General features: G+C 37.9%; 17 protein-coding genes, 2 long non-coding RNA genes, 4 other non-coding genes and 2 pseudogenes across 25 annotated transcripts; 6 read left to right on the forward strand and 19 right to left on the reverse strand.

Moving 5' to 3' along the window:
- Positions 1 to 3,088: 3,088 nt before the first annotated feature.
- On the reverse strand, positions 3,089 to 3,898 carry LOC125592701. The gene has a single exon (XM_048768066.1). It carries the CDS (start codon positions 3,896 to 3,898, stop codon positions 3,089 to 3,091), a length of 810 nt encoding a protein of 269 aa, XP_048624023.1.
- Positions 3,899 to 24,108: 20,210 nt separating this feature from the next.
- LOC106373306 (mitogen-activated protein kinase kinase kinase 17) lies at positions 24,109 to 25,892 on the reverse strand. The gene has a single exon (XM_013813498.3). The coding sequence runs from the start codon at positions 25,559 to 25,561 to the stop codon at positions 24,194 to 24,196; it is 1,368 nt and encodes a 455-aa protein (XP_013668952.2). The 5' UTR covers positions 25,562 to 25,892; the 3' UTR covers positions 24,109 to 24,193.
- A 1,244-nt stretch (positions 25,893 to 27,136) lies between these two features.
- Positions 27,137 to 29,123, reverse strand: LOC106374551. The gene is made up of 2 exons (XR_001274989.3): positions 28,487 to 29,123; positions 27,137 to 28,381 (listed from the first exon to the last, which is right to left on the reverse strand). It is a non-coding gene; the product is annotated as an uncharacterized LOC106374551 (long non-coding RNA).
- On the reverse strand, positions 27,920 to 28,011 carry LOC125593731. Its single transcript, XR_007329626.1, has one exon. It is a non-coding gene; the product is annotated as a small nucleolar RNA R38 (small nucleolar RNA).
- On the reverse strand, positions 28,095 to 28,181 carry LOC125593792. The gene has a single exon (XR_007329683.1). It is a non-coding gene; the product is annotated as a small nucleolar RNA SNORD25 (small nucleolar RNA).
- On the reverse strand, positions 28,442 to 28,528 carry LOC125593793. Its single transcript, XR_007329684.1, has one exon. It is a non-coding gene; the product is annotated as a small nucleolar RNA SNORD25 (small nucleolar RNA).
- Positions 29,124 to 32,396: 3,273 nt separating the features above from the next.
- Positions 32,397 to 34,249, reverse strand: LOC106430879 (protein PMR5-like). The gene is made up of 5 exons (XM_013871675.3): positions 33,798 to 34,249; positions 33,487 to 33,658; positions 33,225 to 33,403; positions 32,977 to 33,135; positions 32,397 to 32,880 (listed from the first exon to the last, which is right to left on the reverse strand). Exons 1-5 carry the CDS (start codon positions 34,151 to 34,153, stop codon positions 32,547 to 32,549), a joined length of 1,200 nt encoding a protein of 399 aa, XP_013727129.2. The 5' UTR covers positions 34,154 to 34,249; the 3' UTR covers positions 32,397 to 32,546.
- A 1,350-nt stretch (positions 34,250 to 35,599) lies between these two features.
- On the reverse strand, positions 35,600 to 39,994 carry LOC106373308 (annotated as a pseudogene).
- A 407-nt stretch (positions 39,995 to 40,401) lies between these two features.
- Positions 40,402 to 41,339, reverse strand: LOC125592702. The gene is made up of 3 exons (XM_048768067.1): positions 41,271 to 41,339; positions 40,979 to 41,207; positions 40,402 to 40,571 (listed from the first exon to the last, which is right to left on the reverse strand). The coding sequence occupies exons 1-3, from the start codon at positions 41,337 to 41,339 to the stop codon at positions 40,402 to 40,404; spliced, it is 468 nt and encodes a 155-aa protein (XP_048624024.1).
- An 876-nt stretch (positions 41,340 to 42,215) lies between these two features.
- Positions 42,216 to 43,134, reverse strand: LOC125592703 (uncharacterized protein At2g29880-like). Its single transcript, XM_048768068.1, has 2 exons — positions 43,102 to 43,134; positions 42,216 to 42,791 (listed from the first exon to the last, which is right to left on the reverse strand). The coding sequence occupies exons 1-2, from the start codon at positions 43,132 to 43,134 to the stop codon at positions 42,216 to 42,218; spliced, it is 609 nt and encodes a 202-aa protein (XP_048624025.1).
- Positions 43,135 to 60,780: 17,646 nt separating this feature from the next.
- On the forward strand, positions 60,781 to 60,887 carry LOC125593508. Its single transcript, XR_007329412.1, has one exon. It is a non-coding gene; the product is annotated as a small nucleolar RNA R71 (small nucleolar RNA).
- A 4,534-nt stretch (positions 60,888 to 65,421) lies between these two features.
- On the forward strand, positions 65,422 to 68,245 carry LOC106430916 (zinc finger CCCH domain-containing protein 66-like). Of its 2 annotated transcripts, none has more exons than XM_048767693.1 (2): positions 65,422 to 65,519; positions 66,164 to 68,245. In XM_048767693.1, the coding sequence occupies exon 2, from the start codon at positions 66,204 to 66,206 to the stop codon at positions 67,941 to 67,943; it is 1,740 nt and encodes a 579-aa protein (XP_048623650.1). In that variant the 5' UTR covers positions 65,422 to 65,519; positions 66,164 to 66,203; the 3' UTR covers positions 67,944 to 68,245. The 2 variants fall into 2 exon arrangements, with proteins under 2 accessions (XP_048623650.1, XP_048623649.1); XM_048767692.1 differs by having other exon boundaries at positions 65,481 to 65,725.
- A 70-nt stretch (positions 68,246 to 68,315) lies between these two features.
- On the reverse strand, positions 68,316 to 70,309 carry BNAC09G33930D. Its single transcript, XM_013871710.3, has 2 exons — positions 68,741 to 70,309; positions 68,316 to 68,655 (listed from the first exon to the last, which is right to left on the reverse strand). Exons 1-2 carry the CDS (start codon positions 69,522 to 69,524, stop codon positions 68,360 to 68,362), a joined length of 1,080 nt encoding a protein of 359 aa, XP_013727164.2. The 5' UTR covers positions 69,525 to 70,309; the 3' UTR covers positions 68,316 to 68,359.
- A 1,694-nt stretch (positions 70,310 to 72,003) lies between these two features.
- LOC125593030 lies at positions 72,004 to 72,626 on the reverse strand. Its single transcript, XR_007328932.1, has 2 exons — positions 72,431 to 72,626; positions 72,004 to 72,315 (listed from the first exon to the last, which is right to left on the reverse strand). It is a non-coding gene; the product is annotated as an uncharacterized LOC125593030 (long non-coding RNA).
- A 1,981-nt stretch (positions 72,627 to 74,607) lies between these two features.
- On the forward strand, positions 74,608 to 76,095 carry LOC106430922 (selT-like protein). The gene is made up of 4 exons (XM_013871716.3): positions 74,608 to 74,874; positions 74,965 to 75,038; positions 75,407 to 75,725; positions 75,819 to 76,095. Exons 1-4 carry the CDS (start codon positions 74,692 to 74,694, stop codon positions 75,957 to 75,959), a joined length of 717 nt encoding a protein of 238 aa, XP_013727170.2. The 5' UTR covers positions 74,608 to 74,691; the 3' UTR covers positions 75,960 to 76,095.
- A 22-nt stretch (positions 76,096 to 76,117) lies between these two features.
- LOC106430924 (protein PSY1) lies at positions 76,118 to 76,756 on the reverse strand. The gene is made up of 2 exons (XM_013871719.3): positions 76,533 to 76,756; positions 76,118 to 76,444 (listed from the first exon to the last, which is right to left on the reverse strand). Exons 1-2 carry the CDS (start codon positions 76,615 to 76,617, stop codon positions 76,308 to 76,310), a joined length of 222 nt encoding a protein of 73 aa, XP_013727173.2. The 5' UTR covers positions 76,618 to 76,756; the 3' UTR covers positions 76,118 to 76,307.
- A 1,964-nt stretch (positions 76,757 to 78,720) lies between these two features.
- LOC125592704 (jasmonate-induced oxygenase 1-like) lies at positions 78,721 to 79,197 on the forward strand. The gene has a single exon (XM_048768069.1). The coding sequence runs from the start codon at positions 78,721 to 78,723 to the stop codon at positions 79,195 to 79,197; it is 477 nt and encodes a 158-aa protein (XP_048624026.1).
- A 23,314-nt stretch (positions 79,198 to 102,511) lies between these two features.
- Positions 102,512 to 104,194, forward strand: LOC106444529 (gibberellin 2-beta-dioxygenase 5-like). The gene is made up of 3 exons (XM_048768070.1): positions 102,512 to 102,522; positions 103,542 to 103,881; positions 103,955 to 104,194. Exons 1-3 carry the CDS (start codon positions 102,512 to 102,514, stop codon positions 104,192 to 104,194), a joined length of 591 nt encoding a protein of 196 aa, XP_048624027.1.
- Positions 104,195 to 104,845: 651 nt separating this feature from the next.
- On the reverse strand, positions 104,846 to 107,819 carry LOC106430919 (phosphoinositide phospholipase C 1-like). Its single transcript, XM_013871713.3, has 8 exons — positions 107,235 to 107,819; positions 106,799 to 106,995; positions 106,582 to 106,717; positions 106,336 to 106,515; positions 105,930 to 106,256; positions 105,667 to 105,822; positions 105,451 to 105,537; positions 104,846 to 105,346 (listed from the first exon to the last, which is right to left on the reverse strand). The coding sequence occupies exons 1-8, from the start codon at positions 107,538 to 107,540 to the stop codon at positions 105,047 to 105,049; spliced, it is 1,689 nt and encodes a 562-aa protein (XP_013727167.2). The 5' UTR covers positions 107,541 to 107,819; the 3' UTR covers positions 104,846 to 105,046.
- Positions 107,820 to 109,573: 1,754 nt separating this feature from the next.
- On the reverse strand, positions 109,574 to 110,986 carry LOC106440576 (annotated as a pseudogene).
- Positions 110,987 to 113,496: 2,510 nt separating this feature from the next.
- Positions 113,497 to 116,800, reverse strand: LOC106430851 (phosphoinositide phospholipase C 5-like). Its single transcript, XM_048768941.1, has 8 exons — positions 116,068 to 116,800; positions 115,785 to 115,981; positions 115,568 to 115,703; positions 115,280 to 115,480; positions 114,736 to 114,992; positions 114,535 to 114,652; positions 114,223 to 114,462; positions 113,497 to 113,981 (listed from the first exon to the last, which is right to left on the reverse strand). Exons 1-8 carry the CDS (start codon positions 116,392 to 116,394, stop codon positions 113,688 to 113,690), a joined length of 1,770 nt encoding a protein of 589 aa, XP_048624898.1. The 5' UTR covers positions 116,395 to 116,800; the 3' UTR covers positions 113,497 to 113,687.
- Positions 116,801 to 117,293: 493 nt separating this feature from the next.
- LOC106440574 (phosphoinositide phospholipase C 4) lies at positions 117,294 to 120,156 on the reverse strand. The gene is made up of 8 exons (XM_013882272.3): positions 119,587 to 120,156; positions 119,167 to 119,360; positions 118,939 to 119,074; positions 118,621 to 118,851; positions 118,283 to 118,521; positions 118,088 to 118,205; positions 117,860 to 118,012; positions 117,294 to 117,785 (listed from the first exon to the last, which is right to left on the reverse strand). The coding sequence occupies exons 1-8, from the start codon at positions 119,902 to 119,904 to the stop codon at positions 117,405 to 117,407; spliced, it is 1,770 nt and encodes a 589-aa protein (XP_013737726.2). The 5' UTR covers positions 119,905 to 120,156; the 3' UTR covers positions 117,294 to 117,404.
- Positions 120,157 to 120,787: 631 nt separating this feature from the next.
- Positions 120,788 to 122,594, forward strand: LOC106440575 (peptidyl-prolyl cis-trans isomerase CYP20-1). Its single transcript, XM_013882273.2, has 7 exons — positions 120,788 to 120,956; positions 121,350 to 121,428; positions 121,570 to 121,617; positions 121,734 to 121,757; positions 121,907 to 122,089; positions 122,172 to 122,247; positions 122,339 to 122,594. The coding sequence occupies exons 1-7, from the start codon at positions 120,888 to 120,890 to the stop codon at positions 122,475 to 122,477; spliced, it is 618 nt and encodes a 205-aa protein (XP_013737727.2). The 5' UTR covers positions 120,788 to 120,887; the 3' UTR covers positions 122,478 to 122,594.
- A 489-nt stretch (positions 122,595 to 123,083) lies between these two features.
- Positions 123,084 to 125,036, reverse strand: LOC106440572 (inositol 3-kinase). Of its 2 annotated transcripts, XR_007328933.1 has the most exons (3): positions 123,982 to 125,036; positions 123,522 to 123,903; positions 123,084 to 123,396 (listed from the first exon to the last, which is right to left on the reverse strand). XR_007328933.1 is itself a non-coding variant. In XM_013882269.3 (2 exons), exons 1-2 carry the CDS (start codon positions 124,831 to 124,833, stop codon positions 123,232 to 123,234), a joined length of 1,017 nt encoding a protein of 338 aa, XP_013737723.2. In that variant the 5' UTR covers positions 124,834 to 125,012; the 3' UTR covers positions 123,084 to 123,231. The 2 variants fall into 2 exon arrangements, 1 of the variants encoding a protein (XP_013737723.2); XM_013882269.3 differs by lacking the exon at positions 123,522 to 123,903 and having other exon boundaries at positions 123,982 to 125,012.
- A 226-nt stretch (positions 125,037 to 125,262) lies between these two features.
- LOC106440573 (nudC domain-containing protein 2) lies at positions 125,263 to 127,116 on the reverse strand. Its single transcript, XM_013882271.3, has 5 exons — positions 126,953 to 127,116; positions 126,718 to 126,866; positions 126,590 to 126,638; positions 126,031 to 126,173; positions 125,263 to 125,509 (listed from the first exon to the last, which is right to left on the reverse strand). The coding sequence occupies exons 1-5, from the start codon at positions 126,999 to 127,001 to the stop codon at positions 125,423 to 125,425; spliced, it is 477 nt and encodes a 158-aa protein (XP_013737725.2). The 5' UTR covers positions 127,002 to 127,116; the 3' UTR covers positions 125,263 to 125,422.
- Positions 127,117 to 134,807: the final 7,691 nt, after the last annotated feature.

Here is a 134,807-nt window from a genome sequence, read left to right on the forward strand (position 1 = left end):
ACACTTTTTGGACTTACGACACGATGTAATTGTTTGAGAAAAAACAAAGTTAACATGCAGCATTCATTAGTAACTAAAATTTATCCCGCGCATCCGCGCGGGTTATCAACTAGTATTACAATAAAAGCAAAATATAACCCGGTTAAAGAGGCTAAACGGGGTTGATTCATAACCAAGAAGTTCTTACGATCTATTCTTCGTATAGCTTAATTATGGTAAACTTTTACTTTCAAGTATATATATATATATATATATATTATCAAGACAGGAAGTTTTAGTAATAAAAATATGAGTTGTTAAATATTTTAAATTTTCCACAATCTCAGTTAAAAATAATACTTAAATTATAATAAAAGATCTCAACTAAATATCAAATATTTGGTCAGAAGCAAAAAATAAAAATTGGTTACAATTTTAGTCACAGCAATCAAACAATTTTGAATGTTAAGCTTTATACTATTATAATTTTTAAAAGTTGTTACGACTTTGGTTATATCCACAATTTCTCGTTATGCATTTTCCAACATGAATGATCGTTGTCCCTTCGGGGACATTCGATAAAATTGGAACGACATTAGCATGGTCACTGTGTAAGATTGACAACTTTTTGAGCGGGTTATGTGATCCGATGGTAGTGAATAGGTCTTGGATGCAAACACATTCTAAGTTCGATCAGGCCGGTCCAAACACTAAAATTTTTTATTTTGGGCCCTAAGCTAATTTTAAAAATATCCAAATAATATAGTTGGTAATGTAAATTTGTGAAATATGGCCTAGGGGCCTAAGCAGCTGCTTATGTAACCTACCCTCTGGGCCGGGCCTGGGTTTGATCCTGCTACTGCGGAAATTAATTTACATTGTTCTGCTCACTACAGCTGCGGATACGTCCGTATGAATATCCGGAAGATGGTATGTCGTGGGCTGCACATCCTACCCGAGAGTTAGGTTTGTGTCTTTAATAGACCCGGATTAAACTCTTTCTTTTTTAAAAAAAAACATGAAGGTGCATAAAAAAATACCGTATAAGTACTTGTCTTATATAATACTCCCTCCGTTTCCAAAATATCCATGTTTTAGAAAGAAAAAGTTTGTTTCAAAAAGATACAATTTTTACATTTTCAATGCATAAACTAATTGTAAATTGTAAACTTCGAAAAACATAATTGTATTTATTAAAATTCTATTGGTTAAGAATTATTGGAAATAGTTAATTACGGAAAAATGTATTGGTAACTAAAATCTGATTTGTTTTTTTAATAAGTGTGAAAATCTTAAAACATACATCTTTGTGAAACATAAGGAGTAATATATAATGTGTATGAAAAAATAAATAGTTTTTTTTTCTGATACGATGCTTTTGAGCATGTGGATTATGCTATACAAGATATGAGCCCGTTGCGTTGCAACATGTTTTGTTTGATGTTTTAATTTGATAAACAACCATAAAATAATAAACCATAAAATAATAAACCATTTTATTATAGTATTATGATTTTTTGTATATGTTGTTTGAGATTTATTTTATAACTAAAACTCATTTTCACACATAACTTCAAGTTAATATTTGTATTTTATAATCATGGTGCATAGATGAGTTGTTATAAACTTTATATTAAAGATTAGAGAAAATACTATACATAAACATTTAAACTGAACACAATCCGAAATAAGAAATGAAAAGTAAAAATAAATGAAATTTAAATAGACCAATCGAATCAATGACAACATTATACATGTTCTTATGTACTAATTTAATGTTTTATTAAATAAATCTTTAAAATTTATTTGGCTACGATTTTTAAAAAAAATAAAAAAAAATATTTTTTAAATGTCCTTTTTATTTAGATTAAAAAAATAAATAAAAATATTAAATATTCTTTTACAATTTTGTTTAAAATTTTAGAAAAGGTAAATTACTGTCATATAACATATTACACTTATCTTCTCTTTAAAATTTCAGAAAAAAATCTATTGATATAAAATAATTTTTACGTTTTATTTTATTTATACTTTTAAAAAGGAAATTAATTATTTTATTTCTTTTAGATTTTTATACAACTATTTTATTTTTAATAGAAAATTTCTCTTTAATTATTTATTTATTTTGTCTTATAGATACAAAAACATATTTATCATATTCACACATACTCATGTACGACAATAACATCAAATTTAAAATATGTGGAAGAAATTAATTTTCATGTATCAAGAAATTAAAAGAAAATACTAATGTAATAATTTTTATGTAAATAATATTGTGCTCTGTAAAAATAATATGTGAAAGCTTAAACCTAAATATAGATGTGAAATATTTGTAACTTTTTTTGTCATAATTTTTTAGCATACAATTATCTATTGAAAAAAGAAACTTATTTACTTATAAGAAAATAATACGTGTACTTTTACAATTTTCTTTTAATTATGCTTTTAAAAGTAATTTATTTATTTTTAATTTAGTTTTTCTTCATTTTTTTTTAAAAATAATTTATTGTACTTGTAGGATTTACAATTCGTTTTTGTTTAACATTTTTTGGTAAAAGTTAATGTTTATATTTTATAATTCTCTATCTAGTATCTTTTAAAACAAACATTATAATAAAAAATATTATAATGAAAATAATAATAACAATAATATTTATAATATTTACAATTTTATTTTAATTATGCTTTTAAAAGTAATTTATTTATTTTTAATTTAGTTTTTCTTCATGTTCTTTTAAAAAATAATTTATTGTACTTGTAGGATTTACAATTCGTTTTTGTTTAACATTTTTTGGTAAAAGTTAATGTTTATATTTTATAATTCTCTATCTAGTATCTTTTAAAACAAACATTATAATAAAAAATATTATAATGAAAATAAAAATAACAATAATATTTATAATTAAGGGATATTAACCTAGTGTGACTTTGTTATTGAAAAAAGAACTACTTCTACTCCTTTTCCTTAAATATTTACCACCCCCCTTCTATAATTTGCTACTTATCAGCTCTCAAAACTCCCAAAACTATTTACATTCTAGTCTCAAACCAGAACTGTAGAAGGGTTTCTAACCCCTTTATGCCTTTAGACTGCACTATGCTGAGCTTATTGCGGATGGCTTATTCCAACAGCTTCTTTAAGACTTGTAGAGGCACCCCTGTTCTTCATGCCTGCGCTTATTACGCTCTCTCCACAGTGTATACAAAGCCGCTTGGAATATCTTAGATAATAAAGCTTCTTCTTCGCCATTCTCGAGTCAGAGACCAGCACTACAATACCCTCCCAGTCCAGGGTGTAAGAACGTTGTAGTAACCCTCTGGTAAGGTGATCCCATATCTGTGAGGAGAAACTACACTCAAAGAAGAGATGGTTTCTCGTTTCAGGTGCAAGTTTGCACAGGACGCAAGTAGTATCAACACCTCGACACCAACTAACTACACGGTCCATTGTAGATAATCTGTCTCTCATCGCAATCCAAGTCATAAAAGCGAACTTAGGAGTAGCCTGAGGGAACCAGACACTCCTCTCCCAAGAGCATTGTGCTACAGGCTCTCTCAATAACCTCCGAGTCTCACGGGACGAGAACTTGGGTTTAAAACCTGAGCTCCACCTCCACATATCAACATCTTCCACTTCATTTAACTGCTGTGCTTTAATAATCTCCAACTCCTTTGCAATGTCATTTAGGACGGTTCCACGATAGCGTCTCTTCCTTTGTAGAGACTGAATGACATCCTCTACCGTGGCTGCTTTCATAATGCCCATATCAATTGTGCCTCGTTCTCCCAAGAGATCAGACAACACACCCAGAGAAGACCACCTATCATACCAGAATGAGGTGTGGCGTCCATTACCCACCGCCTTCATGTGAAAGCTCTTTGCCACATCCCTCAACTTCAGTATCTTCCTCCACATCCAAGATCCAGCTTGGGTTTTCCCACTAATCTCCCAGAAACTTTTCTTCTTTAGAAGGTTTTACTGGATCCATTTGCCCCAAAGTGACTTACCCATAAACATACTCCATATTAGCTTCAAACCATAAACCTGATTCACTTCTTTTAGAGGTCTGATCCCCAACCCTCCTTCAGACTTGGACTTACAGACCTCTAACCATGCAACTTTTGCACCTGTAGTCTTCAACTGTGGACCGATCCAAAGGAAAGCAGAGCATAGCTGCTCTATCTCCTTGATGCATCTGCTTGGAAGTCGAAATGCCCCTAACCAGAAATTCACTATGCTCATCAGCACAGATTGAATCAGTTGTAGACGGCCTGCATATGAGAGAAAGCGGCTCGTCCAGGTAGTAATGCGACATCTGATCTTCTCGAGGAGAGGCTGATAGTCTTGTGTTTTCATGGCTTGAGTTAGTAAAGGAAGTCCCAGGTACCGAACAGGGAGCTCACCTTCCGCAAAAGGGAAATCTGTTAAGATCCTCCGCTTTTCACCCCCCGAAGTGCCGGCCATGTAGATAGTAGATTTTTCCAGACTGATAGAGAGACCAGACCATGCTGCGAACTCGTCGAAAACTGAGAGGGCTCCTTCTACTGACTCCTTAGTCCCTTCTACAAACACCATGAGGTCATCGGCGAAGCAAAGGTGTGTAAGAGCAATGGACTGACAGCCAGGGTGAATTCTAAATTTCTTGTCTCTTGTTGCTTTGTATATCTTATGTGACAGAACATTCATACATAAGACGAACAGGTAGGGTGAAAGGGAGCAACCTTGTCGCAGTCCTCTAGCACTTTGGAAGTACCCGGCGAGATCGCCATTGACTTGAACCGAGAACGAAAGGGAGGTGACACAGAGCTTAATCCAATGTATGAACTTGCTAGGAAACCCCATTGCGGCTAGGCAGTTCAAAAGGAAGGACCATTGAACGGAGTCAAAAGCCTTTGAAATGTCGAGTTTCATCGCACACCGTGGGGAGATAGAATCTTTGTGATAATCCTTCACAAGCTCAGAAGCCAACAGTACATTTTCCATAAGCAGTCTTCCTTTAACAAACCCAGACTGGTTGGCTAGGATTATCCTCAGGAGGATTACCTTGAGCCGGTTTGCAAGGATTTTTGACACAACTTTATAGATCACATTGCAACACGCAATGGGTCTATAATCCCTCATCTCCGAAGCCTCTGTCTTCTTAGGAATTAGGGCTAGGATATTTGAGTTAACTCCTTTGGGGAGGAAGCTCATCTTGAACACAGATTGGACTGCAACCGTGAAATCATGGCCTATCACAGGCCAAGCAGTCTTGTAGAATTCGCTGGAGAAACCGTCGGGACCTGGGGATTTGTAAGAGGGCATAGCGAACAGCACTCCCTTTACCTCCTCCGCTGAGACCTCTGCCTCCAAGCCTCTGCAGTCTTCCGAGGTACATACAAAGTCAAGCAAGCTTCGTAGTTCCTCCTCAGAAGCTCCTTGATAATTCACCGGAGTCTGATTAAGAAGCTCTGAGAAAAATCTTTCTGCCTCAAGCTTGATCTCAGGATGACTTTTAGCCACTCTTCCATCAGGGCATTTGATCTCCCGCATGGTGTTTTGTGCTTGTCTTGATCGTATAGAGTTATAGAAGTTCATGTTGTTCTGATCCCCAACCTCCAACCAGTGCAGTTTCGATCTCTGCTTAAGGAAGTCCTCTTCTAGTTCCGCTACATGAAGCCATTTTTCGTAGGCTTCTGCTTCCTCTTGGATCGCCCCCGTACTAGGAGCAGAAAGGGTAAATTTCTGCTTTTCACAGAGGATGATGTGAGCTTCTTCCGATCTTTTGGAGAGATTACCGAGCTTCTCTCTGCCTAGTTCCCTGATTAGAGGCTTCAGGTTCTTGAGCTTCTTTGAAAAACGATACATTGCCGATGTAAAATGAAAAAGCTTCTCAGTCGAGTCCCAATATGCATGTATCATAGGAAGGAAGCTGGGCAGTCTCCCTATGGCGTTGACATATTTGAAAGGCCGCTGAATTTTCTCCATAGGCTGTAGAAGCTGAATCTTACATCTCATGTGGTCGGAGCAACCTCCCGGTTCGAAGACGGAGTAAGCGCCAGTGAATCTGTGCAGCGCCACAACATTTAACATAACCCGGTCCAGTTTCTTGCATATTAATCATTCTTCTCTCTTATTGCACCAAGTGAGCTTTGGACCTTGATAACCCATATCAGAGAGTTGACAATGAAGAACCATCTGCTGAAAATCCCTCATGCCATTCGGTAGACTCATCAGATTTGAGAACCCCGAGTGCTCATCTCCTTTAAGGATTTCGTTAAAATCTCCCATGATCATCCACGCTTTGTTACGAAACATGGGTGAGTTAGAGTGATGACAAAGGTCTTCCCACAACGCCTTCCTGCCTTCTACCTCATTGCTTGCATACACGAAGGAGCATAAGAACTCCTCTTCATCTTGTAACGCAACAGAACAAGTTATTAGTTGGTCCGTTTTGAAAACTGGGGTCATGCAAACCGAATCTCTCCAAAGCAGCCATATCCGACCTCCTCTGCTATGCTCGTAGTTAGTTATAGCAGACCAATCTCTAAATTCCGAACTCAAAATTTTCTCAGCCTTCTTTTCCTTCACTCTAGTCTCCAATATACATCCGAACTTCATCTCATTGTTGCTTAACCACTTTTTTACCACGGAATGCTTCAAAGGTTTGTTGAATCCGCGCACATTCCAAAAGAAACTTGACATATTAAAGATAGCGGCGAGAAGACCTAGTGCTCATAGTCAGTGGATTCGCATCCTGTGACTTAGCCTTCTTCTCCTTCGTTGCCCCTTTCATATGTGTTTCTTTTGCTTTTTCTTCAGCGTGATTTGAAGTGGTATTAACTCCATCATCCTCCTCTGCATTGACCGAGTCGTTGTTTACAAGAGTCTCCGCAACGGCAAGATTCTGCAACCCATCACCCGTTATTTCCCCCTCTTCCTCTTCATCATTACTTAGAACCGAGAACTTTGAACTCGAGATTTGGAAGTCCGAAGTTTGATTCTTCAGAGTAAAACGCACAGGAGATCTTCCGACCTTTGATGAAGATACCAACAGTAACTTATTTGTCTCTCCCAAAACTTCATTCTCACCAATCTTGGTTACCAGTTCCCCGTTTTTTGATGCATTTAACTCAAGTTCCTCTTCTGCAACAACTGTCTCCATGTTCTCAGCAAGCACCTCTTCCTTATGTATCCCATCTAGCTCCACATCCTCTGCCACATCTTCTGCAACAACTGTCTCCACATCCTCTGCCACTGGTGTAGCAACCTCCCCAATGTTTCCATTCTGGCTCAGCGCAGTTTCCAAACCCTTTTTTGCCTCTTCCATTGGAACCGTTGGGGGTGAATCATGGACCTTGTCTTTCCCTTTCAGAACACAGACCTTTTCAGAGTGTCCCCATTTATTGCATAGTTTGCATCTCGTAGGTAGCCAGGGGAAGTGAAAGTCCACCTTGAACTCCTTGCCGTTTTTTGAGAAGTTTATCTCCTTAGGCAGCGGCTTTGAAACGTCGACGTTTACAAAGACTTTTGCAACCTCAAAGTTAGAACAGGCAAGAGTCTCCGGATGAAGCTTGACTGGAGAGCCGACTGCACTGGTGATAAAACTGAGACCTTCCCACGAAAACATGTGGAGTGGGACTCTCTGTAGGTGAACCCACATAGGTATCGCCTCCTCCTTCTGCTTTTCTTCCTCTGTTCTCGGCGTCCATTTCGTGACCACCATTGGAACCCCCACTATGTTCCACATACCTCTTTTCAAGACCTCGACTTTTGCAGAGTCATCCCCATACTTCCAAATCTTGTTTAAGACCATGTGCACCTTCGCTACGTGAGGAGACAAGTCGAGAAACTTGCCCACCACAAAGTCTTCCCACAACGGAGTTGAGCTAGTGAGCACATCATCAGGGATCTCAACCGAAAGCAACCCATCCTTATTCGTGACATCGACATCATACTTCCTCAAACTTCGCTTATCCTGGGCTACAGATACCCAACTCGGAACAACTTTCTTCAAATCAGCTACCAGTCTAGCCATACCCACCGTAGAACCTTCATCGCGAGCTTCTCCTCTCAAATCCGCCTCCGGAGAGGTCGGAACAACTTTCTTCGAATAAGCTACCAGTCTAGCCATACCCACCGTAGAACCTTCATCGCGAGCTTCTCCTCTCAAATCCGCCTCCGGAGAGGCCGGAGAACCCGGCTGCGCAGCCGAATTCATCGTCGAAAACCTAGCCCCAAAATCGCCCTCAAAATCGCTCTTTAACAAAACGGTGCGTTTTCACTAGTTATACTCAGTTTTTTGATATATTATTTCTACAGAGTGTAGAAAGTGCATTCTACGGATAAGAAAACCTGATTTTTGCGAAACTTTAAAAAAATTCAGCTAAGAAAATATTCTAAAAATATTTGAAATATTCTAACTTCCTAAAACGTGTATATTTGGTCACAAAAATATTCTTAAAATATTTGTAATCTCTGTGCTTGCCTATAACATTACAAACATATATTTTTTATTTTTTTATATGCTTACAAAAATATATATATTCAACGTTTTTTTCATATATTTACAAACATATTAGACTAAATATTATATATGTATATTTATTTTTATTTTTATTAATATATTTATTTATAGAATTATTTGAAATTCAATTGTGTATATCAGAGGGAATATATAAATTTTATTGTCCATGCTATGCTTGAGAATATTTTTTTTTAATTAACATTACATATTAAAAGTAATAATTGAATTTAAGTATATAAGTAACGTTAAAATATTAGTATATCAATGTTACTTATTATAACTGTTCAAAGTATTAAAATTATTTATCAAATATGAATAAACATTTAAAATATTTAATAAAAGTTTAATCTATTTAAATAATTTATAAAATTGTTAACATACACTAAAATTGTTGAATGTCGACTAAAAACTTTTAGTCGAATTTTGGAAATATCGGTTTGTAAATTTAAATGTACAATTTATACAAAAAAAAATAATTTTTTTTTGTGTGCTCTTTATGTTAATTAAACGTTTATTAATATATTCAGTTATTTTTATTAATGTATTTATTTATATAATTATTTTGAATTCAATTGTTTATATCAAAATTTTTATATTAATATTTATATTAATGTAAAAAATGTTAAATATATTATTTTTATTAATACACTCTAAATGTTGACTTAAAATTATATATATATATATATATATATATAATATTTTAATTAAATTTTTACTTTTAATTCGTTTTTAATATTTAAATAATTTTAAAATGTATTTATTTGATTAATTTGATTAATCAAGGGTTAGTTTTGGGATTATAAAAAAATATACTAAAAGGACAACTTAATGACGATATTATATCAAAAGGACAACCATGTTGAATTTTTGTTATGTTTTGGCAATTTTCCTAAGTTTTTTTTTGTCAACAACTTAAAACATACTCATATAGATTCTACAACCCTATTTAATTTCTCCGCATCCATATGGACAACAAACGATAATTGCTTTCTTGAACTTACACTGCGTGCGAAACTGTATGCCCTTAATTTCTGCGTTCGTAGGAGTTAATTATATATTAACAAATATATTGTTCATTAATGGTAAGAACGACTTTAAGTGCTCTATCTTTTAATGTGAGAGTTTAAATCAAAAAATTTACTTCGCAAATAATAGAATGAAGAGAAAAATGATTTTTTATGTTTGTATTTTATGGTAATAATAATAGTTTTCTATAAATGTTATAAAAAAAAGTTTTCCATAATGGCTCAAACGATTTTCCCAAGTCCACTAATGACGGCATTATGAATGAGTATGACAATATTTTAAACTATTAAATAAATATTAATTAATTAAAAATAATAAATTGTGATGGAATAAATAATTTTAATCTATAAATATTAATATATTGAAAAGTATATAAATAATTATAATAAAATAAATGTTTAGTTAAATTTAATTTGTATTTTATTATTATAATTATTTTGGTTATTCATATTTATTATTTTTGTTAATAGATTAAATAATGTATCAAAATTTAAAATAATGTTTATATAATTTCTTTCTCAAGTTTTATTATTTGAAGTTTTCATTCAGCATATTTTAAAATTTACATAATTTAATTAATTTTCCCGCAGTTTAGTTAATCTTTTCACGGTTTCGAGAATAAAGTTTTACTAATCGGAATCTAAGTTTCCAAGTGCATGATGCTTTCATTCTTATCGACAAAGTATGAAGTAAAAACTCGAATTGGTGTCAAGCTTACCAAACCAGTGGTCAAGTATTCCTTTGATTATAATATTTTAAATATCATTATTTCAGCTCTCCGCTGAACCCAGTACACACACGGTGGCTATCAGACTCATGTATAGGCAATGTGGGGATGTGACCATACGACAACAGTTGCTAAAACATCAGGAATGGATAAGACAATATCTTGAACCTCATCAGAGATTTAGCAGACAAACATATACATCACATAAACTCATATGTTATTATAGTATTTTGATGTAGCTTAATAGCTTATAGTTTCCTGAAAAAAAAATAGAAATACATTTTTTTTTGGTCAAACAACAATAAATAGAAATACATTATGCTTTATTCCAGCGTAGAGCTAAAACGGGTGGTGTATCAAGGTCTCTTGAAAAGTATATCCCATCAAGTTTGGCCGTCCATACACGTATCTGACCACATTTAGGGATAATTCTATGTCCTGCTCTGTACGCTTCAACTTTATAAAAATATTCCAGGTTAGCTCCTTGCCTTAACAAACAATCCCATGTTGTTATAAGAATTGCATCATCATGGAACTCGATGACATATGGAGTAGCATTGAAGTTTAAGTTCTTGACGCCTAAATCATTGTTTACGGAATAACAATGGAACTCGAGAAGTCTACCAGGGCCGAGTTCGTTATGAAGTAGAACACGATTCATTTCGCAGGCTTCGTGTAGCCTAAAGTATGTAGTAACTAATATAAAAAGTACGAGGTGTTTCATTTTCTTCATTTAAATGATATGAGTGGAGTGCAAAGACATTATATTGTGTAGTATTTATAATAAACAAAATTTTGTGAAAGGTCTTTTTATTTAAATCCTTTAAACTACAAAATAATATCATACCTTATTAGTAAATTTCTTTTACCAATACGTTTTGACCATATCTTTTTGAGTTTTTTTCAAGATTTTCTCTTTAGATAAGTTTGACAAGTATCTTTTTATGTCTTGTTTTCTTAGAAAAAAAATATTTTAAAGATCTATGCTATTAAAGTAGGATGCACTTCGGGGTTTTCCACTCATTGCTCCTACCTTTTCTGTCTAAACCGTGTCTTTCATTAAAGATAATTTGGATATTTGCAAACATTTAATCACCTACCTATTTTCTTATTTTCTTGCTATTTATTTTCTTATTAATACTTTTTAAAATAAAAAATCTTAATAAAAATCGTGGTTAGCAATACAAGATTTAGAATATTATATATTCTCGAGTTTATCGGGAATAATTTATACAAAAAATCCTTACAACTGTTTACACATTAAATATATTTAAGATCTTTATATCTACAAAGTGTAAAGTGTAAACGTCCCACATCCAAACTTTGTGAAACTCATCAACAAAAATGATTATTATAAATATAGCATGTTCTTTCGGCTGGTTTAGTAAAATCAAATGGGCTGTAATAAACTCAAAGTCTATCTTTTTGATTGGGCTTAAAGAATAAATTTTTGTTATTCTTCAGAAATTAATCCGAGCAATAGTGTTTAGTTTTGTTAAATTGGCCGTTTAAATCTTTACCGATTTATTATGCGGAGCAGCCAAAATGGCGGTGTGGGGAATATTGTCACCATGTGAAAAACATGAACAAGTTTCTAAAACAATAAATTGTAAATGCTTTCCTGCATTTTGAATGAAAGTTTAATAATATATATAAAATAATATTTGCGTTTTAAAAGCGCGGATCAAAAAATATTTCATTTCAAAGCTTATCGTGAAAGCTAAGTCTTTTAGAAACGTTTAATAAGTCACATTAAAACGTAACTAATATTAAATGGTGATTCAACATTCCTAAACAAATACAGAAATATCAAAATTATTAATATGTTTTATCTATTTTGAATAATCTACAAAAACTAGCTAACTGAATATGGTTGCATAATTTTCTTTTGTCATCAACATACACAGACTCATACTAACTCTGCAAACAAACTGGTAATTCTGCATCCATGTGAACGATAAAAGATGGTTGTTTCCTAACAGTGCGTGCTAGACTATCCGCCTTTAAATTCTGCGTTGGAGGTACATGAATGATCTCTAAGTTGAGAAAGATTTCTTTCATGGTCTAAATATCTTCCAAGCAGTGTTTTGAAATCCAACCCGGACCAGCGGTCAAACCGGTAAACCCGGTGACCCGGCATGTAATTCGGTTTGAATTTTAGGAAAACCCAATTATTTAAAAACCCTGCAAAACCCACAAAAACCGTTAAAACCTGGAACCCGACAACCGGTTGAACCACTGGTTGAACCAATACCTAAATTTTGATTATTTTTTCTTGGATTTTCCGGTTACATTATTAGAATCAGTTTTGTATTCTAATCAAAAAGTAAGGTTTTAGTTTCTTTCAAAAATAAAAATATCATATGATCATGTGGATTCTATTAACAAAATTAGTTGATGTAATTTAGCATTATTTTATTTTTGTTATCGGTAATTTATTACAATTTTATATTTTACTTTTTGGTTTATTTTGGATTTAAAGTATAATTTTATTATTCACACTGGACATTTAAATACTTATAGATTTTAAGTCTTGATATATTTTTATTCTATGTCATAACTCTTAACTTGTTACAAAATTGCTAGATGGTCTAGTTTTTAATATTTTGTATGTGAAATGAAAATAAAAATAAAGAAAACTAAAGTTAAGTATTTTTTCCAAATGGTTTTTAAAACATAAAACATTTCTTATATTTTTCAGTAGCTAATATATTAATTATTATATAACAAAATTATTTAATTTATTAACCCACGGTTCGCCCACGGTCGATCAAATAACTCGGTGACCCGGTAAGTTATCTAGTTCAGTGTCCGGGTCGGGTTTCAATTTGCTTCCAAATAACTTGCAAAAGCTGATCATTCTTCTGGTTCTGAAACCACATATTCACCAATTGAGAACAATATATTGCAAATGTGACCTGACACTGATGAAAATTTCTCATACATTTTATTGTCCATATTAGCGCTTCCACCTCCGAATGAAATGAAGAGGTGAGAGGCTGGCCCTAACATTTTTTGCCTCCATCAAACCCTCGAAATCTTCTAGGGTGCTATAATAACCTCGTCCTGAAAAAAATCTCCTTATCTTTCCAAGATCCATCTGAAAAACACCATCTTCCTGGAATTGATGGTGAATTGGTATCCTCTACATGTTGAGCCGCCCTCTAAGTGTTTAAAACCCGTGACTCAGCCCAAAGTATAAATAATGTTTTCGCTAATTTTAGCGTTTCCCTGGGATCAATGTCCAAATTACTAAAACTTTGTTGTTCTTTCCTTTCCAAATGTACCATAGTATCCACGTGAATTGATGATCATCCATTTGCGGGAGAACTCTCCAAAACAGGCGATCCATATTTGCGAAGAGAAAACTAGTAGGAAAAATAGTTGGATTTGGTATCTTTGATAGCGCCCAAACCTGACGCACTGGTGGACATTCAAAAAACATGGTTTATTGATTCCTCCAGATCTCCACATCTGGCACAACATACCCTTGTATCCTTCTCGCTTGCAAATTTTTCTTGATTGTTATACACCCTGACACCAATTGCCATAAAAATATTTTTTTCTTATCTGGATATACTCGTTCTACATGGTTTCCTGATTTGACAGTGTATTTTTCATTATTTGTGAAATGATATACATCCCTATCCTCCATCTGAGTCATGTTCAATGGTATGATTTCTGTGATTTTTGAATCCTGGGGATCCACCAAATACCGAATTGTCTGCGAGTTCCAAGTTCGTGAAGCTGAATTGATGAGAGAGTCCACTGTAAGATCCGGGTAAATGTTATGTTGATTTTTATTTGCTAGTTTTGGGCGAGTGGTTGGGAGCCATGTATGCATAGTTTAAAAAATAATTTAGTATTCATCTTAATATTCACAAAAATTTGACAAATAGCAATATAACTATTTATTATTAATGATTTAGTATTTAAATAATTATATTAAGATATGTCAAGATTTTATGTATATACATATATTTTTTGTTTGCTGATTATGGTTTTTGTTTATGTGCTGATGAACTATCATAATTATTTTTCATTTGAAGCCACATATGATTTGATCATTCTTCATTTTCTTTTGTATTTCTCATTTCTTTCAATCTGTCATCTTTTGTAATGTAAACTACGATAAATATTTGTAAGTTTAAAACATAGAAAATAATATGATAAGTACTCACGTCGACATTGTTATGAACAGAATGATGATTTAACTTATTGTACTTATGTAACATGAAAGTTCAATAATATATATAACATGAACTTATAAATATTTGACACATTTATACGAGACTCGCAAAGGAAAAAAGACATGCATTATGAAAAGCGGGTCAAAATCTAGTTTTCTCTTAAACAATTTTTAAGATTTACCATTGGAAAGCAAAATAATATTAATCCCATTGATGCAAAGTCCTGTTCTTGTATGATATACATGAGAAGAAGACCTCATAGTTAAGGAATGCCACAACCTAAACTCATACTCACAAACCTTATCTTACGTCCTTTTAACATGTCTCCTGACTAGTTATCCACAAAACAACTATACAATGTTAAATTAATATATATCCTCTTGAAAGAACTAAAACTGGTAATTAATGTATAGCTTAAAATTAGATGATATCCAAGAATGATCTCATTCTTTGAGATATATACATGTTACTTTATCTTTATTACCAGTTGTCATAGTTTCTATTTTTTTACTTTTTTTTTATCAACTTAAAATTATCATTAAGGAAATAAAGTTGGGTTTAGCCCCTTACAAGCCCATTTCTGGGTGAGTTCAGGTCCAAAGAGAAACCTAAGGCAGAGGAAGGGTTGTGTAATACTGCCTTACACAAACGATCGGCATCTAGATTGTTTGATCGAGAGATAAAGGAGAAAGAGATAGATTTGAACGAAGCTGCGAGGTTCTTGATATCGGCAACAATACCAAAGATCTCTTTGTGCGCGAGCTTGCTTTTTAGGGCTCTGATGAGCGTCTGATTGTCTGAGAAGACGTTGATGTCTTCAAGATCGAGAGAGAGAGAGTGTGTCGGAGGCATTATCTGCAAGCCAGGGCCTCTGCCATTAGGGGTAGCCAATCGGACCTTGTACCTCTGATCCCCGGCATATCGCGATCTTATGTCTGAAGAAAATCCAGCCTAGTCCTGCCTGTAAAGATTCCTTCATCCAAGAAGCATCTATGTACCAGGAGGTAAGGTGTTGTGAGTTTGATTCCATAGAGATCAGGTCAGTTGAGGATGAGATGGCTAATTTAGGCAGGTCTGTTGTTTCTTGTGCAGCGATCCACTCCCGAGCGGCTGTAACTGTTCGAATAGCTACTTCTTCGGCTGTGGAGCTTCTTCCTTCGAAGATGAGTTGGTTTCGTGAGATCCAAATCTGCCAACAACCGCAGGGGAGTATGTTTGTTGTGATTCCTGATGGAGGCAGACATGGTTTACTCCGGAACTCAAGCATTACAGTCTCAAAGCTTGGAGCTGTAGCTAGGTAAGCTACGTTTGTTAGTGGCAGTAAGCTCCAGATTTCTTGTGCAAAGGGGCAAGAGAAGAAGATGTGTGTAGTCGTTTCTTGATCTCTGCACCTTGGACAGTTTACAACAGCAGTAATACCTCGTCGTTGGAGATTTGCTCCTAGTGGCACAGCTTTTCGGACTATTGACCAGAGGAAGACCTGAAGTTTTGGGGAACATTTTACTCTCCAAATGTCCTTATACCAGTCGATGGGGGCGTTGGTTGAATGGTGATAGCTTGAAGTCATGGTTGAGTGATATCCAGATTTAGATGTATAAATACTGGATGTTAATGGTTGCCAGATGAAGGCGTCCTCCACTCCCGTTTGACTAGGTTGCAAGCACCGAATTGTAGTCGCCAGTTCAGGTATAAGTTCCTCAATTCGCTTGACATTCCATTTGAGATCAGTTGTAAGCATGTCTGATACCCTGAGGTCTCTAGCGTCTTCTGCAGTAGGTCCAAAGGGTTTTATGTCTGATGTGAGTGAAATCCAAGAGTCCTACCAGATTCTTGTTGTTAATCCGTTTCCAATGGCTTTTCCCGGGTGTTGTTTTAGGAGATTTCTGCCATGGATGATGCCTCTCCAGCAGTGGGAGCAGGAAGCAGGGAGCTCGATTTGAAGGAAGGCTGAGTTATGGCAGTACTTTCCTGTGAGAGTTCTGGCCAGGAGACAGGAGGGAGGAGTTAGCAGGTGCCATGCGATCTTGGCTAGGAGAGCCAGATTGAAATTTTCTATATCTCTGAAGCCTAAGCCTCCTTCTGCCTTCAGTTTTGAAAGGTTAGTCCATAAGACCCAACAAAGTTTCCTTTTCTTATCAATTCCATCCCACCAGAATCTCGTTAGCTCTGATTGAATTCTCTTACACAGACTGCTTGGCATTAGGAAACAAGACATAGAGTAGGAGGGTATAGCTGTAAGGACTGATTTTATCATTGTCATTTTGCCAGCTTTGGACAGGTGGCGCGTCGACCGGCTCTGTGCTCTCCGTCGGATTCGATCTACAGTAGAGGTGAAGAGATCCTTTTTCGTCCTACCAAAGAGAGAGAGAGTGTGTGTCGGAGGCATTATCTGCAAGCCAGGGCCTCTGCCATTAGGGGGGAGCCAATAGGACCTTGTACCTCTGATCCCCGGCATATCGCGATCTTATGTCTGAAGAAAATCCAGCCTAATCCTGCCTGTAAAGATTCCTTCATCCAAGAAGCATCTATGTACCAGGAGGTAAGGTGTTGTGAGTTTGATTCCATAGAGATAAGGTCAGTTGAGGATGAGATGGCTAATTTAGGCAGGTCTGTTGTTTCTTGTGCAGCGATCCACTCCCGAGCGGCTGTAACTGTTCGAGTAGCTACTTCTTCGGCTGTGGAGCTTCTTCCTTCGAAGATGAGTTGGTTTCGTGAGATCCAAATCTGCCAACAACCCCAGGGGAGTATGTTTGTTGTGATTCCTGATGGAGGCAGACATGGTTTACTCCGGAACTCAAGCATTACAGTCTTAAAGCTTGGAGCTGTAGCTAGGTGAGCTACGTTTGTAAGTGGCAGTAAGCTCCAGATTTCTTGTGCAAAGGGGCAAGAGAAGAAGATGTGTGTAGTCGTTTCTTGATCTCTGCACCTTGGGCAGTTTACAGCAGCAGTAATACCTCGTCGTTGGAGATTTGCTCCTAGTGGCACAGCTTTTTGGACTATTGACCAGAGGAAGACCTGAAGTTTTGGGGAACATTTTACTCTCCAAATGTCCTTATACCAGTCGATGGGGGCGTTGGTTGAATGGTGATAGCTTGAAGTCATGGTTGAGTGATATCCAGATTTAGATGTATAAATACCGGATGTTAATGGTTGCCAGATGAAGGCGTCCTCCACTCCCGTTTGACTAGGTTGCAAGCACCGAATTGTAGTTGCCAGTTCAGGTATAAGTTCCTCAATTCGCTTGACATTCCATTTGAGATCAGTTGTAAGCATGTCTGATACCCTGAGGTCTCTAGCGTCTTCTGTAGTAGGTCCAAAGGGTTTTATGTCTGATGTGAGTGAAATCCAAGAGTCCTACCAGATTCTTGTTGTTAATCCGTTTCCAATGGCTTTTCCCGGGTGTTGTTTTAGGAGATTTCTTCCATGGATGATGCCACTCCAGCCGTGGGAGCAGGAAGCAGGGAGCTCGACTTGAAGGAAGGCTGAGTTATGGCAGTACTTTCCTGTGAGAGTTCTGGCCAGGAGACAGGAGGGAGGAGTTAGCAGGTGCCATGCGATATTGGCTAGGAGAGCCAGATTGAAATTTTCTATATCTCTGAAGCCTAAGCCTCCTTCTGCCTTCGGTTTTGAAAGGTTAGTCCATAAGACCCAACAAAGTTTCCTTTTCTTATCAATTCCATCCCACTAGAATCTCGTTAGCTCTGATTGAATTCTCTTACAGAGACTGCTTGGCAATAGGAAACAAGACATAGAGTAGGAGAGTATAGCTGTAAGGACTAATTTTATCATTGTCATTTTGCCAGCTTTGGACAGGTGGTGCGTCGACCAGCTCTGTGCTCTCTGTCGGATTCGATCTACCGTAGAGGTGAAGAGATCCTTTTTCCTCCTACCAAAGTGTTCAGGTAAACCTAAATACTTCCCATCTCCCCTCCCCCCCCCCCCCCTCTTTAGATATTGCAAGGATTGACTTTGTGGAGACTTTCATTTGGGGAGGGGTTTTTGAAGAGAAGGTTACTGATGATTTGGCATTATTTATCTTCTGACATGAAGCGTTTTCATATTCCAGGAGTATATCTTTTAGGGCTTGGCAGGAGATTGGTGTAGAGTAGCAGAAAAACATCGTGTCATCTGCAAATAGCAGATAATTTATCCTGGGGGCGTCTCTTGCTACTCTGACGCCAGGAAGCAGTCCATTTCTTTCTGCCTCCTTGCATAAACCGGTAAGTACCTCTCCACATAGTATAAAGATGTATGGAGAAATTGGATCTCCTTGTCTGATTCCTCTACGTGGGGTAACAGAGCCATAGACTGCTTCATTTATTAGGAAAGAAAATTACACTGTAGTGATGCATTGCATGATTAGCTATACTAGTTTCTCTTGAAAACCCAATCTGTGTAGCACCTGCTGAATAAACTCCCATTCAACACGATCGTAAGCTTTACTCATATCGGTTTTAACCGCCATTGGGCATTTCTTTTCTGTTGCTGATGTTTTCAGGTAGTGCAAGACTTCGTGGGTAATGAGGACGTTGTCAGTGATTGCTCTACCTGGAATAAAGGCAGACAGGTTCTCTGAGATGATAGAGCTGAGTACCGGTTTCAAGCGCAAGGATAAGAGTTTTGAAATTATCTTATAGAAGACGTTACACAACGTTATGGGTCGGTAATCTGCAACTCTCTTTGCTCCATTAGTCTTAGGAATAAGTCTCACATGAGTTACATTCATAGATGCAGGGAGAGTGCCAGAAGAGAAGAAGCTTTGTATTTCCCCGACTATAGCTGGTCCTACTATGTCCCAGTTGGATTGGAAGAAGCTGGCCGAGAAACCGTCAGGGCCAAGAGCCTTGTCTGCATGAATTGCAAAGAGGGCAGCCTTAATCCCAGTGGGAGAAGGGTCTCTAGTGAGGTTGTCATTCATCTGCTGTGAGACGCACGGTTTAAGGGCCTTTGATACCGTTGGGCTGCTGTCGAAAGGACAAGCTGTGAAGAGGTTCTCATAATACTGCGAGATTACTTTAGCAATTTGCTCTTCTTCGTGCCACGGTACACCTGCTTCATCTTCAATGAAGGTTAGCTTATTTTTGGCTCTTCTTACTTTAGTAACAGCGTGAAAATACTCAGTGTTGGAGTCTCCCAAGGATAGCCAGAGCTGTCTGCTTCTTTGTTTCCAGAAGTCTTCTTCAGACTTATAGGCCTTCAAGAGGTTAGCATTGATCTCCTGAATTTTCCTTTCATCTTGATCTTGGTTTGAATCTGACATTGCATTCTCTAGCTGTAGCTTAAGAGAAGAAATCTCCTTCTAGCTGTTCATCTGAGTCTCTCTGCTCCATCTTGAGATTGCTCTTCTACAGAGGACTAACCGATCTTCAACATTTAAGTGTGAGAATGTAGACCAGATGTCAGAGATAATCTTTTTAACTTCATCATTCCCTTTAAGACGTCTATCATATCTAAAGATGTGGTTGCCTTTCTTTCTTGTAGGGTCCAAAAAGGAGATGAGTGGGCGGTGATCCGACCCTTCATAGTGGAGATATTGGCTTCGACAGGAGGGGTATAGCTCCGTCAAGTCTGTATTACTGATTGCTCGATCTAGACGGCAGTGAACAAGATGAGAGCCTCTTCTGCCTCTCCATGAAAGGAAGTTGCCTGAATGTTTCAGGTCAAACAAGTCGTTTTGTGAGAGGAAGGATCGAAAGTCACATAACGTCCCTTCAGCCCTCGCAGGTCCTCCTTGTTTTTCACTATTCTCTATTATCTCATTGAAGTCACCAGTGAGGAACCAGGCCTCACCTGATTATGTCTGTAATGTTGATATCTCAGACCATACTGCTTGTCTTTTCGTATGATCAGGTTCCCCATAGACGAAAGTTGCATGGAAGGAGGTTCCTTTGTAGGTGATGGCAGTATCAATGAAGTTGTTAGTGGAAGATTTTATAGAGATCTCCACTTCCTTTTTCCAGGCCAGATAGAGGCCTCCCCCTCCAGGGCTGTGAGGTGAGACTAAGTAGTCATTTTCCATAAGCATCCATTTTAGATCTTCTCTAACTACTGAGTCGGGGTTTTTTGTTTCCATTAGGAAGAAGATATCAGGAGAGTTTATCATGTGGATCTCCTTTAGTCGCTGGACTGTAATGGGATTCCCCAGACCATTACAGTTCTAGCTAGCAATGACTAAGGAGCCGGGGGTGGAGGATTGTGAAAATCCTTCCTCTTCTTGACCATCGGTGGAATTATTTGGACGGTGGGCTGGCTTGAGGCTTCTGAGGGTCCCGCAGCGTCATTTGATCTTGGCCCAGGGATATGGATTTGGCTCTGGATTCTCCTCTGGTGGGGTTGTCTCGGTGAGTGTTGAATCATGGAGAAGATTCTTTTTCTAGAGTTTGTTCCTCTGAGAGGTTGTGGGCTTATAGATGTTGCCTTGGATTTTGCAGGGGTGGTTCTAGCACGTCTCCGTTTGGTCTGTTGTGATAGACTTAACGTGTGAGTTGGTACATCTCCCGGGGTCTCAGAGGATTTAGCATTTGTTCCCTGTGGAGTGTGCCCGGAGTGTGGTGACCTAGCTGGCTCTCCATCAATGTCTGAGGAGGTAGGAGGAGGACAGTCTACGGGGGATCATGAGAAAGGTGAGTACTGTCGTCGCCTAGCCCCTGCATTGCTGTTTTTCTCTGTAGTTACCGTATTACTCTGTAACTGATCTTGGATTGATGCTTCAGGTTGAGAGATGTGGTCAAAGGTATTTGGAGGTGGGCTTGAGGGTTCTGCAAGGGTGGGGTTCAAGGTCACTAATTGTACAGTTCCCGCCGTTGCAGCTGCAATAATGCGGTATGCAGCTTATTCCATATGTCCCTGAGCATCTCCCATGAGAACTCTCTGTCTCCTTGATGTTGCTTCAGTGGGGTCTGAGGAACTGAGGTATTGAAGCGTGACTTGGTTGAGTTCTTCCATCACCTCATCCCTTGTAGGGATTGTTCTTACTAGAGTATGGTTGGGTTGATTCTCTGTGTTCATTGGTGCAGGGGTATCTTCAACCAGTCTCGAGGATTCTGGTGCTTCTCTTTGTGAGGTGTTTGCAGCTTTCACTCTTCAGTGAGTGTTATCCTCTTGGGGGAAGAGGGGTCGTCTGTAGAAGCTTCCAGTCGATCGTGCTTGTGTGCCTCTGTTTGTTTTAAAGGGAGGGGATGCGTACTTTGAAGCCTCATCACGGTAGTTCCTCGGTCTCCAGGAGTTGACAGACAAATTTTGGTACTGGGACTTTGTATCCAGTGGGGGAAGATTTCTTGTCTGCCTAGTGCTTACTCTATCTCCAAAGCTGTTTCCATGTTTGTCAACTCTGTTTTGATAGTGCTGAGAGGTAATATCCAGGCTCTTTCCTTTCCCATTATCTCTCCAGCAGTTGGAGTTGGCTGATTGGTCGTTTTTGTGTTTGGGAAGGTTTGCTAGTCCTTGTGTTGTTTCAATCTGGACTCCAGGTTCCTTAGCAATTCTCGGTCTTGCCTCAGTAACTGACCTGTTGAGGGGAAGATTTGTCTGTTTTTGGTTGGAGTTGAGATGGTCTTGTAGTTCCACTGGCCCCGTCTTTAGTGGGCAGTTGTTGCTTGAGTGGCAAAGTGAGAAGCACTTGGGACAGTGGAGAAGTTAGCTCTAACCTCTCATAATCCAAGGTAATAATACTTTCCTCCCATGATTCATACTCAATAATAGAAGTTTTCACCAATGGTTTGAGCCCATCGATTAGGACTCTTACTCTTGCAGTCGTCTTTGTAAGTTCATGGTTTTCCCGAGATCCCAATTCATCCATATGTTGCATATCATGTCCTCATGCCAGTAGTGGAGTGGGAGTCCTTTAATACGGAGAACGGGATCTGAGACGGAAAGGACGACGAGATAACTGGCTCCCATTTTTGGATAATCACCATCCAATAAGCGAAGTGGTAAGGCCTGTTGTCGAGCACTTTCTGTAGATCATCTTCTCTCTCAAATTTGTACTAGAAACAATTATTTCCTAGATCTGAGACAAAAGGTCTACCTTGCAGGTTCCACTTTCGAGGAAGGGAAGGGAGCAGCGCCTACATCCTCTGTGTTCTTGTGGGTTTGTTAGTCTCCCTATTAAAGTAAGGGTGTTTTCTTTGATTAAAGCCAAGGTGTCCAGGCTGGGGGCTTTGATTCTTTTGATTGATGGGTCTAGCGGCTCCATAATGTCTTTTCCTTTTTCTGCTTCAGAGAAACGGCGTGCCATCACTGCCTTGTTGGGAACAAGGCTCGCTAGTCAACACCGCCGGGGGAATGGTGTGCGAGGTGCTTAAGATGTAGTTTCAGTTGTAGAAAGTAGCTTCTGGAGGAGTGAGCCGTCGACTCCGAGAAGTAGCAGGTTTGTGGATGTGGTTACGAGAATGTAGTAGAGGGGCTGTGGTGTTGTCTGAGCAGATCTTTGGTGCATGGATGGTAAGGAATCAAGCTATGGGGGAGGTTCTTCAGATTTAAAGTCGATTGAAGTGTGGAGATTTTGAAGATTTGAAATTTTTCTGTTTGGAGGAAACTTGTTTAGGTATAGAACTAGGGTTTTCACTAAGGAGTAATAAAGAAACCAGTGTGTAGTAGTAGCCAGAAGGGGTAAGATGATGTGATGTTACTTGGTAGGGAACCGCTGGGTAAACTCATGTCAACTATGCATGGGGAGTTGTGTCTGAGAGAGTCATTTCTCACTGAAACCAGCACTCATTCTATCTATGTACCAAGTCATGAGACTTTTTTTTTTTTTTTTTTTACTATAACTTTAAGATTTTTGCTTCTTTCTAATAACCATATATATAGGCATAATGTTTTATGTATATTAATGTTGGTACTATATCATAGCTTGGATCAGAACTCTTTTCGTGTGGCAGTGTAGGCAGTGGCGGAGACTAGGCCTGGGCAAAATAACCGGAACCGAAGAACCGAACCGGAACCGAACCGAAATACCCGAAACCGGAACCGGACCAATACCCTCAAATACCCGAACGGTTCCTATATTTTTATATCCGAATTAAACCGAACCGAACCGGAACCGAACCGAGAACCGAACGGGTACCCGAATATATAAAAATATTAATTATATATACATATAACATCACTAAATATATATTTTTAATTTAAAATTCTATTAAAAGTATTTGAAAATAGTTGAGGATAACTAAATTATTATAAATTATCTAAACTACCCGAAAGTATCCGAAACTATCCGGATAGTTTTATCCGAAATATCCAAAGTAATCCGAAATATCCAATTTTTTTTATCTAAATCATCCTAATTATTTGATATTTTACCTTAAATAACCAATATTTTGTCCAAATTATCCGAAGTACCCGAACTATCCGAACCCGAACCGGATCCAAATGAGAACCGAACTTTTTCCGGATATTTTCCGGTTCCTACATTTACTATCCGAACCGAACCGAACCCGAAACTATCCAAACCGAACCGAACCGAAAATAGGTCAAGTACTAAATGGATCTTCTAGCTACTATCCGAACTACCCGAAACCCGAAATACCCGAACCGAACCGAACCGATACCCGAAATGCCCAGGCCTAGCGGAGACAGTATGTTGTCACGTGCGTCAGTTGATCCTTGTGAATTTTTTAATAGACATAATTTACATGTTTATTTCTTTGAAAAAAACCGAGAAAATAGTGTAGATTTAGTTAATTGACCCCTATAATATATGTTGGATTATAAATTGACCCTCCTAACAAAATTTTCTAGCTCTGGCCACTGAGCGTAGGTTATAGAGAACAAAAATTGCCAACATAGAAGATTTTATTTATGAACATTTGGGCACAATACATGTACAACAATGTGCTACATACGACTATTATCGCCAGGTCGGCCATGTTTTGAGGCACACCACAACCGCACCATTGCGGCGGTGCATTCACGTCCGTACGTTTGGCTTTCACGTATTTACAACACTGCCACCACAGATATCTAATTTTGTTTGGGCAAAGTATCATCTTCACTTTAACTATTTGCCACGTTGGCTGATAACCATACGATGAACTTGTCTGATTCCTCACCGTTACGAGTTCCGTACATGAAGAATCAGGAACAAGCTGACGTGTCTCCAAGCCTCTAACCACCAACCAACCATCAGATTCCCAGATTACCCCTCTGCTCGTCGCCAAAGTAACGATCCTCTCCCTGGCGAAACTTGAACTCGACTCGGACACTGGCTCACTCACCGCTGCTTCTTCCTCGAACACCGAGTCGACCCAGTCGAATACATGCCGCGGAGATTCCGACCAATCGGAATACGAGAGGAAAGGATGTTGCAACAGCTGGTCGCAGCTCCATCGCTCACTCGCATCTCTCCTCAAACATTTTTCCAGAAAGTCCCGGCCGGTTTCCGATAACCTCGCCGGAAATTTCGGTAACTCGTCGGAGGATCCGATCGTTCTCAGCGTTTCAGCGCCGTCGTCAATCCACGGCGGTTTTCCGGTGGCCATCTCGATGATCGTACAGCCAAGAGACCACACGTCGCTCTCAGGGCCTTGACATTCGCCGCGAATTACCTCCGGCGCCATCCACAGAGGACTACCACGTGGCTGCATATGAGATTCGCACCGGGTTCGATTTCCGGTTCGAATTTCTAAACCGGAACCGAAATCGGAGAGCTTAGCAGAACCCGGTTCTTCTCCAAGTAGAACGTTTCTCGCCTTCACATCGCAGTGAACGAAGCCGCACGTGTGGACGTCCTTCAACGCAGAGACCAAGCACCACGTGAACCGTCGGATAATATGTTCTTCAAGATCTTGACCGGCAGCATCAGCGAGAGTTCCACGTGGCATGTACTCAAGATGAAGGTTACGGAACAACCCGGTTCCTTCTCGGGTCACGTCATCGCCAAGGAACTTCACGATGTGTGGTGACGAAACAGAGCGGAGGATACGAATTTCGTTTTCCAACGAGTCGAGCTGAGGAGGGATACAAGTGGCACGATCAACAGATTTGACGGCGAAGATATGATCTCCCTTAGATTTGTTGACGGCGACGTTAACGGTGCCGAAGCAGCCTCTGCCTATGACCTTGCCTCTAAGCCACCAAGAGGAAGTAGAAGAAGTAGAGATTTTTGAAGTGCTAAAGTCGATCACCATGAGTGTTGTGTTGTTTATTTATTTGTGGTATCTTTGGTAGTATGACAAAAACTGTAAGTGTGTTTTTATATATGCATGGAGGAAGGACTTTGAGTCTGACTTGGATTATTTACAAATGGATATACACTGCTTTGAAATTACGCTGACGTCTTCCTACATTGACATTAAAGTGTCGGTTTATACACAAGCATTGTACCTTGTGTTTGAAAGTACAGAACATATTATTTAAGACGGTACCATCGGTAATAGGATTTGGAAACGTGTTCCACATTCAAATATAAATTCCAGAATGCAATAATGTATCCACTTGTTACCTTCTCGTTAAAGGACCGTTGCTATGATCTTCACATATGGTACTTACAAAGACACGTAGTAATGTCGATAACGTTCAAAAGATATAAAGTATAAACTATATTTTGATATCAGCCAAGTTATATTTTTGGCAGACACTGAAAGAAAAGGCACGTTTGAATGAAATGGAACCATTTGAAGTGTGGTAGCGATGTGACATTGTTTCAACGACTCGTGCACGGTGCACGGTGCACGGTGCACCCAACAACTAAAACTTGGATACCAGTGAATGAATACTCTTTTTGGGTTATAAGATATTCTTAAAATAGACATACGCTGATACAAACTTTATCTATATCTGTAAGCATTTATTTATTTTTGAGAACTCGATCTTGTAATCGAGAAAACTCGTCCGACAAAAAATGCACTGGTGAACTGAAATCTTCGAGATGTGATAATGACAAGAACATCGTTTCAACGACTAGTGCAAATAACACGCTTGGTCGCTCAACCATGGCGGACACATATCCAACAACTCAGCCTTTATAAGTCCATTCTGCTTTGTGGTAGAGAAACTACTAATAGTTGCAAAATAAACAAAAATAATTTATAAGATGTGTGCAAATAGCAGGTTACTTGAATCAAATGACAACGCAAGTCTATAGTCGAGTTTTATCTTATATTCCATCTTGTTTGTTTTACCTTTTTGTATATTTTATCAAAAGGTTATCAGTTTATTTCAGCTTCCAATTTAAAAGTTGACACAAAGAGGTGGGGGTTATCCAATAGATAGACGTCAACGACAAAGATTGCTCAAGATGAGAGGCTGCCTGTCAACAATTGATCCAACAATAATAAATTCAAATTAACAAATTCTACACTTCGTATTGAAATCATTTCGACTTGACTAGAGCCAAAGGAATCGTCAAGAAGTAATAGATCAAACTGACATTTTAAGTGTCAGATTACAAATCAATCAGCGAAAGTGAGTGTGTGCGTATATATGTGCATCGAGGAATTTGAGTCTGACTTGGACTATTTACAAATGGATATACACTACTTTGAAATTACGCTGACATCTTTCTTTCTTTTTTTTTTTTTTGACGTCACGCTGACATCTTTCTACATTGACATTAAAGCATCAGTATATAGATAAGCACTGTACCTTGTGTTTGAAAGTATACAAGTTGTTACTCATTTATTTAAGAAGGTACCATCGGTAAATATAGGATTCGGAAACGCGTTACACATTCGAATATAAATTCCAGAATGCAATAATGTAAGGAGTTGAATATTTTTTCAAACTGAATTGATATATCCACTTGTTCCATTCTTGGCAAAGGACCGTCGGTATGATCGTCACATATGGTGCTTACAAAGACACGTGTTACCTGTCGACAACGTTTTAAAGACTCATGTTCGAATGAATTGAAATCACTGAAATGTGATAAGGATATGACAATGTTTCACCGACTGGTTCACCCAACAACTACAAATTTCATACCAGTAAATACCCTTTTTGGGTTATGAGATATCCCCAAAATAGACATACCCTGATAGAGAAAAAAGAAAGGTGTATGAACTGAAATCTTTGAGGTCGTCCCTGATAATGAATAGAACATCGTTTAAACGACTAGTGCACACAACACGCTTGCTCACTCAACGCCGGATAACAACTCAGTCTTTAGAAGTCCATTCTGTTTTGGGTAGATAAACTATTGATTGTTGCAAAATAAACTAAAATAAATTTATAATGGATAGAGATGTGTGCAAATAGCAGGTTACTTGAATCGAATAACAAATTGACAACGCAAGTCAATAGTTGAGGTTTATCGTATATTCCATATATATTTTATAAAAAGGTTATCAGTTTATTTCAGCTTCCAATTTAAAAGTACTAACATAAAGAGGTGGAAGTTTTCCAAACGCACGTCAAAACCAAAAATTGCTAAGGATGAGAGGTTGCGTATCAACAGCCAATCCAACAATAACAAACTAAAATTAACAAATTTTACACTTCGTATTAAAAGAATTTCAACATCACTATAATACTGACATAGATGTGTTCTAAGTGTCAGATTACAAATCAATCATCAAAAGGAATAAATCCTCAGACAGGGATAACTGTTTTTTGATATTTGTACTCATCATCCACAACCAAATTATAATTGAAATCCTTCTTAATATCTCAATAAACAAATCATACAGCATGATTTTTTTTTTTAATTGGATTCTAGGTAATAAGAACTCAGTCCCTTAGATGTTCATAATGAAATGCGATCATTACCGCAATCATTACAGGTCTGTAAATTGACTCATCACTGTTCTCCCGAAATACAAAAACAGACAAACACACAGACGAGATATGTAGTCACTCAAGTTATGCTCCCAAATCGGCATCAAAACTAGAATTAACAGTATTGATGCTTTTAATTGATTAAGGAGGATATTAGAATAACGAGAGCAGCACGATTGATATTGCTTCAAGGGAACGAATCAGATGGGAACGGGCAAATCCACATCGACTATCTGATGAAGCACAATCCAAAACATAAAAAAAAATCAAAAATCAAAAATTGAGGAAAAGGGAACAACTCAGTCCCTTAGATGTTCATAATGAAGTGCGATCATTACCGCTGTCATTACAGGTCTGTAAATTGACTCATCACTGTTCTTCCCAACACAAACATACATCTATAAAAACAAACAGATGTAAAAATCAAAGACATGTAGTTGCTCAAGTTATTCTCACTAATCAGTAGCATCAAACTTGAATTAACAGTATTGGTGCTTAGGGAGAATGTATAAAAGACAAAAGGCAACACGATTGGTATTGCTTCAAGGGAACGAATCGTATGGGAACGGAAAAATCCGCATAGACTATCTGATGAAGCCAAATCTAGAAAAACAAAAACGAGTTTCACATCTTCTAACAAAGAGAAAGCCCAGAACATGACAACAAAGAATATTTCATTAGGTTTCGACTGCCGCTGCTAAAACCCTAGGAAATATCGACTACTGATACAAAGAGAGTCTGAATCGATTCCATCTATAAAGAGGGGTTTTGGCGGGATCGACGGTGGAGATGCGTGTCTTGGGAAAGTTGATGAACGGCTGAGGATAAGTATCTGCAAAACCCTAAAAGGCTTCTCCGTAGGCCCATTTAAGTGTGTTACTAACAATCCCTATAAATTAATTATTTCAAGCCCAACTACTATTGGTTTATTTATATGTTTTGAATCTATTACGACTCGTCAAAAAATTTCGACTATTGGTTCCTATATACATATAGAGCTATAACTCTAAGCGTAACTATATTTACTAGAATATCATATACATCAAAAAAACGTGAATTTTCTGTTTTGAAAAAAAGAAGAAGATAATTTTACTGAAACCACGATTAGATATATTTTCACGGAGCCATTGATATATCTGAAAAATAAAAAAAAATGACAAAATTTTTATTCCCTTATGTATTAATCATGGAACATTACAACTATTAAGTGTAGCCGATGATTTTCAAAATCTTTAGAAAAATGTGTTGGTCCATTTAAATATATATTATATTTTTTTTATTAAATTAACTATCATTTTGATTATTAGTGAATAAAAAGATATTATCTTTTCTTTCCTTAAATAAAAGTAACGAAATTATCTCAAATATGATTAACATATATATGACAATTAATGATTTTGAATAATAAATATATGATAAATCATTTGTTTTAATTTATATTATTAAAAAATTAAACAATCACATTAACCATAAAAAAATCTAGATTTTTTCTTATATGGTATATTTTAAATTTTTTAAAACGACTATAAATTACTAAAATCATTAAAATTCTTACAATAAAAAATTTGTGAACAATGATTTTATTTTTTTGTTATAAAAAGATACAAATGATCTAAAATCATATGAATATGAAGTATCATTCAAAAGATATTCAGATTAAATATATATTTATATACCTTAATATCACTTAAATTAAACTATATATCATATAAAAATACATATATGCTAATTTCGAAATTTCACTGAATAGGTATTGCGACCTGAATATTTTAATTTTTTTAAATCTGCATTGAATTTTTAAAACGATTATAAGTTACTAAAACAATAAAAAAAATCTCACATTGAAAATTTTGTGATTAATGATTTTTTTTGTTAAAGAAAATAGAAAAATGTTAATAAAATCAATTTCAATTAAATATTCATATTAAAATATGATATACGTCTTTGTCAATATCATTTAAATTTAATTATATACCATATAAAATAAATAAAATGAATGCTTTGATTTATTTAATTTAATTTATGTGCTAATTCCAGTTTAATTATATACATAATTTTTATTCGCTTTTTAATTATTCAATATATATATTTCTTAATAATACGATAAAGGAACACAAAATATGTAAAAATATGTAAAAATAATTTGTATACATAATGTTCATTTCGCGCAATGCACATATCTCTGTTGATGTATTACAATTGGAATTTTCTCTCAATCGATCGAATTTCATATTTTCCGAGAAAGCTTGCGTGAAATTAAAACACAAACAAAACATATGTGAGTTAACAGAAACACTATCGTAAGCACAAATATTGTAGATTTAAACAAGAAATCACCCGTGAAGACTGGAGAGTCAAAGAAGTCTGAGATCAACCAAAACCCCAATTCCCTTTTCCATTGCAAATAAGCACTTTCAATGTTTGTTCTTTATATATCTGGTCAAAGAGTGGATCATAGATGAATTTTTCTTATGTATTGTTTCAGTCCCAACGTTTAAATTAATTGAGATTTTATGAAACTAGTTTATCAACACCTTGGCCTGATACGCATCATCATTATAGTATATGTCCACAACATGTAATACTTTTTGGACTTATGACACGATGTAATTGTTTTAGAAAGAACAAAGTTAACATGCAGCGATCGTTAGTAACTAAAATTCACTTCGTGCATGAGCGCGGATTATCAACTAGTGGGAAATTTATTTCTTTAAATGACACTTTTACCTCTATAGAGCCAGAATGCTGGAGAAAAGCCAACCAAAAAAAGAAGCGATATAGGATCATGAGTAACCTCGTATAGTCTTATTACAAAGGTTGATACAATATTCGCTTAGATATTACAAAGGTTGATACAATATTCGCTTAGATACCTCGAATCTTTATATGTCAAATCGATGCTTCTTGGATCGATATTGACAGTGTCAGTGGCTTAGGATGGAGTCTTAAAGATCAAATAGGTACTGGATTTTTTGAATTATTTGTATGTGACAAAAGCTTCTCAACCTTGAATACTGAGATAGAAAATTTACTTTGGACAACTTTATGCATGAGAAACATAAAGATAACCTCAATCCGGTTAGAAACGGACAGCTCAGACCTGACATGACTGTGAATCCGATGGATTAGCCAACATTCACGTAGGAGAATTATATGTTCGAGAGACTATAAGAAGTTTTTGAAGACATGAGCCTGATTCACATTCCTAAGAGTATAAACGACTAGACAAACTCACTATCGAAAGAGGCAAGAATCATATGATTTATTTTCTCTTTTATAGATCATATATGGACAGACGGAGATAGTCTTTGGAGAATCAGCTCGTTTGACGAGAATTTGGTATAGATAAATAGGTAGATGACAAAAAAAAATTATATTTACTAAATAGTTTGCCCGAATGTACAGACATAATCATTTTATATATACACTACAAATATGGATTGATTTATATTGTTTAAATAAAATTAAATTCTATAATAAAATATTTTTGGATAATAAAATAATACATAATATTTTCTAGATAATTATCTTGATTATTGTTTATTGAGTTTATCTTTTTGAATATATTATATTAGTTTTTTAATTATTTATTAAGAGTAATATCTATTTTAACGATATTTCGAATGCGAAAATTTATTTCTAAATAATAGTATAGATAGATTGGACTTAACTTGCAAATCCGTTAGCTTTATGATTTTTTCTATATATTTGTACTCTTTTAATGTCCGAATATATACTTTCAATTGTTATTTAATACTCCATCCGTTCTCGAAAGATCCACATTCTAAAGAAAACTTTTGTTTCAAAAAGATACATATTTTATATTTCCAATGTAATTTTTATCAACTAATAATGAAAAATTGTGAAGTTCAAAAACATTAATTGCATTTCTTAAATCTTATTGGTTTAAAAATATAGAAAATATAAAATTATAAAAAACTATGCATTTATAGCTAAGTTTTAATATGTTTTGTTAAAATGTGTGAAAATTCTTTTTTTTTTTTTGGAACAGCAAAAAAGTGTGAAAATTCTAAAACAGCCTTTTTTCAGGAACGGAGGGAGAATGAATTCTTGCCGGTGAATGTAACCAAGTTGATAACTACATTAAATCTTTGTGCCATTTATTTCTGTTTATTAATTTGGTAGTACAACATTTTCTTTATGGCTAATCAAACAGCCAACAAAAACAAAATGATAAACTGTCGTTCCGGCTAACTAAACAGACAAGAACTCTACATTTGTTGCATGTGATAAAAATTATAAATCATTAGAATGAAAATTTTGCCTCAAAGTTTCTACAATTGAATGCATCCGTAAACTTGGGATTTTCCTCGAATGCGTTAGAAATATTCCTACTCGAATAAATTGATAGAAGAAGATAATAGTAAAAGTAAAACGCTAGTAGAAGAGAATGGTATACAACAACTGATTCCATGTATCAGGGAGACCAGGCAAGCACCAATGGCTACAATCTGACTGGCCTGGCTTGGCCAGCTGTGAACCGCTAACAAGACCGCTGTAGACAGAAGGGTGTCCGTCTTTCCTGAGGGAAGAGAGGAGCGTGATGTCAAGAAGTAATGCCGGATTGTGCATCCCGTGAAGCACTTCAACAATCACTGATCTTAGCTGATCTGTGTAGGGGCTCACTGGATAAGCAGATCCTGTGATCGGATCTGTCTCTCCGTAGCAGTTCTTGGATCCCGAAGACGATGATGCTGCCCAGTCACTCGGGCTGATCAAACAAAAAACATATACACACAAGTGATTTTAGGACATTCTCTTCGACAACTTTTGAGTTAAGAGAGAGAGAGAGGGGGGAGAGTGTTACTTGTCATGCGTTGGAGAAATGGAGAGGAAGAAGACTTGAGTTCTGGATCTATCCACATGTGTTTCGACCCAATAAGCCCAAGTACGAAGAGCTTTCTCCATTGCAACGAAGCGGTCCATGTCTTGGTAATAAGAATTGCCTGATTGAATCAAGTCCCATCTGTGTGTTTCCAGAATGAGAGAGGTGAATCAAGACAATATTTTCGCATTTCCAAAAACAATCAAAATAACTGGAAATGATAAACTAACCCTTGCTGAGACCCGGTGTGGCTCCACCAGTGACCAGTGTTGAAGATGAGAAGATCAGCGTCATGCCAAGCGTTAGCATTGCCAGAGATCTCCTCAAGCTTCAACACTCGCTTGCCTTGAACAGCGTCTATGTCCACCAAGAACGGAGCTTTGTAAAACGACATCGTTATCCCATAATCCTACATCCAAAAGACACAGCTTCTTACAGAACTTGATTTCTTCATACAAGAAAATACAAAGAGAAAGAAAAACAAGTATGTACCAAGAATCTGAAGGTGGAGAGAGGGAGGCCTCTGGTCATCTGAGTACGAGTGGACGGTGCAGATGACATAATGAGACAGATCAACGACTCCCATTGATTCTTCCCCAACGAATCACCAGCAAACATTATGTTCTTCCCCTTCATCCTCAACAGAAACTCAGCACCATTGAACCTAAATCCCATTTGTACAACCATCAGAAAATCTTGAAGATACGAACTTTACCAAATGGGTTTGCCAAAAGCTCAGATTCCAGATGAAATCGAACTCAAAGGAGCAAACTTTACAGAAACCCAAGAAGGAGTAAACATACGTGGGCAAGTTGCAATTCTGGGGTTGCCATCGATACTTGAGGTAGTTAGAGTCAGGACGTCCGTACATCAGACAATCGAACTCACCCTCCACGACGGCGGGACAATCCGCCGGTTTGTAGAGAGGATACGAGTCGTCATGGACCCACGTGCCCATGAAGAGAGAGCACGTGCTTCTGTTCCCTTGGAAAGAAGACGGTCTGCTTGAGCTGTATTGGTTGCCACTGCTGCTGCTGCCGCTGCTCCCATGGCGTTTCTTTAAGCTCAGTATAATGGCGGAAGAAGATGGCTCTTGCTGGAGCAGTAGTGGAAGAAGGAAGACAATGGCCGAGAGTGAGATGTGATGAAGAACATTCATCTCTTTGCTTTTAACGGAAACAAAACAATGGAGGATTTTGTGAGAACACTAGAGAGAAAAAAAAGTCTGTAAATAATAATTGAGGAGAGAAAATAAAAAATATCTTATGGAAGTGTTTTTGGATTCATTTATCTCTGTGCAAATGGGTATGGCCTTCTGGGTGCGTGCTCACGTGGGTCCTCTTGCTTCTGTAAATATTTTACAAATTTTCAAATTATTATTATTATTCGGTGAATAAATTTTAAATATTCAAATATAACCTTTAAGAGATATCGAACTATTTATAAATAAAGGTTTTTTTAGGGCTGAAGGATTACTTTTCCTAACTTTTTCAGTTCCTTTTTAATGTTTAGGATTTTTATAATTTTCTAGAATTTATTTGATTCAAATATTAATATCTTTATTCTTAAAATGATGATAAACTAATTTTCTATAAAATCGAAAATACTAAAGGTATCCAGTTTTAAAAGTTTTTCTTTGGGGTAAAATTACAGTTTTAAAGTTTAATGTATAAATTAAAAACTTCAAAAGTTTCTACTTGAGGATTAAACGGGACATCTTTTGTTTTACATGTCCACAACTGACTAGTTAGATTTATAAACGCATCTAACGATAACATGCTTGCAATAAATTATAGTATATCTTCTTTTAGATGAACATATGATCCACAAAGGAAAATAATACTTTGCTTCCTCTTTCCAACTTCATACATCAACAAAAACCAATGGAAGAACAAATCAAGTGTCAGATAGAGGTAAGCATTTGTTCCTTCCTTTCCTTTTATTTTATTTAGATACAAAGGTTGTTTCAGGCTCAAGCACCCCAAACACCAACCTTAAAATCGCAACCTTTTCTTGCCTGCCCGAAGGTTCTGAACATAACTTGTGGAAACAAAATATCTAACCGTGCGTGCTCTCCTTGGAGTTTTCATATTTACTTCTTCATGTTAGCCTTCTACATTTTAACATTCTTCGTGTGTAACACTTTAGGATTCGGTTCTCCTTCACCAATCTTTCTTCCTGTGTTTTTATTTCCCTGAATAAACGACAAAACATAGATTAAAAGAATATTTGTATGAAGCTAAGAAAAACTGATAAGATTCACCAGCCTAAAAGTCTTTGGACTCAACTAGTTGCCAAAAATAGCCGAGATCTCTTGAACCTTGTTTCTAAATTTCTATCAGTCATCTTATAAACTTATGGATCTACTCTAGATATCAATTATATCACAAAGCCATGTAAAGCATCAAAGGCGCACCAATACCACCAAGTTTGTTAAGGATCCTTACTTTCATGTACCCTTATTTTTAACCTCTAGAGTTCTATTCCAAGTCTTCTATCTTGGCTAATTCCCAGGACTAATGTAACTCATCTTCATTTTTTTTTTCTCTCGTTATTGGTGTTTTTGGATAAGTTAATGAAAGGAGGGAAGGTTTTGAACAACATACTCCGGGGTATTTTTAGTAGAGCTAGATTCCTCGAGGTGCTTTTCTGCCTGATGAACTTCTGATCTATCATCAGATGCAGAAATGTCTTCGATCCTCATGTTCTGTTCTGCCTCATGTATTTGTCTTCAATCGTGATGATGTCACAGTTTGTTTCACCAAGAAACACTGCATAATAAATGATGATCTCAATTTTTAAATCTTACTTAAGATGATTGACGGTTTAGATTCTGTAACATAGAAGATAACATGGGGAATTAACCTGTACTTGTACTTGGAGGTGGATGTGACACACTGCTCATGATCAGTATCTTTTGGCACAATATTGTTCGTCCAAATTCCAAGAAAGTAAACTGCAGAAAGTTTTTCTTTTCGGGAATTATCACTTTTGAAAACCCAAATGAGTTGATCCATGTGTCCAGTACGCACCGAACTGCAGGCAGGACCAGTCTCTCAACTCCCAAGTCAATGAGCACCTGGAGAACACACAATTTTCAAGAGAACAGCTAAGGAAACTAAGCTTCTTGAGCTGGAGGAAAAGTGAAGTTCTCAATAGTAAAATATCTTTTCGAGTTCATCCATGAAAACTCGGCACATGCCATGCTGGCGATGCTGGAATCTAGTACCAATGAAGGGCATTTCTGCAACCTTTTTCCCCAGAATCCTGACAAGGGAACAAAAGAGAACAAGTCAGGCTAACAGTTCAATTTAGGGCCAAATTCTAGAGTTTCTGCAATCTTAACAAACAATTAATGCTTAATGAAGCCTACCTGACAGTAGCCACAGTAATCAGTTCGTCGTTCCTTTCTAGAAGTACCGTGTAAAATCCACTGAAGTTCAAACGTTTATATTTTGACCTGCAGTTTTCTCAGTGTTATAGGGTCTGATGCAAAATAATGCAACAGAAGACTTTTACATGAAATAGTTTATGGTATTCTTTGTTTGTCTCTTACCATCTGCTAAAAATAACATCTTCAGCAAGATCTCCACCAGAATGACGTCTTTTCACAGGCTCGAAAAGTTCATGCATCACGTCAAGAGCTACACTGAGCTTGCAGTGGGTTTCTGCCACGGCTTCAATTTTAGAAGCGTCAGTCCCAAATGTATCTTGTTCCAAGGACTGCACCAGTCTCCAAGTTAATTTCTTCTTCAAGCACACCTCTCTCGGTTTCCCAATAAGCTCACGGAGATTTACAAATATCTGAATTGAATTATTTTTTTCGTTAGAGCAATGCTGTATATATCCTAATTGCTGCAGTTACTTACTTTAGCTGCTTAGTTAATTTTCTGATGGCTGTTAACAAACGCCAATTGAAAATGGGGTCTGGACTGACGTACCTCTTCGCAGTCCTTGCTGCAAAACCACTTTTCTGCCAAGAATGTATTCAATGAATCCTGCAGACAGCTAGGGTGATCTGTATGAACCACATAAAAAAACATATTATTCAAATATTTTGTTGACCCTTCGTAAGAGCATGAGGAAGAATTACGTACATTTACGTTCACACTGCTTGCAGCTGATAAGTATATTATCTTTAGCATACTTGCTAGTATTCTTGGCAATAAATAGTCCACAGGCTTCACAACAACATGATGCGCAGAACCAGTCACCGTCTGGAACATCCTACAAAATTTCCAACGAGAACGTGTTAAAAAACCACGAGTAAAAGCTGTATATTTCTATTACGGTTTTAGTGAAAATTGGTGAACCTCCAGCCCAAGACAAGTTGCATGGAAAGCGGATGGACATCCATCGCAAAGAATCAGCTTCCCTCCATAATGACAAACGGAACAAACTATGTCGTTCTCCCCATGACGCAATTTTATCTTCAGAAGATTAGGTGGTTGTGCTTCCTTTCTTTCTTCCACTTGGCATTCCAAAAGAGATCTTCCATCGTCCAGGAAGATGTTGGCTGCCGTTCTGCAGGATCCACCATTAGCATGAGCCTCAAAGCCACTTATGGAGAAAATTCTACGGCAACAACTGCATTTTATACCCGCACGAGTTAGTTTTCCATGTTTTCTCACAGTGTGATCCTTTTGGTTACGTCATCGTATATTTTCTCTTGGTAGAATCACATTGTTATCGATGAGCCAGGAAAGAACAGTGCGTGGACTTTGATTTCTGGAAGTGGGAGTCATTACCCGCTGCAATCTCTTGCTTGATCGTGACACACGGGGTTTACCACGACCAGTTACTCGATTCTTGATATCTGTTAGTACTCTTGAAGTTTGCCCCCTCGTCCTGCTCAGATTGACATCTCGCGAACCTACAGTCAGTTTGTTCTCCCTGGAGCGATATCTAAGATTAGGTTTCTGTTTACGCTTACTTCTCAACCTTTCGAAGCCTTGAGCTTTTGTTTTTGTCTCCAGCCTAAAATAGAGTGCTCTTTTACGATTCTGGGCGGCGTTGCTGGGATAGGATTCACCGCTTTTTCTATTGAAGACCTCCTCTTTTCCTTGGCTTCCACACTCAAGCAAGGTTGCAGCAGGCGACTTCCTTCCATCACCAAGAGCGACATTTCGGTTACAAGCAGGCAAAGCCAAAACAATGCTCCTCATTTCCCGAGTGTTACACTTCCAGTTTTCACTAGGCAGAGAAAGAGGCTTAGCCACCACCGGAGGAGCCAGGGGCTGATCACGTTGTTTCAATATGATACATATTTGACGAAGGGACTTCTCATTTAGCCTTCCATCTGGTGAGAGGTAGCGAAACCTATGCCTTCCACCTTCATCCACAGTTTGTTCTATGGTCCATCCCATATACTTAAGATGCTTCCTAACATGGAAGGCCACTATCTGTAACGGTGCCCTAATATAGCTCGACACGGCTTGTGGGCATGATTTAACAACACAATAAAAAAATTGCCAGGTTCTAAGTTTATCGGGTAGTATCAACTTGATATGGTCGGAAGTAGATTTTTGGCTGGAAAGTTCTGTTACCCCATTGATGTAACTTTCCTCCGACCTTATGCCAGACAGAGAAGCTAAGCCAGGCATGGACATGCATCTGTGAACTTTGTCATTGGAGAAAAACTGTTGTTCTTGTGGAGCAATCACTTCCACTTCCACGCCACTTGGACAAGCATAGGTCTTGAGAAGCTTCTTTAACTAGCTCGAACTCATGGAGTGGATATCTTTCAGCATCATTATCACGAAGAAACTGATTTATAGTGATTTTCAGATTGTCCTCAATCACCTCCACCATCAAATCTTCCCATAAATGCCTAATAGAGCAAGTCCATTCCCTGATCCTCGCAAAACCAACTCTGACCCGTATGTCATACCAAAGCTGCTTTACCGAAACCGGAAGATAGTTATCCTCCTCATATTTCTCAATCAACTGAAGAAACATCCATCTCCCACGACACTCCCAAGCCTCTGTAACCTCATCCCAGTCCTGAGTAACACGCAAAGATTGAAGATCAGCATCAGTTTCGTCACCCAAATCAGGGAAAAAGACACTCCTTTTCTGAGAACCGTTTTCGTGGTCAAATATCACACCTTCCCACCAAGCTTCATTGATCAATACATCAACACAGAGTCCATACACAAGGCTGAATCGATCAACTTCTAGCTTCGGCGGCACAGGTCTTAAACTTCCACGTAGACTACCAGAAGAAGAGCTCAGCCCTTCCACTACCTCGGAAACATCAACAGTCTCCACAAGATAATCAGTAGCATCATCAGAGAGGATGTGATTGTATCTGATGCTACGGAGGCGTCGCTTTTTGGAGGAAAGAACAGTTGCCGAATACCAAGAACCGAGAAACCCTTCTTCAACACTTCTTACCTAAATAACACCAAACAAATGAGAAATTAAAAATTAAACTCCCCAAAAAAAGCAATATACATGAGAAACTCTTAAGTCTACTTTATTGTTTGTGCATAAGACTAGAAACATTTAGGGAGACGGAGAAAAGTGTCGCAACCCAGAAACGGATTTACAATGAAGAATCGGATAATGCAGCAACTAGGGGCTCCACGATCAAACTCAAAACGGGAAAGGAAACATCAATAAACCTTCGAAACAACCCGAAATTCATCAAAATCGAAAAACCCTAAAACCCCCTAGAATCAAACGACACATCGTTGACCGAAACGGAGTAGTCAGAGGATCAATGCGTGGTTTACCTCTACTTTTTCACCGGCGAGAAGCTTTCTCCGGTGGAGATTTCGTCCACCGCTGCTGTTCCAGCCGAAAATCGGCTCCTCCGGCATTAAGATACCGAAAAGTTCGAGTCAAGGATTTGGGGAAAATATAATACGCAGTTTTTTGCTTGGTTGGGTGAGCGAGTAGCAGCAGCTTTCTCCCCAAGTAACGCTGTTCTCTAGTTTAATTTCTCCAATTAAGCATTCTCATTTTGGAGTTGGGGTTTGAGAAGGTTTTGAGGATTTAAAAATGTAGTGGAATTTAGAGAGTTTTGTTCGGTTGTTAGATTTATATTAAATACACATATAATAGGGATATACCAATAAAACTACTTATATGATATAAAGAAATATACGCATGTAATGAGAAATTTGTAAATATGATTATAAATTTAGAACGTTCTTATAATAGATTGGAGAATTCAAACAAAAGTCCAAGTCTCATTTTCCTAAAAATCCAAAATAAAAGTTTACAACCATTTCACTTCGAAACAACGTAGCTTCATTGTGAGTGTCTTCTTATACGTCCTGCCAACAATGCAATAAATCATCTCACACATATCAACCAAGTAACACATTGTGATATATCAGTGTCATTGTCAACCATAAATATTTAGACAAAGAAAGAGTTATAACTTACTTTATGCGCATATCACGGTTGAGATCCACTAATAATAGCATCATTCCACATATTTGAAGCAATTGTTGTTCTCCATTCATTAGCAAGTTCTCTTTGTTGTTCTTGTGTGCCAAGAAATTGAGGACCACTAGTACTTTGGGTAACACTTTGTTCGTCCGTAATTTCTTCTGGAGGAAATTCATCTGAACGACACTTCTGACGGAGATAGTTATGCAATGCAGCACATGCAAGTACTAGTTCTGCTTGTGTCTTATATGGAAAACTAGGTGCAGATTTAAAGATCAGAAATCTTGATTTGAAAATACCAAAGATCCTTTCGATGACGTTTCTTAAACCAGCATGACGATGGTTGAATAATTCTTCTTTATTTTTGGGATCACTATCTCCTCCAGTAAATTCCTTTATATGATATCGGGTACTTCGAAATGGAGTTAAGAATTTTTTTCGGTTGGCATATCCACAGTCAGCCAGATAAAATTTTCCTGAAATATTTATAAAGTACAATTTAAATAAAAAAACATAAGATTATAAATAAAATAATGCATCTTAAACATACATAACATCTTTTGGTATGGAATAATGTATGTACCTTCGGGGACTTCAAATCTATTGTTACTTCTAGTCAGAGCATCATTTAACACTTTTGCATCATGAGCTGAACCTTCCCAACCAGTAAGGACATATATGAATTGCAAATCGAAATTGCATGCAGCTAAAATATTTTGGGATAAGATTCCTTTTCTATTTCGATAACTAGCACTTTCATTTCCTACTACCATATCAGGAATATGTGTTCCATCAATTGCTCCGATACAATCCTAAAAATACAAATAAAATTATTGATGGATAAAAATAAATGAAAAATTATAATTTTTACATACTTTAAAGTACAGATAAAATCTTGTGCTTTCTCTTATTTTTGAAGGCACACCATTTCCTGGTTTCGCCATCAAACTTGGACCAATACTGTTTACCGCCCTTAATATTTTATTAAAGCTCTGACTAATTGAGAAACTCGATCTCTTGAATACATCCCGAGGAAGAATATATCTCGTACTCTGGCCAACAATAAGCAAAAATGTGGCAAGCATTTCCTCAACTGAAATCCATCTTGTATCTCTTAAAGATGTTTTTTCTCGGATAAGAGTACACAAATCCAAGAAAACATCTGGATACATACGATATAAACCTCGAAAATGTTCTGGGTCTTCAGTTAAAACATTTTGTATATATTCATTTCCAAGTCTTGTGGTTGGCTTCTTAATCGGACGTTGAATTTGTGAAACTAGACAATGTGCTAGAAAGCAAACTCTCACATTGATAGTTGACATCAACTGAAGTATATCCACGTCTGATTGAGAGCTCTTTTTCCTTTTTCTACATTTTCTTAACTGTAGTTCTTCATTCTCATTAACTGCTTGATCCATGGAAGAAGAATCTGAAATTTAAAACACATTGTCATTTCTTTTAGATAATATCAACAACAAAACATGACCATAGTAAACCTGATTGTGTTTGACAATTTATTGTGACGCTAACATTTGATTTTATTCTTTGATTAGAAATTGTGTTATATAGAAAAACAAGCATTACCAATTGTGGCGTGGGACGTCTCTACACGTAGAAAGTGATCAAAGAAATTATAACCTACAAGAAAATAAAAAGTCCATAAGAAACTGTATTTTATTATTTGAAAGCAACTACAAGAGGAAGTACCAAACAAGAAATAAACTAAAAACCTTCGTGAAAAAGCATAAAAGTCATTAAGAAAACTAAACTAACACCAATAAAACTATCAAAAGCACCTAATTATTCCACCACAAATTTCATGGCTTACGTACGGAACGTTTGATCCATCTAAAACGTTCCTCCCTAGTCATACTCATGAATCCAGCTTTCATACAAAGCTGGTGAACTAAATTCATTGCATCAAAACGTTCATTTTCTTCTAAATCAGGAATTTCTTTAATTATGTCCCATACGTTATTAACTTTTTCGTCAGCTTCTTTCTCTTCGGCTTCCTTTTGCCATCTTTGTTGAATCATACTGACAATCTGATTGGTAGTCCCAGTGACAGCATTTATTTCATCTGAAATTTTCTCCACATTATATACGTCAGTTCTAGCTCTCTTTCTTACTGGGAGCTTTTCAATCGCATTCGAACGTCTCAAAGATGAAGCTTGTTCTACACCATCACCATCATCACCATCATCATCAGCATCAGGATCACCATCATTCTCATCATCACCATCATTATCTCTTGCTATATAAGTACGAGCATCTGTGGTATCTCCTAACCCCACTGTATTATTTCCTTTTGCAATGTTTTGTCCATAGACCTTCTCTAGGTCTTCAAAATCTTCAAACGTATCATCACGTAAATACGTATCTTTCTTGTGTCCCTGTTATGAATAAAAAATGTTGTTATCAAATAAAACAAAAATATTTGCGTAAGCAAATCATGCATCATAACTTTTAACAAATTATCTACCTGGAGGTATTCATTCCATACTTCATTTGGAGCAGTAAATTTCTTCGTGTCCTTATCCCAACCAAATCCTGAACTAAAACGAAGAAGATCTACAAAACCCTTGTGTTTTTTCTTCAGAATCTTTGTTTTGTTTTTGTATTGGGAAAAGGTTTTCTTAGATCCACAAATTTTGTTTAACTCCGGTAATATTCGTTGTTCCACGGTAAGCTTATTGAATTTACCACTCGCATCAGTCCAATTCTGATTAACGCCATCGACCAACAAGCGCAACAATGTTTTGGTTTCTTCGGGCGACCAAGAAATATATTGATTTTTAATTTTTCCTTCTTGATCTCCCATTTTAGTGCAGGAGATATCTACTCAAATTGTTAAAAGAAACATAAAACATTACAGAAAACCAAGAAAAACAACGCAACCGTATAATTCAAGCAAGTTTTATCACAAAACCATTCATGATTATGTGGAAAAAGCAACATAAACAATAGTAAAGATAAAACTCTAACCTTTCTTTTTCCAAAGAAGCTGCCCACTTCTCCACTTTCTATTGTTCACGTATGATTCTCGGCTTTGATACACACATATATATATATATATATATATATGAATATATTTTAAATTAACTAATGAAAAGATAAACTCAAACGATCCATATCAAAACAAAAATATCATATCTATATATTTCAATGATTATCAATATCATAGCTAACATATGATTTAAAAAGATATTTTTCTAGAAAGAAAATCTCAAACAAACGTAAATAACATAGATAGTCTCTCTTGTATAGTCCCATAAGTTCATGGCTAGTTTCGAAAGTTCTCCAAGCTCTGATGGGATAACACCACTTAAACCATTGCTAGACAGATCTAAAACCATACATATAATCAACTATTCCTCTACTGAACTCAGATTCTTCAGTGTAAAAATCATACCTTTGATTTGCTACAAACTGGATTTCTGCAAGTAGGCTTAAGAAGGTGACATGTGCACATCATCATCTTCTCGCTGAAACATCCGTTGTTAGCTCATCATATGAACCATTCTCAGATCGATGATGGTGAGAACAGTTTGAATTCATTCTCTTCCCATCTCAGTTACGTTTCTTCTGTCGTACAAGATGAATAACTTTTTTTTATTTAAATTCCATCTCTTTAGGTGGTATTTGATTCTATTGAATTTGAAGGGTAAATGATAGTTTTTAATATCCAAAATAACTTTTGATGAATCTCATTGATGAAATCCATATTTTCCAATAAGGGGTGACTTAATAAGATTTTTATAAATGTTATATCCAATAAGAGAGAATTTGTAAAACTTTTTATAAATACCTTGTCCAATAAGTGAGGATTTGGCAAAAACCTAAAATTTTGTGAAATCCCTATTTCAATAAGCCCCACATAATGTTTATTCTTCTAATTACATTTATGTTTTCTTAATTGCATTCGAGAAGATCGGAAATTTGGTAATTATTTTCTTATTTCTTAATTAAAGTTTCCAAATTACTTCTTTCACCCTTTCATTCATACTGATAACCAATAGAATGATAAGAATCAAATCAGTTTCACCATTTTAACTTTCCATGGTTTAAACATTTCGATCTGGCTTTTTGGTTTACCAGTTTTAGAAGTGTTCTTGTAGACAAGCTAGTGGGCCACAAACCAGGTCTCTATCTGTTAATGGCATCGTTTTTTAGTAAATCAAGAAGACAAACTAATGGGCCAAAATATAGTTTTTAATAATGAGCCCATATAAAGGTCATTATCCTCGTATAGACGGCATTCTTGTCGTTACCTGCTTTCATGGCCCACAAGTGCTTGGCCGCTAGTGAGAGAGATAACTATTCGCTGCTTCGAGGACCATAAAAGTCAAGATGGTCTGTCCACTAAGTTCCTGCCATTTGTGTAGGCCATCGTTTTGTCTTCACCGATGCCGACTGGTAAAATAGAAATGGTTAGTCGCTTTCCTGGACCCCACATAGTTCGCATTCCATTCATTCTAGTCAGATTATGGATTCTGGTGGGTCCATTTTGCTATTGGTACACTTGACCTTTTGTTTTCTTTCTTTCTCTGCTTAGTATTAAGAATAGAACTAATAATATCTCATCCTGAACACGAGATCCTGACCGTTGGATTCATTTTTTCGTTGTTATTCTACTCTTAATTTGTAGCTTGAGTGACATATAACAAAACTTTTAAATTGATATATGTTGGGAACCAACAGTTTAATGTTAGTACATCGCATCAAGTGAAAATAATACACTTTAGTGATGAAATAAACATATTTATTTGATCCTATAAGAATGATTTATCATGAAATGAAATCTACGTTATAATAATAGGACATTTGCATCACTTCTGATGCGACACGTCAGCAATATGTGAATCCCACTTTTAAAAAGTGTGAAAAAATATCAAGTCTATGACTCGAACCCAGGTTATTGAGATCTAAACAACAACATCTATACCACTGAGCTAAAGGATTCTTTGTACATTGATGGTTGAAACAAATATATATTTATGAAGGTCGAAAACCTTTGCTTCTTCGGTTTTCTCTGTGGGACCCACACTTATTTATTTTATCTAATGATTTAATAACTACTTTATAACTCACGTTTTGAAATGAGATTCGTTAAAAAAAACCCAATAAACCTCTTTGATACGTATGCGTTCTCTTCAACAGAAGTTTATGGCTTTCAATTTTTAATCATCGGTTCATGACTCATCTAAGAAACACAGATTGACTCTTTGAGTTTCATGAATCAGTTTTTCTTCTTTAGTCTCTACATCTCCCCATCTTTAATAAATTCATCACCAATTCTTTTATTTTGTCTGATAAATCATGATTGTGTGGTTTTAATTTTTTTTGTCATCCTTAGCTTGCACCCTTTGATCTAACCAAGAAGAAGAAGAAGACATTTGTCGTTCAGGATGCCATCGAGGACTCAGATGAGTCACACGGGAGACATACTATCTGTTGCCTGATTGTTCAAGAAGAGTTTATGTGTTGTGAAACATATTTGTTTCTTTTCATCAGTTGCTTTATTTAATCTTTTTTCCTGCAAATAATGATGGCTTTGACAGTTCATTCACGGGAGCCAACAAGTAAAAGAAGAAGAAGCCAGTGAGTGTTTGACATTTTATGTCTTCCTGAGTTTTTTTTTTTCCATTCATTAAACATGGATTTTGAAGATTATGTGCCTCACATTCTTTTTATTTTGATGGTTGTTAGGTTGAATGAAGATCATTGAGTAAAGAAAATGTCGATGCTCTTGAAGATTTGGAGGGTACTTTATATTTCTTTCTCTGATAATTCTAGCGACATAAATTTGAACCTTACTGAGGGTATATTACAGAACATCCTAATGATGAGGAAGAGGTGGAGGAATTGATATGCACCAGCAACGTTACCCGTGGGAGGGAAGTGACATGGATTACTTATACGACGAGGTAAGCATATCATTAGATGGTTTGCGGTCCATCTTTGAGAGCCGTCGATTGTAAGTGTCTATCGTTTTGAAGTTGTACGACACTAAGATGTAAAGAATTACTAATCACGATTACCTTACTAGCAGAGTTCTTTTGCACAGCTATTGTCAATGGAATTAACATGCCAAAATCACAATGCAGTGGGTGTTGTAAGGTAATTCAGTAGGCACAAATGTTCAGTTGAAAAAAATTCTAAACTGTATTTATGCATCAAACTTATCATCTGTAACATAATAATATGTTTTTTCTGTGCTAGGAACCGTTTGTAAATATATGTCTCGGATGTATATGACTGCTTAGTTTATTGCTTTTGACAGTGAAATCACTAAGCTTGCAATGTGTCAGGACATCAAAAGCATCTCAGTTGATGGTTAACTTTACAATTTCGTTGGTTTCTTTTTCCTATTATGTTGGATGGATTATTTTAGCTAACAAATATCGCAACAAAGCGCTGGCAATAACTCTAATAGATTTATATATACATGTAGAATTGGAAGTTTGGTGAGAACAGGAACAAGTACTTCTGTCACGCTATTGGACAGTTATACGCCATTTTAAGAAAATTGATTTCTTATATTTCCCATAATCAGTAAGATTTTAACTGTTTTGTCTACTTTGCATTCATACCTCATTCTCCATCTAACTTCTCGGTGCTACTATATAATGATCAAGTCATTTTCTGCACAAATAGGCAAGTGGGGATGTTACGTTGGGTGCTTGGTTTATTGGGCTTGGTTATACAAAGTCTGTTGTGACTCTAAAACTTTTACCTCATTTAACATTGATTCTGGTTCTTGGGAGAATTGCAGATTGTGAATGAAAGGCACAAGCAGGGAACATATGAGTAGCTTCGTTCGACTAGACATGTAGCGGTATCTGCAGATCCACTGATCCCATTGTGGAGGTTCACATGCAATGTGTTGACCTGGAAATCATTATTTGGAAGCTACATTTCGAGGCATTTCCTCAACATATAAATAGACCATAGACAGAATTTGATATTTATAATACTCAGTGATCATGGAGTCTGCAGAAAACAGTCCTTTTACATATTCTATATGGAACCAAGAGATATGTCCTTTGTTTGATGATTGTATTATGATAGCTACTAGCATAGGAGATGACTAGAGAAAGAGAAATGAGTATGAAACTCTTATATGGGTAGCTTTTGTAAACACATTTGGGTTTATTAACAGTTGTGACAAGCAATTATGTTTATAGTAAAGGAAACCCGCCGCAGCGTCAATAACAAATGCGCCTGCTTTTTGGTTGTTTGGGATTGAAATAGCTTATGGGTTTTCTAAATCAATATAATTGATTTGACTAAGGCTATTTTGGATGACAAAAAGAAGGATTGCAAGTAACTTCAACTTTAGACTTTAATTTAAACTAAATTATAACCAGTCTTTTATTCATATCATCTTAGTTATAATCGTAAGGATTTATTAGAATAAATAAACAGTTTCAACAATATTTAATATTTGATTTAATAAACAAAATAACATGTAGGATTTTTAGGATTTAAAGAGAATGGAGACAATAGTTAATGAATATGAAAAGAATATGAAGCAGATGATGAAAAATAATTCGAGCAAATTAGTGGCAACACAGAGCTAAGCGAGATAAAAATATCAATCAATAAAGAATGAAATAAGAATAATCAGGTTTAAGTTATTACACAAGCCAAAATTAAGACAAATCAAACGACAGAACGTGAAAAGAAATGTAAACAAGACAAGAGCAGATGGTGAAGATAAAATGCATTGAAAAACTGAATGCTAGATTACTAAGCAAAAGACAAAAATAGATTAAAATGCAAAAACTCTCCCTAGTCTTTAAAATAATAGTATAAGCTTCTTTTACAATTTTATACGATGATGACTGTAATGACTAAGATTTTGTTTTAAAGGTTATCCAAACAACCGACAGTGATAAATAGGAATATAGTATTCTTATGTTATGTGAGGTATATTGAAAGGCCCCGACCCGATTTCCTTTACCGCTGGTACGACCCTAGTTCGCTTTCCTCGGCCAAACATGATCGATACCCGATTTTTCTCTAATTTAGGATTTTAACCAGCTTTCCTCTAAGAGGCTCAGTTCAATACACAGGGTTCGCTAAGTTTAATCCAGCAACTTAGCAGTCTACTAGTAATCGCAGCATAATAAACATGTACCCTACTGCCTCGGTGCTTTGTTACCTGATAATCCATCCATACACTCATTCCTTGTTGTCTTCCTGTTTCCCATCCATCTTATCCAGCCAGGTCGATCAGATACTTAATTGAATCCCCTTGTTCCTTAATCACTCAACCAACCATCCCCACGTGAACCAAGTAAACAAAGAGAGACGGTTTGGTCTCCAACCAACCATCCAGAACAGACAGTACGCTAGCCATGCTTAGCGCCCCAGAACCAGTCCCCGATCACACCTGGAACAGTCAGTACATACTCGGCTCCACAGCCCCATAACCAGTCAGTAACACCATGCCTCCATCCAGTACATGTCTCGGTCCAGTCATGACCGATCCATCAACACTCGGCTCTATACCATAGCCGGTACAGAATGCTGAGACTCGATCCGAGTCCTAACTGATGTTAGGAGTTTTCAAGGCTCCTAAAACAAATGATGTAGTATAAAAGATTGTCGAACTAATTCTAAAGGATTTCAAGCACTGAGAGTGCAAGTACTTGTTTAATCTAAATGCAACCGATGATTTAAAAAGGTTTTCTAAACTAACGATTAATGCTAATGCAGTTGCAGAATGATAAAAACGATAAATGAAACGACTTTCTTAACTAAGGGAAAAGAGAACTCATAGGCATAGGAATTAGACCTCGGGTGATCAAGTTTCGAACTAAGGATGGCAAAACGAACAATCAAACTATCAACCTTAAGCTTAGACACAATTTTAAACAGACTCTATGTCTAGATGAATGTTTATTTACTAACACATTTCAAACAACAAATGTCTTTGGTTGAACAATATGAAAGCAATCATTACTAGCAAGTCTAAAGGCTATCTTAGCACTTCTAACAACAAATGTCTTCGGTAAAATATGCTAAAAGCTTAGAAGAGTTGTCTCAGACATTTCATCAAACACCTTTTGGGTGGGAAATGCCTAAAGGTCAACTTTTGAGTAGCTAACTCAGAAGAAGCATTATGAATACTCTACTAGCAAGGATTAATAATGATCTACACTAAAACATCTTAGCTCTAACTTACTCACCCTTAATCTCCCTAACCCATGAATTCAAAAGGTGATTATTCACTAATCTCCATGATTCCTCTTAAACCCATATTGGATTTCAGATTAATCATGTAGAGGAATACACATAATCGATATGAAAACAACAGGATTGCGATAACAGAAAATCGATTGAATCAAAGAGATAAACTTTCCAAGAGGTTTTTGGTGGTTTTTCTTAAGATCCAAATCATCTGCCTCTCCTGGCTTACAAAAGATACTTAAACTTAGGTTTAGAAAGTAAAAACGTGCATAATGAAATGACCAAAAGGCCCTTGAGTAAACATGAAGTCGAGGAAACAAAAGACGCACAGCGACCTCCAGTAGTCGCTCCGAGAGGTCGCTCCGAGAGGTCGCTCCAGGCTTCGGGAGTGACCTGGAGGGGTCGCTGCGAGACGTCGCTCCGGGTCGCTCTTCGCGAGCTACCTGGCTGTGTCGCTCCGGTCACGTCCCTCCCAACTGGAGCGACCTTATGGTGTCGCTGCGGAACGTCGCTGTAAGGTCGTTCTCGTGCCTCCGAGCGAGGAAAACGCGAGCGACATCGGGGTGTCGCTCTGACCAAGTCGCTCTGAAGGGGTGTCACAGCGACTTCGTGCCGTCGCTCCGGTGAGGTCACTCCCATGCACTGCTCGTCCAATGATCACCTTTATCACCTCTTTTGAGCTCCAAATGCACCCAAATGTCTCCAAGAACTCCATGTGTTACTCCAATACCTGATAAAGACTCATGTATGCAAAATGCAACCTAAACATGGCTAAATCCTAGTCTATATGATCAAAATGCACATGAGTGAATGGATAAAACAATGGAAATATGCAAGATATCAACTCCCCCAAACTTGTTTTTTTACTTGTCCACAAGTGAACTTTCTAGAACTCATAGGGAGAGAGGGTTGAAGGTGGGAGCTCATAGCCAAAAGAAACACAACTAGCACTTAATTCAACATCTAATCCAACATGAGCACACTCTCTTATTACACTATAGCTTCTCTAGGCCTATCTCAACTCCTTTTGCCCTTACACTCATCATCAAGCATCCACACATTCAAATCAACCAACTCTCACATTCATTAGGCATAAAACATCAAGTGAATTCTTGCAAATGGTCAATTGGTCCAAATCATTTGGTTGGGTAAGGGAAGGCTTTTTTATTCAAGTGAGTCAAGAGGTTCAAGATATATGATCTTTAAGGTGGTTTACTCTCGAAACAAGTAGCCTTGACATTGCACATAATATATCTAAGAAAGGGACCAACTCATGCATACAATGCTTAATCTCCATTGTTCTACCATTTTCTCAAACATTCAAGTTACACAATCACTTTCCAATGTCAAACCCAACTCACATCTCTCACCAAAAGAACTCAAAAACACTTTGCACATAAAACTCTTTTTCTTTGAAATCTATAAAGGATTTTCCTCAACCTCAAAACAATCTTAGCTCCTAACAACTTTGCTAGCCCCATTTTCTCTTTTTATATATATATATATTTTTATTATTATTATTTTTTTTTTTTTTTGGGGCCAAGACTTTTCATAAACTCGAGCTAGATGTTTATCTACTAATTCCAATAAGATTATCCATTTAAACACAAAGAGTCTATTCTTTTCCTTCGAACTTTTCATGCTTCCAAATCATAATCACAATACTCACCCCCACTTATAGCGAGACAATAGAGTGCCTAATCTAGCAAGAATGAAGATCAAGCATTGTCGTTCCTGATACTCTCAACATTATGCACATGTAAGACTTTCTGAAAAAGGCCTCACTCATCAAACAATGAAAGCTTAAAAGGAGGAAGGGGTTTTGGGAGTGGTGTACCACTCGAGTTTGTCAAAACGATTGGCATAAAGGATGTGACAACTCAAGTGTGTATATCCATAACTCATTACACAAGGGACCTTAAGCAAGAAGCATTAAGTTCGTTCAGTTCAAATAAGGATGTAATTGGCTTCAGAGATTGAGTTTCAGCAACTAATGAGATTCAGGAAGAGTTTTCAAGGCTCGAAACATACAAGGCTTTTTGAGAGATGCAGTAGCTACTCGAGTGTGAGATAGTGTTCTTTACAAGGCATCTTAAATCACTGCTCCCAATGCAAGTGAATGCAACCTATATGCTCTAGACTCTCCTAAAAATGCAAGTGATGCAATTTATATGTTTTTTTTTATGCAAAAAGGTATGTGTGCAAGACTCAATGCAAATTCATCAAAGCAAACATGATCAAATACTTGGTACCTCCCCCAAACTTAAGTTACACAGTCTTTGTGTTGTCAAGTAGAGGGAGATACCCACAAGAAAAAGCTAATATGCAAAAATGAGATGGTATATACAAGGGGAAATAGTGAAGTACCTTCAAGGATAGTGAGTAGGGGCAGAGGCCCCAGCATCGTCGTCGTCCGGTGGGAACGTGGTGTAGTAACTCCCATGTGCTGAGCTGTAGTCTCCATACCATTGTTGGCTCTGAACCTCGTCAATCTCAACCTCACTATCTGAAGAGGCTAGGAATGGAGACTTGTTGCCTGAGGTGGAGGGTTGAATGGGTGGGTTCCTCCATGTTCGCTGGAGCTGTCTATCAGTGAGAGGGAAACCAAGATCAGTAGGCTGAGGTGGGGGTTGGGGTACTGATGTGTTCGCGAAAGCGAAGTCCGCTGAGCTACATCCAGCTATGCCTCCTCTGGTCAAGACATCGGCCACTTTCTTCTTGAACTTGGCTGAAGTCTTTGCTTGCTTCTTCACCGTCTTGCTCAGCGCCTTGCACTTGTCCTTCAGCTTTTCTATTGTCCTGTCTTGTGCCTTGTTCCATCTCTGAAGTCGACCAATATGCTCATGAGAGTCACGAAGCGCACCAGGAGGAAGAACCCCATCATGTGGCTTGAAGTAGTAGCGCGGAGGTCCATAGACGGGTACAGATGCTTCCCTAGGAGGTTCGTAATGTCTCGTCGGAACACTCCTTTTCCTTGGTGGAGCAATGGGACCGAGAGACCCGTGTTCTCCAAGAAAGTTTCCTGGGATATGTTGAAGCTGATAGCTCTAGGTCTCTCTAAGCTCGTCAGGTTCTGGTTTGGAAGAACCACTTTGACCGGCTTGCCCTACAAGTAGTAGTGGTAGACGTAGTCCTTCCCATACATCCCACTGAAATAGGTGGCAATCCTCAAGTAAGTGCCATCGATGCACTTGATGTTAGGAGTTTTCAAGGCTCCTAAGACAAATGTTGTAGTATAAATGATTGTCGAACCAATTCTAAGGGATTTCAAGCACTGAGAATGCAAGTACTTACTTAATCTAAGTGCAACCGATGATTTTAAGAGTTTTCTAAACTAATGATTAATACTAATGCAGTTTCAGAATAATAAAAACGGTAAATGAGTTGACTTTCTTAACTAAGGAAAATGAGAACTCATGGGCATAGGAATTATACCTTGGGTGATCAAGTTTCGAACTAGGGATGGCAGACGAACAATCAAACTATCAACCTTAAGCTAGACACGATCCTAAACAAACTCTATGTCTAGATGAGTGTTCATTTACTAACATATTTCAAACAACAAATGTCTTTGGTTGAATAATATGGAAGCAATCATTACTAATAGGTTTAAGGCTATCTTAGCACTTCTAACAACAAATGTCTTTGGCAAAATATGCTAAGAGCTTAGAAGAGTTGTTTCAGGCATTTCATCGAACACCTTTTGGGTGGGAAATGCCTAAAGATCAACTTTTGAGAAGCTAACTCAGAAGATGCATTATGATTACTCTACTAGCAAGGTTTGGGAATGATCTACTCTCAAACATCCTAGCTCTAACCTAATCACCCTTAATCTTCTTACCCCATGAATTCAAATGGTGATTACTCACTACTCTTCATGATTCCTCTTAAACCCATTTTTGATTTCAGATTAATCATACAGAGGGATACAACAACGAATTGTAAAACACAGAATTACAATAACTAGATGAACAAAGATGATTCAAGAGATGAACTTTCCAAAGGTTTTTTCTTAGCACCAAGATCCTCTGTCTGGTGGCTGCCAAAAGTACTTAAAACATAGGTTTTCAGAAGTAAAAACGTGCATAATGAAATGACCAAAAGGCCCTTGAGTAGAAATGAAATCGAGCAAACAGAAGGCACGCAGCGACCTCCAGTAATCGCTCCGGGAGGTTGCTCCAGGCTTCGGGAGCGACCTGGAGGGGTCGCTGCGAGACGTCGCTCTGGGTCGCTCCTCGCGAGCGACCTCGCTGTGTCGCTTCGGTCACGTCACTCCGGGTGATGGAGACGCGAGCGACCTCGCTGTGTCGCTCCGGTCACGTCGCTCCGGGTGATGGAGATGCGAGCGACCTCGCTGTGTCGCTCCAGTCAAGTTGCTCTGAAAGGGTGTCACAGCGACTTCACGGTGTCGCTCCGGTGAGGTCGCTCCCATGCACTGCTCGTCCAATGATCACCTTTATCACCTCTTTTGAGCTCCAAATGCACCCAAATGTCTCCAAGAACTCCATGTGGTACTCCAATACCTGATAAAGACTCATGTATGCAAAATGCAACCTAAACATGGCTAAATCCTAGTCTATATGATCAAAATGCACATGGGTGAATGAATAAAACAATGGAAATATGCAAGATATCAGCACTTACGCCCTGCTACGTCCTTTCCCAAGGGAACATTCAGAAATTGGAGCAGTGGTGTGATCATCCCGCCTATCCTAACCTTTGGGTTCAAATCAGTGGTGTACCATGCCCAGTCTCTGTAGTGCTCAAGACGATTCACGAAGAAGCTGACCATACCAAAGGTAGCATAGATGTCGGTGCTTGGATGGGGCAACGCTCCAGGTGGGGCGTAGGGGCGGATAGCCGGGCAGAGCAGTCGCATGTCTTCCTCGGTGACATTACCAGCTTGCTTCCGTTGGTAGAATGCATGGACGAGCATCCTATGGAGGTAGCGTACAGACGGGTGTCGGATATGTGAGTTCTTGTCAGTCCCGGTAGAGTGCTTGTTTCCGGTGATTAACTTCCAAAGCTGAGTGGAGAGGTTTTCACACTTGGGAAGGGAGTAGTCTGCCAAGTCTTGGAAACCCATGACTCTCCCAACGTCTTTGAAGTTCATGTTGTACTCTCTCCCATTGACCTTGAACTTTATTTTGCCCCATCCTTGCCTCACGTGCGGAGCGTCATGGTAAGTGACCTCAAGGGAAGACAAGAACTGGCAGGAGACATCCCGGTAGACAGGGTAGGCCATGGTGAGGAGTTTGGGCATCTTCAGGTGCTCCAGCATTGCCTCAATATCAGAATCGAGACCCACCTCCTTCAGCAAATCAAGGTCAGCGAATCTGGTTGGAGCCCAAGTTACCCCATTCAGCAAATGATGATACAGCTCTTCCTCAGATGGAGTTTTCGCCCTGTCTCTATCAACGGCAACCTCCTTCCCTTTTGATATCTTAGCCCTCTTTGTAAGAGCCTGCTCATCCGCACTTTCATCGCCACACTCCTCGTCTGTGGCAACTGCTACACTTTTTACTGCCTTCCTCTCCTGCTCTTTTGTCTTCTTTGCAGCCAAGGTTTGCTGCCGAGAAGTCCTCGAGCTAGTCTGTTCTGAGGATAAATATTTCCCTCTCAATGCCGATTCTCGTCTCTCCGCTTCTTGCTTCTCAGCATCCGACTTTCCCTTAGTTTTCTTAACCATTGGTACCTGGACCGGCTCGGGAGCGACTTGAGGGTGTCGCTCCCGGGTCGTTTCTTCGCGAGCGACCTAGCGGTGTCGCTCCAAAGACGTTGCTCCGAAATGGTTCTTCTCGAGCGACCAAGCGGTGTCGCTCCGAAGACGTCGCTCCCAGCTGGAGCGACTTCATGTGCTCGCTCTAGGAGGTCGCTCCTGGGTCGTCTTATTTGTGAGCGACTTGGCCTTGTCGCTCCGAAGACGTCGCTCCCGGTCTATTTTTCGCGTACCCAAACGTCAAAAACACGAGCGACCTCGGGCTGTCGCTGTGGTGACGTCGCTCCCATATGGAGCGACCTTTCATCCTTGCTCCAGGCCCTCGCTCCCACGCATGATTCTTTGATCAATCCGAATCAATCGAGCACCTGCGCGGAACTTCAATTCTCCCTTTTTTTTTTAGAAAATATGATGAAAATGAAAATACTAATGCAATATGTACAAGGATATACATGGGACTTCCTCCCAAGTGAGCTTGTTTTAAGTCTCTAGCTTGACTTTGCCTCCTTTTAGATTAGGCCGGGGTAGGATCAGAAAGTAGAGTTGAAACCGCATCTTCCTCTGGTGCATTAGCCATGTAGAGCTTAACCCTTTGCCCATTGACTGTGAAGTCTATTCCATCAGTACTCCACAAAACTATTGCCCCATATGGCCTGACCTCTTTGACCTTGAAAGAACCGGACCACCTTGACTTAAGCTTTCCTGGAAACAACTTCAGCCTAGAGTTGTAGAGAAGAACTTGATCTCCTTCTTTAAACTCTCTCTTCAGGATATTCTTGTCATGGAAAGCTTTAGTCTTCTCCTTGTAGATCTTTGAGTTCTCAAAAGCATCCATTCTTATCTCATCAAGTTCGTGTAGCTTAAAAAGCCTTTTCTCCTTGGCACTCTTGCTGTCAAAGTTCAGCAACTTTACTGCCCATAGTGCCTTGTACTCAAGCTCCACTGGTAGATGACAAGCTTTCCCGTACATTAGGTTGAAAGGTGTGGTCCCCAGAGGTGTCTTGTAAGCTGTCCTATAAGCCCAAAGCGCATCATCAAGCTTAATTGACCAATCCTTCCTTGTAGTCCCCACAATCTTCTCTAAAATGGACTTGATTTCTCTGTTAGAAATCTCAACTTGACCACTTGTTTGAGGGTGGTAAGGAGTTGCCACCTTGTGCTTAACACCGTTCTTCTTGAGAAGTCCCTCAAGCAGTTTGTTGATGAAATGAGAGCCTCCATCACTGATCACAACCCTTGGAACTCCAAATCTTGGAAAGATGATGCTCCTGAACATCTTGGTCACAACTCTAGCGTTGTTGGTGGGGCTTGCGATAGCTTCCACCCATTTGGAAACATAATCGACAGCTACAAGGATGTACTTGTTGCCAAAGGATGATGGAAATGGTCCCATGAAGTCAATACCCCACACATCAAAAACTTCGACTTCAAGGATTGGATTTTGAGGCATCTCATTCCTTTTGGTGATGTTCCCTCTCCTTTGGCATGAATCACACCTTGAAATAAAGTCTTGTGTATCCTTAAACATGTGTGGCCACCAGAATCCAGCTTGTAGCACCTTTGCAACAGTCTTGAAGGTAGCAAAGTGGCCTCCATAGGATGATCCATGACAATGTGTAAGGATCCCATCAATCTCCTCATTAGCAACCACTCTCCTATAAAGTTGATCCTTGCAGAGAATGTAGAGGTAAGGCTCATCCCAGTAATACCTCTTCACATCCTTGTAGAACTTCTTCTTGGCATAGCCCACAAGATTCAAAGGTTCTTTCCCTGTGGCTAGGTAGTTCACCAAATCAGCATACCAAGGTTCTCTCTCCTCTGTTGCCTTGACTTCTTCAAGCTTTCTACCAGTCTCGCAAACTGCAATCACTGCTCCAATAGCCATGATCTTCTCCTCTGGAAGTCCTTCGTCAATAGGAATGTCACGCTCCACTCTCAGCCTGGACAAATGATCAGCTACACCATTCTCAACTCCTGGCTTATCCTTGATCTCTAAATCAAACTCTTGAAGCAGAAGGATCCATCTCAAGAGCCTGGGTTTGGCATCCTTCTTGGCCAAAAGGTGTCTCAAAGCAGCATGATCTGTGTAGACAATCACTTTATATCCCACCAAGTAGCTTCTGAATTTCTCAAAGGCGAAGACAATGGTTAGCATCTCTTTCTCTTTTGTGGCATACCTCATCTGAGCATCATTAAGGGTTTGGCTCGCGTAGTAGATCACATGGGTCTTGCCATCTTTCTTCTGCCCCAAAACAGCTCCCATAGCATAGTCACTAGCATCACACATGATCTCAAAGGGGAGATCCCAATCAGGTGGCTGGACAATCGGAGCACTGGTGAGTTCACCTTTCAGCTTATTGAAGGCTTGTAGACATTCCATATCAAAGCTGAAAGTGGCTTCCTTGCACAGCAGTCTGGTCAATGGTCTAGTGATCATGGAGAAGTCCTTGATGAATCTTCTGTAGAACCCATCATGACCAAGAAAACTTCGGATGCCTTTCACTGTTCTTGGTGGGGGCAACCCTACCATAACATCGATTTTGGCCTTATCCACCTCAATCCCCTTCTATGAAATATTGTGTCCCAGCACAATCTCTTCCTTAACCATGAAGTGACACTTCTCCCAATTCAGCACAAGGTTTGTGTCTTCACAGCTCTGTAGGACCCTGCACAAATTTGACAAACAAGCAGAAAACGAAGATCCATAGACAGAGAAATCATCCATAAACACCTCCACAACATCCTCAATTAGATCAGAGAAAATTAACATCATACACCTTTGAAAGGTGGCTGGAGCATTACATAGACCAAATGGCATTCTTCGATATGCAAAGGTACCATAAGGACATGTGAATGTCGTTTTCTCTTGATCATTGGGATGTATGGAGATTTGGAAAAACCCTAAATAACCATCAAGAAAGCAATAGAATGGGTGATTTGCAAGTCTCTCAAGCATCTGATCAATAAATGGTAATGGGAAATGATCCTTTCTAGATGCAGAGTTTAGTTTTCGGTAGTCAATGCACATTCTATGACCTGTGATGGTTCTTGTTGGTATCAATTCATCCTTGCCATTTTTAATCACAGTGATACCACCTTTCTTTGGTACAACATGCATAGGAGATACCCATTTAGAATCTGAAATAGGGTAAATAACACCAGCATCTAAGAGTTTAAGAATCTCTTTCTTTACAACATCCTTCAGGTTAGGATTTAACCTTCTTTGATGCTCGACAAAAGTCATTGATTCATCCTCAAGATGTATCCTATGCATGCACAAAGAGGGTGATATTCATTTGATGTCATCAAGTGAGTAACCTATTGCTTTTCTACATCTTTTAAGTGTTTTCAAAAGTTCAGATAGCTCAGTTTCAGTAAGTTCACTACTCACAATGACAGGATAAGTTTCATTAGGACCAAGGAATGCATACCTTACACCATGGGGGAGAGGTTTAAGCTCCACTTTAGGCGCCTTAAGCTCGCTCCAGTCATCTTGTTGGGTGTCCTCTTGTCGAGTGACGGAGGCTTCTTGATGAAGCACTTGTGGAAGCTCCTCGTACTTATCCTTACTGACAAACCCTCTGTGTGAATCCAGCATCATCCCATAGGCAGCACTCTCCAGGTTCTCAATCACTTCAGCTTCTCTCTCTATTGTCAAAGCATGTTGTAGAGGGTCTTCCAGTGACAACTCTTCAAGCAGCTCATCAGCAAGGGCATCCATCTCTTCAATGTAGAAAACTTGCCCTTGAACTGTTGGTTTATTCATTACCTCCTTGATGTCAAAGTGAAGAACATGCCCTTTACCCAAGTGGAGATCAATCTTGCCCTCTTTCACATTACAATTGCTCCTGCTGTAGCTAAGAAAGGTATTCCAAGGATTAAATGATCTGCAGCTTCCTCACCCATCTCAAGCACCACAAAGTCTGTAGGGATCTCATATTTTCTAACCATAACGGGGAGGTCCTCCAAGATGCCCACAAGGTACTTCACTGAACGATCAGCTAATACCAGAGACAGTCTACACTTCTTGTACTGAGTGAAACCAAGCTTCTTAGCAACAGATAAAGGCATCAAGCTGACACTAGCTCCCAAATCGCAGAGACATCTATCAAATACCATAGGTCCAAGAGCACAAGGTAATGTGAAGCATCCTGGATCTTCTAGCTTCTTTGGAACAACAAGCCTCTGGATGATGGCACTGCACTCATGAGTGAGAATCATCATGCCCTTCATCTCTTTCTTCTTTGCAGCTACAACATCTTTCAGGAACTTGCTATATTGAGGAATCAGCATGAAAGCATCAATGATGGGCATTGTGACTTGGGCTTCACTAATTTGCTTCTCAAATAGAGCTTTGTACTTCTCTAGCAGCTGCCTCTTGAATCTACCAAGGAATGGAAGTTTGGGTTCATAGGGAGGAGGAACAAAAGAATTCTCACTTGCTGGAGCAACAACTTCACCATCTTTCACTGTTTTCTTCTCTTCCCCAACCTTTCTTTTACCTTTGGCTTCCACAATCTTCTCCAAGATTTCATCATTGATTTTCTCATCAACAATCACCACTTCATCATCTATGTTGATGGCAACCCCTCACCTTGTTTCTCAGCATCCTTTGTGGGAGCTCTCTGAGGTAACTCCTTACCACTCCTGAGGGTGATAGCTTTCATGATCTCCTTGGGGTTTTGCTCAGATTTTCCAGGTAGAGAACCTTGTTGGCGATTTTGTTGAATGTTCATGGCAGCAAACTGGTTCTCCAAGGTTCTGAACTTATTGTTGAGCTCATTGTAGCTTCCATCAATCTTTGAGTGAAGGTTCTTCAACTCATAACTAACATGCTTCTCACTTCTTGTTTGAGACTCCAAGATTTGTTTCAGTAGGGCATCAGTGCTGCTGACTTGAGTATTAGAGGTAGAAGGATTAGCCTGTTGTTGGGAAGAATGGTGTCCTTTGTTGTTGAAACCAGGAGGAGGGTTTTGTTGAGGCTGGTAGCTGCCTTGCTGGTAGTTCCGAGGCTGATAGCCACTCTGTTGGTTGTTGGAATAGGATTTCTGTTGGTAGTTGTTATACTGAAAGTTGAGTTCTTTTTTGTACCAGCTACCATTGTTGTTGATGAAACACAGCTCTTCTTGACCTTCCAAACCCTCGACCTCATGGACAACAGGTGGTGTCTCTTGGCTTGGGTTACCAACAAAGTGCAACTGCTCTTGTGTTGCTTTATCAGCAATGAGGATGTCTATCTTATCCTGTAGAGCTTTCAACTCCTTCCTCATCTGCTTGTCATCTGTTCTTCTGCCTCTGTCGTGGTCTCCACTGTAGACTGCATCACTCTTTACCATGTTGTCAACCAGTTCTCTGCATCTTCCTCAGTTCTCCCCAAAAAGAACCCATTGCTAGCTGTATCCAGTCTAGCCCTGTACTTAGGAAGAGCACCCCGGTAGAATGTGCTCAGCAAGCTTTCCTTAGAGAAGCCATGGTGTGGGCATTGAGCTTGGTAACCCTTGAATCTCTCCCAGGCTTCACTGAATCCTTCCAAGTTCTTCTGTTGAAAGCTGGAAATCTCATTTCTCAGCTTAGCAGTTTTTGAAGTAGAGAAGAACTTCTCCAAAAATGCTTTCTTGCAGTCATCCCAGGTGGTTATAGAGTCACTGGGTAGAGACTTCTCCCACTGACGTGCCTTATCCCCCAAAGAGAAAGGGAATAGCTTAAGCTTTAAGGCATTTTCGGACACACCATTGGTCTTTGACAACCCACAGTAGCTGTCGAACCTGTCCAAGAAATCAAATGGGTCCTCTAGAGCCAAGCCATGATACTTGTTGTTCTCGATCACGTTGAGGAGTCCAGATTTGATCTCAAAGTTGTTGGCTGCTACAGCTGGTGCTCGGATTCCCAATCTATGACCATGAATGTTGGGGCGGTCATAAGCGCCAATGGGTCGAGCTGCTCACTATTGGTTTTGTGGAACGTTGTTAGCTCCATTGGCGTCCGCATCATTTTGAGGTATGTTTCCCATGTCAGTATCCAATCTCTGCAAGTGAGCTTGTTGCTCTTTTTCTCTTCTCTTTCTAGCACACTCTCTCTCTAAAGCTCTGATGTCTGCAGCTCTTGGAACTAGGTTTGTTGGACCCCTGCTCCTCAAGTTCATACACCTGTAAATTAAAGGGAGGTGAAGAAGGAGAATCAGTAACAAAAAAAAATAAAAATAACTTAGTCTCAAGCAACTGACTAAATCTCAAAGTACAAATCTACTCAGAATTTGGCAACGGCGCCAATTTGATGTTAGGAGTTTTCAAGGCTCCTAAAACAAATGATGTAGTATAAAAGATTGTCGAACCAATTCTAAGGGATTTCAAGCACTGAGAGTGCAAGTACTTGCTTAATCTAAGTGCAACCGATGATTTAAAAAGGTTTTCTAAACTAACGATTAATGCTAATGCAGTTGCAGAATGATAAAAACGATAAATGAAACGACTTTCTTAACTAAGGGAAAAGAGAACTCATGGGCATAGGAATTAGACCTCGGGTGATCAAGTTTCTAACTAAGGATGGCAAAACAAACAATCAAACTATCAACCTTAAGTTAGACACAATTCTAAACAGACTCTATGTCTAGATGAATGTTCATTTACTAACACATTTCAAACAACAAATGTCTTTGGTTGAACAATATGAAAGCAATCATTACTAGCAAGTCTAAAGGCTATCTTAGCACTTCTAACAACAAATGTCTTCGGTAAAATATGCTAAAAGCTTAGAAGAGTTGTCTCAGACATTTCATCAAACACATTTTCGGTGGGAAATGCCTAAAGGTCAACTTTTGAGTAGCTAACTCAGAAGAAGCATTATGAATACTCTACTAGCAAGGATTAAGAATGATCTACACTAAAACATCTTAGCTCTAACCTAATCACCCTTAATCTCCCTAACCCATGAATTCAAAAGGTGATTACTCACTAATCTCCATGATTCCTCTTAAACCCATATTGGATTTCAGATTAATCATGTAGAGGAATACAAATAATCGATATGAAAACAACAGGATTGCGATAACAAAAAATCGATTGAATCAAAGAGATGAACTTTCCAAGAGGTTTTTGGTGGTTTTTCTTAAGATCCAGATCATCTGCCTCTCCTGGCTTACAAAAGATACTTAAACTTAGGTTTAGAAAGTAAAAACGTGCATAATAAAATGACCAAAAGGCCCTTGAGTAAACATGAAGTCGAGCAAACAAAAGGCGCGCAACGACCTCCAGTAGTCGCTCCGAGAGGTCGCTCCAGGCTTCGGGAGCGACCTGGAGGGGTCGCTGCGAGACGTCGCTCCGGGTCGCTCTTCGCGAGCTACCTGGCTGTGTCGCTCCGGTCACGTCCCTCCCAGCTGGAGCGACCTTATGGTGTCGCTGCGGAACGTCGCTGTAAGGTCGCTCTCGTGCCTCCGAGCGATGAAAACGCGAGCGACATCGGGGTGTCGCTCTGGCCAAGTCGCTCTGAAGGGGTGTCACAGCGACTTCGTGCCGTCGCTCCGGTGAGGTCACTCCCATGCACTGCTCGTCCAATGATCACCTTTATCACCTCTTTTGAGTTCCAAATGCACCCAAATGTCTCCAAGAACTCCATGTGGTACTCCAATACCTGATAAAGACTCATGTATGCAAAATGCAACATAAACATGGCTAAATCCTAGTCTATATGATCAAAATGCACATGGGTGAATGGATAAAACAATTGAAATATGCAAGATATCACTAACCCCCAATATCACGTTCCAGCACTATACATCCGTTAACCGCCCTAGATAATTCTTGCCGTCTGATCCGCATCATCAGTACAGACGCCTTCCATCAGAAACCATCAAGCCATCTACGGAAACAGCCGAGCCAGCCTCCTCCGGACTCGTCATCCATCAAGGAAGATCCGCATCATCAGGCCCGCGGTATGAAGGACGATTTGAAATCACAAGAACTCACGCAGAACACAGATTCGTTATGTTCCCTTCCCGTTCTGTACCTGATCAGATACAATATGCCGATCTATTATCAGTACCCATGCTCCATCCCTTCGATCCAATATCATTGTCTCTCGGTATCCCAGTCGCGATCCGATCGCGTTCGGATCAGAAGGAGTCGGATCAGATGGAGTCGCAGTGCACCAGATAGACCTGCGGCCAGTAACTGAGACCCCGATCCGCTTTCCGGCCCACTCTCTCTATCTTTCCGATCAGAATCAACATGTCTCAGTTTCTTTCTATGTTTTTCTCTCTTCTGCTCTCCTTCCAGAACCGTGTAGGAAGAGATCCCCTTTCTGATCTGCGGGATTTTCATTAAAAGGTGTTTGGGCGGTTAATTCTCGGCCTTAACCGCCCATAACCGTTTTACCCAACTGCTCATGCGCTCAATCTCATCAGTAACTGCTCTCGGACGGTTTAACTTAACTTCCCGACAGTTAATTAACCACTCTGTAACTGCTCGACAGTTCTAAGTCCATAAATTGTCCCAGTCGGTTACACCTTCCAGTAATCACTTAGGAACCGTCCAGCAACTGCTCGGTAACCACCCTAGTAACTGTTCCGAAACTGCTTAGTAACCGTTCCAGTCATTTTCCTTGGCTAATCAGTTCATGTTCAGCTCAGTATCTGTTTCCGTTAGAACGTATACCAGTCAGTCCACACATTGACTAACTGATCTCGGATGACAAGTCCAGCTGCCTTGTCTGAATCCGTCCAGATTAGTCCGACAATCTCAACTGCTATGTTCGGACATACAGTATCGTCTTAACCTGGCCAGTACTATCCAGATGTAGTGTCCAACATGTATGTCTATCCCGTCTGATCAGTCCGACCTTGGACTGATCTAGTTCAGACTGCGGGATGGAGATGCTGCACATACCCAGTGGAGCAGCTTCGTTAATGCCACTGCAAAAGCATTGATGGGTTTGGTTCACGCATTTGCATTTGGTCAGATTGCAATACAAAACAGTCGTTCAACAAAAATAATTTAATATAGTTTCGATGTACCAATACTGATATCTTAATATATACATATTAATATATATTTGTACAACATTGTCATGGATCACGTACCACTATCTTTTAATCAGCTCAATAAAAACATTATTAAAGTAATGCGAGCACAGAGACAGAACATACAAAGTTTGGTCAGGTTTGTTCGATTTTTAGACATTACCGAAATTAAATATTACAATATTTTAGTGATTTAGGAATAAATGTAATACCTAATCCTCTTTTTGTTGGATTTATCGACCGAGAAAAACTGAACATATAGGTCAATATCTCCACTTTATCGGACTTAAAATAACAAAATGGTCAAATCTCCAAAATAACACATTTTTAAGTTTATATCACAAAAATAGCCTTCAAAAACTAAAATGACCAAAATAGTATTTTATTTTCTGAAAAATTTAAATTTTTTTATTTTTCAAAATTTGAAATCTTATCCCCAAAACCTCATTCCCAACTCTAAACCCTAAACCGTAAACTCTAAATCATAAACCCTAAATCATAAATCCCACCTCTTAACTTTAAATTCTAATGTCTAAATTAATTTACCATTGGAGTATAAGTGTATATTTATCTCTTTTGATAAAATATTAAGTGTTATTTTGGTCATTTTTATTTTTAAATGATATATTTGTGACAAAAAAATTTTTAGTGCTATCCTTGTCATTTTCTCTGATAAAAAATAATAATTACCTCAATTATCTAAAACTTTATTGATAATTTTATAAAGAACTCAATCAGGCTACGACAAAAAAAAAAGTTGCCATCGACCCATTCGAGACGGTTCCGATTCTGTGTGTTACGTGTATTAAGGGCGGTGACAAGCCAATTAAAAAAGAAAGTGTCGTGTTACTTTATTGCACAGGCGGTCGTTTTAGCTTTAGCTCGTGAATGGAGGAAAAAAAGTAAGTAGATCATTTTAAAAACATGCTGACGATGCATGGTTTCCACGTCATCCCACCAAAACACAGGAGAAACGCGTGAAGCGTGACACCGATGAGCTAGGATTCTCTGCTTCAAGTATTACGTACACCTTCTCTTCCTTCAGACAAAGAAAAAAAACCATCGAATGTGGTCTTTTTTTTTTAATTGAGAAATGAAATAAATAAAGTACTAAGAAATAAAACGGAAAAGACAGGGAGAAGAAGAAAGATGGAGATGGTGGTCGTTTTAATATTATTTTATTAACATAGTGTAAGCTTCTTCTTATTTTTCTTTCTATTATGTTGACCTTAAGAAGAAAGTGACAAGGATTAAAAAATTAATTAAAGGAAAAAACTTGGAATTGTTTTTCAATAAATTGGGGTTAGTTTAAAGGAAGTGAAGAGCGGTTTTGGTAGTGGTGGTGGTCGAGAAACGAGAAAGCTTCTTTTTTCTCTGCGATCAGATTTTTCTCAGAGGTAAAAAAAAGGTTTTCTCTTTGTGTCTTCGATTAATCAGAGAATAACGATGAAGCTGTAAACTTGTGTGTTCCTTGCATAGTTCGTTGTTTTGTCCGTACACATGTTTGTTTGTTTAATCGGTTTCTCAAGTTGTTTGTTTTTAAACTGATTTATTGATTCGGTAAAACGAGTTAACAAAAGGGTTTTAGTTTCCGATGTTGCAAAAATGGTTAATTATGGATCTGTTAGTGTTTATTTTTGGGTTTAAAGTTTGCGAACTTTTGTATCTCTCTCTTAACTAACAAACTCTTTTCCTTCTATCCTCTCTCTTTAAGGTTTAGTGTAATCGTTTCTGCAGTTGTAAACTTTCTGTTTTTCATGTATATGCTTATGTATACCTTCATTCACAAGCAAAGATTCATCGTGGATCTCAATAAGTTCCTTCATTTTTTGCAGTGAGAGATCAATCGAGCGGGAAAGATAATTCATTATTGCCATGGGAGATGACGAGCTGTCTCACCTCAAATTCACCCTTCTGCTCGAATCAGCAGCCTGCAATGATCTCTCCGGCTTTAAGTCTCTAATCGAAGAAGAGGGTCTCTCTACCATTGATCGGTCCGGTTTGTGGTATGGGAGGAGGTTAGGATCAAAGAAGATGTGTTTTGAAGAGAGGACGCCTCTTATGATCGCTGCCTTGTTTGGAAGCAAAGAGATCGTTGATTTCATAATCAGCACCGGTCTTGTGGATGTGAACCGCTCTTGCGGCTCTGATGGTGCAACAGCGCTTCACTGCGCTGTCTCCGGCTTGTCTGGGAATAGCCTCGAGGTCGTTACTCTTCTCCTGAGCGCTTCTGCGGATCCGGAATCTCGTGATGCAGATGGTAACAAGCCTGTGGATGTGATGGTGTCCCCGTGCTTGAGTCCGGTTTTTAGCGGGAGGAAGAAGGTTTTGGAGAGGTTGTTGAAAGGAAATGAAGCTGATGTTCAAGAAGAAGAGGTTGAGGCTGAGGTTGAGGTTGAAGTGTCTCTTTCGCCTCCGAGGAAGGAGTACCCTATTGATCCGACGCTTCCTGATATCAAGAACGGTATCTACGGAACAGATGAGTTCCGTATGTACGCATTCAAAATCAAACCGTGTTCCAGAGCATACTCTCACGACTGGACCGAGTGTCCCTTCGTTCACCCAGGCGAGAACGCGAGGAGACGCGATCCGAGAAAGTATCACTACAGCTGCGTCCCTTGTCCCGAGTTCCGCAAAGGCTCTTGCTCCAGAGGGGATTCTTGCGAGTACGCTCACGGTATCTTCGAGTGCTGGCTTCACCCTGCTCAGTACCGTACCCGTCTCTGCAAGGACGAGACGAATTGCTCGAGGAGAGTTTGCTTCTTTGCGCACAAACCTGATGAGCTACGTCCCTTGTACACTTCGACTGGATCGGGTGTTCCTTCTCCGAGGTCGTCCTTCTCGTCTTGCAACTCTGCTGCTTTTGACATGGGACCGATAAGTCCGCTTCCTCCGTTGAGTCCTAACGGCGGAGTGCTAACCACACCTCCTCTGAGTCCTAACGGTGTACCTTCTCCTATTGGTAGCGGAAAGCCTTGGATGAACTGGCCTAGCGCTACCCCTCCGACACTGCATCTCCCAGGGAGCAGGCTCAAGTCCGCGTTGAACGCCAGAGAAATCAACTTCTCTGAGGAGATTCATCAAAGCCTTGCTTCTCCAGGTAGATGGAACAATAACACAGCTGCTTCACCTCCCTTCTCTGGAAACGGCATGAACAGGCTTTCGAGTGGAGGAATCAGCCCGGTTCATAGCCTAAGCGACATGTTCGGGGCCAGCAGCCTCTCGTCGTCCCCTGTGGGAGCTAACTATCAGTTCTCAATGGATTCCTTGGCTTCGAGAGCGGCTGCATTTGCTAATCAGAGAAGCCAGAGCTTCATAGAACGCAGCAATGAACTGAATCAACACCGTCCCGCCATGACTACTGCTTGTCTGGATGACTGGGGCTCACTGGACGGAAAGCTTGACTGGAGCGTGAACGGAGACGAGCTGCAAGAACTCAGGAACTCCACTTCTTTCCGTCTCCGAGCTGGTAGCATGGAATCAAGAACCCCCACGGAGCTGGAGGAACCAGATGTCTCGTGGGTGGAGCCGCTGGTGAAAGAGCCACAGGAGCCAAGGGTAGCTCCGGTTTGGATGGAGCAATCATACATGGAGACAGAACAAACCGTTGCTTGAATCAAAAAGTTTTGAAACATCATTAACAAAGAAGCAGAAGAAGAAAAAAGAGAAGTCTAAACAAATTTCTGAGGTCGTTGCTAATCTTATTACATTTGTTGTTTTAAATGTTTCTTTCTTTCTCTAGAATAAGAATAAAAAAGTTTCTTTGGGGGCAAAAGAGAGTTTCTTTGTCTCTCTCTCTCTCTTTGTCTCCATAGAAAAAAACAGAGGTGATTAAGGTTTCTAAAACCAAAAAGAAACCTTAACTCACCTCACTTCCTTGATTCTTTTCATATTTAATCAATTTCCTTTTATAATTATGTTTTCTGAGAGCTGTGTTTGATGAAACCAAAACTGAACTAAGCAAAGGACTCCAAAGAGTTGAACATGTGTTTTAAGTAGTAAATGTTGTTATTGGAAGATAGAAAATATATTTACACTTGTGAAGTTAGAGAAAGTGTTGTAATTGTTTCTTCTAAGAGTTGGTCTAAGATGTTTGAGGCTATATCTTCGGTTATGCTTCCTTCCAAATCTCCGAGCTTTGAAGCTTTTCTGTAAACCGAGTTTGACTCTTCAAGCTCAGATACAGTGAGTCTGCAAATCATGTGCCACATCTCTTGGTAGCCATGGACTCTGGTTTCAGACTCTCTTGATGTGTGATCTTCTTGAACTGGTTCTTTGCTCCTACTAGATTCGAGTTGAGAAGATAACCGTCTTCTGGAAGTGTTCTCTGTTACAAGTGAACAAAATATACTTTTAAAACAAGAAAAGAACACAAAAACCTGACTCAATTTTGAATATGAAGAGTTACCAACCTGGTTCCGGAGTTACTCGATCATAATCAAGAACCGAAACAGGGCTCGAATCATCGCAGCTTCTACACTCTTCTTCCTCCTTCATTGATTTCACTTCACGGTTGACTAAATCTTCATCTCTGGACCAACGACCGTAGTTCTTGATGTTCTGTCTCAACTGAATTTCTCTTCTTTTTCTCATGTTCTTACGTTTCTCCTTTATACGCTGCTTCAGTTCTCCAGTCTCCTCGCGTCCTGGTGAAACCTTCATGGCGTTGATGTTCTCTTTGCCCTCTATGCGTGTTTGAATCTCTGCCTCATTCTGATGATCTCTACTTTCTCGTCTCTTCTTGCATTTTCTTGTTCCCAGCTGCTTCAGCTCTCCAAAAGCCTTATCATTTCTAGCCTTCTCGAAGCTGAGAATGAAGAAGTTGTCGTCTTCGAGCTCAACATACTCAAGAGTGGACTTTACTCTTCTATGCTTTCCTTGAATCTCATCGTCATCCCTCTTCACATTCTCACCAGAATTCACCCAACGGCTCCTTGAGACGACTCTGGTTTTGTCAGCTACGGGAAGCGACTCCAAACCCATGAGCCTCGCCACAGCTCCTGGCTCACCTCCTATGACTCTAGCTGGTTCAGACGTAAAATCAGGAGACCCGAAACACGGTTCAGTGATTTGATCAGACGGGTATGTAGAAATGGCACCAGAACAGAGAAGTTTCTGAAGAAACAGAGAGATACAGCCGAAAGAATGAGTCTTTGAGCCGAATGAGAGTGAAGAAGACGATGACTTCATCTTCATGGTTTCTATGCCTATTGTGTCAGTGTTCTCAAAACTAAACGGATTGTAACGTATAAAGAAATGAACTTTTCTGTTTGCTTTTTTTGTTCGGTTTGAGTTTTGGGGAGTGACAAAAAGTGTGAACCAAACAGAGCGGGATTTACGATTTGAAACTAACTTATGTTTAGTCAAAAAGAAATATATATTCAGCTTCTTCTTCTTTTTCCTTTAACTTTATATGTTGAGTGAGAGTAGAAGACAACAGTGGATATGCTGTGCATTGCACGCGCTTTGACAAGTCTATTCCCCGGAGAAGTTCATGTCGGCCGGTGCCGCATTTGTGTAACAACCTCTGTCACTTTTTTCCTTTTAATTTTACAGCCGAATCAAGATAAATTGCACAGTAAACTTAAACATTTGGTATTAAGTTGTCGCTTTAGAAAGTTTGGGCCTATTTTCATAAAAAACGTACAAAGCTGCTTTAGGTAAGAACCTCATATTGTATTGGTTTTCAGATTTTTGGGTTTAGACTCGTAGAGCACTCAAGTTTTATTTGTTTTGGTTAGTTTAACTAATAATATTTCAAATTTGGATCTTTTCTAGATTTGATTTCATTTCGAGTTCGGTAGCAAGAGCATTTCCAACCCCAAACTATTTTTGCTTCTATACTCTATAATAGAGTAAAATCTACTCAAATCCACCTCTATTTCTTTCCATAAAATAGAGATTGCTATTTTTTCCTCTATATTTGGAGGTAAAATAGCATTTCTCTATAATAGAAGCAAACTTTTTTATTTACAAATTAGTCCTTTATCTTTTTTGTAATTATGATAAAAGTATTTATTTATGGAGAAATACAATTTCTTTTTACATATAACAACACAATTTTTTGTTTACATAATAATTCTTAAGTTTTCACAATTATAAATAACATAAATAAAAAAATTATTATTATTTTATGTAAAACGAAAATTTTTATTTAACAAATGATATTTAAAGTTCTATATGTAATTAAAGTTCAAATTAAAATTAAAAGTTTCACATATACTTTTCATATGGATAACATATTTAAGTTCAACCTAAATATTAATTAATACAACATACTCCAACAACTTTGATAAAAACTCATTTCTCATTTGGGAATGCATTAATAATCATTTATAGGAAAATATAGTAATATTGATGGTTAGATAATGTCTATTTTATTTTATTATATTTTGTATTATGTCTTTTTGAGTAAAATATTTAGTTTACATAATATTGCAATTTTATGAAAAATCAAAAATTAAAATAAAATGATCAATTTTTAACATTTATAAGTAAAATGTGTTAATTGTAAAACATAAAAAGAATCTTGTAAGAATATTCCTTTTCAGAGGAAAATATAGAGAAATACATTGGAGAGGAACTCAACTCTATTATAGAGTTCCTCTATTATAGAGAAAAAAATAGGAAAATACATTGGAGATAGTCTAATATTCGAAGATTTCAGTGCAAGGACAAAGGTGGGAAAATTTTCACCCAAGCTATTGAGACCAGAGAATAAAATTCTGTTTTTTTCATTCTAAACTTTTACACAAACTAGATCTTAGTTTTAGTTTGTACAAAAGCCTTTTTGATCTGAATAGAACTAATACTTTAAAAAATATATATATATTTGAGATTTGAATATTTAAAATTTCGATCAAAATAAATATGAAATTATGTATTAAAATATTTTTAGATTTAAAGTACTAATAAAAATGTAATAATTTGAATCTTTAGATATATGATTTTTAATGCCAAAACCCCTAAATTATGTTTTTCATTTAGGTAGAAGCTCCTCAATTATTGATTCAATATATAAACCCTTTCAAGTTGCTTATCTTAATGTAACAGCCCCTTTGTTAACCGTACCGTTTAAACAAAACGCCATTTTATTATTATTTTGTAAACCACATGATTTTTTAATAAAACAACACGACATTTACTTAAAACATCATGTAGTTTAAGCTTAGGACTCGAAGTGTTTTAAAATCTTCAACTTGAAGTGTGAAAGAGATGACGAACCTTAGTTTTTTAAATTACGTCGGTTAAGGTCATAAGAACCATGTTACTCTTCTTTTGTCTTTTTACAAGCTTCATGTTTATGTTGAAATTTTAAATGTGAGTGATCGTCATGTGCATGTAATGATATGGTAATGCAAATATAATGGTCTTTGTAAGCAATATTCGTGCTCTGTCCGGGCTCTCCTCCACCTACTCATTACGTGATCTCTCTTATCTCTCTTTTTTTTATCATCACCATGTAAAGAAAACATAGGCTGATGTGTCGTTGGATGAAAGTCATGGGCAAACGTGTTTCAGACTTTGGTCTCGAAATTATGGTGACATTCTTGTTTGTTGAAAAAGTGGGATAACCATAGACAATGTTACGTGTAAGATCCTTGGTCTTTCTTTTTGGTCTTTTGAGAGCTTGTGCTCCTGTTCTATGTTCTATTCCCGAGCCTCCTTTTGCAAGAATGAAAACAAATGATTCCAATTACGCAACAATGTGACACCAATGACACCAATAAAGTATGAATCTAACACCACCAACAACTAACAAAAACAATTTGACCAAAATAAACCAACAATACTTCTAAAACTTAGCTCTAAAACTCTCTAAAACACCAATAATCTCACTTATGTCTTTCTTCATGTCAAGAAAGTCTTGCTCTAGCTCCATCAATTCTTTCTCTACCATAGATTGTTTTTCAGCGACCAATGATTCACAATGGCACTTCCTGGATATTCTGCGACCTAATTCCATTGTGATTTTAATCTCTTTACACTACAAATCAACAGAAAGTACAAACATCAACAACACAATAAGCTATTGGGAATTTTGGAATCTAAATCAATAGAGAGTTGAAAAATAAGAAACCAAAATAGCTATTATAACTTACCTGAACGAAAAAGAAGAAGATTGGAGATAACTTACAAAAACCCTGAAATTTTTGATTTGGAGATTTTGGAATGAGATGAAGAAGACATATGAATGTTGTGACGTTTTTTTTTTTATCATAAGTGAAATGATGTGCTTTGGACTTAACGACAAATCGCATTTTAACGTCACTGTAGACAAAAGAGCTGTTACATTAAGATAAGGGACCGGGGGGAGAGGGGGAGGGGGGGGGGGGGGTGCGATTTATACATTGAATCAATAATTGAGGAGTTTTGGCATTAAAAATCTTTAGATATATTTTATGATCAGTTTTCTAAGTTTTCTTAACTTTTTATTTAATTTTTGGACATAGTTAGAATTCAGATTAGATTGAAATAATATCACAATTTAGATTGGGTATACACTGGGGCTTTTTCTGTGGAAATTGGTTTGGATTTTTGATTAAGATGCAAACTAGATTTTGACCTGCGCTTTAAAAGCGCGAAATTAATTATTTTTTATCGCAAATATATTCATAACTTAAAAGTTGTACATAATTTATATATATATATTTTTTAATGATCTTTTTTTTTGGTTACCAACATATACAATACATATAATTACGCAATATGATCACATATATATATACTTATTCTTTGGTTGACCACATAATTTTTTTTGTTGCCAAAATTTGATAATGATCTTCTAATATTTTTTTGTTTCAACATGAAAATAGGAAAATAAATAAGTACTGACATATCTACAACTAACTACTAATATAAAGTTAATTATGTTCTGCACTTAAATTTGTAACTAATTATCTGTAATTTTACTTTTAGTTTGGGGCAATTCTCTCAAATAACTATTTTTAAGTTTTTGTTACAAAAATAGCTCTCAAGAAAGAAAATAACTAAAATAGTCCTTTTTATTTTGAATTTTTTTATATTTATTCTTTATCTTTTAAAATTTGAAACCCTATCTGCAAAACTCCAACCCTTAACTCTAAACTCTAAATCTGATTAGTTAACCCTAGGGTAAAAATACATTTTTACTTTTTAATAAAACTTATTTTGATCATTTTCTGAACTGATGACTATTTTTGTGATAAAAACTTAAAAATGGCTATTCTAGACAATTTCTCTTTAATTTGACATCTCAGTAATCTAACAGAAATTATCCAAAATTGATTTTAAAATGTGGTTGAGTCCTGATTTAAAATAGGCTAAAATTTTAATAAAATCACAAATAGTTAGATTTTTAATGGACCTATTATTACTTTAATATCGATTTATGCTATTTAGCTGCTGTGATTTTAATATTATAAGACGTGATGCGGATATTTTATGTTAATATTTTAGATCTCTCATTTAAAATTACATAAGATATTCCAAAAAGTATAATCATAGATGTTACTGTAGTTTCCACATTTTTTGGTTGCAAATATCTTCAAAAATAAAGATAAAAATTATGGAGATTGAAATAATAGACAAAGAACATTGTTTAGTTACCATATAAACATTAAGAAATTATAAGAAACTGTAAATGATATCAAACTACCTAAATATCATTTATGATGAAATTGAAATGAGGATAATATTTCAGTGTGTTACTATATTTACGATGATTACACACTGAATATTATTACTATAAAATACATTGACGTTGCAAGTAAAGGTAAAAATTATTTTTTAGTTAAAATACTAAGCCAGTCACAATATTTGGTTACCATATACATAAAAACGAAGAGGAAAGTACACAAATCATGTTTTGATATTTACGTGAGCATTGATAACATAGAGATAAAATGATTTTGTTTATTGAGAGAGAAAAACGTGGGATTGTTTTAAAATAAGTAGGAAGAGATAGTACACAAATAATGTTTTGATATTTACGTGAGCATTGATAACATAGAGATAAAATGATTTTGTTTATTGAGAGAGAAAAATGTGGGATTGTTTTAAAATAAGTAGGAAGAGATTTTAATTATTGATAAAAAAAAAAGTAAAACAACAATGGCAAATGTAAATAACTCAAATAATTAAGGGCAGAATCCTGGTTTAATAGTAGAGATGCTCAAACCTAATCCAAAGTATAATAAGGGTGTAAATGTGCAGAAAATATAGTAAATATAGGGGGTTGTTGAGCAAATTTGTATATAATGAAGGCGTTAGACAAGAGTAGGATAGTGATATTCTAGCAACCAAACAAGGCGTATATATATTTGTCTCGTTCTTCTTCGATCGGATTGTAAACTTACCGACTCATCGGAGATTTAAATTCGCCATGGACAGGTCACAGTTGATCCTGATAGGTTTACCGATTTTCTTGTTCTGTTCGGATCTCTTCAGCCTTTTCACTCCTCCGCCTCCGAAACCCCCAAGTCACCGTCCCAATCAGCCACCGCACATCCCTCACCAGCAGCGTCCGCCTGTGGTCGTTCCTGGAACCCTAGATTTTCCTTCGCAGGTGAAAATCTCTTTTTTTTTTTTTGTATTTCCTTCAGCTGTTGTTGTTTTTTTTTTTATTGTTATCTCTCAGTTATCGCCTCTTTTGCAGAAGCCAAGTGGGTTAGGAGCAGTTGGATATGGAAACACCGTGGAGATCAACTTCTGCGTCTCCTGTTCTTTCAAGTAACTTTGATTTGATTTTATCCTTTTTCTTTCTTAGTGGTTTTTGCCTCTTGCAATTTAGCTTTGCTCTTATAGTATTCTAGCGTAGTCAGAGAACCTCTTTACGCAACAGCTTTCAATAATTAAGTCATTTACCTTTTTTATATGTGAGTTCATTGCCTTTTAAATTCTTTAGATGTTTGTTACAGAACTTAAAAAGCCCTGATTTTGTTAATTATATATGTCAAATGCTAATAAACGATATGATTGACATGTTGGTACCTTTTGAACTTATCCGCATTAGGCAACAGTCTAGCTTTTTTTTTAACAATGATACTGGTGTTTACTAAGCTTGTTCTCTCTCTCTCTTTCTATTTTTTTATTTGAAGGGGAACTGCAGTGACCATGAAGAAGATGTTAGAGACGGCTTTCCCCGGTTTAGATGTGGTTCTCGCAAACTACCCACCACCTGCACCAAAGCGTCTTCTAGCTAAGGTTGTGCCTGTTGCTCAGATGGGTGTTATCGGGATGATAGTCGCGGGTGATCGTATCTTTCCCATGATTGGTATTGCGCACCCACCTGCATGGTTCAACTCCTTGAGGGCCAATAGGTTTGGATCCATGGCTTCCACTTGGCTTATCGGAAACTTTCTGCAGTCTTACCTTCAAAGCTCAGGGGCTTTTGAAGTTCTATGCAACGGGCAACTGGTTAGTTAGTAGTATTAACTCATCTATCAATGTTTTTTTAGATGTGCTAAGCTCAGTCGCAGTAACTAGTACAATCTGATGCTTCTGATGCAGGTGTTCTCTAAATTGAAAGAAGGTAGATTCCCGGGAGAGATCGAGCTGAGAGATCTCATCAGTAAAACTTTGACAAAACCTAGCATTGTCACTGGTAGCTACAGAAGTAGTATCATTAGTCGAAAGGAGATTTCGACATGAAAGGGTATAGAAAGACTAAGACGGTGTTTCGATCGCATGTGCCAAAAAGCAAACGTTGTGTTTTTAGTTAACATCATGTTTTGAACATTCATACCTTGTCCATTTGGTTTTAATTAAATTTTACTCTTTGCTTCAATCATTTTTGTTTAGACCCAAACTGGAATAAAGGCATCTAGCCATCTATTAAAGGAAACAAAAGATATTAGAAATTAGGAGAAACGTATATATCAATATACAGATTGGAGAAACTTGTAGAGACTGAGAGTTTGGTTTCATCTCAGATAAAACTGAACATGTAAAACTGAGAATTTCATTTCTTCTTCCCATGTGGGTTTTACTAACGTTAGGTCAGCCTCTGCTGGGGCTGCGCTGGGCGGTCGTTGCCGGAGGAACACCGGGATTGTGTTTTGGATTTGCAGACGGGTCACCGTAATCCTCAACACTCACCATCAACGATCTCCTTTCAGTTCCAATCATCCCAATACCTAAACAAACAAACAAACGATGATATCAATCAGAAATCAAAATCACCAGACTGAATCGAACCAACGAAGAAAAAGAAGAGATCCAAACCTGAAACGGTGACAGAACTACGAGCTGAAGATGTAACTGAAAGCGTCAAGAGGAGAATTACAACAAGACGAACTACACAACTCATCTCTCTCTCTCTTATCTTTTCTCAAAGCTTTGTTTTTATTTTTCTTAGGAATTAATCTTAATAATCGTTGTGTTACCAGGTTCGTGTCGTGTCCGTGGTATGTATTTATAAAGAAACGACAAGTGAGTGTTTTGTTGAGTTTATCCAAACTGATGTTTACTTCTCTCAAATCTCTTATCAATTTATACGTTTACTTTCAACTTTTCCTAATTACAGGTGGAAAAATGTCTGCGGAGATGAAAAAGATTCAGAGGCAAACCAAGGAGATGAGAACACGTGTCACAGTAAAATGGCGATGGTGGAAGTGGAGATGAGGTGTGCAAAGCGTGGTGCCACGTATGTCACATCATGGCCAAGCAAGTGGAAGTGTGGAGGCATAAGATAGTGACTGTCACCGTGTTATTTTGTGGTTCGTCAACGCTTTTTGTGAATCTACAGTTGAAACCCTTCCTCCTACCGCAAACCTTTTTGTTGACTTTTGTGACCATTTATTCCTTACGGGTAAACGGGTCAACACGTATCATCTGACCCGGCTCGGAGTGGATCTAGATAAAAAGATTATGCTCGATTCGTGTACCAGTGTTAAATATGCACAACAAGTTCTGTGAGTTCAAGAATCACCAAGAAAAGAAAAATGTCTGCTTATATTACGTCGTGATCGAATCTCGGAATCCATTAAGGCCAACTTAAAGGCTTTTGCACAGATAACTTTGACTCGAATAGTCACGCTCAAAAACTGTTCGTGAAATTGGAAGGTAAACCAGTTTTTTTTCCTAAATTAACCGTGTCTAGAAATCAACTATCGTGTGAACCCCGGCGATACCGAATTTTTTTATTGGGAATTGAACTGCTGGTTACGGCATTGAATTTTTCCCTCAATTATCACTAGTCCAATTCCGTTGGTTAACCAGTTCATTATTCTCTCTGGTTCATATAATCAGCTCTTTAACCGAGTTCCTGAATTAAACCAAGAGTTTGGTGTGAACCAAAAACAAGTGTTCTATTGGTGGCTATAAGTTCTGATTAATTAAGAAAGAATTGGAAGTTTATGAGCAATGGACCGACAGCTATGTTCATATGGTACACGTACATACATATACCATGCAGCCTGGTCTCTTTGTTTGGACATAATCTATCCCTTATTTGTGTTTAAATCCGTGACAAGTGATGACAATGTCTTCGATTCATTTAGAAACATTGTACTATAAAGAAATTCCATATTTAGGGAATATCACCGGGAGACATTTTACTAGGGGTGGGTGTTCGGGTATCCGTTCGGGTTTGGGTCGGGTATTTTGGATTTTCGGGTATTTCGGTATAGAGGTGTAGAACCCGTTCGGATATTTCTGTACTTCGGGTCGGGTTCGGATATTTTTAATTCGGGTTCGGTTATTTCGGATTGGGTTCAGATATTTAGATTTTGAAAAAACAAAATTAAATTTTCATTTCTCAAATTTCTTGTATTTAAAAATATAACTTTCACTTAACTAATTTTTTTATTTTTAATAGATTGAATGGTTAATAGATTTGGACATGACATTTTGAAACTAAAAAGATATTAATTTGGTTATTGTTTTAAAATATTGGTTGTAACTTTTTGTTAATTCTTGAAATAAAAAATTTGACATGCATTTTAAGTGAGTAGCAAATCATTTTTTCCGTAATTGTATGTATATCATATGAACTTAAAATATGTGTAGTATCAATATAAATATTTTATATAAAATGAGAGATGTAAACTAGAAATATAAGGTTAATTATACATATGTTCGGTTATTTTCGGATATCCATTCGAGTTTGGATATTACCCATTCGGGTTCGGATATCCAATCTCTCGTAATTCAATACCCATTCGGATATTCTGCTACTTTGGTTCAGATTTCGGTTCAGGTTTTCGGATCGGGTTCGGCTACCACTTCGGATATCGGGTAAATTGCCATCCCTACATTTTACCATAATAAAATTTCATATAAAGAGAACAATAATTAATTAATCGTAATTAAATGCACCTATTTATAGAGTCTTCTTATACACGTCATCAAAGATAGATAGAGGTCTAAGAGAGAGAGAGAGATAGAGCTTAAGAATTTCATCGGCGGAGAGATGAGCATCAGTGCGTCATATCCACCGGCTTTCCGGCGTGCGATCAACAACGGAGACCAGACGGAGATCGAACCGGCTCTTGATCAGGACAAGGATATTCATATCCTCGTTCTCGATTTGGAGCGGTTGGACGAGCAGATACTAACCGAGGCATGCAAGGAGTCGGGGATTTTCCGTCTGGAGAATCACGGAGTACCGTTGGAGTTGACGTCACAGCTTCAGGAGATTTCGGAATCGTTGCTGAGTCTATCGTTTGAGGAAAAACAGGAGTTGTTCGCCGCCGTTAACTCTCCGTTATCATATTTCTGGGGAACACCTGCTCTAAACCGTTCGGGAGATGCATTCAAGAGAGGAACTCAAGCTTCAAACGTGAACATGGTCGAAGGTTTCAACGTCCCTCTCTCTTCTCTCTCGAAGCTTCCAGTTTCTACTTGCGACGATGGTGCTCAACATTCAAAACTAGAGCCTTTCAGGTAACATCCGACGAGTCCGGACGAGGTCCTCCAAGTGGCAGGACGGGCCTGTGGTGGCAACCACCATCCGGATTCGATTCCTTCCATGCGGAAACTATCCTGTCTCTTATGGACACTAAAGCGGTACTGGGTTCGATCCAGTCCAGGTAAAGTCCTCCCGGATGAAATAGACCGCTGTCTGACCGGGCTCAGGAGAATGATCCGCGAAGCGGGAAACCCCTGGATTATCAAAAAAAAAAAAAAACATCCGACGTCGTCGTTATGTTTTGTCTTTTCCGTTGTTAGTGATACTGATTAATTAATAAATTTCCGAATTAATCAATCAATCAACACTTAGTAGTGCTCAATAATTTATATACCAGGTAGTAGTGATTATTAATTTCGTATTTTAAAGATACGGAGACATTAATTCTGTTTAATTTGGATATCGGTTCAGTTTTTTTCGGAGTTAAATATCCTACTATTATATAAATTACCATTCTAAATCTATATTTATTTTCGTTTATTCGGTTAAAATGTTTAAAGTTCTTGGTTTTTAGTGATAAACCAAAAACTATTATTATTTGTTTGGTTTCATGTTATATAAATTTTAGACAATTATGATATCAACCAATCTTTTCATATTATAAATTCTAAACGTACGTAAAAATCAAATCCAGAGAATAGTTAAAGAAAAAAAAATTATAAGACAAATATTTTCATTACAATTTGGTCAATGGCGAAAGAAAACATTGCGGTGAATATTTAACTATATAGGTGTTCATTTTAACGTGCATATGTATGTATATGTAAAAATATATAAAGGTGGTTGGTAAATATATAAAAATACCGTTAACTATTATTAAAAGACATTTTTCAATATAACAAATAAATGATAAAATTCTAAAAATAAAATTAATGAAAAATAAAATAGGCATATACATTAGTGAATATTTTATCATATAAAGAAAATCAAATTCTATACATAAACAATAAAATTAATACATATACAAATTGGACATGCTAGATTTTATTATTTGGTATATTGTGTTGTATCTTGGCCCAAACAATTTTTAACATTACTACTTTATGGATCAACATATATATTACAATTGAGTTTGCGTAAAAACAAAAAAAAATTTAAGATTCTAAAACATAGTAAAATATTCAAGATCTAACATTAATATGAAGTAAAATATACTTGAAAGCGCATGATTTTTTTCAGTTTGAAAATCTAATTTGACTTTTATTTTTTGAAATTTTTCTATAACATATAATTATGATTCTCTTGAACAAATTTTTATTAGATATATTGTTACCATATAAGTATTAATATATTATTAACAATTTTATAAGATTAAATAGCCCAAAAGTAATTGAATATGAAAAAATGTTTGTTAAAAATTCAGATGTATCTTCTTGTAGTCAATAGATTTGAATTCTTAAAAGAATTTTTTGTAACCTATATAATTTTTTTAAGAGATAATTTGTGAAATAGCTAAAAAAAACTGAAATTAGATTTATAGAGTGAGAGTAGAGAGAGATAGGAAGATGATGGAAGAGAGAGAAATAGATTTTGGTTAGCTAGCTAATTTGGGTTTTGGCGCGTTGATATAGATTATAAACAAGTTCTCTCTCAGGCACGAGTTCCGAAAAAGGTCTCCCACTTTCTGCTTATTCCTTTTACCCGCAGGCTACTTTCCTGTTTGAGTATAGATCTACTGCTAAAAGGATAATCTTTTCAAATTGTTTCCTTCTTTTGGAATAATCCATCGGTTCTTCGCACGGTCTGGTCTCTTATCCTCCGGGTTCTCCCCCGACCCGGGTCGGAGGGTCCGCCTCCACCGCTCCTTCCCGCCGGAAGCCACCGCAACAGACCATGGCGACAATCCCTGCAACTCTCTACGGTGAATGAATACAATTGCTGCTAGTGACCGTTGGATAAGTAGGAAGGTGTTATTCGATTTGTCTGGAGTCAGACCGCTCTGTTCTTACAACTCTCTCCTTGTGAAGGAAAATCGTTTGGCTAATCTTCTTTTAGAATGCATCGTCGACGCCATAGCCCTTGAGCATATCCCTGCTCCTCGAACTGGAAGAGTCCGTGTCGCTGAACCGGACACACCAATCAACACTCAAAAGCACTCCCTCACACTCATTGGTCGTGTGACCAACCCTTCGGTCCAGAAGGTCTGGGCTCTAATTCCATTCTTTACAGACCACTAGAAAGCGAATATTCCCCCTGTTGAATCGGATTTGGGCATGGGGATGTTCCAGTTCCAGTTTGAACTTGAATCCGACCTGCTTACAGTTCTTGATAAGCGGCCTTACCACTATGCACGTTGGATGATCATTCTACAACGATGGGAACCCACAATCTCTCCTAGCTTCCCATCTATGATTCCTTATTGGGTCAGAATTCAAGGATTCCCGATACATCTTTGGTCTGATGCGATTGCTCGAAGCATAGGAGAGGATTTGGGTACTTTTGAGACCTCAGATATTACTGATCAGGTTTTTCGCATGAGAGTTCATGTTAATGGGAGACTACCTTTGCTTAAATCCTCAGTGATTGAATACCCTAATGGCGACGAAATTGTGGCTACTCTCCTCTATGAAAAACTGGAGAGACATTGTTTAAAATGTGGAAGACTTGACCACGGAGTCAGGGATTTTCTGGAGGCAAAACATGAAAAGAAAGCTATGGTAGCAGCGCAAGAGGACGCTCTGAGAAGCAAGGCTTCTGTTACTAACAAGGATCCCCCACCTAGAAGCATCAATAGGCCTGGAGGGCATACTCGACATTCGCCAAGAAGAGAGGCCCGATTCAACCCCTACTCTAGGAGGGCTCCAGACCACCAAACTCGGCGCTCTTACTCTAGAGATCCTCCACGCGATATGCCTCTCCACTCCCAACACCATTCCCACTATCGCCAGGAGCAGCCTAGACGCTCTGGAACTTCTGTAGTCAACGAAGAAGAGAATTACTCTCGCCAACCTCGAGATGGTCACCTTTCGAAGCGCTATAAGTCTCCTCCTCGTAGAGATCAGAGGACTGCTAGTGGGGATTCCCATTCAGCTTCATCACCTCGTCCTTGGAAGGATGAGAGAAGAGAATCACAGGGAAGAGTTTCCCAAAGAGAAACTATAAATAGCAGACACACTTCTCATGCTGCTGATTCTAGGGGGATTCCCCGAGATCGAGACATGTACTCCCCAGTGCGAGAGACTCTCGAGTCTACTAGGAAGGAGGTCCATGACGTTATGCTACAATATACGAACAACACAGATCCGGCTGAGAGTGCTGCCCGGCGAGAACGGTTTAGACAAGCTGAAGCCCAGGGACGGCTCGATGCTTCTGATGCAAGAATCCTTCAAGTGCGCCAGGAGCGCGAAGAGACGAGAACTGATCTGTCACCCACACCACCCACTAAATCGGCATCTCAGGACCGAGTTCCTCTAGCGTCCCGATTGGGCCCTCTGAACCAGAAACCCGACTCCTTATCTAGACTCCCCATTATGGACAGGCTGGGTCCACTACTAGATGAGATTACTGAACCCTCCTCACAACCGCTTATTGAGGCAGCTCCAATCCCAAAAAGAAAGCCAGGAAGACCTCCAGGGAGCCGTAAGGCCAATGCAAGCCCGTCAGCTAAGCAGGTAGCCAGTGTGAAATTGAGGAAGTTGCACGCTAAGCCTCCAAAGTGTAAGCGGAAGTTAGGCACCAGTAATGACAAAGATGGACAGACCTCCAATGCTCCAAAGCCTCCCAGAGCTAAACGAGCCTCATCTAATCGCGAGATTCCGCAGGGGCGTGAAAACTCGAACTCGGATGATGCCCCCATCTGTAACTTGGTGTCTCCAGCTATGCGGCGTAGCATGGATTTTCGAATCCAATCCAACCCCGTTCCTTAGCCGTAGCCAGCTGGAACTGTCAGGGGTTGGGGAATCCCCAGACAGTTCGAAGACTCGGGGAGATATCCAAGAAGTTCGATCCGGTTATTCTCTTTCTCTTGGAAACTAAAAACCCCAACGACGTTGTTCTCAAGAAGCTAGATCATTTACGCTATGAGTGCAACCATCTTGTTCCCCCTACTGGACACGGAGCCGGGGGACTCGCCTTATTTTGGAAGCAGGAGCTTAATCTCCAAGTTTTAAACTCGTCCCCAAATGTAATTGACACTGTCATTGAGTTTGAAGGAAAACGTTTTTACGCCTCGTTTATTTACGGTAATACAGACCGAGCTCATAGGAGAAATCTCTGGGACCAACTCCCCGACCTCTCGAATGCACGAGATGAAGCCTGGTTCATTATCGGGGACTTCAATGATATATTATGCAGTGACGAAAAAGATGGCGGTACTGACCGCCCTGAGGGTTCCTTCTCAGACTTCCGCACCTTCTCCTCTGAAGGAGATCTCTTTGATCTCCAACACACGGGGGACCCTCTTTCCTGGCGGGGAAATAGAGTCAATGGGGTAGTGAGATGCAGGTTGGACCGGGCGGCATCAAACACGAAATGGCCGAGAACTTTCCCTATGCTCGCTGCCAATATCTCGGATTCGAGGGTTCAGACCATAAACCTTTAATCTCCTTCTTCGATAAAGGCGGAAGACGCAAACGAGGAATGTTTCGCTATGACAGGAGATTATGCAAAAACGAAGAAGCAAAATCGATCATTACTGCGGCGCTAACTGATTGCTCGGAGGCCTCGGTCTCAGAAAAACTTGCACACACTAGAGGTGCTATTTCGCTATGGAACCGGACTAAACAGAGAAACAACAAGCTGGTGATCGAGAAGAAGAAGCTGGAACTCAATGAGGCGCTGTCAGAGCCGATTGAGGATACTGCAAAAATCTAGGATATTAATAAACAGCTTACTGCAGCATACCTTGCTGAGGAAGACTACTGGAGACAGCGCAGCCGAATCCTCTGGCTGAAACTTGGCGACCGTAATACTGGATACTTCCATGCCATTACCAAATCCATAAAGCGGGCCAACGCCTTCTCGGTCCTTGAAGATGCTGACGGCAAGAGGGTGGTCAAAGAGGAAGAAATCATTGAGGTTATAGGCGCATACTTTGACAAACTCTTCACCTTCAGCCCGGGCGAAAGGGCTCAGACAGTGATGCGGGCTCTACAGCCCATTGTGACGGCTGAGGATAACTCCCTTCTAACCTGTAAGCCCACTGAACTGGAGATCAGGGAAGCAGCTCTCTCTATCCATGCCGACAAAGTACCCGGGCCGGATGGCTTCTCAGCTGGGTTCTTCCACACCCATTGGGACACACTCGGGCCTGACATCGTCAGGGAGGTTCAGGGTTTTTACGAGGGTGCGTCCCTACCAGAAGGAATAAATCACACTCACATCCGTCTCATTCCAAAAATCTCCAACCCGCAGAAAGTCTCCGATTACCGGCCTCTCGCCTTGTACAATGTGTACTACAAAATCTACTCCAAGATCATCACGAGAAGACTCCAACCGATGATGGGGAAGCTGATTTCCGAGAATCAGTCGGCCTTTGTTCCTGGCCGTGCGATTGGGGATAACGTTCTCATTACTCATGAAGTCCTCCATTATCTCAAGACATCTCAGGCGGAACAGCGAGTTGCCATGGCCGTGAAGACGGATATGAGCAAGGCGTATGATCGTCTTGAGTGGGAGTTCATCGCGCTAGTGCTTGCTCGGTTGGGATTCCACCGCAGCCTCATTAGTTTGATCCTACAGTGTATCTCGTCGGTTACATACTCCTTCCTCATTAACGGCTTGCCTAGAGGGAAGGTAGTACCGAGTAGAGGAATCCGTCAAGGCGATCCTCTTTCTCCCTACATATTTATTATGTGTAGTAAGGTTCTCTCGGGATTATGTAATCGAGCCCAAGAAGAAGGGTTAATACAAGGTATTCAAGTCTCTCGAGCTTGTCCAAGTATTAATCATCTTCTTTTTGTGGACGATACAATGTTATTCCTCAATGCTAACGAGGAAAACTGTGAAGCACTGGTGAACATTCTACACAGCTATGAAGAGGCATCTGGCCAAGCCATCAACAAGGAGAAATCAGCGATAACATTCTCGAAGCGAGCACCGAATGCCATCAAGAATCCTATCAAAGAGGCGTTGCAAATCCACAAGGAGGGTGGAGTGGGAAAATATCTTGGGCTCCCGGAACAATTCCGACGTAAGAAACGAGACATATTTTCCTCCATAATTGACCGCATTCATCAAAAAGTTCGCGGGTGGTCTACAAAGTTTCTATCCTCCGCTGGGAAACTTGTTATGTTACAAAGTGTCTTCTCAGCTGTTCCTTCCTACCCTATGTCTTATTTTAAGCTATCAGTTTCTCTCTGTAAACGGATTCAATCCGTTGTCACCCAATTCTGGTGGGATAGTAATAGTGAAACCAAGAAGATGGCATGGGTTTCTTGGGACCGTATGGCGAAACCCAAAGCGATAGGCGGGCTGGGTATGAAGGACTTTCAGCAGTACAATGATTCTATTTTGGCAAAGACTGGCTGGAGACTTATTAACAACCCCTCATGCCTCCTCGCCAAAATATTGAAAGGGAAATACTACCCTGACAACGATTTCTTGATGGCGGGAACATCATCCTCTATCTCCCACGGCTGGAGGAGCATTCTTGCTGGACGGGAGCTTCTTATGAAAAACTTGGGCTGGATTGTGGGGGACGGCCAATGTATCAACGTCTGGGATGACCCATGGCTGAGTCTCAGCAAACAAGAGAGACCAATGGGACCACCAACGGAAGCCAGCGCCACACTTTCAGTCTCAGACTTGTTACTACCAGGGACGAGTGAGTGGGATGTTGACCGCATTCGCCTCGTTCTACCTGAGTATGAAACTAAGATTCGCAGCATCACTCTCAGCATAACGGGGACTCCCGACAAACTCGTTTGGCTAGGGACTAAAGATGGAATTTACACTGCAAAGTCAGGATATTATGCAGTGTCCGTTGAACTGGAAAATGGAAACCCGCAGGATGCAGACTTCGATTGGAAGAAGAACGTTTGGAACCTTGACTGCGCCCCAAAAGTTTAACATTTTGCATGGAAGCTTCTAAAGAGAGCAATACCCGTGGGAGAGCGCCTGCAAGAGAGACACCTAGACGTTGATCCAAAGTGTAAGAGGTGCGAGCACAATGAATATATTCTTCATCTTCTCTTCCACTGTCAGTACGCACAGGAGGTGTGCTAGCACCCTTCACTACTGAAATGGAATACAGAGGAATAATAGATTTAATGTCAAAAATGCTTACTTCCTTCTGGTGTTACTTCTGGAGCATTATTTCCTTGGATCCTGTGGTCAATTTGGAAATCTAGAAACCGGTTTGTGTTTGAAGGAGTCTTCATCTCCCCTAAGGAAACTCTCTCCACCGCTATTAAGCTCGCCCGCGAATGGTGCTCGGACAGTAAGGCTGATCCAACTCGCCCAAGCGCTCGGATCAACAAATAGATGGCGCAAGGAGAAACCAGCGTAACGGCGGTGCGCTCAGATGCTGCGTGGATGGCCTCTTCAAACTTAGAAGGGTTAGGCTGGACGATACTGTCTGAGAGTGGTCATGAGTATAAGAAGCGTGCAGAGTTCATACCTTCTCCGCTGGTAGCGGAAGGACTTGCGATGAGAGAAGCCATACAATCATGCCGCCGGAATGATCTACAAGACATCAGACTGGAGTCGGATTCGGCGCAGCTTATCCAGTGTGTTAACTCGAGGACGGTGGTTACAGAGCTTCATAGCATTGTGTCGGATATTTTAGCTTTTGCATCTGATTTCCGTTCAGTCTCATTTCTCTGGATTCCCCGAGAAAAGAACATGGCTGCTGATAGCTTAGCCAAGATGGCCTTAAATGCGTTAGACAATGTTTTGGTTGTGGATGCTATTAATGCTCCCAACTAACTTTCTTCTATCAACTTAAATGTGTTTCAAAAAAAAAAAAAAGATAATTTGGGTTTTTTTGTGTAGCTATAGGGTGCAATTTCCCTTTTAAATACATTAAATTTTGTTACATATATTTTAAATTCGTGTACATATTGAACTTTAATTATTTTAGAGTGAGATAAATTTTGGATCCTTAAAAAATGTTAACATTATACTATATATGTCAAAAAACGTTCTTGCATTAACAAGATATTATCGTCTTTCAAAAAGCAGCACTTCTCTAATGCATTTGATCAAACAACATCCTCGCAGCTTTACAATCACCAAGCCTCATGTAACTATCAGTAATAGCATTCTATAAAACTACTTCATCATCTCTCTTTCTACTATCAACCATCACCTCTCTTCTGATAATGTTCTTGAAAACAACACACAAACGTCTCTCATCAGACCGCATATCACATGCATTCTCACAAGATCACGCATCACGTTATTCGTCACCACTAAACCCTAGCTTCAAAGTCAACCTCTGAATCTGCTTACTTTCTCCGATTTTTCCGGTTTTGGTGCAGGCCTTAAGCAACAACGTAAACAGAGTTGGTTCAACAGAATCGTCGTTCATCTTCTCGGGGAACAATGTGGTTGCAAAGATCGCATTTTGCTAGTCGCTCTCACTTAAGCCTCGGATTATTGTATTCCAAGAGAAACAGTTACGTTGAGGCATCTGGTGAAATATCTTGTGTACATAATAAGGTCTCAGCGGAGATCAAATGACGTATAAACAAAATAAAATAGGAAATATTTTTTTTGTTTCCTAAACAATTTTTTTGTGAAGAACTCTATTGAAACGACACATCAATATACTAAATTTTAAAGTGGCGTGACGTGACGAATATAGAGCGAATTAAAGTCAAATAATTATATTTTAATATATAAATTAAAGGTAGCTAATGGCATCATACGGTGGGATGTATTCAACCAAGAGTTTCAGTTGATTTGTATTAAAATGACAAATTCACTGTTATTAAAACATGAATTTTAAAAACTCATTTAAAATCCTCTGTTATTGAATTTGACATTTCTTAAAGTACTTTGAAATCCACTGTTATTGAAAATATTTATATTTTAAGTTGTGGAGTTTTAAAGTTTTCAGGTGATTTTACGGTGTTTGGGTAGGATTTCTTAGTTAAAAAAATTAAACCCCAAATCCCATAGTTTTAGGTGATATTCTAAAGTAGTTTAACAAAAATCACTTAAATCTCTGCAACTTATTGAAATCATCTAAAACTCCGTTAAAAATCAAATCACATCAAATGTTAAATTGAATACATCCCCTAATACTATATAATAAATATATAAACACGATGAACGTGGTCATTTAATCCACGTAGACTTGTAGAGATGTGTGTGTATATGATAATGTTAAATCATGCTTTTTTTTTTTTCCATCTGGACTTTTCTTTATAATCAAAGGTTTCTACAACCAAATACACAAAAACTTTGAAACTACCTACTGTCACGTTCTAACTGAAACAAAAAAGAGAGCCTTCTTGGCTGACCCAGAGCAACATAAGATTGGAATCTATTTTGTGAGATCACACTCTGAGCTATCATCTGAGCACTCCTATTAGCTGCAGAAGGTTCAAACACCACCTTCCACTCCAAAAAAATTTCCATCAAAGTCATAACTTCTCTTACTTTAAATTCGAAGGAAGGTCATGCTTTTGGTCTGTTTATAGCATTAACCAAGACACTTCATTCAAAAACAAAGTACACCTTCAAAACTTTATGACTGATCATACTCTCCAAGGACCAACGCAAAGTTAAGAAGTACGCTTCATCCTTCGTCTCCACCTATCCAAATGCACGTCGACTGTGCAGACAAACTACACCATTTGAATCACGTAACACCCACGAAGCTCCCACAATCTTCTTTTTCTTTGACCAAGACATACCTATATTACATTTAAAGGTCTCACTGGGTGGTTTCCTCCATTTAATCTTTCTCTCCTGTCTTGAAACCTCCCATTCACCTTTACCTCCTGAGCCTAAGGTCTGAGCTAGGAACCACAGCGAAGCTTCCTCTTCTGCTTTCTTCCATGTTTGCATCCCATCAAACAAAAACCCTTTAAACAGCAAAGAGTTCCTGTTCTTCCAAATATACCAAAGCGTCCAAGGAAAGACACAAACCTTATATTGGTGAATATCTCCGAAGGTTCACTGTAAAATATTGTGGTGAACGGTTTGATCTGTAGAGTTGACATTGTAAAGTTATCAGGGTCGACTGAGGGGGGGGGGGGGGGGGGGCGAGAAGCGGTGCGATCGTCTCGGACCCAAGCATGTGTGCCCCCGTACCAAGCATGTGTGCCCCCGTATATTAATAGTTAAAAGCCTAATTTTTTAATAAATCTATATTTTTATATAAAAAATTATAAATATAATAAATAAAATTAAAAAGGGCTCAAAAATATTTGATATGTGTATAGTTTTATTTTCATCACAAAATTTATAAAATATTACTGATTAAATTTTAAAAATATTTTAAACATTATCTGAATAAAAATTTTAGCAGATAAACGTGAGAACCGAAATTCGCACTGTCGATTTCCGTTTAAATAAGAAAAGTAAGAGAACCTTAATTTCCCAGAGGTCCCGGATATCTGCTAATACCACACACCAACCAATCAGAATACAAAATAAAGACGAGAAAAGATGAGAAATCGAAAAGAAAGTAAAGTAAATCTTATTCTGAATTCGCGTTTGAGCGTTACAACAAGGTCAGAGCCTGGGCTACGAGAGCTGTCGGCGAGATTCCTAGTTCTAAAACCCTAAAGCTGCTAAACCTAATTGAGTTGCAGCTCGAATAACAAAAACGAAAAATTGCCTAAATTGCTCTAAGTGCTAAATTTGTTGTGTCTCGAATCCCCCTTTGCCTCTCACCTATGACTCCTTATATACTTGCTCCTAGGTCGGTTTGCGTCTTTCCCCTTCTGCCCTTAAGCCGTCATAGCTCAAAAATGGAGATATTCCAATTTTCCCGATCTTCGTGATTATCTTCGGAAACTTCGCATTTATCTGCGGAAACTTGAATTTATTTTGCCTTACGAACCAAGCATAAACCGTCATAAGGCTTATGAGTTTTCGGTTAAGAAATCGTAAGTGGGCTTCGAGTTGCGTTTTAGGTCTCTTTGGACCGTCTTTGACTCGAAACGTTTATTACGGTTTCTTCGATAAAAACAAACTTTCTGCGGTTTTTATCATAAAGTTTGACTGATGACTTCGAGTGATGAGAAACAAATAATGGTTTAGCCATGGCCTACAGGAGATAGCATTAAAGAGTAGACGAGAATGCATGGATTCGTGTCGTATAGACGTTTTGGGAAAGTTCGGTCGCTATGTAGCGACCGAGCTTGGCTTGTGTGTGGTCCGATGGCCATACTTGAGCTCGTCCGTGGCCGATTTGGATACGTGTCTATTGCCTCCGGACAATCGGTATTTAGCGGTTCGATTGAGATTTGAACAAGATTTTATCGTAAGGTTCTTTGTGAAGATTCTTTTTACGAAGAATAACTTTCGTAAAAAATGTTCATGCTGATTTTTACGAAGATTTGGATGTTTACTTTGTCGTGACCATTTTTGACCCCAACAGTTAGCCCCCAGCCTGTTAGAATCGTGGATCGTTGATGAGATTCTAGCGTGCGGTTAGGCGAGTTAGGCAAGATAGGCATGTTGGACGAAGTTCGTATCCGACGATTCGTAGACAAACATTGACGAAGAAAAACTTATTCATATAAAGAAGCTTTTTTTTGTTTTGTTTTTTTTTTATTGGGGCTGCGCCTTATGAAGGCTGCCTACGTACCCTTGTCGAAGGGATCAAGCCTTTCGTAGTTCGTCTTGGAGTTAAGAAGCTTACGATCTGTTTTCCAATGAGACATTTAAGGTTTAGTTATGTGTCATGTAGAGATTATCAGGCATGTTGCTGTTGATGGAATTTTATATCAGACCTTTGTCGGCCTTGAAACTACCTTTGTTGTCTGTTTGCTTTGGCCAAGTGTGGCCGTATTTATGTTTTCGGGACTGAAAGCGTGTGGCTTCGAATCCCAGCCACTCTGCGACTTATTTAATAAATTGTGTTTCGCGTTTTAAGAATATGAGTTGTCATCTCATATCTAACTCTTTGTACGTTGTTATATTCATTGTTCGTTTTAGATGAGAATATACGAAAATTTTGCTTTTCGGAACTTCATGAACATTAGAATACAAGCGAAGAGACATATTTTGGGATCTCGTATCTCTTGATATCATGCCTAGAGATGTTAGAGACCACTGTGCTGGGTTTAGGCAAGACCTAGGCTTACTTCTTGTTTTAGGGGGTGCGATGACTAATTCGGCTTACGTATCCCGTTACAGTTTCAACCTGATTCCATACCGATTTAAAGTCCGCGATAGGTTCTCAGCTTATACGACTTGGATGGTTGGAACCGAACATCTCTCCAAGGACAATATCTAAGTCTCCTGGAAGTACTGACCAAAATTTTGGATTTCTTTTATAGCGATATTACCCTTGTGTCGGGTGTATGAGAGCTATCTCTACGAGATAACTAAATCTGTTTAGGACTATTAAGAGTTTGTTGTGATCAGCAACAAACTTATTGGTAGATATTACCGTTTTTGAATCTTCGCGAAAGATACGTGTTTTAAGAGGGTGTTAGTGCGTATGATTGTTTGGTCCTCCAAGATGGAGTTTTTATCGAGGAAGGTATTTTTGTTGAAAAATATTTCTTCAAGCGTCTGCGACATCTCGCAATGCTGAAGATTGGTTTCTCTTTCGTATGCCGCGTTTCGTGCTCGAAATATTCACGGGCTTGAAGAGGTTATGCGGTATTGCAAGGGTTTAGTCTTAACCCTGCGTTTGAGAAACATTTTGGTTTGTCTACGGATGTTCGCAGCCAAAATTATTGTTCCTGTTTGGATTTGATTTGCGATCGAGGAGTTAGGACCAAGGGGTCGCGAAAATTTGTCCCCGGAAAGAGGCATCCTCCTATGCTGTGCTTTGTAAGGTGTTGGCCTTCTGAGATTTCTTTCGTGTATATTTGAGGATGTTTCGTATAGCTATAGGAGATCTGTTACGAGTTTTCCTTACATGCCGCATTTTATGAGTAAAACACAGCGGGCTTAAAGTGAATCGTAGTATATGGAACTTGGTCGATTTTTGACATGTTCAACCTTTCTGTTAATTGTTTGATTGTTAGGATTGAGTTTTGTTATGACAAACCGTATGATTCCCGTTTCTGGGTCATACGATAATTGTTTGTGTAATCGTTACTTGGCGTTTCAAGACAAATTGCGGATTACCGTTTAGCCGTCAAGTTATTGGAGCGGTGGTCGCTCAAATGTTTTGGCTTTGCATGAAGGATGTGCTCAGCTTTATAGCCAAGGACGTTGTTGGTAAAAGATTAAACCATGACACTTTTGTGTTAACACCAAAGCCGTGTTAGTTTACGATTTTTCCTTAAAGGGATGCCAAATTCTGGTTCGGGCTTTATGGGAAGGCGTAGTTAGCCGAAGGCCAAAGGGTGTTTGTCGAGATTGATAGGCCAAGTAAGCCGGAGCTTTCATGTTTTAAGATGTTCCATGGGTGTAGAAAACGATCTTTGCTTTAGGTTTCAGTTATACGACGAATATTTCGTATAATGTTTCCTTTAGTCGTATGAAAATTGTTTGCTTTTTATCTGAGGGACACGAAGCCTAAGAGTCTCGACCCATAACCCGTGCAGAGTCAGTTTCGAGGTTATTTCCTGCTCGGATATATCCGAGGGAAATGAAACGTAGAAATCAGCACTCTACGATGATAGTAAATCGGATATGTCAAAGTAGCGATGTTTCCGCAGATTTTACGGGACGCGTTTCTGCTTTGATTTCGATCTTTGGTGAGATTTCCTTGGAATCACTCATGGAGTTTTACCAAAGGTTATTTTGTTATGATCTAGTTGTGAGAAATTTTTCGGTTCTTTTCCGTGACTTACCAGGTTCAACGGAAACTGAAAGAAATGCTGGTGGTTGAAGATTTTCTCGTATAATTTTTGACTTTTACACGAAACTCGTTTTATTTAAGTCAAGAGGGTCTTCCAGAGTTTGGCTAATCGTCGAGTTTTAGTTTGATATTGGTATAAGTTTTCTAAACGCATGATCGCGATAAGAGGGTGTTGTATAGTCCTCGAGATTATGTTCGTGATGTTTTAGATATGTTGTTGGCGTTTTGACAAATCTTAGATTGTTGTTTGCCTATTGGGACGATTTTATTGAGGCATCCGATTTCTTAAGTGTTTTCTGCCTATCGCTACGAGAATTTACTTTGTCAAAAGCATTTTTTTTATGCCGAGGCAAAAAGTTTTTAGAAGTAAGGGAGTATGCGGGTATAGTATACGTACCTACTCCATCCTTTTTTTTTGAGGAATAGAATGACCGCCAATCCGGGTCGGTTTGAAGACACCACTAGGATTGCGACTTGGTGGTTTTCAGGTTGACAACTTGGAATATATCGGTTTTAAAGAAATTTGCTAGGAACGAATCGATTTTAAGACGATGTGTGTGTCTCTAGTTTTTTTTTTTTTGGGAAGCGAGCTAAGTATGCGTGGCAATCGTTTCTCGTTTTTACAAGAGTTTAGATCGGTTAGCAAGATCTGCCAGAGCAATTAAAGAGCAATCGGAAAAATTGCCAATGACTTAGTTCACTAGACTATCCACCTAAGTTTTAAGTTCCCTAAAATTCTATGGTAGTCTCAAAAGCGTATTATTGCTTAGTACCTTCCTACGACAATTCCAAGTTTGATCTTGAAACAAGTCGGACATACCTTAGTGTTCTCGGAGATGCAGTTTTGTCTCTTCTCAGTTTTGCTTGCTTATTTCCCCTTCCTCTTCTCGTGTATGTTCGCCATTTTCGATATTGGTGTTTATCCTTTGAAACTTGACATTTATCTTCCGAACTTGACTGTTATCTTCTCCTTAGATACAATGTCAATTTTTATAAAAAGGTTCAAAATAATCGTATAGTTGAGGCGGCTAAGGTGTTAAGTTAACCGTTGCCATTTTATACGATTAATTTGAATTCATGCGAGAAAACAAGTCTTTGCGGTTTTTTATCATAAAGTTTCAATGGTAACTCCATTCGAGACGACACAAGAGACGTTTCGATCGAGATTCGAAGGAGAACGCAAAGATGGAGGTAAGGGCGAGTAGGAGCAAGCCAAGGAGTTTAGAAGAGTCTTGCTTGTTTTCGTCGTAAAATCTCAACGGAAACTCTGATTGAGACGAAACCAAAAGTGTTTCGATCGGGATTCAAAAGAGTACGCAAAGGAGGATCTTTTTGAGACCTGACAGATCGCTACGTAGCGAGCTGGAGGTCTAACATGTCGCTATGTAGCGAGTAGGAGCAAGCCAAGAAGTTTAGACGAGTCTAACTTGTTTTCATCGGAAAATCGCAACCGAAATTCCAATTGACACGAAACGAAAAGGGTTTGAATCGGGATTCAGAAGAGAACGAAAAGGAGGATCTTTTTGAGGCCTGACAGGTCGCTACATAGCGAGATTGAGGTCTGACAGGTCGCTATGTAGCGAGTAGGAGCAAGTCAAGAAGTTTAGACGAGTCTAACTTGTTTTCGTCGTAAAATCTCAACGGAAATTCCAATTGAGACGAAACGAAAAGGGTTTCGATGAGGATTCAAAACAGAACGCAAAGGAGGGTCTTTTTGAGGCCTGACAGGTCGCTACGTAGCGAGTTGGAGGTCTGACAGGTCGCTATGTAGCGAGTAGGAGCAAGCCAAGAAGTTTAGACGTGTAACTTGTTTTCGTCGTTAAATCTCAACGAAAATTCCAATTGAGACGAAACGAAAAGCGCTTCGATGAGGATTCAAAAGCGAACGCAAAGGAGGATTTTTTTGACGCCTGACAGGTCACTATGTAGCGACATGGTTTGGGCACTGGCTGGTCTAACTCGAGTTTTGATGATTCGTTGATGCGGTCATTTCGTAAATGCTGCCAATTTTTCTACGAAAGTCTCATCATAAAATATTAACTCTTTTCACTTTGCAAATGATGTTCCATAAAACATTTTCGAGTTTAATTTTGCGAAAGCTGTTTCGGAAAATATTGTCAAGCTTTTATGAAAGTTATTCCGCAAAATGTCATTATTTTAGTTTTACGAAAGCTGTGTAAAAAATGTTCCTGAATTTAAATTTACGAATGATGTTTCGTAAAATGTTATCGAGTTCAGATTGACGAAAGCAGTCTCGTAAAATGTTGTCAAGCTTAATTTTACGAAAGTTATTCCGCAAAACTATTATGAGTTTAATTTTACGAAAACATGTTTTCGAGTTCGGATTGACGAAAGCTGTCTCGTAAAACGTTGTCAAGCTTAATTTTAAGAAAGTTATTCCGCAACACTAATATGAGTTTAATTTTACGAAAGTTGTTTCGTAAACATGTTTTCGAGTTCGGCTGTGGAAGAGCCATTTTTCGGAAAAGTAATGTTTTGCGGCTCTTCTGCAACTTTAGTTTCTGGGTTCAAGTACCATAAACTTTGGCTGTGACGAGCTTAATTTATCGCGACTCAACTTAATCAGAAATTTTCTCGTTTTCCGCAGGATTGATCGGAAGAAGTTCTGAGTAATTTTTCCGTATTGAGCTCAAATTCGACGATTTATGTTACCATGGAAACGACTCTTAAGTATTTTATGAAACCTTAGGTTTCAGAAAACGTTTTAGCAGTGAGAGAAACAATCTCCCGTTTTGCTTTGTTTCGTCTCCGTCAACCATTTTTAGGTTTCGAATGATTTTTTAGAAATCAACTTTGTTTCTCCGAAAGTTATCTAGATGAGGTACAGCCGTGTGGGTTGCGTACCCGATTTCATGTTCCTCATCTTTCTGCGAGTAATCTAAGGTTTTTCCGCGAGTAACCTAGGGTTTTTCCGCAGTTTTTGGGAGAGCAAGTTTTATTTTTCCGAAAAGTTTTCGGAAAAAGTCTTTTGGTCAAACCCTAACACGCTGAGATTTCTCCAACTCGGTAATAAGAAGAACTTTACGGGGTTAGATAGATTTTATTTTTCCCTTTGTGTTTAGAGGGAGAAATCGCGAGCTCGTTTTAGTGCTCTTCCTGTGGTGGAAGGTCGCGACTCAGTTTTCGATTTTGTTGAACACTACGGCGTTTCCGTAAGCGTTGGCCATAGGAGCAGTCAGTGCTGCGAGTTTGTCTTTCATATATCTAGACATCGTTTCGATCAAGCGTTTTATGGCCATGAGTAAGAGTAATTTGTAAGCCCCCTTCCTTCTAGCGCCAAACTGTGGGAACCGAAATTCGCACTGTCGATCTCCGTTTAAATAAGGAAAGTAGTAGAACCATAATTTCCCAGAAGTCCCGGATATCTGCTAATACCACATGCCAAGCAATCAGAACACGAAATAAAGACGAGAAAAGATAAGAAATCGAAAAGAGAGTAAAGTAGATCTTAGTCCGAATTCGCGTTTGAGCGTTACAACAAGATCAGAGCCTGGGCTACGAGAGCTGTCGGCAAAATTCCTAGTTCTAAAACCCTAAAGCTGCTAAACCTAATTGAGTCGCAGCTCGAATAACGAAAACAGAAAATTGCAATTGCTCTAAGTGCTAAATTTGTTGTGTCTCAAATCCCCCTTTGCCTCTCACCTAGGACTCCTTATATACTTGCTCTTAGGTCGGTTTGCGCATTTCCCCTTCTGCCCTTAAGCCGTCATAGCTCAAAAATGGAGATATTCCAATTTTTCCAATCTTCGTGATTATCTGCGGAAACTTCACATTTATTTGCGGAAACTTGACATTTATCTTGCCTTACGAACCAAGCATAAACCGTCATAAGGCTTATGGGTTTTCGGTTAAGAAATTGTAAGTGGGCTTCGAGTTGCGTTTTAGGTCTCTTTGGACCGTCTTGACTCGAAACGTTTATTACGGTTTCTTCGATAAAAACAAACTTCCCGCGGTTTTTATCATAAAGTTTGACTGATGACTTCGAGTGATGAGAAACAAAGAATGGTTTAGCCATGGCCTACATGAGATAGCATTAAAGAGTAGACGAGAATGCATGGATTTGTGTCGTATCGACGTTTTGGGAAAGTTCGGTCGCTACGTAGCGACCGAGCTTGGCTTTGTGCGCGGTCCGATGGCCATACTTGAGCTCGTCCGTGGTCGATTTGGATACGTGTCTGTTGCCTCCAAACAATCGGTATTTAGCGGTTCGACTGAGATTAGAACAAGATTTTACCGCAAGGCTCTTTGCGAAGATTTTTTTTACGAAGAATAACTTTCGTGAAAATTGTTCATTTTGATTTTTAAGAAGATTTGGATGTTAACTTTGTCGTGACCGTTTTGGACCCCAACAATAATTTCTTTTTTCTATTGTTCATAATAAATAATAATGTTAAGCCGGCCTGAACATAACGTGTCATTTCGTGGCCTGTGCATGGAGTTTTGAGTGACGAGATGCTTACTTTTCATTTGAATACTAGCTTTTTCAGAGGAAAATCATTTTAAATCCGGCTGTCGGTATTAGGAGACGTTTTTCTGAAAATAGTTTTTAGCCACTATATTCATTACACTGTTCCACTAAATTCAAATAATGGTTTCCAAAACTTTGGCAGCATTTGAGAATGGTAAATAAAAGCGGTTTTCATAGCCTCATCGTTTGACCAAACTTCGAGTTTTGTAAGAAAACGTACAGCACTTCGTTGTCTAATTCTACTGGTTGTGAAAAACGGTGACGTTGTACATGCTCGTAGCTTTCCACGTGGTTTAATGTTGTTGTAACGCCTCTTTAACCTTCGTGCTTCGTGCTAGACTGCTAGTTAATGCCATCGGTCAATCTATCTCCAACAGTTAACATCATTTTTCTTTTGAAATAATAGATTCAAAATGCATTTGTATTTTAGTCCAGTGGTTCTCCTCTCTTCCTCTCCTCTCCCTAAAAATTGATGTTTTAGATATAATCGGAGCATTGCCTCCGCGCAAGTACGGAGTTGTAGACATATTTCTTGTTTCATCTCAATATTTGTTAGGGTTATTGTAGCTGTGAATTTTGCGTTTTGGGTTGATCATTGTTTTTTAAGTTTTTTATTGTTATAGGGCTAGAGTTGTGATGATGTACTATGTATGCACTGGTCTCCACTTATGAAGGACTAAACTGTGTTAGTAATGTGATTGATATAGTTCGTGTTGTTGCTTGCTGTGTCACTGAGACTTATTGTTTGTTTGTCTTTTTAATTTGTTATTTGTACTGTTGAGATTACATAAATTATATTAAGGTTGTTGAGAGTACCTTTTGTTTATGAATATTTTTTCACCAGTTTAGTTGTGTAAGTTGTGTGTATTAAGTAATAATTTTTTTTATTCTTATTATGTTGGTTATATGTTTTTTTACTTTTAAACTTGTTGTGTTTACCGGACCTTTAAAACAAATATATGAAGACTTGGAGAAATAACTATAAAATGAGTGACAATTAGTATTTGGGTCTTAATGAGTTTTAAACGAATATATGTATTTCTCATAAGAAGACAATAGCGTTGGCATGTTGACATTGAGCATATAAGCTATTTTTATAAGACAAGAGGAGTAAGCAGGTGGAGATGTTGTTGCCGTCTTTGTGTCTGTTGGGATTGTCTGTTGTATCTTCTGGTGTGGGTGTGTTTGTTTCTCTTTTATTTGATGGGTAATATGTAAACAAAAATTATTGTTAGTTGTATTTATCATAGTTTGTAACTTACTCTGCTTTTTTGTTTAGGCAATTTCACTGATCTTGGTTGTCGTCTTCGTCTTCTTCGTAAGCATATGTGAAAGTAAGTTTGTAAATTGTTAAATATTTGGCCGTGTAGTTTATATTTGTTTAGCTGGCTCAATGTATGTGTCGTTGAGTTTTAGTTGAGTTGATTGGTTTGGTATATTTGTTTTGAAGTTTATTTGTAAGATTAGACAAAAAGAGAGGTGAGCATTAATGATTCGTCTTTTTTGGGATTCTAGTTTTTGGTGTTTTGATTGTTTGGGTTATTGTGGTTTCTTTTAAACAGTAAAATAAAGATTTGTGTAAAATTAGATTGATAAGTAAGGGAGATAAATAGACGACCACAAATCTTAGGTATGAAATATTTTTGATTATTGATGTTAGCACAATATAGACAGTAATATAAAGGGAATTATGTGTTGATTGTTTCTTACGGATCAATGAGGAGACGGATAACAACTCAAGTTGTTTCTTTGGTGAGGCCAGAGTCCTGGACAGAACGGATTTGCCCAACCACATCTGTGAGTTGAAATATCAGTTATGATATCAAAACATAATATAAACCCAGATGCAATATGATAATATACCTAGAAGTTCTAGGTTTGTGTTCGCAATAACTTGGAGATTGTCGAACAGTATAATCTTGACTGAAGATTGATCTCAGGAGCACCCGTGATGACTTCATCAATAATGGTTAGTGAGATGAAACGAATGAGGAATAGATGATCAGTTATCTTGTACATGCTTGAGCACCTAAAAACCTCAAAACGATCGACTTTCACAATGGAACCAGCTTTCAAAGATGGCATGTAATGATTAGCACGTCTGACGGGAGTAAACCCATGAATCACGGAATCTGCAAATAATATTATTCAACAAAGAATCAGGAAATAAATTAAAACAATTATGTTAAATAAGTGTTATAGATCAAAGATTAACTTACCTTTTCATCAAGGAAGAGAACCGTGATTCCCACAAACTCCATGTCTTTCTTGAAGTTTAGGGAATCCCAGAAGCGAGGAAGCCATAGGCTATGCTCTGACTACTACGACCAAGGCGGAGAGATTCGAAGGTTGAGTGACGGACGCCGAGACGCCAGTTTGACGAATTAGAGAGGCAGAGAGAAACATTTTCTAGAAGTTGGTTAAATCTATGAGGAATCAATGAGTTTTGTGGAGATGCAGATTGGGTTCATCAAAGATGAAAATCATATATATAGGGTTTATATAGGGGCTACAAATCAGGAACATTTATGATCAAGCGATTTAAGATGTGGACATGAATAGTTCACCGGTGAAAAAATAGATTACGAACAGACACATGGTGCAACTCTGTAACTCAGACTTGTTTGAGACAGTGAAGAAAAAAACTCAAACTCATGTTAAACGACAACAGTTTACAATATAGAAAACTATAATTGTTGCAAACTTGAGCTTTTTTCATATAACGTGATGAATCTCATTTAAAAATGAAATCCATAACGCACTTGTAGGCCTGACTCTCAGAGGAAGCCGAAGAAGCAAGAGCTTCCGACCTTCATAAATATATATTAGGTTCGACCATCATTGTACAAAGTATCATTTAGCTTAGTGGTATAAATGTTGGTGTTTATATCTCAATAACCCGGGTTTGAGCCATAGACTTAAACATTTTTTCACACTTTTTAAAAGTGGAGCCCACAAAACGCTGACGTGGCACGCTGAGGAGTGAGCAAAAACTCATCTATTATAATATAGAATCTATTACTAAGTTTATCTACGACTTGCACAGTATGAACAATATATATAAATTATTTTTACATATTATATATTTCTTACATATTATAAAATTATAAATATATATATATATATATATTGAATAATTAAAAATTCAGTAACTATTACGTATATAATTAAATTGTTGCAAACATATTAATCCAAACAATCACTTTTCTATTTTATATGATATATAATTAAATTTAATTAATATTAACACATATATGGTGTAATATTTTAATATTGATATTTATTAAATAATATTTTTACTTTTAATCACTGATAACAAAAATTTATTGTAGAATATTTAACAGTTTTAGTAATTTACAATTTTAAAAAAAAAATCAATGCAAAGTTTAAAATTTAAATATTAAGTTGTCAATATTTGTTCAATTTTTTTTATCGAAAAATAAAATTTGAAAAGCAAAATCAAAGTTAAAATATTTATAATTTATATATATATGGTACATATTTTAATTTAAACAATATATATATATATATATATATATCTTTTAATCTTAATATTTATTAAATGAGATCTCTATTTTTATGATTTTGTAAGCATTTGTATTTTGTCATAACAAAATTTTTAAACTATAGATCACACAATTTCAGTGTGAGATTTTTAATAGTTTTAGTAATTTATAGTCGTATTTAAAAATTTAAAATATAACATATTCGGAAAAATCTAAAATTTTATTATATGATTAATGTGGTTGTTTAATTTATTTTAATAAGTGAAAATTAAAAATGATTGAAAATATACTAATTTTTATCAAATATTTATTATTCAAAATCATTAATTGTCATATATATACTTTATCCACATTAGACAATTCTGTATTTTTTATTTAAGAAAATAATGAACAACATTAATAATTTATTAATGGTTAGTTTAATAAAATTTTTATTATATGTTTAGATGTAGCAACCTATTTTTATAATGATTCTAAGGTTCATTGTGGTGATGACACATGGTTACCTCGAATGTTGTAATTTTTCTCTTTCAATATATTAGAGATTAACCAAGTTGTGTTGATGTAGTGGTAAATGGGTTTCAGCTGAAGCTTCAACTTTGGATTCAATTTGTTTTGGCCACTTTGCCATACCATGTTGATAGATTAATTACATATTTGGATGTAAGACTTCGTGGGATTAATCTTTGGATCTAGAAAGTTTTTGGAATCCCCACGATTATCAAAAAAAAAAAAATATATATATATATATATATATATATACATGTATTTATATATATATTCTATTATTAACACTTATTATTAATTCTTGTAATGCTTGTTATTTTATAATTTTTACCCAAAATATTTTTATTTCAACTATATCTTTATTATATACATAATTTTAGTTCTAAAAGAATATAAATTATTTATATACACTTATAATTGTATGTTATAATAATATTAATAGTCTTTTTAAAACATAAAACACAAATATTGAATTTTTTAGATTCAAAACAAAACTATATAAAAATTAAAGGATCAATTTATAAATAAAATAAATTACGGAGCAGGCTCCTCACGATAACACGATAAGTTAGTGCTACATCGATTGATCATGGAAGAAACATGATCAATTTTTGGGTCAAGGATGGTTTCTTTTACTGGTAAGCCATCTAGTAAGATTATGGGGTCTGACTATCAAACAAAACCGACCACCTTTACATGCTGAGTGTGAAGCCTTGACTGGATAATGGAATGCATGAACATTTTATAGTTAACAGAAGTGATGTTTGCAACAACTTTCTCAGCTAGTGAAGATTGATGTCTGCACAGACGAAATGGTAACTTTCGCACCCTTTTTGGAGAAAATATAAAAATGTAAGACATTTTTTCCTCATTTCTTTCTCCATCATATTCTCATAATAATAAAACACAATGACGTACAAGTTTGTACGATGTGCTCGAAAGTCCCTTTAACATGTGTACTATGTTGACACTTTGACTCTAGTTTGGGTTCTCGATTGGATTGTTAGTATAGATTTTTATAGGGCAATTTTCTCAAATAGCACTTTTTAAGTTTTTGTCACAAAAATAACCTTAAAAAAATAAATTGACCAAAATAGTCCATTGTTATTTTGAAATTTTTAATTTTAATTTTTAATTTTTATTTTAAATTTGAAACTCTATCCCAAAACCCCACCCCTTAACTCTAAACCCTAAGTCTATATTAGTTAACCCTAGGATAAAAATACATTTTTACCTTTAATAAAACTTATTTTGGTCATTTTCTTCATTGATGGTTATTTTTGTGACAAAAACTTAAAAATAACTATCATAAGAAATTTCTCTTTTTATTATCCATTTGTTGTCGCAAACAAAAAATAATTTATAAATAAAATAGTCTAACATTAAAATGAGTTTTTGAATGATGCTCCCTCAGATTTGAAGGAATACTATTCATAAACTCATTTTCTTCTTCAAACCAATGTACTATTGGAAAGTGATTTCTCTTATATTTTCATGTTTTTCCTCAAAATGAGAGACTATTGGAAATGGTCTTAGTAATATAAAGCTTTTAATATATAATTATACAGTTTGGATTTTTGCTCCATATATTTCAAACTTAGATATTAAACAAAAAAGTTGACAATTGAATTTTCAAAACCCTAGCCAGTACTGTTGTATATCCATGCATATATAAATTAACTTTTATCTCAACCATTGTGCTAATAACTGCTTTAAATTAGTAGAGAGCTTTTAGCTTATACGGCAGTTTGGGTGTTTGCTCCATATATTTCAAACTTAGATAGAAGCAAGAAAATTAGACTAGTAAATTTTTAAAACCCTAACCAGTGTTACCTTACATAAGTTTTTATCTCAATATATAATTGTACACAAAGTTTTGAGACTTGATTTCTTGTCTAAAATTTACTGCGGATCCACCATCTTCTTTGTGAGTGTGCAGAGTGTTGATAGAGGAATATGGAAGGCACATAACTAGAATTGCTGTATCCGCCTTGTTTGAAGCTATAGCACAAGCACTAAACCTAGAATTATCCGGTGACCAGAGATCAGAACTCTTATCGGAGTCAACAGGGCTCATACGAGTTTACCGGTATCCTCAGAGCTCCTCTGTAGAGGCAGAAGGAGAAGCTCTGGGAATGGAAGTCCACACGGATAGTTCGGTTATCTCAATATTAAAAGAAGATGAAACCGGAGGGCTTGAGATCATGAAAGGTGAAGAATGGTTGCGTGTAAAACCTGTTGCTGATACTCTCATCATCAATCTAGGAGATATGATGAAGGTAAATTAACGTATATATTTATGAGTTTGATCAATATATAATCGTTTGATCGATGTATTTATTATATATTCAGGCTATAAGCGACGATGAGTACAAGAGTGTGAAGCATAGAGTGAAGAAGAAGGATAGGACGAGAGAAAGACACTCGGTGTGTTATTTTGTGTCCCCGCAGAGAGATTGTGTGATAAAGTCATCAAACTATAAGCCATTCACGTACTCAGAGTTTGAAGCTCAAGTTCAGGCTGATGTTCAGTCTCTTGGGACCAAGGTCGGCCTTCATAGATTCAGCCCTAAATCTCCACTCTTTCTCTGATCATGTTGGCAAATTTATTAATTCAGTATCTAATAGTTGAAGAAACTGTAGATACCAGTCTTGTCTCATCTTATCATCATGTGGTGCATGACCAACTAGACAACTATAGGTGTGGGATACGGTTTACTTTGATTCGGTTTTATGACTTTCATAGATATTGACGACATTTGATATCATTCTCTTTCTATGCTTATTTTGGGATTGGTTTGGTCTTATTGGATTTAAACATCTGTGCCTGCCATGCAGGGAATATCCGTAATTTATATATAACTTTTTAGAGAAATTCCTTTAGACAAACCTTTTTAGTTTATTTTGAAAAAAATAGACTCGAAGGAAGAAAATGATAGGGATTGAGTTTTGGAGATGTGTTCAAATTTTTAAGAATAAAAAATAAATATTAAAATTTTTAAAATAAAAAGATTATTTTAATCATTTTATTTTTTGAGGCTATTTTTGTGATAAAATTTTTAAAAAGACTATTTGAGAGAATTAATGTTCTTTATAAAGACATTTTGATTTAAGCCTTTAGTGCAATTTACCATAATAATAAATCAAAGTTGCTTTAGTATGAATTTGCCGTAACGGCATCATGAAATGTTGCTTTAGTGTGGGTTGCCATAATGAAAGCAATTGGTATTAGTGGTTACCACATGATCAACATCTTATACAGATTAAATATTATTATCAGCCGTTTGAGATTTGAACACATTGTATTCACAAACTATATATATAGTATTGCTGATCTTAATCAGTTATTTCCTATATTTTTTTATTAGCACGTGGCTTAAACTTACCGACACTTTATTCAATTGACATACGTCATGGATGTATGAATATCATACAGCGAAACGACTAACGAGGCTCCAAGACAAACCGCACGAGCAGTCTTGCGTGCTTGTACACCTCTCCGGCACGATCGTGGAGCCGTACGGCACGAATCCCGGGTCTGATCTCCGACAACGGAAGACATATCTGGCCGGCGAAATCGTTTTGAGTGTTACTATCATAGTCTTTCACTATGATACACAGAAGCGCTAACTCGGGAACACGCAATGGGAACTCGAACTCTTTATCCCAAACCGGAAACCACTCGTCTGTATCCGTTTCTGTTTTGTGACTTGTTGTGTCTAAAGGTATTCCTGCGATTCCGACCTGTAATGAAAACAACAACAGGTAAGTCAAGTGACTTGTCGCACAAGAAACCTAACTAGGGTTCTACAAAATCTTCTTTAGGTCAAATATGAGTGAAGACTTGCCCTTGCGTAGAAATCGGGAGGAGAGTATCGATCAAAATGATCTTGAGAAAAATCCATATTCCATCCTTCTCCGTTGTAGATCTTTATCTAATTTAATATTCATAGACACAAAGCTACGATGATGTCATTTTACCAAAACAAAAAAGCTATGATGATGTCTTGCGTCTCAAGAAATGGATGAAAAGAACACATCAAAATCAAAGACAAAGATGAAACCTTGAGAACTGTCTTGATCTGAAGATTTTTACTGGAAGGGTCAAAAGTTTCACCTCCAGGACCATTGGAGAGCAAAACATCAGGCTTTTTCACATAACCACATCCACCATTGGCTTTAAACATTCCTTGCATCATCCACAAGAACCTCCCATGACTCTTCATTTATACAAAACCCAAGTATAGTTGGTATCAGTTTAAAAAAAAAAGCACTTCCTATTAAATCTATGTTTATAGTGAAGAGGGGAAGTTTCTGAATATTTTACTTGCATATTGAAGGCAACCATTTGAGCACCATGAATCCATCCAACGAGAGGATCATAGTTTGATGAGTCAATACGTGTAGTCTTGGGGAATATCCTCAGAATATTCCTCTGCGTGAACTTTACTAAGTCTGGTCCACGGGTCTTAGCCAGAGTTTCTAGCCACTGCTCGCTCATGCTTAACCGTATGACTCGGTTAGGATCCCCATTCAAGCAGTTCTTCATTCCTCCTTTGCGGTTCCCAGCGTGGATCGAGATCAGGTCTCTGTATTCGATGGCTACAGTCTCCTCATCTTCATCTTGAATCAGTTCTTCTGCTTCTTTCACTTTCTGTCACAACACAAAACCCTCATCAGAGACCCTTTAAGAAGTGTACTAATGGTTACTTTAGTTTTTTTGTTACTCTTACTTTAGCTTTTACGGATTCATCTGTTGTTGAGCCTAGAGAGACCTGTGTCTGAAGATACTCTTTTGGTGGCTTTGTTGAGATCAAGATCTTGTTCTTGAGTGCTTCTGGTGAAGGAAAACACTCTGTATGTTCATCGGTGGTACATCGAAACAATGTTTCTCCAAAAGTCTTGCTCACCATCTACAAACATATTCATCATCACTCAAAGCTCAGTGTTGTTCTAAACAAGATGTATCAAGTTCTTACCTTAGCGACTTTCTTCTGAAGATCTGGAGGCAGATGATCTTCTAAAGTAAGCACAACAGGATACTCAGACACCACAAACGCGTTCTCCTTTACCGCGTTAAGACATTTCTGGAGATCTTCAGTACTTGTTAACGTCCTGAAACCAAACAGCATAACTAATCAAGAAACTGTTTTATAAAACTTAGGACTAAATCAATGAGTGATTCAAGATCCAAACCCGCCATGACGAACTTCAGCTTCGGTTCCCGAAGAGTTAGGCCATAGATCAAGCTCGATGACACGAACACCACTTCTAAGAGCTTTCACAATAGGCTCGGTGCTGCTTCTACTGTTGAGTTGATTCCCGGTCAAGTAAGAGTTATGTCCCGTGTACAAGAAGTAATGCGATAAAGGCTGACTCATATCTTGCCAAACCTGAAAACCGTAATAATCCCATAGAAACAACTAAAAATAACTAATTTTTCGCCTTAAAAATCGTTAGACGGTAATTATTAATTAATGCTTAGGTAACCGAATTTTTCAAAATTTATAGTAACTAATTTTTCGCCTTAAAAAAAATAAAATTGTCGCCTAAGCACCGTCTACATGGATTTTTAAAACACAAAAAATATCTCTTTCAAACAAAATAAAGCGATCTTGTCATTAAACTTCACCTCGCCGGAAAGATGCAAAGGAGAGTTGAAATCGCTGAGGAGATAACGGTAGAACCCTTCAACATGAATCCCACGAGGGTGAAAAACGCCGTGATGTTTGAGCCTGTGGAATATATCCTTCACGTAGTTCGTATCTGCGTGTTTTTCTCCTTGAACTTCGATCACGAACCTGAGCATCTCATCTGTAGACATCCTGCCGTCTCCGGAGTAATCATCAAAGAGTTTCTTGATTTCTTGAGGTGGCTCACTTGTTTTCACTTTGAAGCTTCTTACACAACAGAAACACACTTTGAATGATTCCTTCATTTTGTTTTTGTTTCTCTCTTGTGAAAGTTAAACAGATAGAAATGGTAATAATGTTCCTTAAAGGAAGAGAAAAAGAAACAGTGAGGCTTTATGTGTTCGTGAAACACATGTGTTCACTGTATATGATTTTCATTAGGAGATAGTGATTTGAGAAAAAGAACTAATCATAGTCATAATACTATAGACCCAAAAAATATATTAAACTTTGGACCCAAAAAAACTATATTAAACTTTAAAAAACTGAATTGGAGTGATAATGTGTCGGCCGTGTGAATTGAGTTAGTATTTAAAGCCAGAGCAGAGACGTTGACCAAATGTAAAAAAAAAGAAGGTAAGAGTGTAGGAGCCAATGGCCGAGAAACTGGTGGTATCACTGGTACGCTCATCAGTCGTCACCATGAAAAGATAAGATTTTGTTTATCATTTATCATCATATAAATTAAACAGGTAATGTATAGTCATTTGTCAACATTACTGTATTCGTCGTAACAAAAAACAGATATTTATTGTCCATGCTTTTGAATTTATTATCAACACTGTTGAAGAAGATGTGAATTTAGTTCACAGCTCACAAAGATTGATAAGTTTTGGAGACTCGTGTTTTCTACATGTGGTTGAGGATGTTTCCTTTGGATAGCCAAAATGGTTTTCGTAAAAAAAACATATCACATGCTCAAAAAAAAAAACAAAATTATATCAAACTTCATGGGTATAACTTTCTCATAAGATTATTTAGGAATGCACTCAATATTAAAGCAATCAATTAGTACCACGTCTTAGTGGGAAAATTAATTTGGACCATGTCTAACCAATATGGGATCTAATTCTTTTGTATTGCATTTATTTTGGTATTATTCTCCATTACTGTATGTCCAAGAATCTATTGATGTTTTGTGTTGTTGTTTTCTTGTTTACTTCCAATTGTTTCTAAGTCATTCATATATTATCTCCTAAAAACTCACTTCGATGTGAAAATCGCACTTTCTTTTTCTAACACATCGACGAATCATTACTTATGTAAATAATTTTGGAAAATTGCCACGAATACCACGTTTATATTACTACTTTTCAGTTTACAATAATTACTTTTACCCTCATTTTTAATGAAAGGTAAAAGACACTTATATCCCTAGGACTAACTAATCTAAACTTAGAGTTTAGAGTTGAAGGGTGGAGTAGGGTTTTTGGAATGTGAAATTTAGGATTCTAATAAATATATAAATACTTAAAAATATATAAAAAAATAGTTTCAAACATAATTTTCGATTTTCAAAAAGAAATTACTGGAAAAAAAAATTCAAAAAAAAATGAAAAATAAAAAATTTATAACAAAGTTAGAATTTGAAAAAGTATAATTCGAAAACATAATAAATATTTATTTTTATTTTTTATTTATTTAAATAATGATTTATTATATATATAAATAACAATGGTATAAGAGTTTTTTGCCACTTAATGAAAAATGTATTTTTGAAAATGTCTCTTTGGTGGTGGTAAAAATGAAAAGTGATACCATGAAAGTGGTAAACATAAAATTTATCGGATAGTTTTTAGGTCAAGTAAAGAACAGGTGTATCAAAATCTCCTATTTCCTAAAAAGTTGCATGTTCAAAATGAGCATCGCAACATTCACGTAGCTTATTTTTACTAAGTAGGGTTAACAAAGATGAACATGGTTTCTCTCCTATATATATACTTAGGCCTGGAACTTTCCGGATTCGAGCTGAGATCCGATCTGGATTCGATCCAAAAAATCTCGATATCCAGAGAGGCCGAATCCGGATCTGGATAGTAAAATATTAGATCCGTCAAAGTTGGATCTGGATGTCTTGATTTTTTAGTCTGGATATCCGGATCCGTAATTTTTATTAATAATTATTTCAAAAATAATATTATCTATATATAAAACCTAATTTTAGTTATTATATTTTCATTTTCATAATAGTATATATAAATTTTTTGTAAATTTTGTAATATTATACATAGAAATAAATTAAACATTATATACATTTTTATTTTAAAATTATTGTTAATATTTTATATATATTAATATTATTTTTTATTTATTTTAAGGATTCAAATCCGGATCCAGATATCCGCTGTATATTATAATTTTTAGAAATATATCTGATACCTAGATATCCGAGAACCTTGGATCCAGTAAAATCATGGTCCACCAGATAAGGATTCGGGTACTCTTAAAAATTCTCTGGATACTCAATCCGGGCCTATATATACTCAGTTCACCTAGTCAAAGTATAAAGGGTAAATGACGAAGTTTTTCTGGTATCCCCGTCCATTATTAATTAGCGAGGCATTTGAGATGTGATCTGTAAAGGCCCATTAGTAAAAGCCCAAACCACTGGAAGGGGTCAATTACACTGATTCACAAACTGTGTTTATACACAAACACGATACGAAAGATTCAGTCACACACACACACTCTCTCTAGTTTATGTTAGAATCTAAGTGTTGTTGTCTTGGTTGCCTGAGAAGCTCAATCAACGCCTCAGCCTTCAGCTTAGCTCGACTCTTACTCGTTTGCGATAGAGCCACCACTGGAGGAATCACTCCTTCACGAGCCACCATGGTTCGATACACCACGCTCTCCTCACAAAGCTGCAACAGTATCGACACACTCATCTCTTTCTGTCTTTATCTCCACAAGCACCGGAACTCCTCCTTCCTCCACCACTGCCGGCTTCGATTCCGCCGTCGACATCAGCAAATTCATAACAAAGCCGATCGCGATTTTGTTGTCTTCGATCTGCGATAACCGGAGGAGGAGCGCACGCGGCGTTCCCGACTTCAACGCTCTAACGAGCGGTTTAATCGCGCCCGCCAGAAGAAGCAATCAGCTCCTTGTTCTCGTCGCAGAGGGAGAGTTTCAAGACGGAGGTTACTCCGTGCTCTTGGAGGTGAGGATCAGAGGAAGCGATTTGATGGCGCCGGCGTTAGCGATTTTGATCCGATTCTCGGGGTTGTTCTCGGATAGGAGCGTGCTTGCTTCTGCTCGTCGATGGAACATGAGGAAGAGCCGAAGAGTCGAGATGTGATACGAGATATCGGATCAAATCGTCGGAATTCTCAACGGCGCATGCATGAGAGGAAGAGTCGTCTGCTCTCGGAGGAAGTTGTTGGAACCTCGCCGGATCTGTCGCTAAAAGCAGAGGAGGAGGAGTCGTTGACGCTTAAACCGGAGGTTTGACCGTTTTCACAATTTAATATTGATGCAAACTTAGTTAGCATAACAACCGGAGGGAGGTTTTTAATTCTTGAATACTATCATCAAGTTATTCATTGACTTTTGTTGACCAAAAAAAAAGTTTTCATTGAGTTTTAGTAAATTCTCTTGGATCAGTTTACACTTTACGCATGACTAAACTTTAAAGTTATAACTAGATTTTTGACCAAAGCGCGGAATTTTCGTTTAATATTTTATTAGTTAAAATGACAAATATCTATTAGTTATAAGATATGTTTTTAATATTTTACTAGTTAATACTATACTATAATTATATTTTTGTTGATTGTTTATGTTTTAAAGATATTTATGGATGCTGAAAATGATTTTAAATGTTACAAATTTATCCTCATATATATATTTTTTTAAAATTAAACTTTTTTATAATGCTTAAAGCATTAAAAATTAAATTTAACCAACTATTATTTTGTGAAAAAAACATTCATATGTCCTCCTCTTTGTTTTTAATATTTATATTTAAATAACAACCAAGATATGTTTCTAATTGAAATTTTTTTTGTTATATCTTAAACAAAAAGCCTATAGAATATTTTGACCTAAAATGAAAAGACAGTAAATTACTAGATTCTAATCCGCACATCCGTGCGGAAAACATTTCATTTATAGATATAAAAATTTATATTATTTTGTATATAATAATTTATGATAATATATTGTTGTCATTTTAAAAATAACTTAATAGATGATATATAGTTCTAAATATTAAAATTTAACATATGTTAACAATTTTATTTTTTGTAAAAATTATTACTTAATTTATGAATATTAATCATTTTAAAAGGTGAGTGATATTTTAGTCACTTTAAACGGTGAATGATATTTTATTTATTTATCTTAATGAAAGTATTTTTCAAAATATATTGGTTTACCAATTCAACATAATTTTAATATGTTTGCACAAAAAACATAATTTTAATATGTAATTCATTAATTAATTCTATTTTAATATAATGTAGAATATACTTATAAAATTTATAAAATTAGCATATAATTTCATTATTTTGTTTATAATAAAAATTTAATTAAAATTAAATTATAATAATATTATACCACTAATTTCGAAATTAATCAGTGCATTAATTAAAAGAAAATTTAAATTTTTAAAAAGATTTTGTTAGATTTTTTCTCAACAAATTTTGTTATTCTTAAAACTAAAATTTAAATTTATAGTTAAAATGGATTTGTTATTAATATCCTTATAATTACTTAGAAATGTTATACATTAAATAAACTAATGTAAATAATAAAAAAATTATTTGAATATATGACCCTGACTTTTTCTAGTATGACTATTTTGTAGTAGATAAAAATGGTATTTTTCTTTTATTAAGGAAGATTGGGCTTTTTTTTTTGACATCAGTTAATAATTGGGGTTTAAGTGTCAAAATTTGGGTTTTAAAATATTACAAACAAACGGCCGAATGACTTGGATTGATGGGCAAATTGGTTACGATACATAGCCATTTTTAAATAGATTATGGTTTAAATGGTGATGCAATTTGATTGGTTGGTTATAAAACGATTTAATTTGATTGGTTGTATATAATCTGGCTGAATTTATTTATAAAAAAATCAGGAATTTGTAAATAAGTTGGAAAATCAAATACAAAATTCTAATAAGGATTATGTTTTAATAGCATAGATCAAACTAACATGTAAACCCAAACTAGATTCTGATCCGTGCGGTTGCGCGGGATTGTTTATATATAATTTATATTTTTAAATTAAATTTTAAATTTGATAATATTTTATAAATTTTGGTTTGTTTGAATTGTAAATTTTTGGTTTTCGGTTTAGTTCTTGTTTGGTAGTAAGTTTTGGTTTTCGATTCCAGAAATATAAAAATCGTTTGGTTATTTATGAATTTGGGTTTGGTTTGGATTAAGTTTTTTTTTTAATTTTGGGTTTGGTTCAAAGAGTAATGTCAGGAAGCCAATAAAATTCAATCTTCAATTTGAATGCGTAGATCCGAATACGGATATAGAATTTCCGATTTTGATTTAAATAGCTATATTTTTGATCGTATTTTCTTGATTTAAAGTTTGGTCTACGCTGTGCAAGAATATTCTTTTTCTTTTGAAATTAATAATAGTTAACCTTTTAAATTATCAAAAAAATAATATTTTATTTTTGTTAAAGATTTAGGAGTAGGTACATTTTTTCTAGCATAAGATTATAATATATAAAATTTACTATATATATATATTATTCAGCCGACAATATTTTGTGTATTTATTTTATTAATAAATATAATAACGACTATAAATTTTGACAAAGAAAACAACTATAAAGTGTTTCAATATAATTGTTTTTTATCAATAAAAACATTGTTTTATACTATAGTTTATGGTGCTCGCATTAGCTGCTATGTACTTAAATAAAACTTTGGGTGCTTAGAGCATCAACATTATTGGGATAACTCATAAGAAGTTTTTATTGAAACTAACATGTAAACCGAAAGACACAATGTTCAAGTTCGGTTAGGAAGAATCTATTTTTCAAAAAAAAACTAAGTTGCTTTTTTTTTCGTAACATAAAAAAAAAACTAAGTTACTATGATATGAACTTCACTTAGAAAGATGCAAGAGTCTACAGACCCAAAACTTCTTAGTTACTTTAAAAAAAAAAACTGATACGTATCTTTATTAAACGGTCAAAAACATGCAAAACGCAACATGATACATTCATACATCGTGAGCAAACATATATAAGCTCATTCATATATCAAAAGCTTACTATTGTTTCAGAACAACCATAGTTATTTGATTCGTTATATCTTTTATATGTACGCATATTATCCATAAGTTATTAGTGACAAATTGAAAAAGCCTCTCTGCTACGTTTTGTAGGATGATAATAAGAAGAAAGAAACTCTGATTTTTTTAAGCAAACTGAAACCGCATGAGAAGTGTAACGGCAACAAGTCTCTCGCCTTTACGATCATACAAAGGAACAGAACGTGTTCCCTGTCTCAGCTCTGCAACAGGCAAACATGTCTGCCCCGAGAAATCATCCTTCTCTGGCATGTTGTAGTCGTGAACTTCAACTCTGAGCAACGCCAGCTCCGGTACCGTAAGCTGAAACTCAAACTCCTCGTCCCAAAATGGCTCCCAAGTGTTTTCTTCTTTCTTTGTTTTCTTCATTACTCTATCACCTCTTACCCCTGTTATCCCCACCTGCTCAGAGTAGATAATCAACAATGTAATAAGCATCTAAATCAAAGTGTCAGAGGACCCCAGTTTAAATGACCGCGGGAAAGGACCCTGACCATTGTGTGAAAGGTCCCTAGTTTGAGTAACTGCTGAAACTAAACTAATATTACATGCTGTGGTTTCAGGTCCGGAGGATTATAGGCTTCGGCCCGAATCTTCTGGTATTCAAAAAAAGAAAGTGATTCTTGTGTAATGAGTTGCTTACCCTTGTGTAGAAGTTAGGAGAAGACCAAGTGTTGAAACATGCTCGCTGGAAACCAGAGTCCCATCCTTTTCCCATGTATACTTTCACTCTCAGAGTTGTCTTGATGGGTAACTTTGCTTTAGGGTCAAACACTTCTCCATCTGGACCTTTGTTCATCATAAAGTCCGGTTTTTTGACGTATCCACATCCACCATTTGACCTGAACATACCATGCATCATCCAGAGAGCTTTTCCATAACCCTGAACATCAGAGGCACAAGATGCATGAGGTTTTGGTAAATGTTGAAAAGACTTGAAAGAAAGAATGCAAACCTGCATGTTGAAAGCAACCATTTGAGCTCCGTACATCCAACCGCTGAATGGCTTGTAGTTAGAGGAGGTTACTCGAGTTGCCTTTGGATATATCCTCAACAGATTCTTCTGTGTGAATCTAAGATTATGATTCTAAGTAGTAAGCGTGTAGAGCAATAAAAAAAGAGAGAAGCAATGTCTCAAAGGGATTGTCATACTTACTCTATGACTTGGGTTCCATACATTTCAGTGGCTTTCTTGAAATTCTGCTCTCTCAAACTCAGACGTCTGATGCCACCATTATCGAACGTAAGTGCTTCCTTTAATCCATTTCTAGCGTTTCCAGAAGGAATCAGTATCATACGACTGTATGTGAGGAGATCCATTTTGCTGGATTCTTTATCTGATCCTCCATCCTTTTCCTCTTTGGCCTCGCTTGTTCCTTCCTCTTCATTTTTGGCCTCGCTTGTCTCTTCAACCTACACAAAGCCATTGCATGCAAGCAAAGAGAGAAACTAAGACAACATTGAGAAACTTTTGTTTTTTTTTTTGTCACAAAACATTGAGAAACTTAAAACTTTGAAATATTAACTACAAGTAACCACAAAGTGGTGATGTAGTGGTAGGCAGATTCCGGAGAGCTAAGCAACATGGCTACAAAAACACCTTACTACACTCCACCTTTCATTGGGAATTAGTCTAGGCCCTTTCATACACCCGAGATATTCTCAGGTTAATAAAAAAAAAGTATTTACTACACAAGTACCTTCTCATCATCTGCTGAAACATCTTCTGATGATGTCTTCCCTGATACGTCTGACTCGGAATCCTTTTCCTTTTTCAAAGTCCCTTTAGGAAGCTTTGTTGATATTACAACTTTGTACTTGAGATCTTCTGGTGAAGGGAAGTCTTTTAAATCGCCAGACTCGGAAAAATACACCATATCCATGAATATCTCTTTCATCATCTTCATCAACCAAAAGAAGAACTTCAATATTTTTCAAGAATTTATTTAACTATAACACGGCCGTGATTCAGATCAAGAAAGTAGTACCTCGGCTGCTTTGGCTTGAAGATCTGGTGTCAAATGATCTTCCAAAGTTAAGATCACAGGGTATGCAGATGCAGAGAAGGCATAGTCTTTAATAGATCTCAAGCATTTGATCAGTTCAACCGGAGGTGTCCATGCCCTATAAAGCATCAAACATACTCTCTTATTCTTTTCCAAAAAACTTTCAAACTAGAATAACTACCATAACACAACAACATACCAGCCATGTCGAACAAGTATGCCGTCTTTAGTAGAGTTTGGCCACAGGTCAAGCTCAAGAGCTCTAACTCCTCTCTTCAACGCCTTAATGAGAGGTACATCGCTGCATTCGCTGTTGATTTGATTCCCAGTCAGGTAAGAGTTATGGCTCGTGTAAATGAAATAGTGAGACAATGGAGAAGCCATGTCTTGATGCACCTGAAACAATCAGAATCTCAATGATTGAAACTCTCCATGTAATTAACAAGAAAAACAAATACATTAGGGAAAGAGAGAGAGGATACCTTACTAACAACTGGATGATTCAGATCATCTGAGAACAAGAAACTAAGGAAATCATCTAGGTTCAAAGAATGCCTCAAGAACTTAGTGATATGATGTCTTTCATTTGTGACTCTTTCTATGATCTTCTCTGCATCTGAAACCAACACCTCGGTCTCTCCCTGCACCTCAACCAAGAACCGACGCAGCTGCTCTGCCGTCATGTGGTTCCCTCCCTCTGTATACTCTACGAACACCCTCACCACATCTGGAGGCGGAGATTCTCTGTTCATCCTCAATTTGTCACTAAAACACAAACCCATTTTGTTCCTCCCAAGCTCTCTCTTCATGTCAAGTCTTTTATATCTTCAAGTCAAGAAATAATAATAAGATAGTTCACAACTACACTAGTTTTCCTCTCACCAGCAACTATTTATATTTGGTTAACTAACAACTTCTGCATTTATGGCATGATCTTCATACACAACAATCAACTATAAGTCTTTCTTTTTTCTTCCATGCTTTATTATTATTATAATGGTATGCTTCTTTATGCCCAGTGCTCTTCCTTTTCCATATATTCCCAGCCAAGAGACTCATGTTGAAAAAAACTCACTTTCAAAAAGAACCAGCTTAAACAAATAGCAGGGTATCTAATTCCAGGAGCATATGATGTTGTGCATGGAAGCTTCATGGACTCAACGATTGGGTTTCTCATACTTTTTTAATTTCTTTCTTTCCCTTACACATTTCACGGTACCTAAAACCTCTCCAGTCATTGTTAAAATGCTTATGAAGTCTTCCAAGAATCTCAATAAGTTACTCTCCAAAGATAAAACAGAATGAAAGAATCTTTCTTTCTTCACTAATAGGCATATATGTGGGTGGTGTGGTCTCTGTCTATGGATTAAGAATAAATCCCTTGAGGTAGTTAAATGTAAAGTTACACTAAAAAGGAATATTGATTAATTAGTACAAAAAGATTCATATAACAACAAAATATTCCAAAATGTATACTCTACTTTAAAATTTCACGTGTTTAGTGCAGACAAAGGCTTAAACAACTATAAATAATGTAGACAAAGATTTGAAGCTTCTTGATATCTATACAAGTCCACATGTGTAGAAACAACTATTTTAAGCTATCCGATACCAAATAATCCAGAAATGAGAATAAAAAGATTATGTTTTCATATGCTAAGATGCTAAGATGAGAGATGCTTCTGAATGTGATTATAACTTCACAAAAAAGTGCAAAAGATCTATATATTACTCAGGTAAACATTCGATTATTTTACATAATAAAACATAACATAAAAATACAACTCTAGATGGATACACGAACCAAAACTGTCGGTCTTCAGACAAACTCAAAGCGCATAAGAAGCCGCGTGGAGCTGTACTTCGCTCCCTTTCTGTTGTAGAGTGGAACTGCGCGTATGCCTTGCCTTAACTCAGACACCGGCAGACAAGTCTGACCTCCAAAATCGTCTTTTTCATTGTTGTCGTACTCATGCACTTCAACACGGAGCAGAGCAAGTTCAGGAACTGTTAACTGGAATGTGAACTCCTCGTTCCAAATGGGTGTCCACGTATTATACTTCACTTCTGTTTTCTCCATCGCCTTATCAGCAGGTGCTCCAGCAATACCCACTCTAACGTAGAAGTCAGGAGGAGAGTAGCGATCAAAGTGAGTCTTTTTGAAGTCTAGGTGCCATCCATCTCCCATAAGGACTTTCACCTGCCATTGTTAGATGTTAAGCAAGATTGTTTTGGTGGCACAGGAGAAGGAAACCAACGGTACAAGTAACCAACCTTTAAAGTTTTTTTTGGGGAGGAGTTCTCATTTGGATCAAAAACTTGTCCATTAGGACCTACATTCATTAGAAAATCTGGTTTCTTGACGTAACCGCAACCTCCATTAGCTCTAAACATTCCTTGCATCAGCCACAATGCTCTTCCATACCCCTGCATTTATGTTTTTGATTTAGCTTCATAACGGTTAAAAAGAAACCACAAGAGAATGAAGATTTTGAGACAAACCTGCATGTTGAATGCAATCATTTGAGCTCCACTCATCCAACCTATCTGAGGTTTATAGTTTGAAGAGTTAAACCTTGTGCCTTTGGGATATATCCTCAGAAAGTTCTTCTGAGTGAATCTGATCACATTATGAGGTTTCTAATAGATTAGCTTAGTAGCAAACACTAGATATATAATGTGATTATAAAAAAATACCTTATAACATCTGCACCATGTGATGCAACAGCTTTCTCAAGTAACTGCTCGCTTAGGCTAAGTCTCCTGATTTTGTGTGGATCAACCTTCAAAGCCATCTTTAAACCGCCCTTTGGCTTCCCTGCATGGATGGCGATAAGGCGTTTGTATTCTGGTGCTTGTAATGAACACGACGTATCAAAATCACGAGAACCCCTCTCTTCATCATCTTGGTTGATATAGTTTATGCTATTTGAGACCTGACATCAATAGAAAATGAACATGCACAGTCAAATGAAAGCCCTTCATGCTAAGAGTTGATAGTGATATTTGTTTAACTTGTAAGAGAAAGTACAAACCTTGTCGAGTTCAGACTGAGTAGAAACAAGTTCTTCAGGCTCCTTGCCCCAAACATCCTCATCTGAATCCTTCCCCTTCTCTCCATCCTTGGCATCATTAGCTTCTAAGTACTCCTTTGGAGGTTTTGTTGATATGAGTATCTTCCCCTTCAACTCTTCAGGAGAAGGAAACTCCTTGCAGCTTTCGGAATCATGGTAATACAACATCTCTCCAAATGTCTGAGTTATCATCTGCAAACAAAAGTTACATTATCACATATCCATCCTACACATTGATGGAACCATGAACTTTTTCAAGGACTGGGAAGAATGAAAAACCTTGGCAACTTTAGATTGAAGTTTAGGAGTGAGATGGTCTTCAAGAGTGATGATAACAGGATACTTTGAAGTAGTAAAGGCATTCGCTTTAATAGACTCCAAACATTTCCCTAGTTTCACAGCCTTGGTCAAGGTCCTGCCATTTTGATCACAAAGTGTGAAGGTACTATTAGTACAACATTCATATTGAGTAAGAGCAAGAATCAAATTGAATATTTATGTATATACCCTCCATGCTTAACGCAGACATCATCTTTACCACGTGGCCATAGATCCAACTCAACAACCCTCACGCCTCTTCTCAATGCATCTGCAATGGGAAGGCCACTGCACTTGCTACTCAGCTGGTTTCCTGTTAAGTAGGAGTTGTGGCCGGTGAATATAAAGTAATGCGACAGAGGAGCATCCATGTTCTGATGAACCTGACAAAAACGATCCAACCAATTGGTTAAAACCACAACACTAAATACTCCTGAACCTTTGCTAAACAGATCTCCTAAGTAAACAAACTCCTGGAACAGAAAGTATCCAAAATGGAACTTTCTAAATTTAGAAACTTTCAATCTCACAGATTCAAGGGGAAAAAAAACAGAGTTGACTCGAGAGAGAGAGAGAGAGAGAGAGAGAGAGAGAGAGAGAAAAGCTAACCTTGTCGCCGATGGGAGGATTGAGTTCAGTGGAGAAGAGAAGATAGTTGAAATCCTCAAGAGTGAGGTTTCGTCTCGTGAACTTTGCAATGTGGTGCTTCCGACGAAGCACCTCGTCGACGAGCCTCTCCGCATCTTCGAGACTCGATCCTAAATCTTCTCTTCTTTCATCAGCCATGAGTTTCCGTAGCTGCTCCGGCGACATGTGAGCTTGACCCTCCGCGTATCTCTCGAAGACGTCTCTGACGTCATCAACCGGACCGGGCTCCGTCACCCTGAACTTCCTTTTGAAGATGAGACACATTCTGTAGCTACCCATCTGCTTCTTCTTTTTTTTTTTTCTCTCGTCTTCTGTTGTGTATATGTATCGTCCTGTTTAGATCCAAGAATGATTGATACCTTTCTTGTTCCTGCGCTCCTTCTATAACTTAAATACGCAGATCAAATCCTAGTCAAAGCTCAACACGCTCACATCTGAATATCACTTGTTTACTTTGTTTGTAATATTTTTTAATTATTCTCGTGTTAATTTTCCCATGTTTTTAACGAATTAGAAAAAAACTAAACAAAGAAAATATTGTTTGTTTTGTTTCAGATTTTCTGTGTAGTGTGAACATGGATTTTTAAAAAATAGATATCATACACAAGGCAACAAAAAAAAGAAGTATTGGGTATATATTAGTGGACAGCGAGGGAGAGACAGATAAAGTGTTTGTTTTGTTTTTCCATATCCATTTTTAGGCACCAAAGGAAGATAGAAGGTGTTATCTTTGATTAGTTAATAATAGTAAGGTAAAAACTTACAGTATGGCAAAAGATCTTGTATCTAATAATCTAGCTACAAAAGATATTCGGAAAGATTGTTCCAGACAGTTAAAGAGTATTTAAATAACTAAAGTCAAATACATTATGTGGATAGGAACGAGGTAAGTAAAATGGTACTGACATTAATTTAAAAAAAAACAGTCATCTTAGGTGGACATGAGTAATGTGACACATACTTTATGCTTTGTTTTTGACTAATATAAGAAAAGACTAACTCAGCCATTATGATATGAAATCTACTGTCAAGTACAACTATATACCATCATGCCAGGTGGTGAAACATATAAATGGGCCGTATGTAATAATTTTATAGCCCAGTAATGTGACCTGAGGCCCAATTTATGCTATCAGTTTCACAAGTACGAAAAGCCAGATGGCGGAATATGATTGGACATCGACGTGTTCTAGTTATGCGCTCGCGGAAATAGAGAAAAAGGGAGTCCATCCGGAGAGAAACACTTTAGTGCAGTGTGCGAGATGATGGCGAGCTCAGTGACGCTGCTTCTATGGAGTCTTCTTCTTCTCGGAACTCTAATCGCGATTCAGGTACATTTTTTTCACGATCCAGATATTTCCGAATTGAATTGCGATTGTATATAGTAAATTGCGTCTTAGGAGTTCTCATGTTGATTATTTTAATTTGATTCAGAGCTTTTAGGTTAGTTTCCATCATCTCTCTACGATTTGGGTGATTTCTCATAGGATCAGGGAACGAATCCTTATACTTAAAGGCGCGAGTTATATAGTGTGTGTTTTAGATCTGATTCGGACCAATTCTGAACTTGTTTCTTCAAGATGGGATTAGATTGAACATCATTTGATTAGATTGAAGATCACTGGATGCCTCGAATACGTGTCCCGAATGTATTGGACTGAGATGTAAATGGTATGAGAGTGTTTGTATTGATTTCTGGATGTTTGGATTCTATGTTGCTGCAGGCTAAGAAGTCCAAGGAAAACTTAAAGGAGATCACACACAAGGTTTATTTTGATGTTGAGATTGATGGGAAAGAAGCTGGTATGACCTTGTTCCCTGTGTTTTAGTTCTTATGATCCATCTTTGTTGGTGCACGTAGTACTTGCGCTCTATGTTAGATGAAGAATACATGAAATGAAATGCTTTAGCATCTCAGACCGATTGATGATTTTTTTTTTTCAGGTCGTATTGTCATGGGTCTATTTGGAAAGACAGTCCCTAAAACTGCAGGTACCCTTTTACACTTGACATGTTCCTTGTGCGATTGATTCTTGTTTGCAAAGGTTACAGCCTATTAATAAGAGGACTGACTTCCTGTTTTTTTTTTTTTTTTTTTGTTTCTGCAGAGAATTTCCGAGCTTTGTGCACAGGTAAGAGAACACAATACTGCTCATTCTCATCCTATGTCAGTCGAATATGCTGTTAACTCTTTTCTCCGCCATGACGTCTTACTGTCGCAGCGGCAGTGTATAAACCTTGAAGTAAGCTTTGCATAAACTGTATTTTCATTTGTACACAGGGGAGAAAGGAATAGGTAAGAAAGGGAAGGCTCTACATTACAAGGGGAGCTCCTTCCATAGAATCATACCAAGCTTTATGCTCCAGGGAGGCGATTTCACCCATGCCAATGGTATGGGAGGAGAGTCTATCTATGGTGAGACGTTTGCTGATGAGAACTTCAAACTCAAGCATACTGGTCCAGGTTAGGGCTTCTTCAGTATTCTTTGTTTACAAAGCTCTTTGCCTAAGTGAGGTTTTTAACATGATCAGTTTTTTGTGAACAGGGTTTCTATCAATGGCAAACGCCGGCCAAGACACCAACGGATCTCAGTTTTTCATCACAACAGTAACAACAAGCTGGTGAGTACAAAACCACCGGCATTTCAGACACGTGAATGGACATGGTTTTCTTTGCCTTCTCTGATTTGAAAGCTCTGGGGAATTGATACAGGTTGGACGGGAGGCACGTAGTCTTCGGGAAGGTAGTGTCGGGAATGGACGTTGTGTACAAAATCGAAGCTGAGGGGAATCAGAGCGGAACTCCTAAGAGTAAAGTTGTGATAGTTGACAGTGGCGAGCTTCCTCTGTAGCTCAAACTCTCTTGTAGTTTTCTCCATCTGTTCCTAAATCTAGTGCTTGACGACTTTTGTGTTTAAACGACTATCTTAGCCATTTGATAAAGATTCGACCATTCTGGTTTCATTTCTGTCGTCTGCTGTTTATAACTCAAATCTCTATTAAAACCCAACTGGTATGCTTCCTGATCGTACATATTGACCGGTTGCTTTTCTCGGTTTAGCAGTAAAGCAACCAAAAGGTCCAAAACTGGCTTAGGAAACAAACAGAGAATATATTAAACCCAACCGGTTTGCTTCCTGATTGTACATATTGACCGGCTGCTTTTCTCGGTTTAACGGTCCAAACCTGGCATAGGAAAAAACAGAGATTGACATTCCAAATCCGAAGTTGATTTTCTTTTCCGATTTTGACCAATCAACTATGCTTAAACAGTAATTAAAAAGTCAATTTTAATTCATTTCAGCATGATTTATTTGACTTGCTTCAACTTGATCTAATAAGAAAATTAACAACATGCAAAATAGCAAAAAGGTAAACTTATATCTCTTTCTTTTTTTTTTCAATTTGACAATTTATCTCAAATTTAAAACGGAATTTGCTAACGAAAACTCTGCATCGGCGGCCACAAAAAGCGTTTGATGACGCTGGGCATGGCGTTTATACACTAAAGAGTAGATAAATTTCCAAAATTCATAAACGTGGAAAGTTTACACAATTCAGAAGAGCGTTGTTAGGGATTAAAAGATTCGTATTTGCAGGAACCAATCATGACCGGTCACATAAGTGACCGTTGACCAATAGCTTTGGTTGAAGTGGAGAGTGCTGAAACCGAGCTGGACTTAGACGCGCATGGAACTCGTCATGATCATTGTTGTGGCTGCTTGAGAGATTGCATTGCTTCTTTCTTCTCTGTACCTCATCTTTTACTTTCTGCAAAGACAACACATAACAGATGAAAGGGATGGATCCTCGTGTGCAGAAACAAAACGCAAATATTTCTCAGCAGGTAGAATCAACGATACAGAGATTCATTAAGAAATTCATCCAATACATACATTCAAATGTTTCTTAGAGCATCGATGGTGTTCAGGATTGTTCGGGTAATGCTTAACCAGAACTTTATTTCTGTGTCTGCTCTATGTTTGAATGCAACTGCTGCTAGATCAACTATGAACTAAAACAATAAAAGACACTATCTACATAATCTTATAAATAAAAATGTGAAGACTTGACCACATTTATCAGATGTAAAACCTATGACATCATATAAGAACAAGCTTCTAATTCACCGCCTCTTGGTTGATTATATTGGAAGTAAGTAAGCCCCGCAAGATGCAACTCCTACTTTTCCCGGATCTTGATAGTACTAACAAATTAAGCTCGACACATTATCTGACTCCACTACTGGTTCTATGTTCGTGATGTTGTCTTTTCCTTCTACATTTGTAACAACACTTCTCACAGCATGCAACTCAATCAACTAAAGACAAAACCGGAAAGATATAAAAATCGAACCTGAAGCATCACGGAGTCGAACTTGGGCTGACCAATGTGCTCAACAGTGATGGAACCAAAGAGGTTCCCCAACAACGCTGCATCGGGAACATCCAAACCCTCCACAAGACCAACCACCAAACCACCAAGAAAGCTATCCCCAGCGCCGGTAGGATCCACCTGCTTCGCCAAAAACGGAGGAACCACCGTCTCATCATCCTTGTCATAAATCCTACACCCCTTTTCACCACTAGTCACCACCACACAGCACAAACGCCTCATCTCTTCAACATCCATGAACAGAGCTTCGTCCGAGGAAGCTTTCAAGAACCCGATCTTACCCATGAGGTGACGAAACCCACTCTCCTTCAAATCAACAAGCTTCACAGCTCCATCAACGGGACCGAAAACTCTAATTAGAGCTTGTATGTCTACAGCCACCACGTCGCAGATCTCCACCATCTTCTCCAGCGTCTCCGGGAGAATCTCCCCGCCGACGCCGACGGCCATCCCGATGTCGAATCTCGAGTCGGGGATGTCCGAAGGGAGAATCGGATCGCATGCAGCGACCCGTTTCAATACTCGATCGGCTGCGAGATCGAAATAGGCTTCGAAGACCGTGGTCTCCTTCTCCGGGGCCACGATCGGGGGGTGGGCGACGTCGTATTTGAAGTCGCGGCCGACTTTGGAGATTAGATCGCAGGAGACGGAGGAGGAATCTAGGACGTTGGAGATGAAAGAGGCGGCGCCGCCGAGGGTTTCGGCCACGACGGTGCCGTTTTGGATCAGAACGTCGTGGCAGTAGTTTCCGACGATGAGAACTCGGCGCGGGGAAGTAGGCGTTTGCTGCGGCGGCGGAGGAGTCAGAGTCATGATGGGCGGCTGGGGAAGAGGATCATGGAGAGAAGGTGAGCTAAAGAAGAAGCATGGAATTACGAAAGACGAAGAAAAGGAGTTTACGAGGGAGATGGGAGAGAGAGAGAAAGGGGAAGAGACAAAAACAAATGTCTGTTTAGCTTATACGTAGCGTCTCGAGACTCGTTCCTCTTATGTGTCGCGAGGAAGATGACGCGCGCCATCCTCATTCACCTCCCTTTTCTCTTTTTTCACTTTTTTTTTGTAAAGTATTTACTTTAATTAGATCACTCATCATCTACTTTTGTTTTCAGGTTTACGTAAGCGATTTGTATTGAAACAAAAGCTGTCACATACTAGAATAAGATTCTAAGTGGAGATGAATGAACTTTATCTGTGGAACTTATTTGATGTTGTGATTTTGTTGTCGGGGGATAAAAGAATAACTAAACAGAGACGACACAAAGGCATTTATTCGTAAGTGAATGAAAATAGTTTAGAGATGATTTACAGAAGAGGGTCAGTCAGGCCGTTTATTTATGAGCCATGGGACATTTTGTTATAACATCTGGAGCAGTTTTATAATGGGAAACAAGAGTAGGGAGGATTAGTCAGAACGAATACCACCCATGAAGCTACTCGGATCTGGACAATTACCCGTGAATTGAGCTTGCGAAAAGTCAAATCCTGGGTTCTGCAAACATAGAGACAATAGGAAAGCATACTTGAGTTCAATACTAAATATATAGAAGCCATGGATACAAGTAGAACAGAAACAATAGGGCACCGCCGTTAAGGCACGTATTCAGTCTCTAGCTCATTGTATTTTCGAACCGCTTAAATCCAGTTAGAGAAAGACTCAAAGAGTAAGCAATTTCATAAACATAGCAAGACAGCCGCAATAGGTTACACTTTAGGTTACCTATCATCAGTTCTATGCAGACTGTTTATCCATGAACATAAGAGATTCACAGAGACACGAGAAACAAAATAAAAAAGATCGTTAACAAAGGAAACAATCAATGTGATTAGACATGACACAACCAAATCAGATAATCTTTGGCAGTGTAATTATATTTTTTTGACATGCATTCATTCTACCCAGTAGGTGGTGCCCAAGATTTGCTTTAGAGATCAATTAGATGACCAACAAGATAGCCTTAAAAAGAAAGACAGAAAACTTCAAAAGCAAGGAGAATTATTGTTATAGCTAACCTCTTCTTGAAACCTCTGCAGCATGAGACGCTTCTGCTCTAAATCAGTGGCGTAAGGATCCAACTGACCCTGTCCAAGAATCGGAGATGCCCATGTCTGCCCTTTCTCCCTCTTCTGCAGGGTTATGTGCATTATATCATCCTCTGCCATACCAACACACAAAATTATCAGATTAGGCTAACAGTGACAAACTATGAACCGCAAAACTAAAAAAAACTATGTCGGTAACTTGAAGATGTTGATAATAATAATCCGAAACATACTGTAAATCATGAAATGAAAAACAAGAAGGGCGCATAGAAACAGATCATTTACACTCTTAGTTCGCTGCAACCGTTAGCTCGATCTTCGAGATCAAAACATGCTAGTTCTACAACATTCCATCATCCATCGTATACTCTCAAATGTTTCTAATTCCAAACTATATCTACTATTCATACCAAAAGCAGCTCACATTTTCAGGTTCAACTTATCATCTCCAGAAGTGAGACGGGGCTTAAAGCTAAAGAAGCGCCTAATACAGACTGACTCGCAAGAAGAAGAAGAAACAATGGAGTACCTAGTGTCCAGAACGAGCAATCCGTCTTCACCGGAGCACTAAGATCGTGCTGGAAAAATTAACAAAACTTTAGTCAACTGCATCGAGAATTGAAGCCAAAAAGTGTAAAGACAGAGAAAGGAACTGACATTGAGATAAGGAGGGTTGCCTTTGATGCCAACTTCGAGATGTTTCGACTGGATTTTGCAGTGGAATGCCTTTGAATGAACATTTGGCGGCAGAGTTATGTACAAGTTCACTTCTTCAAGGGTTTGATCCCACTCAAACACCTTTTGCCCTATTACATCGGAATCGATCAAATCTCGTAAAGTTAAAACCAGACTGCGATGACAGAGAAACATAGACGAAAGAAGAGAGAAAAACCCTTATGAACGAAATCATGTCGCTTCTCCGGCGCGAGCTTCTCCGCCATATCTAGGGGTTTGTTTGCTTCTCCGTTAATCGATCTCCGTCGGACGAAAGTGGAAAAGATTTCGATTCGTTCTTTTATTTTAAGACACAACACAACTAGTTTGTGTCCGTGGGGATATCTCTGTAAGCCAATTATAATTAAGCCCAAACATCAGCCCACTAAAATAAGCCCAACACTGTCCTTGTTGACCACCAAAAATAATAATAATTCATTTGCAATCGTTTAACTGGTAAAATAAATTAATCAAATGAAATATTGAAATCACATCATAAGCCTAAACTGGAGCTGCTATTCTTTCAAATTAATTTAAAATATCGAAATGTTTTTATAAGATGAGAAATTGGTTGATTCAATGCATAAAATATGGAGGAAGACACAGACTTGAAAGAAGAGTAATGTGTAGGTCTACCATAAAACATGGTCCATTATAAGATCTGGAGAGAGCCAAGTGTGTGTGGTTTTTAGCTTTTCAATGCCTTTGGGGCCAGAGATACACTGTACCCATCTCCCGCCTTTCAGTCTCTCCAACGCATATCAGACAATTATTGTCAGTTTCACGGAACAAGATTGACGTATATACGTGATCAAAGGTTCTGATTAATATTCTCCGAATAAACATAGCAGCAGCAAGAAAATTGTACTATTCCAATTTTTTTTGAGAAAACTATTCCAAAATTGTTTTGAGTGACACGTTTTATAATATCGTAATTCATGTTCCTCCATTTCGTCATTCCGAAAATTTAATTTTACAGTTCCATAATTCTTAAAGTATTTTTTAAGAAAATTAACTTGGGATTTATGTTCCTGCATTTCTTCATTTTGGAAGTTTATTTTATAAAAGAAATTCAGAGAATCTCCCAATTCTATAATGAAATTACGTTTGGCACTTCATTGATCCCACCATACTATTATGCATTTGTTTTGCTTGCTTATTTTACACTTCCATTGTTCTACAATATTGCTTATCAAAACCAAACATTCATAGAATAGTCAATTTGTTTCATTTTATGGGATTCGATGTATATACATGCTTGTCCCCTGCATAAATCTATTGGCAGTTAGATCTCAGATTGATTTGGACTATGGTACATATGACTTCGGGTTATGAAAAAAATATCACGAGTGTAACTAGTTTATTGAATAAGTACTTGTGGATTAATATTCTGTTTTGACCGGTAAGACTGTTAACTAAAATAAAACAGACCCACTTGAAGCGTTAAAATTTAAAATTCTGGCCGGCAACTTATACAGCCACGGTCATATTCTGCCTCTCGCAATCTTGACCGTCCGTTTAAGCAGTAGACAGAATGCTGTACACGATGTTCATTTAAAAATTATATAGAAAACACGTTACAGCCACAAATTAAATTGATATATAAAGTTACAAATAGATGTTAAGTATTCGTGTTAAAAAGACAAATAGATCAATATAATTTGTGGGTGCGTAACGTGTTATTAGATGTTCTTAGCACTTAAAGAGAACCAGTGTTTTTAGTACAAATACACATTAAAATTTGAAACTACTATATAAAGTTAGTCTGAGACTGTTTAGTTGTCAAAATTATTTTGTAAAGTTATATTGCAAGCAATCTACCATTATAATACGACAGTTGCATCACTTCTGATGCGACATGTTAGCGATACGTGGGTTCCACTTTTAAAAAGTGTGAAAAAATATCAAGTCTTTAACTCGAACCCGGGTTATTAAGATCTAAACAACAACATTTATACCACTGAGGTAAAAGATTTTTTGTACATTGATGGCTGAAACAAATATATATTTATGAAGGTCGGAAACCTTCGCTTCTTCGGTTTTCTCTGTGGGACCCACACTTATTTATTTTATCTAATGATTTAATAAATACTTTATAACTCACGTTTTGAAACGGGATTCGTTAAAAAAAGCCCAATAAACCTCTTTGGTCTGTAAGCGTTCTCTTCAATAGAAGTTTAAGGCTTTCAATTTTTAATCATCGGTTCATGACTCATCTAAGAAACACAGATTGGCTCTTTGAGTTTCATGAATCGGTTTCTTTAGTCTCTACATCTCCCCATCTTTAATAAATTCATCATCGGTTCTTTTATTTTGTCTGATAAATCATGATGGTGTGGTTTTAATTTTCTTTGGTCATCCTTAACTTGCACCCTTTGATCTAACCAAGAAAAAGAAGAAGACATTTGTCGTTCAGGATGCCATCGAGGACTCAGCTGAGTCACACAGGAGACATACTATCCGTTGCCTGATTATTTAAGAAGAGTTTATGTGGTGTGAAACATATTTGTTTCGTTTCATCAGTTGCTTTGTTTAATCTTTTTATAGAGTATGTAGGCTGAATAATATTATTATGTAACGTGATTACAATATTTATAGTGATTAGAGGAGCTAAGCTAGGTATTACAGAATGACTAATCTACCCTTCTATACATATACTCTACACACCCCCTCAAGATGGAGGGAGATTGATCACTCCAAACTTGTTAATCAGCTCAGTAAAACGTGATCTCGATATGGGTTTAGTAAGTGCATCAGCTAACTGATCCTTGGTAGAGACATGAGAGACGCGGAGAGCTCCGGATTGGACATTACCGCGAACAAAATGATAGTCTAGAGCAAGATGCTTCATACGAGAGTGGAAAACCGGATTGGCACTTAGGTATGTAGCACCGACATTGTCGCAGTATATCGTCGGAATCGTGGGCACTGTAATGCCCAAGTCAGTAAGCAACGAGCAGACCCACCGAATTTCAGATGCCGTGTTAGCTACAGAACGATACTCCGCCTCCGTCGAGGAGCGCGAGACACTGTTCTGTTTGCGTGAAGACCAAGCGATTGGTGTAGAACCAATATAAACAACATAAGCATTGGTGGAGATGAAGTCATCACTATCACCTGCCCAATCAGCGTCCGAGTAGGCGTGAAGCGTATGAGGAGAGTGTCTACTGATGTGAATGTCGTGACTAAGTGTGCCTGCGAGGTAGCGGAGAACTCGTTTCGCAGCCTTCCAATGTTCATCAGTGGGCTGGTGCATAAACTGAGAGAGACGGTTCACACTGTATGCAATATCCGGGCGGGAGAATGCCAAGTATTGGAGACTGCCAATAACCATTCTATACTCACGAGGACAGTCCAAGACAGTACCCGAGTGTAAAGTCAATTTGGAAGCAGTCGCCATAGGAGTAGAAACCGGTTTGGCTTCGAGCATGTTCATCTTGGTGAGGAGATCGATAATATATTTCCGTTGCATCAAGTGGAGTCCTCCAGATGTTCTTGTGACCTCGATACCCAAGAAATAGTGCAAGTCTTTAGGTTCTTTGAGTGAGAAACGTGAGGCAAGAACCTGAATACAAGCAGAGACCAAGCGAGTAGTACTTCCGGTGACGATAATATCGTCGACGTAGACCAAGATGTAAAGGACGTCGGAGCCGGCGATGTAAGTGAAGACAGAGGTGTCAGCAGTGGAGTTATGACATCCCATCTGACAGAGAAAGGTCTTTAGTTCTTGATACCACGCACGGGGCGCCTGTTTGAGACCATAGAGAGCTTTCCGCAAGCGGCACACATAGTGGGGTCTGTCTGGGTCTTTGAACCCCGGTGGCTGGGAAACATATACCTCATCTGTAAGGTGTCCTTGAAGAAAAGCGTTGTTAACGTCTAACTGTTTGATCGGCCAGGAATGAGTGACGGCATGATGAAGTACAAGACGAATGGTGAGAGACTTGACAACGGGACTGAATGTCTCCCCATAATCAATCCCATAAGCCTGAGTGAAACCACGAGCAACCCATCGAGCTTTTGGCCTGTCATAATCACCATTTGCTAAAAATTTATTAGTAAAAATTCATCTTGTATCAATAATATATTGATGAGGTTCTGGAGGAACAAGCTCAAAGGTGCGATTCGCAATTTGAGCATCATATTCATCACTCATGGCTCGTCGCCATTTCTCATCTCGCATGGCCTGGGCCACGGTTTTGGGAATCGGATATGGGTCTTTAGTATGGGCAGTGAGGGAATATTTCTTTGCTGGTTTGATAATTTGGTTTTTGCTTCTGGTTTTCATGGGATGAGCATTTTGGACTGGTGGTTGTAATGGTTCTGGTGAAGGGTTTAGTTCGGGTGATGGAGATGGGTTTGGCGCGGGTGATGGAGAAAGAGGAGGTATGGGAGTCGGCTGCAGGTTAGAAGTAGGAGGAATTAAGGGTGAGATATCATTACCTGCTGTGTCTGAGTGTGCATCACTAGTATGCACCGGTGAATTCATACCTGAGCCCATGTTAGAGTCATGTTCCGCTGCAGCAGAGCTAGCGGGACCTGTCGATGAAGACGGAGACTGTGGCAGGTGAGGATCCTGGCCCGGGGAGGCAACTTGTTGAGTGTGTACGAGTGGCGTTGGGTTGATAGGTATGGTGGTCGGTGGACAAAAGATAGGAGGTGAGGTGTCTGGTTCTGGTATCGGGGTAGCACTCTTGGGTACAAAGGGGAAGCTAGATTCATCAAACTGAACATGCCGAGGGACATAGATACGCCCAGTTGACTGATGTAGGCACAAGTACGCACTCTGTGTAAGAGAGTACCCAAGGAAAACGCAAGACATGGACCGGCTCTCCAATTTGTGAGTTGCGTAAGGCCGAAGCCAAGGATAACACGCACAGCCAAATACACGTAGCTTCAAGTAGTTCGGCTTCTTCTGGAAGAGCTTTGCATAAGGAGATTGTTGAGCTACGACTGGAGTGGGAAGTCGGTTGATAAGATATACCGCTGTGGCAAAAGCATAAGTCCAATACTCAACAGGTAATGACGCTTGATGGAGAAGCGTAAGTCCTGTCTCTACCACATGTCGATGCTTGCGTTCAGCTATTCCATTATGTTCTGGAGTGTGGGGAGGAGAGGTGAAATGAGAAATCCCATTAGTGGCCAGGAAGGATCGCAGAGCTATGAACTCACCCCCATTGTCCGAGTACAAGTTTCGGATGGTAGCAGCAAAATGTTTTTCCACAACTGCTTTGAATTGGATAAAGGTTTCTTTGACCTGAGATTTTTGCTTGAGGGGATAGAGCCAAGTGTAGCGGGTATAGTGATCAACAAAAACAAGGTAATATTTGTAATGGTCGATGGAGAGGACTGGAGATGTCCAAACATCAGAGTAGATATACTCAAGGGGTTGAGAAGAGATGATGGTATTTTTGTAAAAGGGAAGCTTATGACTTTTATTAATGAAGCAATGAGAACAAGGATGTTTTTGTAAAGAAGAAGCAACAGGTAAAGCAAATTGCGAAACAATGGTTTGTAAAACAGCAGTAGACGGGTGGCCTAGACGAGAATGCCAAGAGGAATGGGTCGTTTTTGGTGATGGTGAGGCAAAGAGGGAGACGGTTTTGGAAGATGAAAGAGGCCACTCGTACAACTCATCTTTAGTTTTGCCTTGGAGTAATCGGACCCCCGTGCTGAGATCCTTCACCTGAAAATGAGCAGGGAAAAATTCAACCGAAACATTATTAGAGTTGCACAAACGAAACACAGAGATAAGATTTTTCTGGAGATTAGGAACATAGAGAACATCTTTTAAAGTATAAGAGCGAGAGGGTGTGGGTAAGAGTGTGGAACCAGTATGCGAGATGGAGAGGCCGGAGCCGTCTGCGATCGTGACTTCCTCTCCGCCAGTATATGGTTGGTGCAGAGAGAGGTTGCTCAGATCAGTGGTGAGATGATGCGTGGCGCCACTGTCGAGGATCCAGCTATTTGGATTGTATGACTGTGCCATAGCCATATTAGCACGTGGTTGCCATGCGGTTGAACCTGGTGAGAACGATCGAGCACCGGGCGCGGAGGAGTAAGCAGTGCCCTGCAGTTGTGGACATCGTCGAGCGCTGTGTCCTTGGACAGCACAAATTATGCAGCGACCCTGATAGCCACGAGAAAACTGATCACCACGGGCAGAGAAGTTTTGTTGTTGAGACCAAGGCTGCTGTTGGTTACGATTGTTGTTGTTGTTGCGGTTCTGCCCATGATAGTTGTTGCGACCATTGTTGTTAGAACTAGTTCAGTTCCCACGGTGAGTAGCTGCATTCGCGGTGATGGGAGGTGATGACAGCACGCCTTTGCTCTGAAGCTTAACTTCATGATGCAAGAGCTTTTCATGAACCTCCGCGAGGGAAGGAGGTGAGTCTCTGCCTTCGATGGCATCAATGACCTGCTTGTAATCTTCTGGTAGTCCTTCAAGAACATACTCAAGCTGATCTTCAATGTCAATTGGCTTGCCAAGTAACGCTAATTGATCAAAGCGCGTAATGAAGCCTTGAACGTACACATCGATCGACGTCGTTCCTTTGGTCCAAGTTTTGAGTTGTTGACGGATCTGTTTGACGCGCGCACGGCTGGGCTTCGCGTACGTTTCTGAGAGTGTTTCCCAGATGTGGTTTGAGGTCGTTGCGGTAGAGAGAATTGGTTGTATCGTGACAGTGATAGCCCCAAGCAGCGCACTATAGATCAGTTTATCTTGTCGTTTCCACAGCGTATACTCCGGATTTGGCGTAGTTACTCCATCGACAGTGTTCGTTGGTGGTGGAATGATGACCGATCCGTCAAGATGGCCAGCGAGATCATATCCATCAAGTAGGGCGTGGACTTGACGGCTCCACATCAGAAAGTTTGAAGTCGTTAGCTTGGTAACATTTGTCATGTTGATGTTGAGAAGCTTGACAGTGTCAGACACTGTTATTGTTTTAGAGTTAGAAGCCGGTGAAGAAGAAGACATGATGAAGCGTGAAAAAGAAGAAACAGAAGAAGTCGAGGAAGAGTAGAAAGAAGGGTTGGCGGCTTAAAAAAAATTTCAGATCCCTAGATATCAAGCTCTGATACCATATAGAGTATGTAGGCTGAATAATATTATTATGTAACGTGATTACAATATTTATAGTGATTAGAGGAGCTAAGCTAGGTATTACAGAATGACTAATCTACCCTTCTATACATATACTCTACACTTTTTTCCTGCAAATAATGATGGCTTTGACAGTTCATTCACGGGAGCCAAGAAGTAAAAGAAGAAGAAGCCAGTGAGTGTTTGACATTTTCTGTTTTCCTGAGTTTTTTTTTCCATTCATTAAACTTGGATTTTGAAGATTATGTGCTTCACATTCTTTTTATTTTGATGGTTGTTAGGTTGAATGAAGATCATTGAATAAATAAAATGTCGATGCTCCTGAAGATTTGGAGGGTACTTTATATTTCTTTCTCTGATAATTCTAGCGACATAAATTTGAACCTTACAGAGGGTATATTGCAGAGCATCCTAATGATGAGAAAGAGGTGGAGAGAATTGATATGCACCAGCAACGTTACCCGTGGGAGGGAAGTGACATGGATTACTTATACGACGAGGTAAGCATATCATTAGATGGTTTGCGGTCCATCTTTGAGAGCCGTCGATTGTAAGTGTCTATCGTTTTGAAGTTGTACGACACTAAGATGTAAAGAATTACTAATCACGATTACCTTACTAGCAGAGTTCTTTTGCACAGCTATTGTCAATAGAATTAACACTAGAAATTGATGATGCTATATTTCATGTTCCAAATATTAACGCAAGCTCCAATGTTGATTCTCAGCTTTAACATGCCAAAATCACAATGCAGTGGTTGTTGTAAGGTAATTCAGTAGGCACAAATGTTCAGTTGAAAAAAATTCTAAACTGTATTTATGCATCAAACTTATCATCCGTAACATAATAATATGTTTTTTCTGTGCTAGGAACCGTTTGTAAATAAATGTCTCCGATGTATATGACTGCTTAGTTTGTTGCTTTT

The sequence above is a fragment of the Brassica napus genome, chromosome C9, assembly GCF_020379485.1.
Source record: "Brassica napus cultivar Da-Ae chromosome C9, Da-Ae, whole genome shotgun sequence".
In the NCBI taxonomy this organism is placed as follows: Eukaryota; Viridiplantae; Streptophyta; class Magnoliopsida; order Brassicales; family Brassicaceae; genus Brassica; species Brassica napus.

Bases quoted from the DNA above. Each gene is read 5' to 3' on its own strand.
- LOC125592701 (XM_048768066.1), bottom strand. From the start codon at position 3,898: ATGTGGAGGAAGATACTGAAGTTGAGGGATGTGGCAAAGAGCTTTCAC.
- LOC106373306 (XM_013813498.3), bottom strand. From the start codon at position 25,561: ATGGTGATCGACTTTAGCACTTCAAAAATCTCTACTTCTTCTACTTCC.
- LOC106430879 (XM_013871675.3), bottom strand. From the start codon at position 34,153: ATGAATGTTCTTCATCACATCTCACTCTCGGCCATTGTCTTCCTTCTT. The intron at 33,659-33,797 runs GTATGTTTACTC...AATGGGATTTAG, and splicing joins CAGAATTGCAACTTGCCCAC to GTTCAATGGTGCTGAGTTTC. The intron at 32,881-32,976 runs GTAACACTCTCC...TTGTTTGATCAG, and splicing joins ATTTCTCCAACGCATGACAA to CCCGAGTGACTGGGCAGCAT.
- LOC125592702 (XM_048768067.1), bottom strand. From the start codon at position 41,339: ATGGCGAAACCAGGAAATGGTGTGCCTTCAAAAATAAGAGAAAGCACA. The intron at 41,208-41,270 runs GTATGTAAAAAT...TTGTATTTTTAG, and splicing joins GATTTTATCTGTACTTTAAA to GATTGTATCGGAGCAATTGA. The intron at 40,572-40,978 runs GTACATACATTA...AGTGTCGTTCAG, and splicing joins TAGATTTGAAGTCCCCGAAG to ATGAATTTCCTCCAGAAGAA.
- LOC125592703 (XM_048768068.1), bottom strand. From the start codon at position 43,134: ATGGCGTTAATCAGAATTGGACTGATGCGAGTG. The intron at 42,792-43,101 runs GTAAATTCAATA...TATTCATAACAG, and splicing joins GAATTGGACTGATGCGAGTG to GGACACAAGAAAGATACGTA.
- LOC106430916 (XM_048767693.1), top strand. From the start codon at position 66,204: ATGGGAGATGACGAGCTGTCTCACCTCAAATTCACCCTTCTGCTCGAA.
- BNAC09G33930D (XM_013871710.3), bottom strand. From the start codon at position 69,524: ATGAAGATGAAGTCATCGTCTTCTTCACTCTCATTCGGCTCAAAGACT. The intron at 68,656-68,740 runs GTTGGTAACTCT...CACTTGTAACAG, and splicing joins TCGAGTAACTCCGGAACCAG to AGAACACTTCCAGAAGACGG.
- LOC106430922 (XM_013871716.3), top strand. From the start codon at position 74,692: ATGGACAGGTCACAGTTGATCCTGATAGGTTTACCGATTTTCTTGTTC. The intron at 74,875-74,964 runs GTGAAAATCTCT...CCTCTTTTGCAG, and splicing joins CCCTAGATTTTCCTTCGCAG to AAGCCAAGTGGGTTAGGAGC. The intron at 75,039-75,406 runs GTAACTTTGATT...TTTTATTTGAAG, and splicing joins TGCGTCTCCTGTTCTTTCAA to GGGAACTGCAGTGACCATGA.
- LOC106430924 (XM_013871719.3), bottom strand. From the start codon at position 76,617: ATGAGTTGTGTAGTTCGTCTTGTTGTAATTCTCCTCTTGACGCTTTCA. The intron at 76,445-76,532 runs GTTTGGATCTCT...TTGTTTGTTTAG, and splicing joins TAGTTCTGTCACCGTTTCAG to GTATTGGGATGATTGGAACT.
- LOC125592704 (XM_048768069.1), top strand. From the start codon at position 78,721: ATGAGCATCAGTGCGTCATATCCACCGGCTTTCCGGCGTGCGATCAAC.
- LOC106444529 (XM_048768070.1), top strand. The intron at 103,882-103,954 runs GTAAATTAACGT...TTATATATTCAG, and splicing joins ATCTAGGAGATATGATGAAG to GCTATAAGCGACGATGAGTA.
- LOC106430919 (XM_013871713.3), bottom strand. From the start codon at position 107,540: ATGAAGGAATCATTCAAAGTGTGTTTCTGTTGTGTAAGAAGCTTCAAA. The intron at 106,257-106,335 runs GTAAGAGTAACA...GTGTTGTGACAG, and splicing joins ATGAATCCGTAAAAGCTAAA to AAAGTGAAAGAAGCAGAAGA. The intron at 105,823-105,929 runs GTAAAATATTCA...GTATAAATGAAG, and splicing joins TGGTTGCCTTCAATATGCAA to AGTCATGGGAGGTTCTTGTG.
- LOC106430851 (XM_048768941.1), bottom strand. From the start codon at position 116,394: ATGAAGAGAGAGCTTGGGAGGAACAAAATGGGTTTGTGTTTTAGTGAC. The intron at 115,982-116,067 runs GTATCCTCTCTC...TGATTGTTTCAG, and splicing joins ATCATCCAGTTGTTAGTAAG to GTGCATCAAGACATGGCTTC. The intron at 114,463-114,534 runs GTTTGCATTCTT...TCTGATGTTCAG, and splicing joins TGGTTGCTTTCAACATGCAG to GGTTATGGAAAAGCTCTCTG.
- LOC106440574 (XM_013882272.3), bottom strand. From the start codon at position 119,904: ATGGGTAGCTACAGAATGTGTCTCATCTTCAAAAGGAAGTTCAGGGTG. The intron at 118,852-118,938 runs GTTTTTCATTCT...TTTTGTTTGCAG, and splicing joins TTCAATCTAAAGTTGCCAAG to ATGATAACTCAGACATTTGG. The intron at 118,522-118,620 runs GTTTGTACTTTC...TATTGATGTCAG, and splicing joins CTCAGTCTGAACTCGACAAG to GTCTCAAATAGCATAAACTA.
- LOC106440575 (XM_013882273.2), top strand. From the start codon at position 120,888: ATGATGGCGAGCTCAGTGACGCTGCTTCTATGGAGTCTTCTTCTTCTC. The intron at 121,429-121,569 runs GTATGACCTTGT...TTTTTTTTTCAG, and splicing joins GATTGATGGGAAAGAAGCTG to GTCGTATTGTCATGGGTCTA. The intron at 121,758-121,906 runs GTAAGAGAACAC...ATTTGTACACAG, and splicing joins TTTCCGAGCTTTGTGCACAG to GGGAGAAAGGAATAGGTAAG.
- LOC106440572 (XM_013882269.3), bottom strand. From the start codon at position 124,833: ATGACTCTGACTCCTCCGCCGCCGCAGCAAACGCCTACTTCCCCGCGC. The intron at 123,397-123,981 runs GTTCGATTTTTA...TTGTCTTTGCAG, and splicing joins TCGACTCCGTGATGCTTCAG to AAAGTAAAAGATGAGGTACA.
- LOC106440573 (XM_013882271.3), bottom strand. From the start codon at position 127,001: ATGGCGGAGAAGCTCGCGCCGGAGAAGCGACATGATTTCGTTCATAAG. The intron at 126,867-126,952 runs GTTTTTCTCTCT...CCGATGTAATAG, and splicing joins ACATGATTTCGTTCATAAGG to GGCAAAAGGTGTTTGAGTGG. The intron at 126,639-126,717 runs GTCAGTTCCTTT...TAATTTTTCCAG, and splicing joins GCAACCCTCCTTATCTCAAT to CACGATCTTAGTGCTCCGGT.